This window comes from Sminthopsis crassicaudata, chromosome 2, assembly GCF_048593235.1.
Source record: "Sminthopsis crassicaudata isolate SCR6 chromosome 2, ASM4859323v1, whole genome shotgun sequence".
NCBI lineage: Eukaryota > Metazoa > Chordata > Mammalia > Dasyuromorphia > Dasyuridae > Sminthopsis > Sminthopsis crassicaudata.
Window position 1 is genome coordinate 81,401,232 of NC_133618.1, and position 144,179 is coordinate 81,545,410.

General features: G+C 32.5%; 1 long non-coding RNA gene across 1 annotated transcript; it reads left to right on the forward strand.

The window, feature by feature from the left end:
• The first annotated feature begins 41,108 nt into the window (after positions 1-41,108).
• Positions 41,109-87,943, forward strand: LOC141553226 (uncharacterized). The gene is made up of 5 exons (XR_012485329.1): positions 41,109-41,314; positions 46,119-46,176; positions 47,034-47,185; positions 86,013-86,088; positions 86,849-87,943. It is a non-coding gene; the product is annotated as an uncharacterized LOC141553226 (long non-coding RNA).
• The last annotated feature ends 56,236 nt before the right edge of the window (positions 87,944-144,179 follow it).

A 144,179-nucleotide genomic window follows, 5' to 3' on the forward strand; every position in this document is an offset into this window, starting at 1 on the left:
GCCTCCACCTTTAATGAACTTTTATCATTGTATATAGTGAAGAGGGTAGTAGGTAGTACTGCTAGGTTTAAAATCTAGGAGGCCTGGGTTCAAGTGCTTCTTCTGACACCTACTAGCACTGTCATTAAACATTCTATCAAGCAACTAACTCCCTAGAGTTTATTTGATGATGGGAGTATCTATATCAGGTGTTACTCACACTGGTAAAGATCTGTTTTCTTGCAATATAGCAAAGATAAACCAGATACCTGGGACCTTCAAGAAGAAAGAAGATACTTCAGAGAGAATGAAATATAAGCTTCTTGAAGGGAAATGTTATTTTCTTTCTTTTATCTTATTCTTCCTTTCTTCTTCCTCTTTCCTTCTCTCCCTTCCTTCCTTCCTTCCTTCCTTCCTTCCTTCCTTCCTTCCTTCCTTCCTTCCTTCCTTCCTTCCTTCCTTCCTTCCTTCCTTCCTTCCTTCCTTCCTTCCTTCCTTCCTTCCTTCCTTCCTTCCTTCCTTCCTTCCTTCCTTCCTTCCTTCCTTCCTTCCTTCCTTCCTTCCTTCCCTCTCTTCCTTCCTTCCTTCCTTTCTTATTTTCATCTTTCTTCCTTCCCTTCATTTTTCTCTTTCATTCTTTTTTCTTTGTTTCTTTCTCCTCCCCTCTCTTGTCCCCAGCCCCTCTTTTTTCTGTTTCTTGATCTATCCATGAACCTATCCATCAGTCTGTGTCATATATACACACACACATGCACATACACATTAATCATAGAAATGAAGGAAATAGGATCAAACCATGATGCTATTGAGCATAGAGATATTGAAACAAAGTATTTCATTCTTGCTTAGTACTTTATGCTGTACAAATTCTTTTCACACATATTATGTGTTTTGATGCTTATAATATCTCCATAAAGTAGATAGGCCAAATATAACAATCTTGATTTGATGGATAAGCAAACTGATATTCTGAATTGAATTGTTTGCTATGAGCTGATGAATTGGGAGCTAAAACCTACATTTTCCAACACCTGGTTGTAATTTGTGGGTTTTTTTTTAATTAGAATGTGAATTCCTTAAAATAATTGTGTTTTTTATTTCTGTTCACAGAGCTTTCAAATAAGAAAATGCTTGATAAATATCTCTTCCTTGCCCCTTCCTCCCAATTCATTTACTTTTTCTTAGTTGGATACTCTTTCTACTATATAGCATACTGATGCAATTAAGTTATTATCAACCTACTGGGAAAATGTAAACACAGAAGTGGAATATTCAAAGATTTAAATAATTGTTCTGTTTTTGTTCTCTTCCTTTAGAACCTCGGGTTCCTGAGTGCTGAGATGTTTTATTTATTTATTTTTTGTTTTATTTATTTATTCCACCATTCATTCATTCATTTATCTTTTTTTGTTTATTCATCCCCATCCATCCATCAACCCATCCATTCACTTGTTTATTGTTTGTTTTTGCTTTTTTTTGTATTGTGACCACTCAGCACAGTGCCTGCTACATTTTGATTAGTTGTTTTTCTGTCTTGTTTGGCAGGCTTTCTTGGAAAAGAAAAAGTGGAGTGGTTTGCTATCTCTTTCTCCTGCTCATTTTATAGATGAGGAACCTTAGACAAACAAGATTAAATGACTTGCTTAGGTCCTTCAGCTTGAAAGTGTCTGAGGTTGAGTTTGAACTCAAGAAGAGGAGTCTACCTGGCTCCAGACCTGGCACTCTATTTGCCACCTAGCTGTCTGATATATAATAAATATTTAATATATTTATTGATTGATTGTGTAAAACAAGGTAGATCTGAAATTATACATAAGTTCTGTTTTTACAGTATTACACAAACTGATGTCCTCCAAAGAAAGGAATGTAAAGTCCGGACTAGATCCCTGGAAGTCTCAGGATCAGCCAGAGTCAGAATAAGTAAAAGTCCTTGGTCTTTAGTGGGAAAAGTGAAGGAGATGGACAAAACTGCCAGGAGTTTTGACAAGGATCCTTCCTTGATCCAGAATCCCCATGAGTCTCCACACTTTTCTCCTCCTCCTCCTGAGGCCAAGTGAAGTTCTCTCCTTCTGTCACTCCACCCCCTAATCTTTACCTACAATTCTCTTAACCCCAAGCATGGAGCTAGTATCAACAGTGAAAGAGAAATTCCAAGCATATGCTAATAGAGTTATTGTCCAATAGGTAATTAGCCTTAAGCTGCTGATGCAAGCATACCTTTTTAAGAGTTTCAGCCCTTTACAAAGGAAGTCTTTATTCTAGGTAGGGAGAGCAAGATAGTGAGTACAATTTATAGTGCAAAATGAAACAATTCCAAATCATTATGTTCCTCTGCAAAATGACCCTATGGGAGTCTGTATTCCAAAGGTATCACCATTGTGGAGAACAGATTTGGACCTCTTTTGGGAGAAATGCCTTCACAGGCTGCAGTGTATTATTCAGCACTTGATTCTCTAAAACTGACAAAACATTCCAAGACAAGTCTCATGAATAAGATGTGGACTAGCCTGGATTATTACACCTGGTAAAAAATAAGACATGACCCTAAAGTAATGAGGATCATTTTCTTTAGTGGCTCATAAACTGTCTCCAAAGATGGTTTGAGCAACAGCAGCATAATTGAAACAATAATATAGCTTACCAAGGTGACTATTCTGAAGGAGACAGCACTATTTCACATGAATAAATCTGGTGTGCTTATTTTTTTAAAATCATTATTGTTATTTTGGAATATAAATTTATAGTAAAAAATAATGTCTATCCTCTCCCCTCTCCTCTATCTTTCCCTCACAGTGACCTAAACATGGAAATTATGAAACTTAAAATCTGTAATATTATACCTTCTGCTCTCTATAAAGTGTTTCTCTTCCTCAATTTATTTTTCTCTTGTTTTATATTTTCCTTTAGAAATTTTCATCCTCTTAATAATCAGTCAAATTTTTTAGTCAATTTGCATTTTTAGGTGCTTTTTACTATGTTCACAAGGAAAAAAAATTAAAAATGCTATATGCTCAGTCTGAGAATATAAAGACTAAAATGCAAATAAACATACATATACCCAATACACAGTTGTTACACACATGTACACATATAAAATGTATGCTTATATGTGTATACACACATATCTTATATAAAATGGAAGATAATCTTAGAAGTAGGGAAGTGAGGGAGTAAAGGTAGTCTGAGAAAAATTTGGAGAAGGTGGGAACTAAGCTGTTCTTTGAAGCAAGCTAGGTAATTCACAAATTAGAGGTGAAAACAAACAACTTTCAGGCACAGAGAATGACCAATGAAATGCTGAGAGTAAGGAAATGAAATATTGAATTTAAGGAATATGTATATTTGTATGTATATATTCAAATATGTATGTATATGTATAAATTATCCAATGTGATCACAATCTGCATATGTGTGTATATATGTGATTATGTGCGTATGTGTACAACACAAACATGCTTATCTACACAGTATATGTATGTACATGTACACACAGACACAAGCACATAATACACATATAATTATATGCAATTATACGTGTGCATAAATGTATACACACATGCATATATGCATGCATGCATATGACTATGAGAACAGCAGATAAAATGCTGGTCCTGAAGTCAGGAAGACATATCTTCTGGAATTCAAATCTGCTCTCAGATACTTACCAGTTATGTGACCTTGAGCAAGTCACTTAACCAATTCCTTATTTGTAAAATGAGTTAGAGGGAGAAATGGCAAACCACTCTAGAATTTTTCAAACAAACAAAACCCTAAATGGGTTCATAAAGAATCAAACCCTACATCTGTATACATATGTCTGAGTACGCAAATGTATAACATTCATATAGAATAATATTTACATGCAATGTAAAATATAGATGAAACAATATTTAATTATATGCACCAATGTGTATGTACATATTATAACATTTATGTGCAATTGCATGTACATATACACATTTGATCCATATAAATTTAAACATATATATTCATATAGCACTTGACAGACTTTAGTGCATGTGATAAGTGAGTTGTTTTCAATAAATATGTGACATTCAAGAGAGAGCTATGAAGTAAAAGGTTAAGAGGCAAAACTCTATATCTGCCTTATTCCCTCTCCACCATTCCTATTCATTGATATAGCTCTCTGAAGCTCTGCCATGAGACTTTATGGAAAGGATAGAATCTAATAACCAATTTTTTGAAGGCCTGAAGAAAGAAGGTACTTGGGACTGCTCATGTCCTTGATGTATTACTGTATCTCTACTCAGACATGTAACATTTCTTTTCAACTAGTTTATTTTTGAACAAAGAGGATAAAGTAGGGTTTTTTTCAAAGTACTGTTAGTGGATTGTACTTTAAAACACTGCCAGGCCTTAATTATTTCATGAAACTATTGAGAAATGGAAAGAGCAGCAGGCAAGCCTTTCAGTAGGAAGGAAGACTTAGGAGCTAATGCTTCAGTTTACTGAAAAGGGTGTTTTGAAAATGAAAATATAGAGATATAAAATTTCACCAATAATAAGCAACAATGCATATAGCCTCTCTTTATATAAACCTTACTTAAGCATCTTTGAAATATAGACATGAATGATTTCTTTAAAAAAAAGAGTTATGTGCTGACATGCTTCAGTTTCCATCTATAATTATTAATATAATACATTTATAATATCAAAGTGGTTATTGTTCAGTTGTGCCTGATTCTTTGTGACTTCATTTGGAGTTGTTTTATTTTATTTTATTTTATTTTTTTTGTGGCAAAAATACTGAGTGGTTTGTCATTTTCTTCTCTAGTTTATTTTACAGATGGAGAAACTGAGGCAAAAAAGGTTAAGTAACTTGCCTAAGATAATATAGCTATTAAGTGTCCTGAGGCTAGATTTAAATTCATAAAAATAGGTCTTCTTTAGTCTAGATTCAGCATTTTACAGTTATTACACTATCTTAGGATATAAACAGAGTTATACTAGATATGCCCTGGAACCTGGACTATTATTATAAACCAGGTAATCCTAGATTAAAAAAAAATGATAATCTTTTTAATTTTCAAAATATATACCAAAAATGTATACAAAGATAGTTTTCAATATTCCCTTTATAAAAACCGTATGTTCCAAATTTTTCTCCCTTCCTTCCTCCATTCCCTCCCCTAGATGGCAAGTAATATGTTAAACATATGCAATTCTTCTATACTTATTTCCATAATTTTCATGGTGCATGAGAAAAATCATATCAAAAAGGAAAAAAAATGGGAAAGAAAGCAAAATTCAAGGAAAAGATAACAAAAAAAGATAACAAAAAATACTATGTTGTGATCTATATTCAATTCCCACAGTCCTCTCTCTGGGAGCAGATGACTCTCTCCATCACAAGATCATTGGAACTGGCTTGAAATCACCTCATTGTTTAAAAGAGCCACATCAATAGAACTGATCATCTTATAATCTTGCTGCCTCTGTGTACAATGTTCTCATGGTTCTACTCATTTCACTTAGATCAGTTCATGTAAATCTCTCCAGGCCTTTCTGAAATCATCCTGCTGATTGTATCTTATAGAACAAATAATGTAATTGTCAGATTTTTTAAAAGCTTCAATTCTTATCATAAGATGAGCTAATAATGATACTTTTGTATATTTGTACAGTATTATTCTTTTGAAGAGACTCCAGCAATTTATTGGTATTAAGTTGTCATTCCTTCTATAAGGCAACTTGGAACCTTTGCCAGGACATGTCAACAAATCTTTTAGTACAAGGAAACTGGAAAAACAACTAGGATTCACCCCAAAAAAGTCTCTTAGGGATTTAACTAATTCAAAATGCTTGTGATAAGTGTATTAACAAATGTGTAGTGAAGGCTGGCAATCCAACAAAAGAGAATAATAGGTTCCATTTGTCTCTCATGATACTTTTGAGTGATTTTCAAGGAGAATGCCAAAGGAGTAATACCATAGTAATCCAATAAGTGGTTGCTATGACCCTGCCCCCTATGTTACTCTGAGATAGAGAGATTTAAGAGTCAATTTTATGTACCATTTCAAGAGAAAGCATAAGTCCTCAGATTTCTTGGTGAAAATAAAAAGAAAAGAAAAAATTGGCAAGGTGGTTCAAGTTGTTTTAATTATAGACTAAGGACTCAGTTTAACATGGCTCCCCTCCAGTCAAAGTTCACATGGCTAGGGAATGGCAAAAACTGAAAGAACTAGATTTCCTATTTTTATTTCTTCAGATTTAGCTACCTTCTCAAAGAACTAATCAGTGCCAACTTTTCACAAATATTACAAAAAGCAACATAGATACTAGAATATTGACCAAGAAGCCATTCAGTAAAGAAGCACTCTAACACCTATTTCCTGAAACAATTTTTTTTAACTTTGACTTATTTTTGACTAAACAAAAATGAAAGGTTCAACAGAAAAGCTAAAAGAAGTTTATATGTATGTATACATGTACACATTTATACACATGCATTATATACAATACACACATAGGCATGTGCTTGTGCGAATTTATACACATATATGTATATATGTATGTGTATTTATTACCTGTGTATCTATCTATCTATTGACCTCTCTTGTAGTAAATAGAATGCTAGGCCTGAGGTCAGAAAGACTGATCTTTTTGAGTTCAAATATGGACTTAGATACTTATTAATTGTATGACCCTTAGAAAAGTCACTTAGCATTATATGTCTTTATGCTGTCTAAACCAGCAGGCCTTTTATCTGATTGATAGTGGTTGAGTCCAGCTGTGGTCTATTGTTTTTCAGACACAAACCCAAATCAAGTATTTACAGAACTCATATAAGTATATTAGATTTTGTCCTTAATTGAAATATATTGAGAGCACTGAAAGCTTGTAGTTCCCTGATTTTAATTGTACCTGATATCTTAAAATAACATGAATCTCAATACATCAAGAAAGCAGTAAAATATCAGTCCAGATTTCACCTCTAGGACACTACAGATTCTGACCTTATTAAATCCCAGATCAGGAAATAGGTTCCTGATGTATAAATAAATAAAATTAATTTTATAATTTTATTATAAACAAATACAACATTATCTCACAAAAAGCTATTTATAATGCTAAGTTCACTCAAATGACAAACCAGTAGAAAAGAATCATTCTAAAACATACATACATATACACATACATACAAAAATCAAACATAAGAATAATATATACACAAATTCAACTAGAATTCCTGTAAAAGAAGCAAGAATATTTTTAAAAATAAAAAAATAGTTTTATAAATGAAATGGGAGTGTTAGAAAAGAAATGGGATTTAGGAAAGAAATAATTGGAAAAAAAGAATCAAGATCTTAGTACAAAAAGTGAGAATACATTTGTAAAAGCCACAAGATACCAAGAAATATCAGAGCAAATTTGAAATGCTGAAAATAAAAGAAAACTTAAATTGTCTCACAGCAAAAACAACTGATTTGAGGAAAAAGGATCAAGGATAAAAAAAGAAGAATTGTACTACTGAAAGCTATGATTAAAAAAGAAAAAGCTTAGACATCATATTTCAAAAATCCTTTGAAGAAAAACACCCAATTATTTTAGAGTCAAAGAGAAATGTAGAACTAGATTCCTCTGGCCACTTTCTAAAAGGAATTCTAAAATGAAAAATTCCAGGAAGATAATAGCAAAAATCAGAATTTTTAGATTAAAGAAAAAAAATTGCAAACAGCCATAAAGAAAAAAAAAAAATCAAGTGTTTACAAGCCTCAGTTAAAAGGACACATGATTTAGGAGCCACTATTTTGATGAAACAGAGAGCTTGGAATAAGATATTACAAAACTTTAGGTTTATAGACAAGAATAGGTTACTTAGTAAACTGATTATAATCATTTTTCAAGATGAATCATTAATATAATAGAGAACTTCCAATCATTTATTTTATTTTGAAAACGTTAACTGTGCAGAAACATTGAAGTTCAAACACAGGAAATAAGAGAATTATTTTAAAAAATAAGCAGGAATCAATAACCATAAAGAACTAACCAAGGATTAACTGCTTAAATTCCATATGGGAAGATTATACATGTGTTCCTTTTGAACTTTTGTCTTTAGAATTCATGGAGGGAGTCTAATTTTGACAGAAGGCCTGGAGTGGTTTTGTTGACTTTTACCTTGAAATAATAGCATAAAGAAAGGGAAGAGAAATATACTGAAAGGAAAAGAGAAAGAAAAGTTGGGGAAATTATTTTACATATTTAGGATGTGAAGGTACATATTCATATAAACAAGAAGGAAGTGGGGAGGGATTAGTGGCTGACAATTGTACCTTATTCTTATCTGAAATAGTAAAAGGAGGGAAAAATTCTCCTCCCATGTCCACATCATGCCCTTATACACAGATTGAGTAAAAAGGACATTTCACTCAATAAGGAAACAGGAAGGAAAAAGAAAATAGGAGCAGGTAGGATTAGTAGAAGGCAGGTTATTGCAGATATAAATTAAAAAAAAATCCTAACTAATTATTTGCAAAATACTTATGGATCTTTTTAAGGTAGAAAAAAATGAGAATATGAAAAAGTACCTCTAAATTGGGAATTATGGCATATGAATGTTATAGAATGTTATTGTGCTACAGAAAATGAAAAGAGGACAACTTAAGAGAAAAAATCTAGAAATATTTGTGTGAACTGATGCAGTTAGGAGAGCAAGGAGAATGATTTTTAAAACATGTTATAAAATCAAAGTAGTAGACAAATGACATTGAAAGAATTAGAACTCTGATCCAGAGCTCTGATGGGGATTCCAGAGGACTAATATTGAAACATGTTACCCATCTCTAGTTAGAGAGGTAAAGCATTACTTTTATGTAATCAAAACTATTCATTTTACACAATCCCCATCTTTTGTTTAATCAGATTTTTAGTCAGATTAATCAAATCCATAGATTTGACAGATAAACTATTCCATGCTCACCTAATTTGTTTATGGTAGCATCCCTTATGTCTCAATCAATTGTCTATTCCAACCCTATCTTGGTACAGTGTGAGTTGTTCATCTATACCTAGTTTCTTCCAAATTGCTTTCTTGTTTTTCCAGCATTTTTTTTTTTTTTTTTGGTCAAGTAGTGACTTCTTGTTTCCAAACCATGATTTTTTCATTTGTCAAACTCTATATTACTTTGGCCATTCATTATCTATTGTATACTGTGTACTTAATCTTCTCCACTGATTTCTTAGCCAGTATCAGATTATTATGATCATTACCACTTTATAAAATACTTTTGAGATCTGATGTAGCTAAGCCACCTTCCTTCCCATTTTCCTTCTATGAATTGACTAAATGTTCTTTTTTGTTTATATAGCTTAATTTTGTAACTTTTCTTGGCTTTATAAAACATTCCATATTTGCCTGTTTCCCCAAATTACTCATATAGTATTGGAATTAGTTTTTATTTAAATGTTTGGTCAAATTCATTTGTGAATCCATCTGGTTCTGGGGATTTTTTCTTTGGAATTTAATTGATGGCTTGTTCAATTTTTTATGTTACTAACTAAAAAATAAGTATTTATATACTTATTTATATATTCTAATTCATCTTCTGTTCATCTGGGAAGTTTGCATTTTTAGTAACTACTAATCTTTTTTTTTTTTTTTAATTTAGATTGTTAGATTCACTGGTATGTAATTGAAAAAAAATAGCTCCTAATTTAAAATTTCCTCTTTATTGTTGGTAAGTTCACCCTTTTTATTTTTGGTAATTTGATTTTCTTCTTAAGATAAAATTAATAATGATTTATCTATTTTATTGTTTTTTCATAAAACAAGTCTAATTTTATTCATTAGTTCAATGGTTTTCTTACTTTCAGTTTTCTTAATCTCTCCTTTGATTTTTAGTATTTCCAATTTTGGTTTAATATGGGATTTTAAATTTTTTCTAATTTTTTTTAGTTTTATGCCTAATTTGTTGATATAATCTTTCTCTGTTTTCTTGATGTAAGAATATAGGAGCGGCTAATTTGTGTAGTAGATAGAGTTACTTTACTTCTATTGGCCCCTTGTCACCTCCCTATTCTACTCCCCTGAAGAATAAGATATTTCTATACCCAATGAGTATATATGTTATTCTTTTCAACCAATTCCAATGATATTAATGTTCAAACATTGCCTGCCATCACTTGCATTTTCCCACTACTATAAAAGCTTTTTTGTCACTCTCTTAAGTGATATAACTTACTCCCATTCTATTTCTCCCTTCCCTCTTTCTTACACTTTAATGTTTTTATATATCATTCCATCATAATCAACCTACATTCTCTATCTATGTATTTGCCTAATTGTCCCAACAATGATAAAGTTCATCTTTTCATTTGGAATGCAAATAGTTTAATCTTATTGGATTCCTTATGACTTCTTATTTTTTTCTTGTTTTCCTTTTTATGCTTTTCTTGAGTTATGTATTTGAAAATTAAATTTTCTATTCAACTTTTGTCTTCTTATTAGGAAAAATTGAAAGTCCTTTATTTCATTTAGTTTTCCTTTATCTCCCTGAAGGATTATATTCAGTTTTTCTGGGTAGGTGATTCTTGGTTATAATCCTAGCTTCTTTGCCCTTTAAAATATCTGTGATATTCTAAATCCTCTTTTCCTTTAATGCTGAAACTGATAAATCCTGTGATATACTGCGTATGGCTTCATGATATTTGAATTACTTCTTTTTGGACACTTGCAATACTTTCTCCTTTACCTGGAAGCTCTGGAATTTGGCTACAATATTTCTTTGGGTTTTCATTTTGGGATCTCTTTCAAGAGTTGATAGGTAAATTCTTTCAAATTCTATTTTACCCTCTGGTTCTACAATATGAGGGCAGTTTTGTTTCATAATTTCTTGAATTATGAAATCTAGGCTCTTCTTTTTTAAACATGGCTTATAGGTCATCCAATAATTCTTAAATTATCTCTCACAGATCTATTTTTCAGGCAGTTGTTTTTCCAATGAAGTATTTCACATTTTCTTCTATTCTTTCATTCTTTTGATTTGCTTAGTTGTTTCTTAATAACTCATGTTCTAATTTTTAAGCAATTCTTTCTTCTGTGAGCTTTTGTATTATCTCTTCCATTTGCCCAATTCTGCTTTTTGAAAAGTTATCTTCAGCAAATTTTTGCACATATATATATTTTTTCATTTTGCAATTCCTTTATTGAGGTGTTTATTCTTTTTTTTAATGATTCTGTTTTATCACTCCCATATCTTCCATTTTTTTCCTTTTTATTCTTATATTTGGTTTTTAAAAGTCTTTTTGTAGTTCTTCCATTAATTTTTTGGGGGGAGGTCTGAGAACAGTGCACTTTTTTCTTTGAGGTTTTGCCTATAGCCATTTTGGAAGTTTTCCTCTTCTGAGTTTTTTCCCCTTTCCTGTCACCTTAGTAGATTTCTATGCTCAGGTTCTTTTTTTGTTGTTTTTGTATGATTTAAAGAGAGGTGCTGTCACTTCTCTCCTGGCTTGTGCTATGCTCTATGCCTTCTACACAATTATTTAACCTCTTACTTTGGGCTGAGTGTTATGGAAACCACTGCTGCTTGAACCAATCACCTCCTAGGCCTGCTGCTTACCTGTCAGGGCATTGATTGTTTGACTTATCAAGGTGTATTCTGTTGCTGGCTTTTTGGACATATTGCTGACTTCCTAAGATAGGGCCTGAACTGGATTGTATTCCATATTCATGCCAACAAGACAAACCTTTCCTGTTTACCTTTTAAGTTGACTTGGGCTAGAATATTATTCTATTTCCCCCCCCCCTTCTTTTTCGTTTTGCTGTCCCAAAACTAATTTCCACATATTATTTTAATGTTCTTTGGAGGGAAATTTTGGAGAATTCAAATAATTGCTTGCTTTTACTCCCTCTTGTCTCTGCCTCTTTCAACTACACATACTTCTAAACACTGATTTTATTTTTCTTCCTTTATCCCTAATTGAGTGTGGGGATAGGAAAGGGAAAGGCAGATTTTGGCTGAATGAAAGTTTTTTAAAAAAGAAATATATGTGAAGTATATCCTTTCATTCTCTATTAAGAGAAGAGTCACATAAGAATCTTTTAACTACTTTATTGCATAAGTATCACCGGCAGCCATTTCTAAGAGTTTAGAAGGCTTTATTTTTAATCTAGATCAATAACTAGTTGAGGTGATCTTTTGGAAAAGCAGTATACAGCTATCCAGCCTTATGACATAGTTTCATTTAAAAAAAATATATTTCTAATTAAAGCCTGTGCTTCTCTGCATAAAGGCCAAGGGTGCTATTTTAGGATTGCTATGCCCTTCTAAGGAACCATAGGGTCCTTCTGACATTAGTATTCCTTGCAAGATAAAGGCTGTTGTTGCTATGGAGATCCCTAAGCAGAGTGCTCTCTGACACTATCTGGGACCCTCAAGTCTGCAGTGGGAGATAGTAGTTCCCACAGATGTCCAAAACTGCTATGTTTACACTAGGCTAAAAATACAAACTTATTTTTATTAAAGAGGGGAAAAAAAGAACTTCACAATATCACCATTAAAGCAATTGACATGATCATAATCTGACAGAGAGCAAACTTTAATCTATAGATCTATTAGTGGTTTTGTGGGGTCTTGGTTTTAGAAAAAAAATGGAAAGAGAGGGAAAGAGGAATATTCTAGAAGAGGAGGGAAAAGAAGTTTAGGGAATGAGAGTATAGAAATAAACCAATACCTTGGCACTAGGAATTTTTAAAGGTGTCTTTGAGACTAGTAATTTTCTCATATCTACATCTGGTGAGCCATAAAAGAAATGGTGGTATCACCGAGATTCTTTCATTTAAACAACACAATTTCTCCCTGCAAAAAATACAAGTGGCAACTCCTTTATGTAAGGAGTTTTCAGTTTTCTTTTTGAAGCAATTGAGGCTAAGTGACTTGCCAAAGTTCACATGGGTAGTAGGTATATGAGGCTCAATGGAGTTGTTTATATGAATTGCTGGAGGCAAAAAAGTACATGCTGACATAGAAAAGTTTTCAGGAACTGAAGGTCACCTCCATACCACAAAGTGGAATCAGAGAAAGATTCTAGGAGGAGAACATGGATATTATGGCAGAATTTTCTTTTTTTCAAGTATAGAATATAAATTGTTTCCATGTGATTCCAAATAATTGTTATAATAAGAGTGCTAAGTTCTACAAAGACTGTTTATATGTCTTTCTCCATAAGTAAGTCCAAAATGTCTTCAGATTTTCTTAGCAAACCATCAAATGATATGCCAACTTTAGTAAAAGGGAATTCTATCCTTTAATAGAATCATAGAGAATTAAGATGGTCAGTTGAATTGGCTGATCAGCAGACTGTATTCACTAGTAGTTGATGAGCTTTTCTATACCACTAACACAAATAAATCCTTAATCAATAAGAAAGCATTATAGGACACTGGCCACTGGATAAAAATAGATGATGCTACATAAGTAATATCCTGTGATTGGCTGAAAGAGTCAGACACATCTCTGAACTTTTGTATAAAAACAAGGTAAAGTTGATTGATTCTAAGAACAAGAGTTAAGAATTCTAGAGTTGGATCCAGGGTCATGAATGGGAAATATTGGAAGGAGGAGGAAAAGGAGGGAATTTCTCTTCTGAGTCTATTTCTGTGTCTCTCTATCTCTGATTTTGTTTTATTTTGTTTTGTCCTTGTCCTTGGTTTCTCCATCTGTCTGTCTCTTTCTGTTTTTTATTTTGCTCTGTCTGTCTCTCCACTCAAATTCAATTAGAAAATTTCCTATCACAGAAAATTTGGATACTATAACTGAAATTTTATGAAAACACAAAGAATCATGGGACTGACATTTAAATGTTATAGCAGAGACAGTGTGTGAGACACTGAGTATGGAATAACAGAATTTCATTCCTGAAGGGACTTGAATAGTTATGTGCCAATGGTAAATGGGTCTGTGAGAAAATGGCAGCTGTCATTGGAGAACAAGTTTGAAATAAATTTAAGCAGTTAACTCATATTTCTAGAGAATCTGGAAAGGCAATTTCAGAAAACTTACATTTAACTGGCATTCCAAAAGGAAAATGAGGAAGTTCGACTGTCATTCCTAATGAGAATAGAACTAAATTATCATATTTTGAGGAAAATTCAAGAGAGGAACTGAGAAAATTTAATTGCTACTGAAATATTTTATTCCTTGGTGAGATGAACAGTTAATTCAGATTTTTAGAGAAAATGGAATAAAATGTCATCTGGAAAGGGACAGATTTTAACTACTTTCTGAAGAGAACCAAATGCCACATTATAGTTCCCATGTTTTGGAAGAGTTGTAAGTTAGTGGGTAAGAGGAATTCTACTTAGTGACATCTTCTTTACCATTTTTCTTTTCTTTCTTTTTATTTATTTATTTTTGTGTTATTTTCAGATAATAGAGGTGACTCAAGCTGTGACTGCTGACACATTATTTAATTATTTAATGATTACAGAATCCCATAACCAATATGTTTGAGGTAGAATTTTTACACAGGTCTTTTTTATTCTGAGGCCATTATACTTTATGCCATTACACTCTATACATTATATCTTGATATCTCTCATTATCATTATTATTTTACCACTATTTTTCTTAATAATCATGATAAATGCCACTGGTTACAATAATAATAGTTAACATTAGTTAATAATAGTGTTTAAAATTTGCTAGTTGCTATTTATTATCATTGATTTAGAGATGCAGAAACTAAGGAAAATGGAATTTAAGCTACTTGTCTAAGATAACACTGAATAAATATCAAATTTAAATTCAGCTCTTCCTGACTTTAGATGTAGCATTCTATTCATTGCACAATATAGCTACTTCTAAGGAGGAAGAAATATAAAGAAACACATGTGTGTGTGGGCACACACACACACACACACACACACACACACTCTTTCTCTCTCTCTCTCACAAACACACAGGATTCTATAAAGAATTTTCATTTTTTTGTGAAGTACTTTCTATAACCTTACTTATTTTCATTCTCACAACAAACTTAGGAGCTAGGTTCTGTTATCCCTATTTTACAGAAGAAAACTGAAACAAAATATTAAAGTGAATAATAATAGCTTACATAAAACTGGAAGGCTTGCAAAGCTATTTTAAAATATTATCTATTTTTTTTATCTTCACAGCTTGAGGATGGATGTACTATTATTCTTCTCATTTTACAAGTAAGGTAACTAACAACAAATAAGTCTTCAAGGCTGGAATTGAACTCATCTTCTCCACTCCAAGTCCAATGCTTTATCCACTGACCAACCTAGCTGCCTACATTTACATAAGTGGTAGGTGTCATTGGTAGTAGATTCAGTTATCTTCCTAATTCTTCATAATTTCATCTTGTCTATCTTTACCTTAGACAAATTCATTCAGAAGATGGCAAATTTTAATCAGATGCTGGTCAGGGGATTTTTTAGAATAAGAAAATAAGGTTATGGGGGAGCTAGATTTAAAACTAACAAATGTAATTTTCTATCTGTTCTGAATAACTAGCCAGAATCCCTCTGTCTTTTGTTTTCCTTATACTGATGAGCTGAGCTATTCAGATTAGCAAGACCACTTATCTGAAGTGACATTTGTGGGGAATTCATTCTAAAGTGACTGATGAGTTGTGTTTCTGTGTTGCAATGGGAATTTTGGCATCACAAGAAGCCACTCAAAATGATGTCTTCATGAGTAGAACATTATTATTGAATAAATTCATTTTTGTTTCCTATTTTCTCTTTGTGTTACATGTATTTTCATACTTGTTTTGAATAAAGTAATCCTTTGGTGGTGCCCTATTATCTTGTCAATAAAATGTAGGCTTCTTATCTTGATGTTAAAACACTTAATAATAATAAAACTTAATAATCTGCTCCCTTTTAATAATAATAAAACTTAATAATCTGCTCCCTTATGGTCTTCTTTGGCTTATGTCACACTACATTCTAATTCATTTAATAGCCATAATTTTCTAATTATCTTTTTGCAAAGAACATTACTCTAGGTCCTGAGAAAAATACATAGTTTGTATCAAATGTAATTCCCCACTTATGTCCTAAAATGTCAATGACATACACCAATAAATGAAATAGCTAATAACACATTTTAAGTTTATTAAAAAACACTGCATTTGGAAGTAGATAACCTAGATTTGTTAGGTTGAAAAGAGCATCTCTTCCATGGAGACTATCCTTGAGATAATAGAAATTTTATCCAGAGTATATGCAAGAAACTATGAGAAAAATAGCAATAACATTTTTATATAGGTAACAAAATAGGAAGTTTTATTAACAACCAAAAATAACTCATGGACAATACAAGTATGTCTCAGAGCTGTCATTCACATTTTTTCTTGGGCTTTGGACTTTGGTGTATTGATAACATAGGTCTAAACTGACACAGAAATCTGTTTATATTTATTTTAAGCATGTATACCTGTTCTTGGCAGGCATTAAAAATTTTAGGTAATTATGCCCTAAGACCATACTGTATTATAATTTCAACCTCATTATTTCATACAGGTTCAAATTCTGTCTCTATTTCTAATTTCTGTGTGTCATTAGGTAAGTTGATCCTCCTTGGATCTGTTTTTCAACTGTACCATAAGGAAATTGGATTAAATTGTTTTTAAATTCTATTCTCCCTCTAAATCTTTATATATAAGGTCCAAGTTTATCAGAGAAGAACTGAGTTAGGAATGGTTATTTGGATTGTTCTTTAAAGGATGGGAAAAGATTCAACAAGGAAATGGTTTTTCTAGATTTTAATATTTTCCTTCTCCAATGTATTGGCTAAATTAATCTTCCTCAATCAAAAGTCTGTCCAATGAACCTTCCCTTCTCAAAAATCCTTCAATGCATCCTTGTTTCCTCTAAGATAAAATATTATAACCCAGCAGTTATGGAGGCATAATTTCTACTTCCCTCCCCTCACTCTCAACATGTGCCAGAATTGGAAGCTCAAATCATGGTGATGTTGGGGTCAGGATTGCTGTTAGGAAAATACAGTCTGTCTGATGGAAAAGTGCAGAAAATCCAGGTTGCTTTTGACTCAAAATCCCAGGTTTAGCACATGACACTGAGGAAGGCAAAAAGACAAACTGGAAGCAAACATTCCAAGGTAATTTCTTAAAAAGGCTAAAGAGAAAGAGTGGGTTCCCTCTCATACATTTAATTCATGGCACCCAGGTGGTTAGGAAGAGATATCAGAAAGCTTGGCAAAAAGAAAAATAATTGCTCAGTTTCTTCATTTAAAAACAACCCATTTACACAACCAACAGAGCCTCCCCCATATAGTGGGGGAGGCAAAAATCTCATTGTTCATCAACCTGGACATACACCAAAGATGCTTCCATCTTAGGTGATTTGAATATGCCTGGACATTTCCTTCTGTTTAAAATTAAGTATCTCTGACCATAAACAAGGGTGCATTTTTTTTAAACACAGACTTTATCCTGAATTCAGAACAGTTCTTCACATACTGTCTCTGGGGAGACATAAACAGTGTCCTTTCACTTACTTTCCAATTGTCATACAATGAAATCTCCCAACTGCCACTATTATAATATATAATTCCTCCATAATAAAGACAAAAAGTACAATTATTTCCAAATACAAAGTTCTTCAAATAAGCCAACAAAATAAGAAATATTTTATAGAGTTTAACAATTTTCTTTGTTTGCTTAACTTTAACTTTCAATATACAAGCAAAAGAAATGGCAAAGAAAAACAAACAAACAAACAAAAAAAAACAACTTCCATCTTGAACAGAAACCTGTTCTACCTTGAGCTTCCTAAGCTGCATGGAGTTCTTCCTATAGGGATTTGGGATCTTGAGTCAATTTGAGCTCATCCCATTCTCTGTATTATTCTTTCTCAGTTTTCAACCTACCTGGTTTAGGTATCAGTACCATGTCTGTGTCGTAAAAAGGAATTTGGTAGGAATGAAGATTCCCTATTTTTTCTAATAGTTTATATAATATTGGGGCTAATTGTTCTTTAAATGTTTGGTAGAATTCACATGTAAATCCATCTGGTCCTGGGGAATTTTTCTTAGGGAGTTGATTAATAGCTTGTTCTATTTCTTTCTCTGAAATGAGATTATTTAAGCAATTTACTTCCTCCTCTGGTAATCTGGGAAGCCTATATTTTTGGAGGTAGTCATTCATTTCACTTAGGTTATCAAATTTATTGGCATAAAATTGGGCAAAGTAACTCCTTATTGTTGCTCTAATTTCCTCTTCATTGGTGGAAAGTTCACCCTTTTCATTTTTAAGACTAACAATTTGATTTTCCTCTTTCCTTTTTCTGATCAGATTTACCAAAGGTTTATCTATTTTATTGTTTTTTTCATAAAACCAACTCTCAGTTTTATTTATTAATTCAATAGTTTTTTTTTTTACTTTCAATATTATTATTTTCTCCTTTTAATTTTAGAATTTCAAGTTTAGTATTTGATTGGGGGGGTTTAATTTGGCCTTTTTATAGCTCTTTAAGTTTCAAGCCCAATTCATTGATCTTCTCTTTCTCTATTTTATTCAAGTAAGCCTCTAAAGATATAAAATTTCCCCTTATTACTGCTTTGGCTGCATCCCACAAATTTTGGTATGATGTCTCATCATTGTCATTATCTTGAGTGAAATTATTAATTGTGTGTATAATTTGCTGTTTCACCCAATCATTCTTTAAGATGAGATTATTTAGTTTCCAATTATTTTTGGTCTATTTACCCCTAACTTTTTGTTGAATGTAGTTTTTATTGCATCGTGATCTGAAAAGAAAGCATTTACTATTTATGCCTTCCTGCATTTAATTTTGAGATTTTTATGTCCTAATATATGGTCAATTTTTGTATAGGTTCCATGAACTGCTGAAAGGAAAGTATAATTCTTTCTATCACCATTTACTTTTCTCCAAAGATCTATCATATTTAATTTTTCTAATATTCTACTTACCTCTTTAATTTCTTTCTTATTTGTTTTGTGCTTTGATTTATCTAATTCTGAGAGTGCAAGGTTGAGATCTCCCACTATTATAGTTTTGCTGTCTATTTCTTCTTGCAACTCTCTTAACTTCTCCTTTAGGAAGTTAGATGCTATACCACTTGGGACATATATGTTTAGTATTAATTTTGCTTCATTATCTATGCTACCCTTTAGCAGGATATATTTTCCTTCTTTATGTCTTTTTAATTAAATCAATTTTTGCTTTTGCTTGATCTGAGATAAGGATGGCTACCCCTGCTTTTTTTACTTCACCTGAAGCATAATAGATTCTACTCCAGCCTTTAACCTTTACTCTGTATGTATCTCCCTGCTTTAAATGTGTTTCCTGTAAACAACATATTGTAGGGTTCTGACTTTTGATCCAGTCTGCTATCTGCCTCCACTTAATAGGAGAGTTCATCCCATTCACATTTACAGTTAAAATTGCTAATTCTGTATTTCATACCATCATACTATCCCCAGATTATGCTTTTTTTCCCCTTGCCCCCCCAACCCCTTCCCCAGTATTAAACTTATGGGCCCCACTTGTGTTACATAGCCATCCCTCTTTAGTATCCTTCACTCCTCCCTTTAAATCCCTTCCCCTTTTTTGTACCCTTCCCTTATTACTCTTTTCCTTTTTCCTTTTTCTCTCCAACTTTTTAATGAGGTGAGAGAGAATTCTCTGTAAAACTAATATGTCAATTATTTTCTCTTTGAGCCAACTCTGATGAGAATAAGATTCACACAAGATTCTTCCCCCTCTCTAAATTCTCTCAGATATGATAGGTTTTCTTTGTCTCTTTGTAGGATGTAATTTCCCTCTTTTAATCTGTCCTTTCCCCTTTTTCTGACCCTAACCCCTTTCCATTTCTGCTTCCCTTTTTTATGTTATATCAGTAAAATCAAATTATACATCTGGATTTTATGTATATCCAGAACAGAAATACAATTCTCAAGAATTTCTTTTATCTTTTTCTGCTTCTCTTGAGTCCTATGGTTGGAGATCACATTTTTTGTTTAGATCTGTTTTTTTCCTTAGAAACAAGTGAAATTCATCTCTTTCATTAAATGTCCATCTTTTTCCATGGAAGAAAATGCTCAGCTTAGCTGGGTAGTTTATTTTTGGCTGCATTCCAAGTTCTTTTGCCTTTCAGAATACCATATTCTGGGCCCTTCAATCCTTTAATGTATAGGCAGCCAGATCTTGAGTAATACTTATTGTGGCATCCTGGTTTTTGAATTGTTTTTTTCTGGCTGTTTGTAATATTTTTCCTTAGTCTGATAGTTTTGAAATATGGCCACAGTATTCTGTGGAGTTTTTTTTTTTTTTTTTTTTTTTTTTTTAAGGATCTTTTTCAAAAGGTGTTTGACAAATTCTTTCAATGCCTATTTTCCCTTCTGGTTCTGTTACCTCTGGACAGTTCTCTTTGATGATTCCCTGTAAAATAGTATCTGGGCTCTTTTTTTCATCATCATTTTCTGGAAGTCTAATAATCCTCAGATTCTCTCTCTTAGATCTATTTTCCAGGTCTGTTGTTTTTTCAAATAGATATATAATATTTCTTTCTATTTTTTTTTCATTTTTTTGGTTTTTCTTGACAGATTCTTGATGTCTCAAGGAATCATTTGTTTCTATTTGTTTAGTTCTGATTTTTAATGAGTTATTTTTTTCATTAGCTTTTTTTACTTCTTTTTGTTCATGTTCAATTGAGTTTTTAAATGAGTTGTTTTAATCTAGGGAATTTTTTTTTCCATTTCACTAATTTTTGTTTTTTAGTGAGTTATTTTATTTTTCTAATTCACAAATTCTAATTTCCTGGGAGTACTTTACCTTTTCCAATTCACAAATTCTGTTTCCTTGCACTACCTGGGAGTTTTTTTACCTTTTCCAATTCACATTTCAGAAAGTTGTTACTCTCTTGCATAGCTTCTCTTTCCTTTCCCCATTTTTCTTCTAGCTCTCTTTTAAGATTTTTAATAGTCCCTTCTAGGAGAATCTTTTGTATGGTGACCAACAATTGTCTGGAGACTGTCTGCTATTAGTCTTCTTGGGGTTGAAAACCTGCTCTCTTTTTATATAGAAGCTATCAATTGTCCTTTTAATTTTTTTACTCATTTTTTAAAGCCTGTAGGGTCTGCCTTCAGGGATAGGAAGTTATCATCTTCCTCTGCAGAACAGGGATAGGTGTATGGATGGCCTGTCAACAGGCTACAAAGAGTTGCCATATGAGTGAGTGCTCTGTGAAATAGTTCCCCAATGGAAATGACTCAGGCCTCTGGGGGGGGGGTGCTCTACTAAGAACCCCATTGTGCAGATTAACGACTGCCCTGAGGCAAGAGGCTGAGCAGTGAAAGTGTCACTACCCCAATCCAAAACCAGTTGAGGGGCTGTGGGTATTAGCAGCTGACCAGAGAATAGCCATGACTGACCGGAAATATCTCTGCCCCGGAAGTACTGTCACACTGCAGAAGTTCTGTTGCCCCTGGCTGAATCCGCCATGTTCAGATTAGAGGCTACCCTGGGCTGCATCCCCTTGCCATGTAGATTTGCAGGTGCCCTGGTCATGCTTCAGCATGCAGCTGCACAGTTGCTCTGGTCTATGCTGAGTCACTTCTGGTTTGGGGGGGTTGTACAGCCAGATCCTATTAGGTTCTGGCATTTTTAGAATACTCTGTACCTCTGGCTCTAATCTCTCTGCTGGTCCATGGCTTTTCAATCAAGGCAAAGCAGTCAGCCTATGGCAGAATCGTTTCCACTTGTCTTCTAGCCACAGAGGCTACCCCTGTCCCTGGTCCTCTCAGGACGCCAGTCTTTCCTATTTCCCTGCCTGTTGCTGGTCTGTTCCTGTTCCTCAGGACAAACTTGCTCTGGCGGTCCTCCAGATTATCTTCAGTTGGTAAGTCATTGTACCTTTAATATTTGTGAATTTCACCCATCAAGTGCCATTTTTGAGGCTGAATTCAAAGATTGGTAGTGAGGGCATGAGAAGAGTTTAAAGAGTTGCGTTTGCCTTCTCTACCATCTTAGCTCTGCCTTCTCATCCCATTCTCAAATGAAAAAAACAGTCATGGGTGAAAACTTTTCCATATATAAGGCCATTTTCTGTCATGTATAAGACCATTAAGTTGGGAACTGCTCAAAAATGTCTCTTTCTACATTGGATATGCAAAAATTTTCTTGAGGTCCCTTTATCATAGGCAAACTCCACTGAGTTCCAGGAAATGTCTTCTGGTTCCCTTATCCTAAAGAGCATCCAAAATTCCCCTCTGGATTTTTGCTTATGCCGAGGTAAACCAAATAAAATTTTAAATTCATCCATAGAGTAGTAAGACACTACTGAGAATTAACCAAGAATGTTAGCGACTTTATGGATTTTATACTCAGGCATTCATATCCTACAAAGTTATAGGACATTTTGCTTTTACAAAAGGCAACTAGTCTAATTGTATAAGTGCAAAAAAGAAGAATATGAATATTTCTCCAAGATTGTACCAATCTAAATATTTCTTGCATTCAAACTAAATATCAAGTCTTATTCAGGACTCAATAATGCTTAGTCAAAAAACATATTAAGCATATACTGCGTTCTAGGCACTGTGCTAAGAATACTTAATCTATTTAATATATCAATACTTATAAAAGATTCTGTAATACAAAAAGTATATTTTTATTTAGATATTTAGATAGTCAAGCAATCAGCAAAGGAAAACTTTGCAAAAATATATTAAAAGAACTGACTTGTAAAGCAACCCTCACTGGAAAAAGAAACCAATTATACATTTATAAGGCAAAAAAAAAAAAAAAAAAAAAATTCCCAATTTCTCTAGGATCTCACAATTTAGACTCTATAGAATCAAAAGTTCCAGATAGAGAATCTCTCTAAGGTTCCTCACAAAATCAAAGGGTCTTATTATCCCAGACAAAGCCCCATAGAAAATGAAACCTAACTGCCCTTCTGGGTCATGAGGGCCAATCGGTTATTGTTATTATGAACCCCTCAACCTGGCATAGAGAACCCTCTATAATCTGTCCCCAACTTACCTTTCTAGCCTTCTTGTGGAATATTGACTTTTATCCCATTTATTCTAGCTAATTTGTACTTCTAACTGTTTCTCAAGCTTTACCTTCTATCTCCCATCACTGCTTGTTTGCATATGCTGTTCCCCATTCCAAAAATATGCCCCCTTCCTCTCTACATCTCTAGCCACCTTAATCTTCTTTCCTGAATTAGCTTGAGGGACACCTTTCCTATGAAGTCATCTCAAATCTTTTAAGTTGTCAATTACTTTTGCTTTATCAAATCCTTTTCTCCTGACTTACCTGCAATAATGTGACATCTCTACTGGTAGAAAGTATACACTGAGAAGAGAAACTGATTCACTTGAGTTTCTTTCATTCCTAGTGCTTAGTGTTGTGACTCACTCATAGCAGTTGATTAATGGATATCTGCTTAATTGAGCCAAATTTGATTTTACATTTATGTGCACCAACATGTAATTTCAAAGATTCACTAACATTCTCGAGTGGCTCACCATGACATGGAAATATCTCTGGGTTTTTGAAGATTTTATCAGTGGTGCACAGTGAATAGTAGTGAGTCCTACAGAGTCACTAATCTGTTCTCTGGACATCTTGAGATCATACTCCTATGCTCCAACCTCTCTCTAACACAGAAGTCCTTCCCTGTCTTGGACCCCTAAGTTTCTGATTGGTGAGAATTCACCATTTCTAATTCCACCCATATTTATCATCCTGTTCCCCAGGCTATCTTCACACATATGCTTTCCCATTTCAACCTCCTTTTCTGCATTTGACTTTGGAAACAGTAATGTTATTGACAAGTAGTCTTGGATATTGTTATTGTTATTTATTTGTTCCACTTGTATGGCTTTTCATAACCCCATTTGGAGTTATCTAGAGTGTTTTGCCATTTCCTTCACCAGCACATTTTACAGATGAGTTGTTGAGACAAATATGATTAAGTGCCTTGCTCAAGGTCACCTGCTAATAAGTATCTGATACCAGATTTGAACTCAGTAAGATGGTGTTCCAAATCCAGGGTTGGCTTTCTGTCCACTGTGCTACTTAGTCTCTTTCCCCTCCCTACACAATCCTAGATAGGACTTGTATCTTGTCCTAATTTTCTACTCAACATCTCCATAACTTCTCAGAGCAAAATACTCTTCACTACCCATCACCTGCCTTGGACTTTGTATTCTCTTGCCAATTAGAATATATACTCCTTATGGGCAAGACTGTTTTATTAAGTGGCACAATAGATGAAGTGATGGATTTTCAGGCAAGATCTTGGTTGAAATTCAGCCTCAGAGAGTTACAGTCTGTGTGACCCTGACTAAGTGACTTTGCCTCAATCTGCCTTAATAATGTCATCTGTAAAATAGGGAAAAATAATAACATCTATGTCTTATGGTTGTTGCAAAGGTAAGATTACATATAATTAGTAAAATACTTTGCAAAATTTATAGCACTAATCAAATACTAGGTATTTTACTTTATTTTCATCCTTAGCATTTAGCTCAATTTCTATCTTTTGATACGTGGTAAATAATATATATATATATATATATGTGCACACACACATATATATATATTTTTTCAATCATTCATTCTATTTATTTAATTTCAATCATTCATTCTATTTATTTAATTTCATTCTTTCAGTTATTCATTCTATTTATTTTATTCATTCTTCCACTCATATCAAGCTGGAATGGCTTTGAATAGATGCTTAGTGATTAACAATAAATCTATTGCCTGTGGACAAATCTAAGTTCCAAGAAGACAAAGATAATAATGGTATGACTGGAATTGAATAGTATGTTTTAAATCTCAGCAGGATTGAGTACTTGCTATATTGAAGAAGTCTTCCCACAGCTTCAATTTCCCTGATGTAGAGTTCTTGATTTGAATACTGTATGATGATTTGTCCTCTCTCAAAATAATTTCTAAAATGTCTTGACTCTGCATAAAATATGGAAATTATTTTTCAAGTTATTATTTATACCTATCATATAGCTATGCTACTTGTCTTCAGAGAAATTATAAGTGGTACAGTTAAACTGAAAAAAAAATCAAGAATTTAGTAAAAAGACCATTTTATATCCAAACAATGTGTTTTTTAGTATCCTTGTCATTTCGATTAAATTTAAACCAAATCCTTCTTGTTGGAGAATCTTCTAACTAGATACAAAATCCTAGAATGTCTAAAGTGGAAGTGGATTTAGAGAATGCTTAGTCCAATTTCCTTATGTTACCGATGTTCTTCTTAAGATTAAAGTTATCCAAGGTCACATATGTACTTATTAGCAAAATATGGACTTAAAATTGAATTTCCTCAGTTACGTAATCAGAATTTTGTTTCATATAATGACTTAAATAAATTAGATAAATACTTTTCCTCACTTAGACATTTCACACTTGTGCTGTCAGCTTGATTCCTCCATGAAAGAGTACATCAACTAGTCTTTCTTTGTATCCCCAGCACCTAGCACAGATTGTCTAGTACATAATGGGTACTCTCTAAATGCCTTTTGACCTTTTGATTGATTGTATGTTTATGATGTACTTAAAGTTCAAACTCTATTTTATCTTAGAATTTGGAAGTTTTATTTCAAGTTTATTCTTTGAACTAGGAAGAAGAAAAAGGGAAAAGTTTAAATACTGACTTTTGAGACCTCTACCTCACATTTAAATATGCTGTTAAGAATTTCTACCTTTCTCTCATTTCCAAAATATATAGAAAATTGATCCTAATGTATAAGAAATCAAACCATTCTCCAATTGATAAATGGTCAAAGGATATGAACAGACAATTCTCAGATAATGAAATTTAAACTATATCCACTCATATGAAAGTGTTCCAAATCACTACTGATCAGAGAAATGCAAATTAAAACAACTCTGAGATATCACTACATACCTGTCAGATTGGCTAAAATGACAGGAACAAATAATGATGAATGTTGGAGGGGATGTGGGAAAACTGGGACACTAATACATTGTTGGTGGAGTTGTGAAAGAATCAGGCCATTTTAGAGAGCAATTTGGAACTATGCCCAAAAAGTTATCAAACTGTGTATACTCTTTGATCCAGCAGTGCTACTACTGGTCTTATATCCCAAAGAAATACTAAAGAGGAGAAAGGGACCTGTGTGTGCCAAAATGTTTGTAGCAGCTCTTTTCGTAATGGCTAGAAACTGGAAGATGAATGGATGTCCATCAATTGGAGAATGGTTGGGTAAATTATGGTATATGAAGGCTATGGAATATTATTGCTCTGTAAGAAATGACCAGCAGGATGAATTCAGAAAGGCCTGGAGAAACTTGCATGAACTGATGTTGAGTGGTATGAGCAGAACTAGAAGATCATTATACACTTCAACAACAATACTGTATGAAGATGTATTCTGATGGAAGTGGATATCTTCAACATAAAGAAGATCCAACTCACTTCCAGCTGATCAATGATGGACAGAAATAACTATACCCAGAGAAGGAACACTGGGAAGTGAATGTAAATTGTTAGCACTACTGTCCATCTACCCAGGTTACTTATACCTTCGGAATCCAATACTTAACGTGCAACAAGAAAATTGGATTTACACACATATATTATATCTAGGTTATACTGTAACACATGTAAAATGTATGAGATTGCCTGTCATCTAGGGGAGGAAGTAGAGGGAGGGAGAGGAAAATCTGGAAAAATGAATATAAGGGATAATGTTATTAAAAAAAATTACTCATGCATATATACTGTCACAATAATTAATAAAATTAAAATAAATAAATAAAATTTTAATTAATAAATTAAAAAAAAAAGAATTTCTACCTTTCGAGAAGGCTAAATAAGGCAGAGGACAACGTTGTAAAAAAATAAATAAATAACATTGGTCTGGCTTCTTTGTTATTAAGATGAGTTTGCCAGAGGTGATATTTGGAATTTAGACTTTCACAATGCTATTGATATTTACATTATTTTTATGTATTTTTCTTTATACCTGTGATTTCATAGTTATAGAAAACTGATATATAAGAGTTCTAGAAGGTAACTCAAAGCTCTGAAAGATGAAGTAAGTTAAGCTTAGTCATACCAACAGTATATCAAAAGCAAGATTTGAATCCAAGGAATCATAAACTCAAAACTAACCTTAAACCATTAATCAGACTCTTTTTTTGTATGACTTAAAATGTAGCATTGGAATTTGTAGGCATTAATAGTGAAACAACCTGCCTTTAAAATTGTGTTGCATCTATAGTTACCAGATGTTATAAAGATCACAAATATAAATTTGAATAAAAGATCCTTTTGGGAAAAAAATGATGCAAAGGCATTGAACTATCCTTTCATGTTTTCATGTTTCATCAATTGAATATTTCCACATTTTAAAGCTGAAACATACTTTAAATAGAAAACATCTGAAATATTATGTGATGTACTTTTCCCCAGTCATAGGCTTTAAGTTTACTAAAGGTATTATATATACCTTTTGGGGTTTAGGGAATGTTTTAATATTTTAAAACACATATTATGTCAATATCTTCAGTAACAACTTTCTTTTTTAAGGATAGATAGGTGAGACAGTAAAGTGCCATTCTTGGAGTCAGGAAGAACTGAGTTCAAATCTAGACTCAGATACTACCTGTGTAACCGTGGGTAAGTCACTTCCTTCTATTTGTCTTAATTTCCTTCTCTTTAAAATAAACTGGAGAAGAAAATGGCAAACCATTCCATTATCTTCCCCCCCCCTCCCGCAAAAAAAAAAAAAAAACCCAGATGGGGTCATTAAAAGTCATACAAAACTAAAAACCACTGAACAACAACATTCTTGAAAATATGCTAGTTTTATTGTTTTCTTAATAGACTTCCTAATTATGCAAATTTTCCATTGATGATATAGTTCCTTGCTCTTTTAGGAAATATGTTGTAAAATACTTTTGATTCATTTTTAATAAGTGAAATAAAGCTGTTCTTAGTATAGAACATCTACTTTCCCCAAATAAACAATAGTTCAAGAAACAACTCATCTGCATAGAGTTTCATTATTTAATCTACTCTTAAAATTAATTTAATCTACTTTAAAAATCAGTAATTAAGTATAGATTGCTTTAATCATTTCTATCACTCATCCTAAAAGTTCTTTTTCAGTTCTTCACTTATTCTATTTTCATGAACTTCTATTTGTGAGAAGATAGGTTGTAATGATGTAATTTCCACAAGTCTTCATTCATTAGCATTTAAGATTACATTTTTATGCCTCTCTTTCCATGTATATGAAACCTCCTAGTCATGCCCAAAATAAATTTGTTGCAATCTGTGCTTTTACTATATAGTAAACATAAAGGTCATAAAAACAGTTTGCCTTTGTGGATAATAAATAAACCAAGATGCTGTGCTTTTTTCATTTCAATAATATATAGTTGTTTTGTAAATCAGGGAGAAAAAAAATTATTCATTTTCAAAGGTCTGAAAGAATAGTACTTTAAAAAGCAATACAAACTTATTAAATTTTGCATACTCAATAGAGTTCAAATTCATGATTATTTTCTTGGTACATTCCATTTTCATATGATTGTAATTGAGTAAATGTTCATTTGGTACTAGGCTTTCAATATTTCTTTCAGAAATAGTCAAACATCCTTCAACAGACAAATGTAGTTGTACTATCTTCTTCACTTGCATCTCATGGAGTATATTGACAGATAAAAATAGTTAATTATCACCTTTCCCTCCAGAATCTCACACAGTGTATTGTTTTCTTCAGTTTTATGTAATTATCCTGTATTATGTTATGTTATCTATCTTTTAGATAACATAATTCCCTTAAAGTCTAAAATAATAGAATCATAAAATCACAGAATTTCAGAGTTGGAAGAAACTTCTGAGCCACATAAGTCAAATCATTCCTAACAACAAAACAAAACAAAACAAAACAAAGCATTGCAATATCACTGACTAGTGCCTATCCTGTCTTTTCTTTTGAGAGATCCAATAAGGCATCCCTACCTAGGCTGCATAAGGTCTTTGGAAGCAGGGATTATTTCATTTTTTTCCCCTCAGAACCTAGGTGTGATTCTTGAAACCCAAGAGCTCTTAAACAGCAGGAATCACCTAGGAAGAACCAAATACAGGGACAGTCTGAGCCTCTTGAAAGTGGTATGTAGTTTTAGTAACCACATTTAAAATCAAACAGGGTCTGCCCACTCCATTCAGGAATTCCAATACAGGAATCCAGCAGAATCTTATTCAAGCACCCCCCACTCTAAACCCTATCCTAAAAACTGAGATTGTTAAAGTGAGGAAATCAAGAAAAATACCTAATACTTTGAGGACTGAGAGACCCAGGAGGCAAACCCTGAGGAAGTATGATCTCATGAGTCCAATTAATATCTTGGAGGAAAAAAAATTATGAGCATTATTTAATAGAGAATATTATATGGTAGAAATGAAACATGAGATGCAAATTAGAATTATTAGAAAGGAAAAAAATGGCAAGGAAAATGTACATCTTTGAATAAATATCATCCAAGTACTAAACGGGACATCTTTTTCGGAATATATTTTTCCAACTTTGTTCCAATATGGGGAAGCCAATGACCCTACTCTTTCCTAAGCCTCAGAATTTAGCTTTTCCTCAAAGAAAAAGGTGCTACCAGAGCTTTAGACCCAATTTCTTTGATGCTACTTCCTGATATTTTAGAGGCATAAAAAATACAACTCATCCAGAGTCTGGGCTTCTTAGATTTGATGCATTTCTGAAGACCACAAGAATGACTTCGTTCTTGGTTATAGCTTTCTCTAATAATTACACATATTTCCATCTAAATAAGAGAAGGGATATGACAAAAGAACCCAAGTGCCACTGTATCTTTATCACCAATGCTGTTAGAAAGAAATTTAACTTTTTTTTTCCTGTGTCAAAAAAACAAAACAAAACAAAATAAAAAACAGCTAGGAAGTGTTAAGTGTCTTAGGTCAAATTTGAACTCAGGTCCTCCTGACTTCAGGGCTGGTGGTCTGCCACTGTGCCACCTAGCTGCCCCGTTAACTTTCTTTTCTTAACACTTCAATAATTTCATCAGTTTTCATTTCATTCCAGAATTGAGCATTGACTAGGAGAGTGCAAGTATTAAAGATCCAAAATCCTACATATTAGAATGATCCAAAGAAAAAACAATTCAAAAAAATATCAAGAAATATTCAAACAAATAATAAAAACTCAGAAGAAAATAAAAGAAATATATTATTTAATACAAGTAATATGAAAAACAGATACAGGAGAAATAGCTTAAGAATTTTCAAAGTATCTTAAAATAATATCCAAAAATAGCTTGTACATTATATTTCAAGAGTGGAACTTTTCCAGGGAATAAAGTCAAAAAGAGAAAGTATATGTCTTTAGTCTCAAGCTAAAATGAAAAGTCCTAAGAATATCATAACTAAAATCTAGAGCTTCCAGGTTAATAAAAAAGACAGTGAAAGATAAAAAGTAAGCAAAAAGTAAAAAGCTCAAATACCAAGGAGCCATAGTGAGAATCACATAATATCTGACAGCTGCTACATAAGGAAAAGAAAAGCCTGGAATCCAATATTCAGGATAAAGGTTTATAATCCAGAATAATGTATCCAGCAAAACTATATATAATCCCACAAAGAAATAAAGTATTTTCAAGCATGCCAGATTAAAAGGCCAGAGTTGAGCAGATAATTTAAAAAGAAAATGCAAGAGTCAAGAAAAATATAGAAAGATATACACATTTATTCAGTTTGATTAGAAGGGAAATGTATAATGAATTGTTTACATTTGTAATGAAGGATATGAAATAAATTATGCTCATACCTGTAATTTCTTTAATATACTTTTCTGGTAAATTAAACAATAATAACAACTCAGCCACAAAGCAGAAATTCTAAAAATTAAAGAACAGATTTTTTAAAAATTGAAAGTAAAAACCACAGCAAAAAATTCATCAATATAATAAAGTCTTAAGAAAGTAATAAAATGCAAAATCAGATTAATCTAATTGAAAATAAAATTCTATCAAAATGAAAAAAGTACAAATATAAGCAATTGAAGAATAAATAAAGGAGATTGTAATTTATTATTCTGCAAAGGTATATGGTTATTAAGCTTACTATTTGGAAGAATTGGATGAATATTTGTAAAAATATAAGCTACATAGATGAACAAAATATATTTTTCAATATCTGAAAAAGAAACTGAAGAACCCAAAAATGAACTTCCAGATTGAAAAAAAAAAAAAAGCTATAGGACCAGGTCAAATTTACATATTATTTCTAATGAATACTCAAAGAACAGTTAATTCCTGGTCACTATTCCAATATCTTTTTTTCTGTCACAAATGTGATCTTGATAACTAAACCAAGGAGAACTAAAGAAAGGAAAAATTAGAAATATTCATTATGGTCATATTTTTGTTTAATTTTTTTTCTTAACATTTATACAAGGTATTCAGAATATGTTTAACAAAGGGAAATCTATAAATGTATTAAATCATATTGATAATATTAATAACAAAACCATATGACAAAATAAATAAATGATGAAAATAATTTTGACTAATTCCATCACTTCTTGTTGAAAGGAAGAGGAAATATAAGATTAAACGGGCCTATATCTTCTAAGCTATATGTACCTAAAACCAATAGTAAAGATTAGATATAGAGGGGAAAAGTTGTAGTCCTTTCTAGTGAAAACAGAAGAATCAGTAAGTAAAGAATACTTTATCATCATTACTATTTTACACAGTGCTATAGTTGGTAAAAAAAACCAAAAAAACAGGAAAATAAATTTAGGGAGTAAATCACAGGCAAAGAAGAAACAAAACTATTGTAAGAAAATTGTAATTGAAAGAATTTATTAAGCAAAGCTCTGCAATATAAAATAAAACACATTAATCCTCAACATTCCTGTATGTTATCAATAAGACTTATCAATAAGTGAAAGAGAAATTTTGTTGAAAACAACTATAAAAACTACAGAATATTTGGAAGTGTGCTATTCAAGATACATTCAGAAATTCTATGAATATAATCGTAAAGTACATTTTGCAAAAAGAGACATACTAAATAATTAGACAAATATTAATCAATTATTGTAGGTAAAGCAGACATAATTACAATGTTTCCTGTTTAATTTACTAGTTCAGTGTAATAGCAATAGAACTATTGAATAATTACTTATATAACTAGAAAATAACAAAATTCATCTGGAGGAGCAAAAGTTAAGAGAACATTTCCAAGCAAGGAGGATGGGGAGGAGAATCTAGTCAAACTAGATCTCATACAATACTACAAAATTATAATTAATAAAAATGACTTGGTATCAGTTAAAAACAGAAATCTGTCAATTGGACAGAGAAAGTAAAAATATAGAAGCAAGATAACTTAGTAATGTGTCTGATATAGTGAAAGATCCCCATTTATTGGGAAGAGAAATTACTATTAGGCAAAAAAAGACAATTTGGCATAAATCAGGTTTAGATCAATATTTCACATTCTACAACAAGATTAAAACTATATATATATATGAGATATAAAAGGTCACATCTCAAGCAAAACTAGGGTAAAAAGGAAGAAAATACCATTCATATCTATGGATAAAGAAAGGGAACATAACCAAACAAGTAATATAGAAAAATGCATAAAAGAAAACAGACTTTAATTATGTAAAACAAAAATAGTTTTGCACAAACAAATATAGTGCAGTTAAAATTAGAAGGGAAACAGATAAGTGTGAAAAAATGTGAATAAATGCTCCAAATAACTAATAATTCAAGAAATGTTAATGGCTATTTCTCTGAAATTTCACCTTACACCCCATTATATTTTCAAAGATGATTTTTTAAATGAAAAATATTGAAAAGTTGTGAAAATGCTGTTGATAGATCTGTAAATTGGTTCAGACATTCTGGAAACCAGTTTGGAACTATGTTACTAAATTCTGCATGCTTTTTGGTCTAGAAATCCTATTACTGAATCTATTACCAAAAGACTTTAGAAAAAGAAGAAAAAGACCCATGTGTATCTAAATATTTGTAACAGCATGCATTTAAAGATGTATAACTTATTTTTGATGAACTTGAACTGGCTTGAAGTACGACTTTTCTCCCTTCCAAATAATCACAAGCTATTCTATAAATAACATGATCTATGATTTTTCTAGGAGTTTATACCTATAGTTTAAAGTCACAATCTTCTTTTGCTTTTTGAAAAAGTGAAATATTTGCTGATATACTTCCAATCATCATTCGCCTTCTTTTTTCTACACCCCGTATAAACTCAAGAATTGGTGCCTTGTTTTATTTATTTATTTTTATTACTTTTATCTCTGTGACATGGTTCTGGCCCTATTGGAGGTGTTTAATAAATGCTTATTAAATTGTCTCAAGTTGGGACTTAGCAATCACAAGGAAAGTAGAAAGTTAAAAATATAAAACAGGATGATAATGTGTTTAGTAATATTTCACAAGTTGATACAAGGCTCAAAAGATATAGTTTATGAAAATGCTTTGCAAATTTTCAAATATCATTTCCATTATTATTCCTAAGGTCCATTTTGACCAATAAATGAGAATTTGATATTCCCTCTTCTCTATCAGACATGAAGACATAGAGTAAAAGTCTGGCTTAAAGGCCAAAATGCAAATTAGAGTTGCAAAGTCAATGAGTCAAGAAATGTTTAAATGCTTACTATGCACTAGGCACTGCAATAAAAACTGGGACCACAAAGACATACTTAAGATAATACTTCCCTCCAAGGAGCTTGAAATTTCTTGGGGAAAAGAGCATGTACAAAGAAAAATATATGTAAAATAAATCCAACATTGTTTTTAACTGGGAGGGATCAGAAAAAATGATTTTTATGTCCTGGTAATGAAAGAGTTAAGACTTTTCCCTTACAACACCTGATGCTGAGTTGGCTGAAAGAGTTAACTGGCTGTTTGACTTTGGTTTCTATAACCTATCTTTTTCAATTCATTTTTATGCAAGTGGAAATGCCTGTGCTGGCTTTGTTCCCATCCCTAAAGACCATTAAGATAGCCTCACAGTTTAATTAAGAAGAGTGTGAGCTTGTAATACCAGATAGATGTTGCAAATTAGACCTTAAGGTTACCATGAACATTTGCATAGAAAGAATATTACACTGTGGCTCTTTCTGGATCATGTGACTTGATTAATAGACTCTGTCCCTGTGGGGAGTCTACTTTTGCACTTTTCTAGAGGTGATGAGATCAAGATTGAGATGCAGAAATGCATTCAGGAATTTTATTGACCACATTATTGGAGATATATTGATATATCCATTAGGAGACTAAAAAATTTGGGGTATTTTTACGTTGCACGATCAATAGTCCCCTATAGCTGGATTATACTACTTTGCCACTGTGTATCTGAATCACTACTTTCTTTTAAAGTGCATCACAGTTATAGCCTCCTTTATGAAACATCCTCATACTTCTACTTACAAATATTTACCTCTTAAAATTATGTCAATGGCTTCTTTTCCTTATCTGGAAATATTTCTTGTAATAGAAGGTAATATTCTTGGGAGTAGAAATTTTCTCTTTTTTTTTCCTTTGTGCATAATAGTTGCTTAATATGTTTATTGAACTGAATCTGGAGACTGATTTTGAAAAATAATATTTTCAATTATGTGGCGAGTCCCTTTTGAGAATTAAAATGGTCATTATTGCTACTTATTCCCTTATTATTCCTGATATCTTTATTAATATACAGCTATTCTGAAATTATTTTTATTCTAGTTTATTGTTTCTTTAGTATAGGGCCAAGGAAATCTGTTTCTCCAAACCATTCAACCACATTAAAGTTTGTAGAACTTTTTTTAAGAATCAAGTTGAATATGCAAGTAGTCCAAGGAGAAAGGGACCTTGGTCTTTTCAGAACTGTATGTACAGGTCAAATTTCTTTCATTTCACTTTTTCCCATTTGCCACTCATTCCTTATTCCCCCATCTCTTCTCTATTTTTCTTTGTTTCTCTTTTACTTCTAAAATATTTGCAGTAGAAATAAAAACCCTATAGATGCTCTAAACTGAGTGCAATTAAAGCAGAACTAGGGTCAACCAGAACTGATTCTCAAAAACTGAATAATAAAATTTCACTATAAGCATTCACATTTCAGAAATTGGAAAAGTCTATAAATCTTTGATTTGGTCTTTCTATTGAATATCCAGACTTAAGAAAATTTTAGAAGAAATATTAATTCAGATTAAACTTAAAAGTATATTATGTATGCATGTTTTCAGAAAGCCATTTAAAAATATTAGCTATATAAATATAAAAGCCACATTTTATTGTCCATATCTACTCCATTTTTATTGTTGATTCAATAAATATTAAGATATTATGGGGATGAATGTTCTAGGCATTTTCAAGGTCATGGCTATACAGTCTAATAGTTTTCCCTCCTTTTTTCAATTTTAGTTTGAATTTTGATATAGGAAGCTAATGATCTGAGCCACAGTCTGCACAAGGTCTTCTTACAGACTCTAAAATTTCTCCACATTTGGCTATAAAGTATATAATAAAATCAGCTTTTGATATTGACCATCTAGTGTTGTCAATATTTAGTCACCTTCTGGGTTATTGAAAAAGAATGTTTAATATGACCAGCAAGATATTGATCTTTGTTGGGATTACTAGGTGAGAACTGAGGTTGTCTGGATAGTTACAAGGGCTACAGAAAAAATTCAAAGACATGCTCCTTTTCAATATTTAGGATATGAAGTATATCCTAAGGTGCTTACAGTACAAAAACTCTCCTTAAGAACAGAGAAGCTAAACACCTTAAATGACTTCCAGAAATTGATAGGAGATATCCAATGGATGCGTCCCGTGCTAGGCTTGACTACCTGTCAATTGCAACCACTATATGATATTTTAAGGGGAGACAGTGCTTTAAATTCACCACGCCAGCTTACAAAAGAAGCACAAAAGGCTTTGAGAGAAGTTGAACTGGCTTTATCCAATGTGGTTGAAAGAGTCACTCAAAAACCCTTGGAAATATCAGTTTTTGCTACAAAAGAGGCACCCACAGCAGTCCTTCACCAAGGAGACAGAGTGATTGAGTGGGTGAACCTCCCAGCACAACCAGAACAAAGCCTTACACCTTACCCAGTGCTTGTGGCTAGGATTTTATTAAAGGCTATTAAGAGAGTAACACAATTATCTGGGATAAGTCCTGAAAAAATATACACATTCTATACTAACGCACAGATTAATGTATGCTGTGAGACCATCCCAGAATGGCAAATTTTATTAGCCACCGCTCCAAATTTTGCACATGGATCTCCATTAAAGATTACCCGGCTACTACATAATTGGCGATGGATTTTTGAAGAAAAGGTTTCTAAGGTTCCTCTTAAAGGACCAACAATCTTTACAGATGCCTCCAAAGAAAATATTTGTGCCATATACTCTCATGATTTAACCATAAAGAGAGTAATCAGGACTCCTTTTCAATCCACTCAACAGAATGAATTATTTGCTATCATGCTAGCTCTCACTTATTACCCAGGAGACGTAAATATAATTACTGATTCAGCCTATTCAGTAGGTGTAGTACAAAGAATTGCCACAGCCCAAATAAAATTTGCAGCCTCCAATATTTATCAGCTCTTTAAGGAACTTCAAGAGCAAGTGAGAAAACATCCAGGCAAGATTTATATCTTGCATGTCCACTCACATAGTGGACTTCCAGGTCCCATTTTTGATGGAAATTCAAAGGCAGATAGCCTTCTAACCATGTTAGCTAGTAGTCCTTTATTTCAGGAAGCACAAGAATCTCATTCTAAATATCATCAGGCTGCTCGAGCTTTACGTTTACAATTTGGAATCACAAGAGAGGAAGCTAGGAGCATAGTAAAAAGCTGTACAGCTTGTCTTCCTTTCCACGCTCCTACACTCCCTCCAGGGAAGAATCCTTGTGGTTTGAGACCCAATGAAATCTGGCAAATGGATGTGACCCATTATAAATCTTTTGGTCGTCTATCTTTTATTCATGTTGTGGTAGACACCTTTTCAGGATTCACATTTGCAATGCCAGCAGCAAAAGAGACAGCCCGAGTGGTCACTGAATTCCTTATACAAGCTTTTGCAATTATGGGTGTGCCACAAGCAATAAAAACAGACAATGGACCTGCATATACGTCCAAACATTTTACACACTTTTGTGCACAGTATAAGATTTTACATACCACGGGCATACCCTTTAATCCTCAAGGGCAGGCAATAGTAGAGAGAAGAAACAGAGATATTAAGACACTCCTCCAAAAACAAAAGAAAGGGGGAGCCACAGGTAACCCTAGAGAACTTCTAAATTTAGTTCTCTATACCATTAATTTTCTAATTTTTGACAAAGATGCACTGGCTCCAGCAGACAGGTTTTATAACCCACCAGAAGGGCAGTGTCCAGTGAGAGCATCTCCACTGTCCTTAGATAATCGCCAGGTGATGTGGAGAGATCCAGAAAGTGGTGAATGGAAGGGACCAGATAGGTTAACTGCCTGGGGGAGAGGGTTTGCTTGTATTTCTTCAGCAGAAGAAGGAATCAGATGGGTGCCAACGAGTCATATTCGCCTTGTCCACCAGAGAGAGACAGAAAAAGAGAAAGACCTCAAAATAAAGGAGAAGATCTAAGAAACATCTGACACTGAAAGAGCATGGATAATAATAAGACTGTTAAAGAACTTAAAAACCAGCAGGAATCATTGGACTTCCTCACACAAGATGAGAATAATGGACAATGGACTTATGGACATTTATAAATTTTCAATTTATGATTATGATTATGTTATATACTTCTAGCATGTGTTATATTACTATGTTACTATGTGCTTATGTAATTTATGTAATTATCTGTAATACTTCCCATATTGATGGATTTATGTTTCAAGGTCATGACTGTCCTATGTTCTAAATCAAAAGAAAGGGGGAGATGTTGGGATTACTAGGTGAGAACTGAGGTTGTCTGGATGGTGACAAGGTGAGAATTCAGGTTTTCTGGACAATTACAAGGTGAGAACTCAGGTTGACTTGATAGAGGGGGCAAGCTCATTGGCTGGGGTGGTTCTTCCCAGAAGCCCTTGCATTATCCCACGCCCATTCTCTGGGAGAATAAAAGAGAGCTCTCAGAGAAAGAAGAAGACTCTGAATTGCATCAGGCTTGACGGGGCTCTCTGGAGGAAGGGAAATCACTTCTAAGGACAAGAGTTAACAGCAACTGCCTGGAGACAACGGTTCACTACAGGAAGAAGAATCTGTCTGAGAGATTTGAGTAGACACAGCAGATCTCTTCCCAGAGAGCGATCCAGCAGCTTCTGGAGACGACAGCTCACTACAGATCTTAACAAAACTCTTTTAGTTTCTTCTCTGCTTTATTTTTCAGTGTAAGGTCAAAATTCCCTATTATTTCAATTATTTTTGTTTTTTATTTCATACTTTAGTGCTCCAAATCCCCTATGATGAATGTGACTTTTGGGGGGCATTATTTCTTGAATGTGCTGTAGGTCTTCATAGCATTGATCACCTTAAGCCTCTTTGACATCAAAGATTGGAGCATAGACTTTTATTACTTTTATACTAAATGACTTGCATAGGATTTAAACAGATATCACTTGGCCTTTTTGAGATTATATCCCAGTAGTCCTTTTCTCATTTTTTTTTATTCATTATGAAGGCTACTCAATTTCTTCTAAGGGATTCTTAATCACAGCACTATATATAGTAATCATCTGAATTAAATTCACCCATTTCAATCAATTTAAGTCCATTGATATCTAAGATGTTGATGTTTAATTTTTCCATCTCTTACTTGACCTTATTCAGCTTACTTTGGTTTATAGATCTTACATTTCAAGTTCCTACACAATATTGACCTTTACAGCACTGGACTTTTCTTTCATTTTCACATGGATCCAAAGCTGAGTGATTACTCCCATAGTTCTAGGGTTTGGGGTTACAGATTTAAGACAATCTCTTCCTAATAGGGCTTAATTTTTGATGAGATGATATGTGCATGTGTAATTAGACAACATGCACATATATGTACATGTATATAAAAAGCAAATAAAGGAAGACAACCTGGGGGAGGGAAGAGAAATGCTATATACAAGAAGAGATAGAAGCCTGAAGTAAGGAAATGGATCTCATGTACTGAAATGGAATTCAAATCTTTGTTATGGTCATAATCAAGGCCATCTCAATAAGAAAATAATATCTACTTTGTGAAAACTCACTAAAGGAAATCCTTCCATTTTCTTTCAGTTTGGGAGTGAATGAGATGGGGCTGTGACATTTTTGCATGGAATCATCTGGACTTTGCGACATCTCTTAGAAAGAGCACTTGGTTTACAGTCATTTCTTCTCCACTTCCCCTTGCTAATGTTTCTGCCTGTGGTTTTTCATTTAATTAAGAGCCCTGACCTTTAAGAGATTTTTTTTTTTTTTTTTTTTAGTTTAGCTTAGTCTGACTCTAATGAAAGTTGAACATCTGATGGTAAAGCAGGGCCAAATTTTCATGGATAAGGTGACAGGCTTTTCAAAAGCTTACCAAAAAATTAAACAGGGATAATTACAAATCCATGAACTAAAACCTTTTTTAGAAAGTTCCTTTCTCAAGTAGATGGTAGATAGTAGCTATAGGGTAGAATATCCTGAAGAAACACACATCAAAAATGAATAATTCAAATACTAGGACATTGAAAGAACACAGATATTCCTATTTCTATTTATAGCAAGCATACTATAAAGTCATAGTTATAGACATAAAGGTGGATGAGGATCACTATAACCATTTAGTTCAACCCCCTTATTTGACAGAGAAGAAAGCTGAGGTTTAGGAAGCTTAAATTGCCTGCCCAAAGTCACATAGATAAAAATATGGGATTTGAAGATTCCAGAGCTAATGATCTTTTTTGCTGCATGACACTGTCCTCCCCAAATCTCAATCTTCTTTAAGATCCAGAATAAAGAAAAATAAATATTTCAAATCAATTTTTCATAACAAATATTGCTTTTCCCTACTCTCAACATAAGAAAAATGGCTTATTTTATGTTGTTGTTCCTCAAAGAGGAACATCCTATCAGAAAGGTGATGTCATGATGTGCAAGTGAGGTAGATTTAAGTGAGGGAGAGCTGTTCAAAGTCATCAGTCTTGCTTTCTCTTCCAGAGTCACATTGGTCAATAAATAAATACTAAACTTCAGTCTTGCTAAATGACTAGTGAAAAGGAAGAGCTAGCTCACCTAGTGCATTACTATATTTAGTACATCTCATAGGATATGGCAAAGAAGGAGATGATTATAATGTCATATTTCATTTAGTTGATAAGAAATTCCAGTACTCTGCAGCTTATCTCATAGATGAAGTAACTATTTCTTATAGACTTTCTCACCAAGGCAAATTTTGCCTACAACCCAACCAAAAAAATGAACACTGAAATAACAGTATATTTACAAGGCTGTTTCTAAGCCAGGGAAATTGAAGTATTTTTCTATGCCATCAAAATTTACTGAATGAAAAACATAATAGACACATATACATATATCTTTGTCAGAGGTAACATATCCTATAAAAATATACATTTGTATATATGCATACATACATATTTTATGTATAAAATGATATGCAAAACATATCTATACCCATATCTACCGCTGTTTCTCCTTTGAATGAGCTCCACATCCTACCTTATTCCTCCAGGAGCACCTTTCTCATTGAGTGCTTAGATGGTCCAGGGTCCCTGAGTCTATACCCTGATAGTCCTTATCCAAAATAAGACTTAGGGTTTAACTGCCACTAGGAATCTGAAGATGATTTTAGTAATAAAATTACAAGTTAAAGCTCTGCATATTTGATATTTAGTTTAAAAATGACTACTTATCTACTGCTCTTGTCATTCTTTTCTGTTGTTTTTTTTTTTTTTTTCTTTTCCTATTATTAGTTGCTGATTACATTTTGACAGACCTAGAAACAGGCTAATCATCTGACTTTAAAGAGATACTGTTATGAAAATAGATTTACATTCACTGTGTTCTGACTCTGGTGATTTAATCAGGGTAGAAATTCCATGTAGTTTTTAACTATATTAACAAAGGTCAATAACCTTATGACATAGGAGCCAGTTATGGTTATACTGCTTAGTTGTTGTTGAAGTACAATTATCTCCTTGCACCTATCTTTGCTTAAGTGATAAGTTAAACAAAGGGGTATCATATAATATTTACTCAGACTTAGTACTGGATCATTGAGCTTCTGGACTCCCCATTAGCAAAATTGTAAGCTTCTTGAAGGTAGGACCCATTTCTTAGATTTCTAATTATATTCTTATTTTTCTGTTAGTAAAATATATTGTGTCTTTCAATTATGGAATAAAAGAATCATTTCCATAACAAAGTATGGAAATAACATAATAACAAAGATGATTGCACATTAAACTGCAAATCTATTATATATGACTTGTTATTTATTTTAAGAATACAATAGTTATCATGCAAATTTCTTTTTTTCTTTTTCCTCTTCCTTCTTCCTCTCAACTCTAGAGACAGTTACAATAAGACAAATAGGTGTGTGTGTGTGTGTGTGTGTGTGTGTATTTATAATCTCTATATATGAACATCTTTGCCTATATATATATATATATATACATATATATATGAGGCAAACACAATGTATACATAAATATATGTATAAATTTATTCCATATATATTAGCTCTTTCTCTGGATGCAGACAGTGTCTTTCTTAATATACCCTTTTTAAAAATTTATCTATTTGAGCTGCTAGATGCTACAGTGGATAGAATACAGTGTATACATTTATTTAGGCTTTTTTTTTTTTTTTTCATTGTGGCAAAGAACCAGGCATAAACAGGGGAATGACTTAACAAAATATAATAGATTTTAAAAAGACATTATCTCTGGAATTTTGTAAAGTTTTAAAGGTTGCAAAACTTTTAAACAATCAGACAATCAATACATATTTGAATATCCAATATATGTCAAGCATTGTGCTAAGTGCCAGGAATACAAATAATGAAATGATCCTTACTTGTGAGGAACTTCTATGCTACTGTTAAGGTAATTAGTACATATATAAATATATACAAAAGAAATGTAAAGGGAATAAATATACAGATGTACATATTAATTAAATCCAAAGTAGCTTAGGAGGGAGGGCACTTTAAATTGGGTGGATCAGAAGATATTTCATGCAGAAGATTATGCTTGAGTAGTCTCTTAAAGGAAGACACTAAGTTGGTTTTTATATACTTTGTTTTATTTGGAATAATCAGTTGTCAGCTGATAGCTGAGGCAGCTAGGTAGTACAATGGATAGAGACCTAGCTGTATGTGGAGTCAGAAGATAAGAGGTCAATTCTAGGTTCTCAGACAATTACTAGTTGTGTGACCATGGACTCTCTTTTGCCTCAATTTCTTCAACTATATATGGGGGTTATGTAAACAGGGAAGCAAAATGGGGCTAAAAATAGCATCTACTTCACAGGGTTGAAATGAGGATCAAATGATTCATATTAAGCATTTAATTCAGTTCCCAGCATATAGTAGGTGTTACATAAATGCTTATTCTCTTCCTATTTGAACCTTAGGAGAACTATGAAATAAGTGATCCCCTTCAAATTTTAGTGACTAAATAGGACTAGAAGAGGTCTCTGTTAGGATAAAGCTGGGCCTTCTAGGCTTCAAATCTAATCCCCTATTTCATGTTAGGCTTTATTTCATGTTTGCTCTGAGCTCTGTTTCTTGTTTGATAGTTTGTTTTGCCTTTCTTTGTATCATCAGTGCTTAGCTCTGGATCTTAACAGGTGTTTAAGAAATGAAAATTATTTGATTGACTGCTATAGCTCATATAAGGATTTGATAAATGTGTGTGTGGGCATATTCCTCAAAACTTGTTAACTTTATCTCTTTTTTTTTTTTTAATTTTTTTATTCTTTTTTTTATTATTATATATATATTTTTATAATATTATTCCTTGTATTCATTTTTCCAAATTATCCCCCCCTCCCTCTATTCCCTCCCCCCCGATGACAGGCAATCCCATACATTTTACATGTGTTACAATATAGTCTAGGTACAATACATGTGTGTGAATATCATTAACTTTATCTCTTAACAGCTGTGTTTAAAAGAAGTTCCATTATTAATTTGAGGTACCTTATAAAATTTGCAATGTTGGTCATTTTGTATACCAATATAAAAATACAATCCATCCACAAGCAGGATGCCAGAAAAAAAAAAAAAAGGAACTAACATTCCATCTGAGAGATCTAGAAAAATCTCTATAAATATTTTACAATCCCCTTTTTTTTGAGTGACAGATATTTTCAAATGATGGCATGCTTTTTCCCTCCCTTTTTTTTCCCCAAGTTATCACTTTTATCATATTAACAGCCTATTTCCTTTCCTGCCATATTTTCTTCAATAGATTCTGTGAGCCAGACAGTTGCTTTTAAAACAATTATCTGTCATCCTCCCATCACCTCTGTGAAAAGCAGTTTTGCCAACACTAGCTCAGATTATATACCAGTTCTTATTTCTCCTTATACTTGTTCTCCTAAATGAAACTAAATATTTCTAACAGTGCTGTGATCCGGTGATAGGAGGTTTTAATTCCCACCCCCCCATCCCTAGGAAACAGATGCATGGGTTTAAACACAACATACATTTTGTAGGATACCTCTCCCGAAGGGACTCCTCTTAGGCTGGTGCAGCAGCCTCTTAACACTTGAACATTCACTTTAAATATGCAAGGCAAAAATTGAGTCTTACAGGAGCATTGTAAACATGAGATCTGAATGTTCCAACAGGGAAATATAGCAGAATTCCTTTCTTCAACCTTTTTGCTCTTGCCAATGAAACAATAGCCAAGGGATAAGGACACTCACTAAGATGTTTTTATTTTCTCTCTTTGATAAAAAATTAGATGTCAGTTTGGATTGGATGTCTATGTGTACAGCTGCTAAAAGCTAATTCCAAGATATATTTTCTTGGCTTAGTTTTCATGAGGAACTGGGATTTGGAATCATTTGCAGAGATGAACTATTTGTCATCTTTTTTTTTTTTTCCTCCTAGAATTTCATTCTAGCTATATTTCAACTTAAGGAGAAAGTAACGTCAAGAATAGGAAGGGTTTTGTCAAGATATTTTTCTTTCTCTTTTAAAATTCTCTACTAAACTGAGGTTTCTTTGGAAATGAGTTAGGCAGAAGGATATAGAGGAATTGTAGGTAATATAAAGACAAGTATATTAACATTTATATATATATATAAAACATATGCAATACATATTAAATATTTATTTTTTATTTTTAATTTTTGGAATAAAACAAACTTTTCAAGAATATGGTATAATAAATAAGATGATAGCATATGAAACAACTCATTTATATACAATTGTTATTTATTTTAAATATGTAATAAAGTTATGTAAATTTCTTGTCTTTTTTTTTTTTTTTTAAATTCTTTCTCCCCATCCTAGAGATAATTACTATTGGGCCAAATATTTACACACACACACACACATACAGATATAGACACATACACATATATATTTATGTAAAAATTTTTATTACCTAATGCACTCTCAAGCTCATTGTTTATTAGAGTAAAGTAGTGCATAACTTGTTTAGCCATTCCCCAACTGATGGGCATCCATACAGTTTCTAGTTCTTTGCCTCCCATGTAGTTTCCAAAATCCTATCTCCAAGCATTAGCATTAGCTGTTTCACATTCCTGGGATGTTCTCCATCATCACCTTGGACTCTTACAAAACTTGGCTGTCTTCTAGACTCTACTCAAATGCATTTTCTGCATGATACCTTTCCCTGTTCTCCTACACCCCCAGGAGCTATTTTCAGTTCCAGAATATGAAAGCTGCTGCATGGCCAGAAGATATGCCGTTATATTTTGCCCTTGAATGGGACTAGGGCTAAAAAGGCTGCAAACTGAGATCCTATCTGTATGTATTTGTTCTCCTATTATCTTTATTAATAGCAACATCTTTTTTGTCATCTTTGTATTGCTCTTCTGTTCTTTCCTAGAATTCTTCTGTACATAACTGGGTTTCATTCTCTAAGACTAAATCACAGCATTTATATACATGAATTATTAGAAAGAATTCTCTCTTTAGAGCTCTCTATACTTATGAAATTGTAATTCTGATTTAAAAAAAAACATTAGACTAGAATAATAAAAATATAAGACAGGTTAAAAAATGTTATGTGAGGTGGGAAAAGGGAAAAATGCTATAAAACTGAATTGTGGAAGTCTTCCTGGAAGAGCTAACATTTGGCTTGGACTTTGAAAGGTGGGTTTCAAACGATAGAGTTTCAGAAGAGATAAATTTGGGAGATTAATCCAAGAATTAAAAATGGCTTAATAAAGTCACAAAGACAGTAAAATGTTGGACAAGTGTAAGAGACAGAATATAGGATTGACTGGAGTGTAGAGAAACAGAGGAGAAGAATGTGAACAATTGAAAGGTATAGGATTTTAATTAAGTATCCTCTGATACTTCAGCTCTTTTGCCATATATTATTTGTTGTGGGTGTAAGAAAGTGTGTGTAAATATATCAATCTGTCTTTGGTTCACTTTGTTATAGCACAAAGGCTTTAGATATGTACAGATTTTTGCTCCTAAGTACAACTCAGTGGTTCCTTGGAAGAGTGATATGACTAAAAATAAAAGCTTATGTGAAGAGCAGAGAATTTACTCATCAGAGACATGAAAGAGGTAGAACAGAGGGTGAATTTCTGGCAGACCTGAATAGATGCTTTTGAAGGAGGCAACTAATCTGGTTTGAGTGAAGCACTGTATGCAGTTCCTGGGAGGTTCTCTTTATGCTAACCCTTTGAATGGGGATTATGAACCTGGATAAAGTGGTGCCAGAGACTAAAAGAAAACTACAATTTTAATAGTAAAAATTTCCTACATAATAATAATAACCTTGGTAAGTTTAACAAAAAAGTTTCTAGTTAGGTAACTTCTAAAAGAGTAAAGGTACTCAGGGGACAAGATGGATCTGAGGGACCACTAGGATCTTTCTAAAGAACTTTTTTTTTTCTATCTTTGTTTTAGGACAATGATGGAAGAGACATTTTGGATAATGGGAGAAGTAATGCAGAATTAGAGAAAAGTAAGTAATGGATATTAAGTAATGGATTTAAGTGAGTCATGAGTCAAAAGTATGATATAATAGTCAAAAAAGTTTGTGTAATATTGAGGCTACCTTGAAAGCCATAGGGGAATTGGGGAGGTTATAATTCTATGGCAATTAAGATAAATTAAAATAAATCATTAATAATAGCTAATTATGTGGGGAAGTTTGAGACATTTTTTTCTGTCCTATCTCCTTGTTTAGAATCCGGCCTTTGAAAGACATTACTGACCTCTGTAAAAAAAAAAAAAAAAAAAAAAAAAAAAAAGTATTCCATCTAGAAGTCTTATCTAAGATGAATTCCTGTCATTGTGTTCCACTCAAACAAGTAGGGTTGGAGTTAGATCCTTTGTCTATATTGTCCAAGTGGTAGGATGGAGACATAGCCTTTTTGTCCTCAAGGCATCACTGGAATGAGTCCACTTCTAATTGTAATGTTCATTCTCATTACTTTTTAACCAATCAGAATTGATTTCCCCCTCTGGAATTCCAACTTTATGAAGTGCATATAAAACTTGAACCCTTTGCTATGAAGAATCTTTAGCATTTGGGAGTGTCACTAACTTATTTTAGACAAAATTAATGATAATTAATTTTTTTTATCAAGAAGATGAAAAATTAGACAAAATCAACACATAATATATAAAATCTATTGAAAGAATAATGCATAGTTCAACTGTCTAAAGTTGCCACTCATCTGACCACTTCTCTGGTTACTTATATCCCTAATACAAACAACCTGACAAGATAGTATTGAAAGCTGAGGATTAGGCAGTCTCTATATCTTGTCTCCTCACAATAGTAATTCTATCTTTACCTCACACACTGAATGGCAGGTGGAGACACTGAATCCTTTGATGAAAATTCTGGAATACCTAGTGCTCTAGAAGGAAAATTTCATTAAGAAGGGATGGAAATTCAATATCCGGGACAAATGAAATTCAACTATGGTCCACTTATTTCAGAGCCACTATACAGAAGACTACAGGTAAATCCCTATCTCTCCCAATTCAAAGATGCTGAAACTGTCCAGATCTATGGATCTGGAAAGAAGCAAATGTGTCACAGAATTAGAAGAAGCAGGAATAAAACAGTTCAGAAACCTGACATATCTTAGCATGGATAAAAAAATATGTATAAAAGCATATTTTAAAATATTGAAATTGCATCTAAGAATGAGTTAGACTCATCTAGGGGAAAATGAATAAGTAATATAGAAAAATTCCATTTTGCATGTACTTCAATAAAAGGAAATAAGCATCAAATAATAATAGTTATAATGGCAAACTAATTTATTTCATAAACAAGATAAATGAAAGTAATGTGAAGATCATGTCTTCTAGAAAAATGTGATATATTAAAACTTCTGAAAATGTAACATGAAACAATTCAAGAAATTGTCCATAAGTATTTAAATATGTGAATTCTTGATTATTTAGATACTCAAAACAGAATAGTAAGCTTAAAACATCTAGAAATATAGTGGTTAAATTCTAGCATTTCAGTACCCAAAAAAAGGAGATTTCTAGTAGTCAAAAAAAAATTTGTACTCATCAATGAAATTCAATTAATTAATTAAGTACAGGGCAAATATCTTTCTATGAGAAACAAACAAACAAACAAAAAAACCGGATAGATTGAATTATAAAATATGTAAGATTAGATAGAATATCCTTCTTCCCAAAAACATACCCAATTAAGTCCAATAATGAGGGAAAAAAATATTCACCTTTAAACAAAGGTAGTCATTTGTTTAATTGCATAAAAATAGATAGATACTATTCAACCAACTTCAAAATACATCTAACAAAATAAATATAAGACAGCTAAGGAAGTACATAAATAGAATCAATTACCTCACGCTCCTAGGAAAAGAGAAAGCTAATTTTAAAAGAACAAAACATTGATTGAAGGCTAAAGAGGAAACATCAAGGGAAAATTTACCTATGAAGATAAAGCTTTAAAGGGAGCTAAGGGAATATGAAGTGAAGGAAGAATAATTGGATTAATATTTTACTAACTAAAATCAAACTTCTTTCTTAAGTGAATCAATAATTTTTTCATGGAATAATATTGAAGACATAATTCAAGTGAGGAGAGAGGATTTCAACAATGGAAAAAAAGTGGGAGATGCACAATTTTGGTGTACTGATTTCTTGTGTCTTGAAAGATTCTGGAAATGCAGGCTAAAGAGACTGGAAGGGAGAATGGAATGTGAGGGGAGAATAAGTGTGTCTATACCACAAAAGGAGAGTAATGGGAAGATATCTAAGCATGTTCCTTTATTGAGAGTCTAGGAACAGCATAAACCCCAAAATAAATTTTGTTTTTCCACAATGGGCATTTGGAGAGACCTTAGGAAAGCAAGCCATGTACCCAAGAATTTTATTCCAGAAGATAAAAGTCAGATTATCCATTATCCAGCATTAAAGAAGGTGCCACATAAATCCAAAAGTCTGAATTTTGAAATGTTCATATATTTAGTAGTTTGGGGAAGTTTAAATGGTAATGGAAAGGATAAAATGTAGAACCTTAATTCATGACAATATAAAGAATGATTCTTACCAAAACCATACTTCCCATTTCATGAAATGATATTTTTAGGAGTGAGGCTCTTTCAAAAAGAACTCCTCATTAGACAAAATGAATAAATAAAGAAAAATGTGTAATGTGTGTTCTTTCAGAATGTGCAGATGTACAGCTAGAGGACTGGCATAAAAGAGAGAGCAAAGCTTTTGTCTTTAAGAGGCCCTTGTTTGAGGGAAAAACATGGAAAGAACAGATGTACCTATAAGAATGGGACCTTGGAAGTTAGAAAATGCTAAAGTGGAAAAGAAAAAAACAAAACAAAACAATGTAAAGCAGCACTTCTTTGACAGGATATAACTGAATGCTTTTCAATTTAAGAGATTTCATGAGACTAGAAAAATAGGGACGATCTTAAACTAAATTTTTAACAGAGTTAACGGTATGAAAAATTAAAAATAATGATTGTATACACACATATATAATATATACACATGTGTTGTGCATATTTAAATACATAGAAATTAATGTCAATCAAAATAATTCACTAATCATCTAGTGAAAAACATTTAAAAACATTATCCTATAAACTCTGTCATATAAAGTTAAATTTAATAATTCCAATAAGATAAAAACACATTTTATAAGTAACCAAGAGATAGGTCTTCAAATATAAAGGAAAATAGTTTCACAAAATAGGATTATTTTGTACCCACCAGAAGCTAAAGAAAGAAAATAAATATTCCAAAAAGTAAAAGAAAACAGAATGAAATTTTTAATTATTCTTACAAATCTGAGCATAATCACCAAAAAAAAAAAAAAGATGAATATTTCACTTTTGAGATATATTTGAAGCATTGCCACAAAAATGATGAAGAGATTAAGTTGCAAAAATCCTAGATAAGAAGAAAAGGAAGGTAAACAAATATATTTATCAAAGATAGAACAAGTGATATTCAATCTCTAGAGATTGTTTAGAGGAGAGGAGAAAGATGAAGATGCTAGAAAGAGAAACACGGTTGCATCTTTTTTTTTTTTTTTTTTTTTTTTTAAGAGAAGCATTATTATGATAAGGTTTAGGCTCCAAAGAGAGTAAATTAGGTAGAAAAGGGATCGATCTAAACAAGGAACAAGAAAAAAATCAAAATATTAATTCAATAGTGTGAGCAAGTCCAACCTCAGAGCACTTCTATGGAAGGAGAGACATATTCTCTAATGGAATATGGGAACTTTGCTTTTGGTATAATCTATAGATAATTGATACTTACAAAGATTAGCACTCCTGGGAGAATGTTGTATCTTCAATGACATCATTCCACCTATTAAGAAGGATAATCAGAGCTGCTAGGGATAATCAGCTCCTGAAAGGTAAAGAGGGCATGAGCTCACAAAAGATTTCATGGCAAATTAATTTTAAAAATGATTATAGAAAAAGCTAGGAGGACATTTCTATCTCCCTCAGGAAATAACATTTCCAAGATTTGCTTATAACAAAAAATGGGGAGGGGTAAATTTTACAAGGTAATAACATAGAAATTACTTAGAAGAGGGAGTTTGAATTAGGTTGTTTAAAGCTTTGGTTTTATGACTAAAGTAGGAAAAAGTAAGCATAAGAAATATGGATCAAAAAATAAAAGTTAAGAATAGAGAGACAGACAAGTAAATTAATAAAAAGGACAAGTTAAAGAAATACTGTTTAGCAAAAAAGAGCAGGAAAGGACAAAGAAAAAACTAAGAAAACAAAGATAAGAGATATTTAAGGGTATGATAAGGAGGATTTTAATTAAATTTTTAAATAAGAGAATAACTAGATAAATAGAGAAAAGGAAAAAATAAAAATACAACTAGGGAATGAGGTGACAAATAGGAAAAGAAATGCTAGAGGTAAAAAACAAAACACAATGAAATAGAAAAGGAGAAGATTGAAGAACTGAAAATATATTTAAATTTGGAAATAACAAACTTGAAATAAGCTTAAAAAACAGAACTAGAAACAAACAAACAAAAAAGGCTATAGAAAGTGTGTTAACTATAAGCACCCTGCTATAGATATGTAAATGCCTCTTACTTTAAGTATCCCTTTCTTTAAGTAGAACACTGGTGGTCATATCCTCCCTGACTTCTCAGAAAGGCTGAGGGCCTTTCCTGGAGATGGGGAGCCAAACTAGACATTATTAGCAGGCTCCCTCTGGGCTGAAGGGTCTTATACCTTACCCATTGGTTCCCCCACTGTCTGGGGTCCTCTACATTGTAGAAGAGAAAATAACATTTATATTGCCTCAGGAAAAAGGAAGTCTACAGGATAATTGGATAAAGAGGCTAGGGGAGGAATTGGAAAATGGAAAAATAAAAGGGAAAATCTTGTTTCAGTGGTGATGAGGTGTTGATGGGGGGGAACCCTGAAACTGTCCTCCCTGACTTGGGACTTGGGTGGGGAAGTGATGGGGTGAACTCTGAGAAACTCTCCTCTGGGAGGGGTCCATCTCAGGAAATCAAGATAAGTTTTCTTGGTGGGACTAGCTCCACCCCCTATTGAGTTGAAAATGAGTTCAAGACTACTCCTACATAGCTCAAACTTAAGTGGTTTTATTCAACTGAAAATCTAGGCCTGAGGAGAGTGACAGCATTGAAGGAATCTCATTCAATAGAAATCCCAGTCTCTGATCTCTTATAAAAAAGGCAATTTTAAACTCGTATCTTTGCAGAAGTTTGAAGTGGGAATTATGCTTTGCCAAAGGACCTCTCCTCTTGGTACAGCAGCCTACCAGGATTTTTGCCCACTGTGACGAGACCTTCTTCCTAGTGATAATAACCTCTTGTGATTTCTCTGCCAGGACCTTATTACCAAGAAGTCTGTCTTCCTAGCAAAGCTGTCTTCTCAGTGCCAACAGAATAAACTTCCTCTTTGCCATTCAAACTTTTCAGGTTCATGAATTATTTTCATGTTGGACCTGTGTCAGCCAGAGGAGGTTCCCACAACTCTCTGCACTTCCATTAAGCATCAGTACCACTGTTGAATATTTCTATGGGAAGAAAAGATTCTACGGGAATCATATAATGGGTATAAGCTCCAGATAGTTGGTTCTTAGATAATTCATCCTTCCTGAGGAATAGGATAATTCTTACACCTGGGCACAATGGATAACCTGAAAAGTAGTATAAGACATGGATCTTGGGAGGACATTTTTAGACAGATGGGGGAAAATTAAGGAGAAAAACACCGTTAAGAATGAACTGTGCAATAAGAAACAAACAAAAAGTCCTACATTGAGGCAATATACTTTTTTTTTTTTTGTCACTTGTAGGAATTAATATTTCTAAGAGTGATGATCAATACTCCACAAAAAGTAAGTGGGATATGATAAAGCAGCAATATTTCTAAGATACACAGAAACTAAGAGAATGCAAAATAGATATCTCAAAGTTTTAATTTTATGAGGAATATAGAGAATAAACAAGAATTAAATAAATGTGATGATTATGAATTAAACAACAGTCAAAAAGTGAAAAATAAATGTTGGGGTGAATGAGAAAAATAAATCCTTTTTTAAGAAAAATGTGCACAAAAGTAAATTTAAAAAATCAAATGATTAAAGCAAATTAAAAGAGAGTTGATGAATATGGGTAATGTTTGAATAGGAAAAAAGAGAGGAGGAATGAAATAACATGAGATAAGTAAGCAAAACAAAATAAACTAACCACTAGAGCAAAATACCCAAATGGAGAAAGGTATAATAAACAGAAGAGTGGAGCTTGAAAGTGAGAAGGCTAGAAGTGTGGACAATAGGATCACTTAAAATAGAATGAGATATATTAAAGTGTTGGAAGAGGAAAAGGGAAAAATTCTGATTGCACACACACATACATACACACACACACACACACAAGTGTATATAGGACAAATAAGAGGAAATATAAAGCTAATTCCATAAGTCTAACTATGAATGCATTAAGTAATCCATTCATTGATCAGAAAGAAAATATACTTCAACAATCTTTTGCTCACACACTATAATTTAAAAAAAAAAAAAAGGTAAACAGAAAATGTGAGGCTGGAAAAATATGATATCTCAAAAATATCAGGAGTTATAATAATGCTATTGGACAAAGAAAAACCAAACACTCAATACGTTAAAGGGATAAACAAAGAAAATATATTGTGCTGAAAGGAACCACACACAACAATCCATTACCAAAATTAAACTTATATTCTTCAAAAAAAAAAAAAATGCAGCTACAAGAAGATATACACTGCTACACAATAGTGGAAAGATATTTTAATTTCTTCCTTTTCCCAGTTTCCTTAGCAATTTGATTTTAAAGTTATAAAAGAGAAAAGGGAAAACTCATCAAATTGCTGAGGAAATTAGATCTAAAAATGTATGGCTTTTTCTAAATGTGAGTATTAAAGGGTATGCATATTTCTTAACACTACATGAAAATTTTTAAAAAACTGACCATTTATTAGGGAATAGGTTATATTGTTTGAAATAATCTCTTCCTCCCCCAAGAAAATAAAAATAATAAGCATATCATTCAGAGAGTATAACATTTTTTAAATAGTAATTAGTTAGAAGAATGCAAACAAAAGATATAGGCCTAAATGAAGACAAGAATAAAATCCCAAATAATAAGAGAGTCCAATAACAAATCACAAAAATAATAATTATGTAAAAAAATTATAATCAAGAAACAGCATACCAAAATTTCTGGAATGGAGCTAAACCAGTCTTGAAGATGCTGTTAATATATTCTTACAAGCATACATCAACAGGGAAAGATTTAATAAACTGAATATATATTTATAAATTTAATGTCAAAAATAGACATAAAACACAAATAGTATTAAAATTAGAGGAGGAGAAAATAAACTGGAAATTCTTAAAAAAAACCTTTAGAAATAACTATATATTTTAATAAAGCTTTTATTTTCAAAACACATGCATAAATAGCTTTCAACATTCATCCTTGAAAAAACTTTCTGTTCCAATTTTTTTTCCTCCCTTCCTTCCCCTCATTCTCTCCCCTAGATGGCAAATTCAATATGTTAAACATGTGAAATTCTTGTGTACATATTTTCACAATTATCATTCTGCACAAGAAAAATGAGATCAAAAAGGGAAAAAATGAGAATGAAAACAAAATGCAAGCCAACAATAAAAAAGTGAAAATATTGTGTTGTGATTCACACTCAGTCCCCATAGCCCTCTCATTAGATGCAGATGTCTGTCTCCATTGCATGATCATTGGAACTGTGGAAAAGAGCCATGTCCATTAAAATTGGTCATTGTATAATCTTTCTGGTGCTGTGTGCAATGTTCTTCTGGTTCTACTCACTTCACTTAACATCAATTCATGTAAGTCTCTCCAAGCCTCTCTGAAATCATCCTTCTGAACATTTCTTATAGAATAGTAATATTCCATAACATTCATATACCATAACTTATTTAGCCATTCTCCAAATGAATAGCATCCACTCAATTTCCAGTTTCTTGACCCTACAAAAAGGGCTGTCACTAACATTTGTGTACATGTGGTCTCTTTTCTTCCTTTAAGATCTTTTTGGGATACAAACACAGCAGAGAAACTGCTGGATCAAAGGATATACATAGTTTGATAGCCCTTTGGGTATAGTTTCATATTGCTCTCCAAATGGGTGGATCAGTTCATAATTCTACCAACAATGTATTAGTGTCCCAGTTTTCCCACATCCCCTCAAATATTCATCATTATCTTGTCCTGTCATCTAAGTCAACCTCAGAGGTATGTCTAAATTTGCATTTTTCTGATCAATAGTGATTTAGAACATTTTTTTCTTATTGCTAGAAGTGGTTTTAATGTCTTCATCTGAATATTTTCTGGATAGCTAAATCTTAAAACAGGATTTATTTGAAAAGAATAAGAAACATAAATCTGTAGCTGATTAAGAAAAAAAAATGGCAGAGAATCAAGTCAACAAAATAGCAAATTAACAAGATGAAGTAATGACAAAAGTAGAAGAAATAAAAAGAATAGTTTGAATCCATTATATGCTTTTATAGTAATAAAATGGATAGTTTGAATCCATTATATGTTTTTATAGTAATAAAATGGAGAACACAAAATAAATGATGGAATACCTTTAAAATGACAAAACCCTCAAACTAACAGATGTTGAACAAAAGATAATCAGAATCCTATTCTCAAAAAAGGAAATAGAACTACCTGCAAAGGTAGACAGGGGCAAAACTCATTACTCTGATGGATTTGCAGGATAATTCTATCAAACTTTTAGAAACAATTAGTATGAAGTACAGCATAAATTATTTTCAAAAGCTGGGGAGGAAAGTACTTTGTCAGATTCATTTTATGAGTCAACTATAATTCTAATACCTAACCAATAGAAGAACTGTAGACCAATAGCTTTAATAAATTTCAATTAAAATTATAAATAAAATCCTGTAAAAAAATTGCAATGATTCATCTAAGAAATTATTCATTATTTCCAAAATGGATTTTTACTGAATTTTCTGTCAGTATATGTGGAAAACAGAGAACCTATAAAAATTAACTGACGTACTTAGTAATTTTGACAAAATTGTAAGAGTTAAAAGTAAGTTACATTAAACATCTGCATTCTTGTATACCACCAAAGAAATAAGTAGGAAGAGATAGAGAGAGAAATTCCATTTAAAATAACCATAGAATATATAAAATAATTTGGAGTTTTCCTACCAACAGACACACAGGAATAATAAAAATATAATTTATGGAAGTAACGACAAAGTAAAATAAATGAAGAAATATTGTTTACTAGTAGGCCAAGCCAACCCAATAAAAATGGTAATACTGCTTAAATTAATTTACTTAATTTGAACGAACAAGATGTCAATAAAAGTTTTTAAGAAAGAAACCTAGTATTACCAGATTTAAAACTTTAATATAAAACATTAATCATCAAAATGATTTGAAACTGATTAAAAAATTATCAGTGATATAGATTACATATACAACCAAAAGAAGTAAATGAACATAGTAGTCTAGTACTTGATCAACCAAAAGTTTTTAGGATAAGGATTCATTATTTGACAAAACAAACTGGCAGAAATTAGATTTTGGTGGATACCTTATGCCACATAAAAAGATAAGCTCCTAAAAAGAGAAGTTGGATGCATGGATAATGGAAGAGAACATGACCAAACAAAGGATAGCAAAGGTCAAAGCAAATCAAATAGACAAATTTAATGATTACATATATTTAGGATTTTTTTTTTTGGTTGTTGTTGAGTTTTTGTTTTTGTTTTTTGGGTAGAAATAAATCCAGTTCAGCAAAAATTAGAAAAGCAACAACTACAAGTATATACAAATATAATTTTTATCTCTTGTCAATAATTTCTAGAATCCATTAAAGAAAATTGAAAGTGACATAATAACATCTATGTTCAATTGGTGCATGGTTCAATAAACTAAGATATAACTAACAAATAGATATGATACATTCTATATACTCTATAAACCAATACTGGCAGTTAGTTGGCACAATGGATAGAGCACCAAACCTGATTCAGAGGTCTGATCTTCCTAAATTCATATCTGGCTTCATATGTTTACTATCCATGTGACTCTGAATAAGTCACTTAACTCTCTTGACTTTAGTTCCTCATGTGTAAAATGAACTCAAAAAGAAAATGGCAAATAACTCCACTGTCTTTGATAAGAAAACTACAAATAGAGTCATAAAGAGTCATATATTAAACAAGAACATATCTCAGCATAGCAGCATAGAATATACTCTAAAAATTGTTCTTGTAAACAGTTGCATTCAAATAAAAGATATGTTCTAGAGATAAGCATATAGAAAAAACAGTCAAAATATAAGAATGACAAGGAATATTTTCTGTTTGCTTGACCACATATAGTCAAAATACTATTATTTGACAAATTAGCTTATGGGTTTAATGAACTATCAATCAAAATCTTAATATACAAATAGGCAAAGGTTATCAATAATTATGCAAAAAGAAATTAGATTTCATGCAATCGTATAAAGCAATGATTATCAAAAAGAAAAAAGAAAGAAAACTTTCCTATAGTAGAAAAAGAATAGTGAATTCTAGTAGATTGGTGAAACAGATTAGAGATACCAAAAAATAGATGTCAGTGTACACACAAGATTAGTGTTTGCTATGACTATGTTTACAAAAATGGAACTCCCCCTCTTCCTCTTTGTCTGTCCATTGGTCTATCTTCTGTCTCCCCTCCTTTCTCTCTCCATAATATGTATACATACATATGTGTGCATGTGAGTATATGTTTTAGAGGAATGGATGAATAATTTTAGGGCAAAAAAAAAAATCAGCTTTCAATCTGTTTTTCAGATCCCAATAACTCTAATTGAATGAATGGTGAAAAATATAAAAAAATAAAACTAGAAAGAAACATTTCTCAACTATGAATAGAAAGGCTTTCTTTCCCTCAATTAAATAGAAAGAAACATATTAGAGAGAAAAACAATGGATTTAATTATCAAGAGATACAATTAATATGAACTATCACTACATTTAAAAAAGAGGTTGGAAATTTTTTTGAAATATCCATGAAGTATTCCTTACAAATAGTCTGGATTTTACTGGGTTGTTTATGTAGACAAAGCTATCTTTCCTGGCGTGTCTAGTTTAATAATAATAACTCCTACTGCTTTCTTTGGCTAAGTGCCTTGAAATTAATTCCAGGAACACAGGACTATAATAAGGGTTAAATGTGAATTTCAAGCAATTTTTAATACAATGTTTTACAGTTTTATGGAACAAATGGATTTTGATTCAGTCGTAGTCACTAATAGTTAAAAGAACAGATCTTAGCTTTTTTGGTATTCTAGCTTTTATCCTTATATCTTGGTGGGATAGCCATGAGGACTTTGGCTAATTTAAAGGAGATATCTCCATTATTAAGTAGATGGAATCTACTTAATATCTTTTAGTAGATGGAATCTGAGATGAACAGAAGGTAATTAAAAAATATATAATGGTATTTTTTCCCTAATTACATGTAGTAATATTTCTTTGCAATATTTTGAGCTGGCTTCAAATTTTTCTCCCTTCCTCTCTTCATCTTCCCTTCCCAAAACATCAAAAAATCTGATATAGGTTATACTTGTACAAAAATGTTAAACATATTTCCTCATTAATCATGTAGAATTAGAACAAGAACAAATAACCATCAGAAAGAAAACAACAAAAAAACCCCACAAAAATACTGAAAATATTATGTTCTGATCTACATTCTGAATCCATAGTTCTTTCTTTAGATTATAGTCAGCATTTTCTATCATGAGTCCATTGGAATTATCTTGGATCCTTGCATTTCTGAGAAAAGCTAAATCTATCAGACTTGATCACAGTCTAATGTTTCTGTTTCTCTAAACAATGATCTCCTGGTTCTGCTCATTTCACTTAGCATCAGTTCATGTAAGTCTGTCCAGATTTTTCTGAAATCCTCCTGCTCATCATGTCTTATAGAATAGTAGTATTTTATTACATTCATATGAGATAACTTGTTAAGCCATCCCCCAGTTTATGGACACTCCCTCAATGTCCAATTCTTCACCACTAGAAAAAGAGCTTCTATAAATATTTTGTATATGGATCTTTTCCCTTTTTAATGATCTATTTGGGTATAGAACTAGCAGTGGTACACAGTTTTATAGCCCTTTGGGCATACTCCCAAATTGCTCTCCAGAATGGTTGGATCAATTCACAACTCCACTAACAATGCATCAGTGTGCCAATTTTCCCAATCTTATCATTTTCCTTTAAAAAATAATATTAGCCCATCTAATAGCTGTGAGAAGATACCTCAGCTTTGTTTTAATTTGAATTTCTATAATCAATAGTGACAGAGTATTTTTTTATATGATGATTGATAGCTTTAATTTTTTTATCTTATAACTGTCTGCTCATATTCTTTGACCATTCATCAATTAAAGAATGGCTTGTATTCTTATAAATTTGCTTCAGCTCTCTCTGTATTTTACAAATGAAACCTTTATCTGAAATACTGGCTGTAAAAATTGCTTCCAATATTTCTACTTTCCTTCTAATCATAGTTGCATTGGTTTTGGTTGTAGTAGGTAATTTTGAAGAGATGAAGCCCAGAAGATGGTAGCAGAGAAAAATTCTAGCAATCATGATACCCAGTGGAAATGTCCAGTGGTAATAATATTTATGCCCAGCCTAGAGAAGAGATGAAATGTTCAGAAGAGACAGTATACTTACAACAGAAACAATGTGTTCAGAAGAGATTGCAAGCCAAATGAAAGGAAAAGGATAAAGAACAGAGGAAACTAATGCTGTATAACCATATAGTGGCAAATATACCCTAGCTACTATGTCTTCATGCAAGTGATGGGTTACAGAGGTTTCTTAAATTGTGCCTTCCATGAATGTTTTTTGGTCTCTTGCATTTTCTTTTCATATCCTTTTCTTCACTAATTGTGTATTAACCTATGGGAAAGTATATCTTATATTTTCATTTAGGGCTGAAAAGACATCTCCTATTACTTGTTAAATTGCTTAAATAATGTTTGTTTGGAAATATGTTTTGAAAATATGTTTTCTGGATAGTAATATCAGTAAATGGCAAATATTTCAAAAGTAAAGTGGTAATAGCAATGCTTAAATAGGGGCTTACATTATACATATTGAATATTGTTGAACCACAGAATACCACAGGAACTAGGATTGCTCTTCTGGTAGGCCATAAACAAGGGGCATTGCCCCAGAAGAGCTGCTTCACATTAATGAACTCATAATATGTCTAAAACCCTTTATTTAGGTACATTGGGAGATATATAAGAAAGCATTGCCCTCCAAGAAAGCAATCAAGTTTAAAGATAGTACACTTACAACAAACAGACTTTAACTAAATGCTAGAAATTTTCAGGGAAAGGAGAGATTATTAGCTTCCAATTTACTAATCCTGAACATTTTCTTTTTTTCATTTTACAAAGAAGTGTTTTTTATGCATTAGCTTCTAACATGAAATCATCTTGTTTACTACCAGATAAATTCATATAATGGGAAAACTAGGAGAATATTTAGTAAACATTTCTTTTTTCCACCCTATCAGTGTTTATTTTTGAATTTCCCTGTTTTGTTATGTTTTGCTTTTTCCAATTTGAGAAATGTTCCCAAAATATTTAGTATGTAAGGGATATCCTCTTTCAATGTGGAGCAAAAAAAAAAATATTCTTCTTGGCTTAAGAATAGTTTTAAAATCTTTTCTGGGAAAAAGGAATTTTGGCTTTCGAAGTTGCATTTGGAATGGGAATTTCCTAAATTACTCTTTTCAGCAAAAAGTTCAAGTTTTAAAATTCATATCCTAAAAATATTGTGAAAAAAATTATTTTAGTATTTTGGTGTCTGATTTCCATTCTTGGTATGGTAACTGGAAAACTTTTCTTTCTGATTGCTTTTGACATTTTCCATTTATCAAAGTTGTTTGCTTTCTTTCAAGAGTACTGTAATTCTTAACATTAGCATTGTCAATATTTGTCAGATACATTCATGTGTAAGACAAAAAAAATGTGATTTTATAATCTAAATTGTGTGAGCTAATGATCTTTGAACAGAACTGAATGAGTATAACAAGACACAATATTTGACAACAAGGTTCAGTACAAAATTTTGTGTTGTAAAGAAATTTCTTTTCCAGTAAGAGGAATCAATTTTTCATCATAGTTAAATCTAAAGAAAATGTTTTTGAATTTTCAATTCTCTGAGTCAAGATGGATAAATGATTTCATTAAGTATCTCTTAGCTGAATTCTGTTAAACCACAAATAAAACAAAGTTTTAAAGAAACTTGTTATTGTGGTGGAAATGATCAAAGCCCTGAAAAGAAGTGATTTTCTTTCAGTATTTATGAGAAATAAAAAGAGGCAATTTGGATACCATCTAACATTTTCCTTAGATTAGAGAAAACAGATTGAAAAGCACTGAAAGAAAAGATAGATAGGATCCCATAGACTAAAATTTTATGGAAGTTAGCCCCAAAAGGATGGAGGGCATCAGAAAATTAAATTCTTAAGATACAAGAAGAATTAATTATAATTGGGAGGAAATAAGAATATGGCATGAACTTTTTTTTTTTTTTTTTTTTTTTTTTGCCCAGTAATTGGAGTTAAGTAATTTGACTTTCCCAGGATCACACAGCTAGTAAGTTAAGTGTCTGAAGGTAGATTTGAACTAAAGCTCTCTTGACTTCAGAGTTGGTGTTCTATCTGCTGCACCAGAAGAAACTTTAAAATGAGGAACAAGGATAAAAGAATGAGACAAGACTCATGAAAGTTAAGGAGAATAACAAGTTTTTTTTTTGTCATTATTATTATTTTTTTTTGCCATATGAGAAGAAAAAGGGAAGTTAAAAAAGAGATAATATCTTTGCTTGGAACTGGATAGAATTATACTTCCCACAGAGAAAAGATAGAGGCTCTCAATTCTTAAATTCTTTCATTTTTTTTTTTTTTCTGAAAAAGGCAAAGATCTTTAAACAGTAAATACAAGAAAAAGTGACAGATTTTATGCCAAATATAAATAAAGTGATGGCAAGACAATTCAAAATTTCTTTAATTAATTGAAGCTACCTAGCCTAGGAAGACTATATTATTGGGTACTAAAAGAAGTAGCATATGTGATTGCTGAGCCAATTAATTTTATGAATGATTACAGAAAAATGTGAAAGTTACTCTAACATTGGATAAAGACATGATATTCCAATTTTAAAAAAGAGTGGGGGAAAGAGTCATACAACTCCATTAATAATTCTTAGTGTTCCTATGTTTTTATAACCCTCTAGGATTGCTTATTATTGTGCTATTTTTGCTAAATTATAGAGTGAGGTAAAACTTTAGTTTTGATCTATATTTCTCTTATTAGTGATTTAGGTTATTTCTTATATTTAAGATTTAACAGACTGCAGCCTTAATATCAACTGATAATGTGATATAACAAACAAAAAAATTAGTAAGATCTTGAATTTCATTAAGAGAATATAGATTCGTGGAATGGGGGAGAGGGATACTATATCTAGTTCCGGACATCTTGGTTTAAGGACATTGCTGAGCTAGCAAGTTTCAGTTGGAGGGCTACTAGTAGAATGAAGTACCTTGAGCACACATGAATCAGAGACAATAAAGGACTGGTTTTCAGTTTACTCAAAAAAACAGGAGACTCAGAAAGGACATGATGCCTTTTTTTTAACACAAAGAAGAAATTGAATTTGTTCTTTTTTTGGTTCAAGAGAGAAGACTTAGGATCAATGGATGGTAGTTGTTGAGATACATTTTTTCTCAAAAAATATTGATTATAGAATTGACTAATCCAGGGGTAGGCTATTATGGGAGATGATGGATTGGCCTCTTTCTCTGGCACTCTGAATGATCACTTGTCAAAAGTATCATCATTTGGATCCCTTTAAATATTGGTTAAACTACATAACCCTTCTGTAATGACAGAGAAACTGAGCAAGATAGAGATTAGAGAGTATTCAATACAGACTTTATTGAATGGAGAGTTTTGCTGGGACCAAATGGATCCATGGTTGGTCCCAGGGCTGAGGAGACTATCATCTTAAAGAATCCAGCCCTGAATATCAGATACAGCATTCTTTTATAGGGTAACAAGAACAATAACATAATGGAGGAGGTACCTGTATGGGTTGACCTAATGGGGGGAGGAACCCAGGATGAGGATGACATAATGGAGGCAGGCACCTAAAAGGGAGGTACTGGAGAGGCTCCTGATATTCTAATGATGTCTAAAATGTATAAAGACCTTTATCCCATCAAACATTAAGAGGGAATGACTATAACCTAAGGTCTAAGATATAAGACCTTTATCCTAACATTAAGAGGGAATGGTTATAACCTGAGGCAGAGTAACTGAATAGGACAATTAGGGAAACTGGATCAGGACATTAAAAGAGAACTATGGCACAACACCTCAAGTCTCCTTAATCATATTTTGTTATTATATATTTATAAAAAGGGAGCTAGAGACAAAATAGCTAAATGTAGTAACATATTTATAGAGAACATGAAGATTTGCAAAGCATTTCATATATTTTATTTCCCTTAATATCAAAAACTTTGTGAAGAAAGTACTATTATTATATTAATTTAAAGATGACAAGACAGGCGGAGAGAAATTAAATTATTTGCACAGGATTACACATCTGGTAAATTTCTGCATCAGAGTTTGACCTCAGCTCATCCTGGCTCCAACTATAGAATATTCATTATTCACAAACCTGCTTATCAACCTAATCCATTTTTATCTATCACAGAAAAAGATCATAAACATCCTTCTTTTATGGATGAGAATATGCAAAGGGAAATGAAATAAATTCATCTGAAAAGCATTTATTTAGTACTTCTTAAGTGCATGTCCCTGTATATGTTCTAGGTATATAAAGATAGGAGGGGGGCAGGTGTAAGGAGACAGAGAAATAGATACAGAGAGAGAGACAGAGAGACAGAAACAGAGAGAGAGAGAGAGATGGAGAGAAAGACAGAGAAAGAGAGAGAGGGGGAAAAGGGGAGAGATAGAGAGAAAGAGAAATAGGAAGAAAGACAGAGAGAGACAGACACAGACAGAGACAAAGGGAGACAGAGACAGAGACACATACACATACAGGGATCCTACCTGTTCTCAATAAGCTTCATTCTATTAAATTGATATAATACACAATTACAATAATACGATCATGCTGTATTAGCTTAATAAGATTAATTTTATTGAGGATAGGGAAGATTTTACTTTTTTCTTTTTTTTTTTTTCTATCTCTTTCTTTAATACAGGCAAGTATAATGCAGGGGAAGAAGGGGAGAACACCAAAGGTAGAGAGACACATGAGTACCTTTGAGGATGTGTAAGGATGGAAAGAACACTAATACCTAGTAGAGCAAACAAGATTTCTTGGAAGAGGGGTGGCAATTCTTGAGGCTTGAATGAAGATAGATTGTGAATGGATGATATATGGAAGAAGGAATTCCAGGACTGAGAGCAACATTGAAACTTGGCAGAGTTTTTCTCCAAGGGATCATGAAACTAAGGAAATAATGATTTGCATATATCATTATCAACTTGTAGTTTTTCATGAATATTTAAAAAGAAATACATTTTAGCAATAGAAGGTTTTTTCATCTTAACATTCAGAAAAAGTCACTCACATTCTCACTGATGCCAGCATTTAGTGTTACTGTGCCAAATGACAAAACCTTTAAAAACACATACACATGCAGATTGGCTTTAGTCAACAGCTAATTATTTTGAAACAATAAATTAATTGCTTTCATTCATGGAATACATATTTATTTAATGTTTACTATATTTTCAATACAGTGCACAATTCCATGAAGTCTACATATAAGTGGGACAGTGTCTGTCTTGGAATAGCTTATGGTCTCATATAAGACAACACTTTAAGAGATTTTACAAGATGCATACAATTATACCACAAATGAAATCAAGACAAGGATTGTAGAACTCAGAAAAGAGAAAAAGAATTTTGAGTTTTAGTGGTCAAGGAAAACTTTATAGAGGAGGTAGAACCTTCAGCTAAATTTTATAGATTGAATAACTATCTAGCATACTAGTAACTACTAAATCACTGAAGCTGGCATTTTGAACCTATGATAATGCTCTAGAATTTATGAATGCCTAGAGTTATCCATAGACTTAAAGCAAGAAGAAACCTTAGCATTCACCTACTCTAGTAGTTTTCATTTTTTAATCTGATTTTTTTATTCTGCATTTATTTTATATTCTTATTATGTATTTATTTATGTGAATTTTAGTATGAGGTTTTACTAGAGCAAATAGGCTCATAATTGATTGTTATTAAACATTTGTCAGTAGGGCACTATTGTTTGTGTGTATATACACAAACATACATTTTATGTGTGTATATATGTATATATATGCACATATATGTATATATGTGTATGAGTATATTTATATACATACACATATATTTATCTCATTCTAAATTAAAACATCTTACTATTTTTATGAAAATACTTTTGACATTTCAGGCTTCCCTCTTTCTAAAAACTGTCTCAAAAGCCCCAAGAGTCCTCAGATGAGTCTTTGAGAACCACTGATGTAGTTTGACATATTCAGGGAATATTAAAGGAAACTTGGGCCTAGGGAAGGAAGTGATTTGTATATGAATATATAGTTGAGTAGTGGCAGAAGATCCCAGTTTAGGGTATTCTTCACCATAATAGGTATCCATAGCATCATGTCATAATGTATAAAACATAGAACTTGCAGACATATCTGGGTTCACATCCTACCTGTGACAGGAAACTTGCGTTGAGAGAGTTTTACCCTCTTAATGCTTCAGATAAATCTCTAAAATTTTAAATTGCAGACAAGGTGTTGATCTGTATCAGTGGTAGGAATTTCCAAGCTGTAGAAATAGATGTTCCCCTTCCCCCAAAATAAATCAACAAAATGCCAACCCTGAGTGAATTCAGAAGGAAATGCAGTAATGTGACCTTCTCTGTGCTTTCAAACAAAAGAACTATTTGACTAAATTGAATACATGAACATGACTTAGCAGTTTGCTCTCTTAGGCTCAAAAAGCATACAAAAATTAATAATAATATTTAACAGTGTTTCAAAGATTTCAATGAAATCTACATATACTAATAATCTCATCTGATCTCATAAAGGCCTTGGGAAGTACTATTATTATCTGAATTTTGTAGATGAGGACATCAAAGCATATAGAATCTAAGTGACTTGCCCAAAATTACAAGTATTTGAGGTAGAATTTGAACTCAGACCTTTCTGATTTTAAGTCCAACACTCTACCATCTAACTATCCTATATTAAGTGAGTTTTTCAGACTCACAAAGATAGAATATGGCAACAGCAGGTTTGGATATTATATCTTCCTGACTTTGTGTATGGCTTCATTTCCATTATGAAATAGTTCCTATTGTCTGTGGTTTTCAAAAAAAAAAATTACTAGTGAAATTAAAGAAATGTCAAGTACTGAAATAATGAACACTATCCTAATGATTATTTTTTCAATCACCATTCAATGACCAATTTTTTTAGGTGATTGTTCTTTGAATCTGCTTTTTAATTTTTTTTATTAATTTAAGAATTTGTGATTTCATTGTGATGGATTCAATCTTAACCTACAGAAATCATGAATCTTGCAGAGCTGGAGCATCTTTAAAGATTGCTTTACCTAAAAATATAACCTCTTCCTGAGTTCATATCTGGCCTTATAAATTGTGTGACCATGAACAAGTCACTTAACCCTGTTTGTCTCAGTTTCCTCATCTATAAAATGAATTGGAGAAGGAAATGGGAAGCCACTCAAACATCTTGACCAAGAAAGCCATAAATGAAATCATGAAGAGTCAGACATGACTGAAAGAAAAAATGAGTAAAGAGTAATAACTTGATTGAAAACCACATCATTTATCTGGTCACCATTGTGAAAAGAAGATTGTGGGATAGACCTCAGATAACAGTTGCAGCTGGTTTCCATGCTCTGTCCATACATGAAACCTTCCCAACATGAGAAGACTTGCTAGAAGTTAGATTCTACTAATAATATAGCCTTAGGTAATTCAGAGCCTGTTCCACAGCATAATGATGTAATAGAGTAAGGGCTTGAGTTAAGGGCCTTGCCATAAATTTTGTTTTTAAAGAAAATAAATGTTTCCTTCCCTTCAGTTCATTAACATCCCTAAATTTATCACTGTTATTTTACATGATGGTGTTCATGATTTTTATATTTTAAATATAGTAGATAGGGAAATAAGTGCTAAATTTAAAAAAAAAAAAAAAAGAGCAGATGAGTACCTCTCAAGCTTCATTTCTCACTACTTTTCTTCACTCAGCTTTACTCCAGTCAGAAAAGGGCCAATTCATCTTCTCTCCCCATGTGAAGTCCAGTCCAACCTCTGGGCTTATAATATCTTTATGATCACAACAAGAATTTCTTCCTTATGTCCCTTAGGATGCACTTTCTGCATCTTAAAAAAGTGCCATTTCTTCCTGGAAGCCTTCCCTGACTGCCCTTTATCTAAATTTTCTTGGCATAGCCATTTTACAACATAATGTATAGTACTTAATTATTGAAAGCATGCCAATCTTATCTCCTCAGATATCCTGTTAGCTCATTAAGACAGGTGATCATTGCTAATATTTTTTTTTCCCTCAAAGACTGGTCAATTGCTGGGAATATATTGCTACTCAATAAATATTTTATGATTTATGGGTAGAACTAATTCTATTTTTTTCTGTAGTAATGAAGGCACTCAAATATCCATCCTGATAGATCCAATCATCTATTAAATTAACTTTTATTATTTTCTTTCTCTTTCCCCCCAACTCTCCAGACAATAATGATAACTATAGTAAGTAAATACACATACACAGATTTGTGTGTATATATGTGTATATGTGTGTGTGTATATATATATATATATATGTATATATATATATATATATGTATGTATGTGTAAGTCAACATTCATAACCACTACAAATCAGGCTAGCCTTGGGTTGTTAATATTCTTCTCTAAAATGTAATATTCTCTGGGAGCAGGTTTCTTGGGGGGCTTCTGGGAGCAACCTTCCTTTCAGTTCAGTCATCACAAGTGCAGCCAGGGATTAAAGTCCAAATCCTTTATTGTCTCTTTCCAAGTCTTGTCTCCTTTCCTGGGGCCCGGTTAGCTTTCTTAGAGGCCTTCTATAATCTTGGTTCTGAGAGCTTGAGCTCTGGATTCTGAATCTCCCCAACTGAATCCTGGTTAAGGCTCCTAGCTTATATATGCTTTCTTAAAGGTGTGCCTCTTGTAGAACTTTAGTAAGTACTAAGTACATGTACTGAACTAGAGAACTGTTAAATACCATGCTAAATAATCATGGTCTCTATCAATTCCACTGACTTAACACCTTGTTTCAAGTTCTGGCCCATAACGTCTTCCCTGATTTCTTTTGTTTTTAGAACATATATGATCATGACCTCCCTGATTTCTCAAAGAGGTGAGAACCCCAAAAAAGAAGGTGATCGTGCCTTCCCTGACTAATCAAAAACCATAAAAAAATACCTGACATTTCAGGAAGGGATATGAAAACACCAAAGGAAATGGAAAATCAAATGATAATAGCAGGTTTCTGAAGGGCTCACTCTTAAAACAGGTATATATAAATCCATCAATATGGGAGGTATTACACATAATTACATAAATTACATAAGCACATAATAACACAGGCTAGTAGTGATGCAACAAATAACATGAATCAACATAAGGAATTATACATGTTCATAAGTCCTAGAAATAGTTCAAAAGGAATCTATTATTCATTACTTCATGTGCCAGATATCCAATAATTTCTGCAAGTCTTGAAGTTCTGCAATAGTGTCATCCAATGATTCCTGCAGATTTTGTTCTTAGGTTTTCTCCTTTGTTTCGAGGTTTTTCTCTTTCTTCTGTCTCTCTCCAGGTGCTTATTGCCACCCATCTGTTTTCTTTTCCATCTGTAGGAATACAAGCAAACCCTTTCTCTCAAGGAGTTAACCTATCTAATTCCCTTCTATTTACCACTTTCTAGATCTCTCCTCATCACCTGACAGTTACATTGGAGCTGCTCATTATATTGGAGATGCTCTCACTGGACACTGTCCTTCTGTTGGGTTAAACAGCCTATATTCTCCCCAATTGTAATCTCTTTTTGCTATCTGATTGCTTTTCTGCTGATTGATCATGTAATCCCTTTCTCCCATCTGATTGCTTTTTGGCTGATAGATCATGTAATCCCTTCTGAAACTTAGTGTCAATTGCCTTGGTCCACCAAAAACATAATTTACTTACTAATATTCCCACAGCAATTGTCAAAGACAAACCTTGAATCCATGTCTTCTTGACTTTAAGGTGATTCTTCTATACTGCTATCTCTCTATCAGACTATTAAATTTATTGTTTCTGATGATTTTCACTGAAAAATTCTAATCTTATATTTCATGCAGCACAACATAACACATGTTTTCATTAGATAACACATTGATTTAAAGTCATCATCAGACTAATATAAAATTTGCTTTTAAGTTAGGCAAAAATTAACAAAAATATTTAATTTTCTTATCTTTTCTTGTTTGAGAAATAGAAGCTGGACTAGTAACTATGGACATATTTACTGAACCAAAATGTATACTTAATCTTTTTTTATATATATTTTTGTGTATCTGTATATATTTGTTATTAAGTAGGATTGGAGAGTTTTGCTTGGAATTATTTTTACTCTTTTCCTCATTGAACCTCTTCAGTTGAGGATAATGGGCTAGTAATGTTTTGGAATCCCTTAAAATGCTAGGATTCCATATTCCTGAGAAATTAAATTAGTTAGAAATAAGAGTCAAAGTATTATTTGGAATGAAAAATATTATTCTTCTATAATTTACAAAAGTTTGAGGGTGAGTCAGATTATTAGAGTTTACCACTGTGTTCTCTTCTTCACAGAAGGGGAATCAATGAATTTTTAAAATTAAGTGGATGCAATGAAAAACAAGAGGACCTAATTAAGTTAATGTTGAATTATGGGCACTGTCGACTTCAATAGAATATTCACTCAGCTGGGTGTAAATGGGGAAGTATAAGTGATTCTATTTATTTTTAGTAATATATGGCCTAATCAAAAGTTGTTCTCTACCAATACATCTCTTAGAAATAGGATTTTAAAGATAATCACTCATTTCTAATCCAAGGTATTGCTTACCAAAGTAATAGATACTATATGAAAAAAAAATCTTCTGGAAAAGAGAAGTAGTTTATGATAATTTTTCATCCTGAAAATTATTTTCTTGTCATAAACAAACTCTTTAAAATACTCCTCAAATTGAGTATTCATCACATAATCTTTTATAGTTAGTTGACACAGTTTCTAGAGCTTTGGGCCTACAGTCAGGAAGACCTGATTTCTCATATACTTACTATCTGTGTGACTCTGGGCAAGTAATTTAATCTCTCTCTTCCTCAGTTTCTTCATTTTAAAAATGGTGTTATGACTTTTAAAAAGTTCAAGAGACAAATTCTAGGCAATTAAATACTTTATTAATAATTCTATTATTTAAAAAAATTGCATGGCAGATCAAATGTGAAATAGTGTTTGAGCATCAGTAATATAATGAACAATATAATGGTTATGCCAGGAGAGGTGATTAAAACTCTGGCTTCCCTTCAAAAATGGAAAGGAGAAGGTACAGTTAAGATTTATATAATTATTGGTTCACTATCTTAAATTTGTGCATGGATTACTAGCAAATATTTCATCAGTTTCCTGCATAATACAAGACTGATCTTGTCTTTCTTAACAGAAGCCATTATAAAGAGGTCAAGAACACATTTACAGACTTTGTTGCAAATATCTTGCATTACTAAAACGAAAATACACCAAAAACTTCCAGCAACCAATCAATTTGATGATTATTGAACAGGCCATCTTCTAGGACCACAACTTTTATATTGCTTTTATTGCTTATACTGCAAAATCTTTGACTCTTGTTCTGACTCTTTTGCTCCTTGTCATGTACAATGAATCTATAAAATAGATCCAAACATAATAATCACAAGAAAATATTTGATATCCAAATAGAAAACAGTTCTCTCATTAAAACACATTAAAGCACAGTATCAAGATCAACAATAAACAAGAAGTATTCCAGAAATACAATTTAAGACTATTCTGATTCTTCCTAGCCTTAACTTCATTACTATTACTACTAAATAAAACTGAAAGTGTCTTTAAAGTCAAAGAAAAAAATTGAATGAAAATATATTAATCATGTGTGTATAGGAAGAAGATTATATCATTTTTCTTCATCTTATCTGTTATAAAAGTTGTCTCAGAAAAGCTTTTGTTGAGGATACAGATGACCTTATATTATAATAGTTTTATTGAATTATAGAAAGCAGGCAGTTCAAAACTCATAAAAGATTCCAACTTCTCCTAGGACCACTTCTACTTAAATAACATCAAATAAAATGGAAAAAAAAAGTAATTTTGTTTTTGACAAGTATAAAGACTTAAATGTTTTAAAAGAGTACTAAAATACTAAAGCAAAATACATTTGCTTCTATAAATTATATGTCTACTCTGTTCCATTGATTTGCCTTTCTGTTTCTTAGCTAGTCTGAGATAATTTTGGAAATTACTGTCTTATAATATAGTTTAAGATCTTCCAGTGCTTAACCTCTTCCTTTAATTTTTTTTCATTAGTTCTTTTCTACCTTTGACCTTTTGCTCTTTCAGATTAATTTTATTTTTTCTAAGTAAAACAATTAATTTAGTTGGGATGGCATTAATAATATAAATTAGTTTAGGTAAAACTGCATTTTTTACTATATTGATTCTACCTACCCATGAACAATTAATATTTCTCAATTTTATCTGATTTTATTTGTATTAAGCTTTCAAATATGATTTTATGCATATAGTTCCTGTCATGGATTTTTAGAGTGCACTTTATATACTATTTTCTTATTATAACAAATCTATAATGCATTTACTATTTGTTATTATTATAATCCCAATTTTACATTTGGGAAAATTGACACTTAGCTCACTTTCCTATGGTTACCTAGCTTGCAAAAATCACAGGTCAGATTCCAATTCAGGTGATCTTCCTTACTCAAAGAAGCTTTTGGAGCAGGATACATAGGCAACTATTTCTCTATATGGTTTAAAGGCATTATCTTTGTTATTCATTATCATGCAAATATCTTGGAAAATTGGGTGATTCTTTTGGTATTTTGTCTGGGAAGCTATTTAGATTATTTGTTGTCAAGTTATTTTCCATTGTATCTGACTTTATTATGCTATTTGGGTTTTCTTGGTACAGATACTGGGATGGTTTGCCTTTACCTTCTCCAGTTTAGGTTATATCAAAGTCCTGCAACATTGTCATGCAAATATTATAAGGCCTTATTCGAGGACTTTAGTTGATCTATGGGCTAGCCTAAAAAAGTACTAACTTATTTACAGCTCATGCATAGATTTTTTTGAAAGTGAACCTTCCATGTTTCATCAGAACCTGGTTGTTAGGTATCTAAAAGGTATCTGGAATGAGTTGGGAGAGTAATGGGGGATCACTAGAATTAGAGGTAGGCTGCTAGAAAATATCATTGAGTGAGGTATAGGTGCAGACTCAGTATTATTTCCAGGACTAAGCTCCATATATAAGTTGATTACACCCTCAATCAAGTCAATCAGACATTGAATGAACCAAGGATTTTATTTTTTTGAATTCTAGTTCTAAAAATAATTGTTTTTGTTATTTTTAATATATTGGTAAGATGCTATTGATTGAGTATATAATAGAAAGATGACTAAGGGAAAGGAGTGATATATATTCATATGAATAATTTTTATATTTTATAAAGGGAGAGCACAAGAAGAAAGAAACTTTTAATGGGGATTGCTATTATTATGATGGAGTGTGTGTTTATATATGGGTGAGGGAATTAACTCATTCATTTATTTACTTTGGAAAGGACCCTTCCAAGTACTTTGGGAAAGATTGGGCATGCATAGACATTAAGTTGCTCCTCTAAGTCTTATAATGTGTAAGGTCTAACCCAGAATGTTGATGAATTTATTAATGTTGTAAGTGAAGATAAGAACTTGAATAGTTGATTTGCTTCCATACAATTGTTTTCCTTATGACATTTTAATATTAATATTTATATTCATTTTCATAGTCATCATGATAAATGTGTTGGGCATTTAAAATATGAAAATTAAAAATTTCTGAATCTGGGAAGTAGAAAATAAAATAAAATTAATTAATTAATTTTGGCAAAATCTATGCAACAGACTCTTGGGAGAATTAATCTTGAGATAGTAAGATTGTGCTAATAATTTAAGATCCATCACTGCTCTTATTTTCATTCCCTTCCTAGACTCTGTAGCAAACAATCAATCAAACAAATAAAAGTACTGAAATTAAAAACTCTTCTAACCCCACTTGATTATGTGGTTATATGACTTTCAAAGCCAGACTAGATTTTGAAGTAGTTCAAGTTAAAAAACAAACAAACAAACAAACAAACAAATCAGTTCTTAATGTACTTGGAATCTCAGAAACCAAAGATAATTCAATTTAATAAAAATGTATTATGCAATGACTATGTAAAAGGCCCAATGCTACATCTTTAAAGATCAGAGTAGTTTCTACATTGAAGAAACTTATTCTATTAGAATGATATAAGATGATAAAATATGTCTATAAATAAAGAAATACAAAATGTATCTGTAGTGAGGTAGTAAATTGAAACACTTTCTATGGATCTCAGCATTTTCTTGACTTCTGGCTATATAACAAAATGATCAGAAAGTAATTTGAAGGTTCATTTTTCCCTCCAAATGGCCTCATTGATTCTTGACATTAACTTTTCACCTTACATTTAGGAATAGGGCTGGTCTAAAGCAGTGGAGATAGAAAATAGGAAAAAAAAAATTAACAGGAAGGAAAAGAATAGAATATGAGGAATGATAGGGAAATTGTGTTGAGTATGGGGGAAAAAAAACTATTAGAAATGAAATATGGATGTACCCATCTAATTCTTATGGGTCTCTCAGTCATGGTTACCCCAGGTATGTAATATTTTGTAAATAGACACCTATAAAAGTACCCAGCTCCTAGTATCCCACCAATGTGATTATTATTATTAAATATTATTATTATTTTTTTTAATTATCCAGAGGACAAAATTAAAAGCTAAGAGAAATTGAGATATGGATGTACTCATTTAATTTTTATGAGTCTCTCAGTCATGGTTATCCCAGGTACATGGTTTTCACAGTACCCCACCAATGTTGTCATCATCATCTTCATTCTCATCCTTATCCTCATTATCATTATTACTTTTATTTTTAGTTATTCAGAGGATAAAATTAAAAATTAGGAGAAATGAGATATGGGTGTACCTATCTAATTTGTATAGATATCTTAGTCGTGGTTACCTGAGGTACATGGTACTTTGTAATTACACACATAAAAGTACATAGCTCACAATATCCCACCCCTATGATCATCATTATTATTATTGCTATCATTTTTAGTTATTCAGAGAACAAAATCCAGAAAATAAACATGCATTTAATGAAACACAGTAAGAAAAGTAGCATTTTATTCTGCTAATAAACATGCTCTCATATTTAGTTCTGCTATCAGTAAGAAGAGTGGGCATGTGTAGGAATATATATGTCCAGGAATATAAGGGGAGTAGATAATGAATAGGGAATCTTTGTGACAAGATATGTGTAGAAATGACACACATTTAGTGCTCTTGTATGGCCACCCGAACACATGAATGGTCATAGACTACACATATTGGGGACTTGTGGGAGCAGAGCTTTCATGTGGGAACAAACAGTTCACATCTCAGGGCTCTGAAGTTTTCTAATGATGTTACAATTGCCCTGCTCCAATTGGGTCTGCTCCCTGCTGGTCTCAATATTCATGTAATCTCTTTCAGTTTTTTCCTTGCTGCTTTCACATGGTTGCTGCTTAATATCTCTCTAGTGCTCAATGCCAGGCATAGTTTCACTGGGTATGAATTTTTGGAGGTCCTTTCTTCTTCCAACTATAATCCTAAATTAAGGTATAACATCTCCCTTAGAGAAGGATGACAAAACTCATATTAATCTCAAAGATGAAAGCCCAGAGGCTTTTTGCTATGCATGTTAAGGGGGAAAAGAAACACATAGTTATAGGATGAAGGGAAAATATTCTATGACTTGATCCCACAAAAAAGGGTCAACAGATCGCTTATAAAATAGTTGTTTTTCCTGCAAAAAGAGATTCAGACTCTAATATATTATATATTACAGGGCAGCCACAGTTTACCAATATTTTGTTGTTGTTACTGTTGTACTTTTTCATTCATGTCTGTCTTTTTGTGATCCCATTTGAGGGTTTTTGTTTATTTGTTTGTTTTTGGCAAAAATATCATAGTGATTGGCCATTTTCTTCTCCAGCTCATTTTACATATGGAGGACCTGAAGCAAACAGAGTTAAATGACTTGCCCAGGGTCATACAGCCAGTAAGTATCTGAAGCCAGATTTGAGCTCAGGAATGAGACTTCTTGATTCCAGGCCCAGTACTCTATCCATTGTATACTTGGTTGCCACAAATCTGTTCTTATGGGCTCATATCTATTATTTCTAGAGAAGCATCTCTGTCACAAGTTTCACTCTAATTTAAAGTAAAAAAAAAAAAAATCTACGTAACCCTCTCTTCAATTTCCTCAGTTGGGTGTTATACCCCAAATCCATTATAGGGAGATACTGCCAAAGAAAATACACAGGCACAGAGCTATGTTGACTTGATTCACTACAATCCATTCCGTGAGGACGACGTGATCCAGTCCACCCTGAAAATAGAACAAAATAAGCACAAAATAAAAGGTTATCTCTTCCCTCATGAAACATTTCTGCTTTTTCTTAATATATATTACTACTTACAAGTCTTCCAGTCATTATGACTGTGTGTTTCAATGGCCATAATTTTGAGATAGCTGTCCTTGGTAGCTTAAGGGATTTAATTGTAAACATTTAGAAGAAATTCAATCCATCCAATCATTCAGTGAACAATTATTGAACCCCTAGTTTATGCCAAAATATTATGCTAGCAGTTGAAAAATATTATTGACAATCATAGTGACTGTATGAGATGTTTCAATGTTGTGAATACAGGAAGCCTCTCTAAACATAGATATAATTGAGAAATGAGGACTTTTCTGCAGCTTTGTTTTCATTCTTCTAACGTTCTAGGTACACATTTAGCATGAATACTTTGTGATAGTGTATTTTCTGAGAAAAATTAAAAAGCCCTATCTTGCCAAATATGTGCTTCTTGGAACGAGTTATTATAGAGATGTGTGGTTCCTGGCCTGGAATTTGCTTTTTTCTCATGGGTCTTTCTCCTACTGACAGTCGTGATGCTATATCACTCATATGTTAGCAGGTTTAATAGGGTATCTGATATCCAAAAATAGAAAAGGATTTTCTTCTTAAATAAAGAAGTATTAGTGGTGTAGGGAATTCATCGGGCATTTCACAGATTTTTAAGTTTTTTTTTTCATATTCCATTACTTCATTTGCTAAGAATATTTTGGAACTTTCCCTTACTAAGTATCTAATTAAGTATGAATGAGCACAGTAGATACAGATATTGTGTAGGAAAACATAACAAATCTTGCTAGGTCTGATGCCAACTGAGGTTCTTTATTATGCAACATATGTCTCAATTAAATTTTCATGGGATGTGGTGCATACATATTTTTCTGGGACACAGTGATATTTCAGAAACTAAAGACCATTATATTGTGCACAGTTAACCTATGAGATGTCAAGTCAATAGAATGTTCAAAACAAGTTAGAGCATTTCAGACATAGATTATGTATTTGCCTCACCTCAGAATGTATTTGCATCAGCAAATTTAGCTTCAATCAATTTGTGTATAAGTCCCTCCTAATTACAACTCAACATTTGGGAATGATATATATATATATATATATATATATATATATATGTATATATATATATATATATATATATATATATATATATATATATATATATATATATATATATATGTACATATATATTTTTTTGGTTTTTATTTACCAGATATATGCATGATAATTTCACAACATTGACAACAGCCAAACCTTTTGTTCTAATTTTTCTCCTCCTCCCTCCCCCTCAGATGGCAGGTTGACCAGTACATGTTCAATATGTTAAAGTATAAATTAAATACAATATATGTATGTATACATGTCCAAACAATTGTTTTGCTGTACAAAAAAATAGGACTTTGAAATAGTGTACAATTAGCCTGTGAAGGAAATCCAAGATACAGGTGGACAAAATTAGAGGGATTGGGAATTCCATGCAGTGGTTCATAGTCATCTCCCAGAGTTCTCCCACTGGGTGTAGCTGGTTCAGTTTATTATTGCTCTATTGGAACTGATCTGGTTCATCTCATTGTTGAAAATGGCCACATCTATCAGAATTGATCATCATATAGTATTGTTGTTGAGGTATACAACAATATCCTGGTCCTACTCATTTCACTCAGCATCAGTTCATATAAGTCTCTCCAGGCCTTTCTGAAATCATCCTCTTAGTAATTTCTTACAGAACAATAATATTCCATAATATTCATATACCACAATTTATTCAGCCAGGGAATGAAATATTAAAAAAAAACCCATTCCCATTGACAATATCATGATCCAAATATTATTCTCAGTAGTATTTTTTAACATGTCCTTAGTGAAATCAGATACTAACACGTTAATTATATTTTTTTCAAAGAAACTCAAATGTAAAAGGTGGAATTTTCTGGTTATGAGATTTAGACCATTTCCAGAATTACCTTTTTTAGCCTTTTGTAGCTAAATGAAATCTAGTGAACTTAGTAAGAACTAGATTATCCTATTGTGTCATGTGTCAGGTTTTATACATTACTCTTCAATGTTGTAATCATGCTCTGAAGCACCTTGGACAGAACTAATGTCATATCCACCATAATGACTTTTATTTTTTACTAGAGATAAAAACACTTCCATATTGTACTTATCTTGATATTTGTTTTTTGCCAGTTTTTTATTTTTTTCATTTAAATGGAAAAATTTAAGGAGGAAAAAGGCAATATCTATTTTAATCTTTTTTTATTAGAACAAATGCTTATTTGTGGCAAGGGTATAGTGAAGAATTGGACAGCTGGGTGGCAAAATGGAAAGGATACCAGGCCTGGGTTCAGGAAGAATTTTTCTAAATTCACTTTAAACTTTCATTTCCTTACTTATAAAATGAGGATAACACTATGTACACTTCTTATCTCTCAAAGAAGTTGTGAAAAGCAAGGGAGATATTAAGGTGTGAAACATTTAAGAAATAATAAAATACTTTATAAATGTTAACTGTTATTATTTTGTTAGATAAAGTATTATAGAATTGAAATCAATCATAAAGCTTAGAATAGGGAGAGTCATAAACATCAAATGGCCCAAAGTATTTATTTTGAAGATGAGGAAACAAGTCCAGAGAAATATCAGTCCCTATATAAGGCAGAACCTGGCACTACCTAAGCAGGTCCAGATAAGTGTTTCTAGTTGGAAGGTAAATCAAAAGTCATTTAAGATTAATTTTAGAGGCAGCTATGTGTTTACAATGCTAGAATGTGTGTAAGGAACCCTTGAATTTAAATCCTGTCTCAGAAACATACTATTTGTTGGACCCAGAGCAAGATATTTAATCTCACTGCTTCAGTTTGTGCATCTGTAAAATGGGAATGCCAATAGCACCTACCTCTCAAGGTTATTGTAAGGATCAAATGACCAAAAATAATTTGTACACATTATTTTATGTGCAAAGAGTTTTGCAAAACATTAAAACACTATTTAAAATTTAGCTTTTGTTATTATTTACATTGTTATTATTACTATTTATTATCTAGTCTAACCCATATCTTCAAAATAATTTTCATTATATTGAAGTAAAGAAAATTTATCATTGATTTTTTAACCAAAGAGCTGTAGGTAGGGGCAAAATAATTATTATTTCTTGAGGCAGTCCATTCAATTTCTGTATAGCTTCATACTTTTTTTTTTTAATTTGCTTTTCTCCCTACTTCTACCAGGTTGAATGTATAAGGGCCATTCATGAGCTGGATCTTACTCTGATTAGTACAGGACCTTTGATGTGACACATTTCCATCATGATCTGGCTCATCCTTCCTTAGCCAAAGTATTGAATCCTCTTTTCAGGGGTCCACCATATTAATGCCCAACAAGGTAGACCTGAATAGTTAATATAGCTGCTTTGTAGCTCAGAACTCAAAGTTTGTGAGACTCATCAGCTTCCCCAGTAGCAAGAATTATAGATAGATACTATTAAGCCTATATCATGTTTAGCTCAAATTATTTAAAAAAAATCTTACATTAAGATTAAATTTGGCCCAATGAAAATTCCACTAATTCCCTTCAGTTCTGTTCTCTGAGACTAAGAAACTATGGTCTGTCTTCCTTTTGTAAACAACATTTCTACTACTTGAAGATATTCATCATATCCCATGTTTTCTCTCTTCTACATGAACCTGCTCCTGCTCCTATTTTTTCTATTTTTCCTCATTTCGTATGAATTTGAGACTCTTCACTTTTCAGATTTCTTTCCTCTAAAGGTTATCTAATTTTTTAAGGGCTTTCTGAAATATTTTACTCAGAGATGAACTTGCTGTTATTGAACTGAAACCTTTATCATCTTCTACCAGCTATCACATAAGTAGTCTGTCTGAAATATATTCCCTCTTCATCTCTTAGGATGAACTTCAATTAATGCTTTCCTTCACTTGTCCAAGTCTTTTTTAATTCTTTCTATTGTGGAGGTTATCTCCCTCCTCAATTTATCATCTACATATTTTTCTGTTGAAGTGTGTGTGTATGTGTGTGTGTGTGTATGTATCTACCTCTCTCTCTCTTTCTCTCTCTCTCTCCAGCTATTTATTTTTCTTTCTTTCTATCTATCTATCTATCTATCTATCTATCTATCTATCTATCTATCTATCTATCTATCTACACATCCTGCCCCCATTCTGAAGTCTATTTTCCTTTGCACCATTTAAAAAACTACCATCCTCAGGAATTATCCTTCTTATTACTAATTATTATCTATTCTAACCCATATTTTCAAACTAATTTTCATTTTAACATAACAGAAAAATGATCATTAATTTTTTTAAACAAAGATCTCTAGATAGGGGAAACCTTACTAAAGGAGTTAGGTACATAAATCACTTCAAAAGTCCTGGAACAAACTCAGAGAAAGCAACAATCTTAAATATTCCTACTTGTCATTACAGTAGCTCCTCTGTATATTTCATTTGACAAGTATCTAATCATAAACAGTAACCTTGCCAAAGTTTCATTGTGACAAAGGATACCTTGATCCTAAATCAGTAAACTTTATGTGTTTACTAGTGACTGCAGCATACCCAACATCCCTCCTATCACCAACTACTAAAAAGTGTAACTCTTAAAAAAATTTTTTATTTTTATAGCTTTTTATGTACAAGATATATGCATGGGTAATTTTTTTTCAACATTGACAATTGCCAAAACTTTTGTTCCAATTTTTCCCCTCCTTCCCCTCACCCCCTCTCCCAGAGGGCAGGTAGACCAATACATGTTAAATATGTTAAAGTATATGTTAAATACAATATATGTATACGTATCCATACAGTTTTTTTTGCTATACAAGGCCAATTGGACTTTGAAATAGTGAACAATTAACCTGTGAAGGAAATAAAAAATGCAAGCAGACAAAAACAGAGGGATTAGAAATGCTTTCATCAATATACACTCATTTCCCAGAGTAAATTGTAACTATGATAAAGTATTCTGTCTATTTAAACAGTTCAGTAGTTTACTTAATATAATAATGGCAGTAATGACAGTGTCTTCATGGGGAACAAGTATAAACTAGACATAGGGAAGAAAGACTGGTTAAGATAAAGAACCCCACAGAAAGTTTCACCTTAACTGCGGAACTTTGAAGGAGAAGATGACTTCCTGAAAAAGGACTACCATGAGCTGTGTTACTCTCAATTGCATGACATATGTCTTGAGTTAGAATCTACTTGCTTCTGGAATCTTGTATGTACTTGTTGGAAAATATTCTCTTTTTCTGGTGGGGAGGGGGATGGGTATCTTGTACTAAATGGTCTTACTATGTATTATCTTAATTAGATACCTGTTTCTAAAAACCAATTAAGTCTGTCTGACTAATTGATACTAATTATTAATCTTGGTGAAAAATGTAGTAGTCGGGTCTCAAGAGATTCATAACAGAAACATTAGAAGATATCTCAGCTATTTAAAATTCCCTATATTTTAAATGAATGAAAATGCTGTTGCTACTCTATCACCCCTCCAAAAAATGTGCAAGTGATTAGAGAGTTATTTTTTTCTTGGGCTTTCTTCAACAGTTCTGATATTGGTTTGACTCCTTTACTCATGACATTTGGCAAAGGGCAATATTTTGGGGGGGAGGGCCATATCTCATCATAAGTATAGAGGAAATTTCAGTGTCTATTGAACATTGTAGCTAATTAAAGTAAGAGCCTTCAAAATGTGACAAAATATAATGGCCTTCCATAAACAGCCAATAGCTTATCCTATGTTGTGTTCTTTAACATTATTATCTTTGTCAAGTCATTCTCCAATTGATAAATGGTCAAAGGATATGAACAGACAATTTTCAGATGATGAAATTGAAACTTTCTACTCATATGAAAGTGCTCCAAATCACTATTGATCAGAGAAATGCAAATTAAGACAATGCTGACATACCACTACACACCTGCCAGATTAGCTAAGATGACAGGAGAAAATAATGATGAATATTGGGAAAACTGGGACACTGATGCATTGTTGGTGGAGCTGTGAATGAATCCCACCATTCTGGAGAGCAATCTGGAATTATGCCCCAAAAGTTATCAAACTGTGTATACCCTTTGATCCAGCAGTGTTACTATTGGGCTTATATCCCAAAGAGATACTAAAGAAGGGAAAGGGACCTGTATGTGCCAAAATGCTTGTGCCAGCCCTTTTTGCAGTGTCTAGAAACTGGAAAATGAATGGATGCCCATCAATTGGAGAATGGTTGGGTAAATTGTGGTATATGAATGTTATGGAATAGTATTGTTCTGTAAGAAATGTCCAGCAGGGTGAATACAGAGAGGCTTGGAAAGACTTTCATGAACCGATGCTGAGTGAAATAAGCAGAATGAAAGTGGATATCTTCGGCAATGAGAAGATACAATTCAGTTCCAATTGATAAAAGATGCACAGAATCAGCTACACCCAGAGAAGGAACACTGGGAAATGAGTGTTAACTGTTTGCATTTTTGTTTTTCTTCCCAAGTTATTTTTACTTTCTGAATCCAATCTTGTGCAACAAGAGAGCTGTGCAGTTCTGCATACATATCTTGTATCTAGGATATACTGTAACATATTTAACATATATAAAACTGCCTGCCTTCGAAGGGAGGGGGTTGAGGGAGAGAAGGGAAAAGTCGGAAAAGAAGTGAGTGCAAGGGATAATGTTATAAAAAAATTATCCATGCATATGTACTGTCAAAAAAAACCCCAACATTATCTTTGTGTAATTTTTTATTAGTTCTATTCACTGTTCTTAATTTCACCAAAATTAAAAATTAATTAAATGATTTTCATCAGGTTTCCATATTTTTTTATTTACTTTTAAATTATTTAATAGAACATCTTTTTATATAATTATCACTTTCTAGTAATGAGATCTTCCCTTGGAACAAGTATCAACTTTTTTCTTACATTATGATTTAATATGACTTTGAATATAAGTTAATGTGATTTTGTCCAAGTTTCTCTTAATTCTCCATAATTTTTTGCTTCTGATAATGCAATAATGTTCCACCTTTTATATAGGCTAAATATTTTCAGTCATTCCTATGCATCACACAACTATTTTTCTCCCTATTCTTTGATACAAAAATATTGTTGCAATAAATATTTTATATAAATAGAACCTTTCATTTTTTTTCTTTGACATCATTGAAGTATATGCCTATTATTACTGTCAGTGAACTGATGAGTATAAACAATTATTTTTTATGGCATATTTTCAAAATTTTCAAGCAATTCAAAGTTCTACAAACAGTTTTTTTTGATATGTCTCTTTGAAAATGGAATTTTTAATTTTTAAAAATTTGATAGCTCTAAAGATAAACATTTTAATGCTATTTAATTTATATCTTTGTTAGTGATTAGGGAACATTAATATAATTTTTGATAGTTTCAATTTATCTTTTGAAAACCATCTCTTGGTTTTTTTTTTCATTTGAAAGTATTCATTATTGGGATTTTTTTACTCATGAATTCTTTTAGGCTGAGAAATTTTATGTGACCTCTGGTATATAAGTATATAAAATAAGTATACAAATCAAACATTTATTGATAATAAGTCATTATTTTGCAACCCTTACATTCAGTTAAATGATCCTATATGAGTTTACAACCCACAGTTTAAGAAGTTTTGCTATGTTTGACAGAATGGGCAAGTTATTTAATCTCATATCACTTCAATTTTCTCATCTATAAAACTAGAGGAATGGATTTCCTATTGTCTTCAAGCTCTAAATCTATGATTCTATGAAAATAAACTCAGGTGACCAGGTAGGGGACTAAACATAAAGTAATCATGTAGATTAGATTGATCATGGGAAGTAAATTATGATGTATGAGTCATATGAAAGGAGATAGGACTAGGTTATTGATGAGATATAAAGCAGACTAAAATAGCATCAAACTTTCAAAACTAGGTGGCTTGAATAATGAAGTACTTATTCCAGAAAGAGGAAATTTCAGAAAATGAGGTAGTTTGGAGGAAAAAAAAATGTATTGAATTTGAAATGACAGAACACTCAAACTCTTGAGAAATTGAGACCTGATCAATTTAAATGACAAGGAAAAGTAATAATTTAGATAGCTGGAATTCAGGGAAAAAGCAGGAATTTATGATTTCCAAAGAACAAGGCAAAAACAAGTAATTTTCAGTTATTCACCTACAACTGAAAGAGCACAGCTCAACTGTTACATTATTCTCATTTCAGAAGAGCAATAATTCATCACTTCAGAGATCCTATTATTTGCATTATAACCCTAGTAATAGCAGGCTACTAGTGGAACAATTATATAAAGAAGAAGAAAATTGTATTTCTCTCCAAAATTTGTGGTAGAGTTATATGTAATAAAGAAAGACTATATTATAGGAAATAATCTATAGGAAAAAAATGAAATTGCTAAAAAATATCAATACTAAAAATCATTCTTTTAGAACATAATAAAAATATTTTAATACCTTGACAATCCACTGCATTTCATGAAGTACATTGATAAAAGGGTGAATAATAAGAAAAGGGAAACAAGAACAGTGAAGAATAGAGCTGTAGCCGGAAAATGGAGTGTGCCTTCTGATTCCTAGGATTATAGTCCTGAAATAGATTCTAGTTATTCTAAGATGGCTTCATTTGAATAGGCTTTCCACTCTATTTTATATTTCTGTTAATTTCTTTTGCTATTTTTCATTTTCAGAATTTTTTTTTTTTGCTGTCGAACCATCACTGAATTTCTCTGACTTATTTTTACTTATTGTTTATATTTTATTCCTTGCTGTAAAATATGCTCACTTAGGAGCTGAATTCAATCCATAATATCTTTGCTTGAACTAGGTAATTTAAATCAAATATAAATGATTGCAATTTGTCAGGATAATATAACTTCCCCTTCCACAATTTGAGATTTGAGTATTTTGTCAATTTTTTTGCCTTTGTATTAACCTTTTATCCAGTTTTTTTGATATGGATTTTTGATTTCATTAGTGTATGAAGATCCTAATATGGAAATACCTGATATAAAGATCAGCAATTTGTCTAAAATTTATAGTCTTAGATAATTAGGACAACATGTGATTAAGTGGGTGACTAGTGGGCTGCTACACAGCTAGTGCATGTCAAAGGAATGATTCAAAATCAGGTCTGCTTGCCACAAAAACCAGCCCTTTATCCATTATGCTATAATTTTTACTTTAACCAAATCATTAAAAATTAAACAAAAACACACAAAATTTATAGAACAAGACTGAGTTCCTTCCTCTTTCTCAGAGTTTCCCTCCAATGTCCTGGATTATTTCTGATGATTTTATAAGATATAGGTGGGTCAGTAGAATTGATGTACATCAATGGTATATAGAGGCTGATGGTAGGCTCTTTGGGAAATATGAAACAAAGCAAAACAAAACATCAAGGAGACAGATTCACTATTGGGTTATGATCAATTTATAGAAGTAGATCATTCATGGATATAAATTAGCTGAGATAATCTAAAAAATAAAAGAGATGTAAAAATGATGAAAGTTCAGAAGGATTATATTAGGGAAAATAGGAGCAGCAAATTAGAGAAGTGGGTAGTGTGCTGGGCCTAGACACAGGAAGACAGCTCTTCCTGAATTCAAATCTGGGTCTTATATACACTTAGTTGTGTGATATTGGGCACTTTTTACCTCAGTTTCCTTATATGTAAAATGAGCTGGAGAAGAAAATTGCAAACCATTCCAGTATCTTTGCAAAGAAAACTGCAGAAAGAGTCATAAAGTCAGACAACACTAAAAACAACTAAGTATCAACAAGAAATGAGTGAAAAGCAAAAAAAAAATGTTAATCAGGAAAACTTTTTAGTAGAACAAAATATGGGCTGTGGGACAGTTGATGGGAGGAAGAGGTAAGGAGGAATTTATATAGAAAATGCTTTGCATGTATTAGGATCACTGCTTGGTAACCTACCATTTACAATCTTTTCCAAGGGTTTAGTGGGCTTCTGGCTTCTTAATATCGAGACAATCATTCGGTTCCAAAAAGTACTTTAGTTACTTGATATCCATCTTGATCACTGATATAGAGAAAATGTTTTATTTTTTCCCTTTATTTCTCAATTTTTGATTTCAATAGATCCTTCTATAGGTCTTCTATAGCTATAGCTCTTCAGTCTTTGTTCAGGCCGTTTATTTTGGAGAAAAGAATAAATTATTGAAGCCATTCTGAGATAAAACACAAGTAAACAATTCTGCACTTGTAAGAATTATAAATTCTACCATCTTCAGAGGTGAGAAAGGATAGTTAAATGCTATTACTCTTGGACTAATCAATACCTTAATTACTTACTTGATAATAATAGATGAACCTACTGAATTTTTTTCTTTTAATTGATGATATTTCTAAACCATCTTTAAATGGATTAAAACTATTCATTGTATAGACTATAAAATATGCTGACATTCTATTCAACTATAATTAATTTCAACTTATATTTTATAAGTAGAAGATAGCCACTAAGCTGGAGATGAAGCAATAATCTTTCTTCTAGTTTTAGATTTATACTTATATAGAACTGTTTATAAAAGAGTAGACTGGGATGGGGAGGGGTAAATGCCTGACATCTCAACCTTGTAAATTTTATCATGAGGAAAGGGATAAATCAACATGTTTTTTATTTACTCACAAAAGCAGGGCAGCAAAGAAAAAACAGAACAAAAAAACAAACAAACCCCAAACTCCCAACCATTTCTCATCCTAAAGAATACTGTTGGCTAATCAGATGCTTAAATTCTTTTAAATGCAGGCTAATCTTCATTCTATGGACTTAGCTGGGCATGACATTCAGGAGAGTGAGAACCAAAGAAGAAAAGATGAAGATGGTAATGATTGTTAATTTATTTATTTTTAAGTTTAAGACTTAAAAAAAAAAGATAATAGTCGAACTCAAAGATGGAAAATTTTAGTTTCAGATATTAAATTTATTACTTTGTTAGATGTATCATCCTGAAAAAAATCACTTAATTTCCTTGTGTTTTAGTTAATGAACTTTTGAGGACATATCTGCACAGAAGTTCTTAATCTGAGTTCTGTGAACTTTAATAATTATACTTCTATAAAATTGAAATTTTTCCTCATCTTAATTATTTATTCTGAAAAATATCATTCTGAGAAATGGCTCAAGTGTCACAGATTACCAAATGGGTCTATGACACATATAAGAAAAAAAAAAAAGTTAAGATTCTGATTGCCACATTCCAAAAGACTGAAAAGCACTAGTAGCATTGAATATTAATGGGCTTCTTTGTTTGGTTTTGCTACTGTAATATTCTGCTCTGGTTCCCCTCCTGCTGAGGGGATACTGAGCATCCATGTGGAATACTGAGTAGTACAGATAAGGTAGCAGACTTATCTAACATTACAAATAGTTTGACCTTTGGCTATCAAGGCTTGAGCCTAGTGAGCCAACCCCAATCCCACTTACCATGCCTCTGCTTTGTTTTTGGATGACTATCTTTAGCAGTACCATTTATTCCCTCAAGCTTCTCTTTACCTCTCAATTTCACCTTCCCAATCTCTGAACCCACTTTTTTTACTTTGCTTTTCTTTTTTTCTTTTTCTTTTTCTTTTTTTTTCGCTTAGGGAGTAGAAGAGGATTCATCATCTTCACTGAGTGAATAGAAAAAATACTTACTTCTCTGGGACTCAGTTTCTTGCATTAAATGGAAAAGAAAATGTATCTTTTTATAATGTCATTTACAACAGTATTTAAATCACAACTTCCTTTCTTTAGATAACTCTAAAATCCCTTCCAACTTTACACTTCTATGGTTCACCAGGATAGTAATGCATTCTTTTTAATTAAAGGAAGACTTTTGATTGTATTTATGTGACTGAATTAGTTGATCAAAATGTTTTACTGAAAGAAAATTGGTAAAACGATTTGCTTATTAAACTAAGTCCCCCATTATGTATGAGGTTTTAGTTTGTGAGTTCAGCTATAATTTTTTTTTCCTGCTTCTAAAATCATTTCAATGAAAACTCAGTTGTCTGTTTACACTCAGTACATGGCTCCTGGCTATCAAGAATTCAGTTACTAAATACACATTCATTAATTTACTCATTCAAACATTTCCTGAACACTTACCACATATGACAGATAATAATGAACAAGACACAGTCCCAATTCTCTAGCTAGTTGCAGTGATGCTCTTGTTGCTGCTAAAAAAAATTGAGACCCTAACAATGAGAGATTGATGAAAACTGTTGATTTCTGTACATATTTGGGAAAACAAAAAAGGATTACAAACAGATTATTTCCTTTTTTATTCAAAAGTTTATTCAATTGAGAATAATTTATTCAGTGCCAAAAGTAATAAACTAATGCCCAATGATATACATTTACTCCAAGGCACTTAAATCTTTATGTGTCTCAGTTTCCACATTTTTAAAGTACAGATAATCATAAAACCTACTTCCTAGAATTATTGTGAGGATCAAATATTGCACTTAAAGGTTTTAGAAAGCATAAAAATGACATTATTAAAATACTGTTATTATTAGTTAGTAGTAGTATTTATCAATACTTTTTATTATGATCAATAAGAACATATATTTATTGAGTATTAATGGACTCTATGAAGTTCAATACTAAAGACATTGGGCTTACTTTAAAGTTACATGTGTACATACTATGTGAAATATATTACTTCAGCTTGAAATGAAGACATGGTAAAATGAATTTTCTTTTGGTTTGTTTTTCTGTTTTTCCTCTTCCCCATGGATGAAAATTGAGCATGCTTATAAGCAATAGAGATAGAGATAGTAAATTGAAAGATATGGAAGATGAAGTAAATGGGGGAAATGATCTATGAGAAAGATTCCAGAACACCTGGGACGGGTTTACTTTGACAGGGAGAATGACCCTCTTTTTACTTGTGTGAGACAGTGTTGACAAGAGAGATAGAGATGGAAGACAGTTGGGCAATATGTGAGGAGAAAAAAAAAGTAATTCTTGATTAAATTCTTAATTTTTTCATTAAAATATGAAGCAAAGTTCTCAATTTAGAGGATAGGAAGTCAAATGATAGGCATTGTTTTTAAAAGAAGTGAATGAAGTCCTTGGCCTAGAATTAGGAAGGTCTGAGTTTAAATCTAGGCATAGCACTTACTAGCAGTGTGACCCTGGAAAAATCATTTTCACCCTGTTTGGTTCAGTTTTCTCATCTGTAAAATAATTTGGAGAAGAAAAATTTTGCCAAGTACATCCCAAATAGGGTAATGGAGAGTTAAACACAACTGAAATTATTGGACAACAACAACAATCTAATGACTGTTTCAAATTTCCAGTAAGAGAGATACAAATCAAAATAACTTTGGGATTTTATTTTATACCCAGAAAATTGATAAAGATAACAAAAAACAGGAACAATCCTTATTGAAAGAGTTCTCTTTTTTATCAGTGATTTTATTTTATTTTATTTTTAATTTTTTAAAATTAATTTTTATAATTATAACATTTTCTTTGACAGTATATATTCATAGGTAATTTTTTTTTTACAACATTATCCTTTGTACTCCCTTCTGTTCCAAATTTTTCCCCTCCTTCCCTCCACCCTCTCCCCTAGATGGCAGGCATTCCCATACATTTTAAATATTTTATAGTATATCGTAGGTAGAATATATATGTGCAGAAATGAGTTTTGTTATTGTTGTTGTTGCAAAGGAAGAATTGTATTTGGAAGCTAAAAATAATCTGGGAAGAAAAACAAAACAAAACAAAACAAAACAGTGCTCACAGTTTATACTCATTTCCCAGTGTTCCTTTTCTGGATGTAGCTGATTCTGTCCATTATTGATCAATTGGAATTGGATTAGCTCTTCGCTATGTTGAAGATATCCACTTCCATCAGAATACATCCTCATACAGTATCATTGTTGAAGTGTATAATGATCTTCTGGTTCTGCTCGTTTTACTTAGCATCAGTTGATGTAAGTCTCTCCAAGCCTCTCTGTATTCCTCCTGTTGGTCATTTCTTACAGAACAATAATATTCCATAACATTCATATACCATAATTTACCCAACCATTCTCCAATTGATGGACATCCATTCATTTTCCAGTTTCTAGCCATTATGAAAAGGGCTGCCACAAACATTTTGGCACATACAGGTCCCTTGCCCTTCTTTAGTATTTCTTTGGGATATAAGCCCAGGAGTAGCACTGCTGGGTCAAAGGGTAAGCACATTTTGATAACTTTTTGGACATAATTCCAGATTGCTCTCCAGAATGGTTGGATTCTTTCACAACTCCACCAACAATGTATTAGTGTCCCAGTTTTCCCACATTCCCTCCAACATTCATCATTATTTGTTCCTCTCATCTTAGCCAATCTGACAGGTGTGTAATGATACCTCGCAGTTGTCTTAATTTGCATTTCTCTGATCAATAGTGATTTGGAACACTCTTTCATATGAGTGGAAATAGTTTCAATTTCATCATCTGAAAATTGTCTGTTCATATCCTTTGACCATTTATCAATTGGAGAATGGATTGATTTCTTATAAATTAAAGTCAATTCTCTGTATATTTTGGAGATGAGGCCTTTATCAGAACCTTTAACTGTAAACATGTTTTCCCAATTTGTTACATCCCTTCTAATCTTGTTTGCATTAGTTTTGTTTGTGCAGAAACTTTTTAATTTGGTGCAATCAAAATGTTCTATTTTGTGATCAATAATGGTCTCTAGTTCTCCCTTGGACACAAACTCCTTCCTCCTCCACAAGTCTGAGAGGTAGACTATCCCATGTTTTTCCAATGTATTTATGATTTCATTCTTTATGCCTAAATCTTGGACCAATTTTGATCTTATCTTAGTATGTGGTGTTAAATGTGGGTCCATGCCTAGTTTCTGCCATACTAATTTCCAGTTTTCCCAGCAGTTTTTGTCAAATAATGAATTCTTATCCCAAAAGTTGGGATGTTTGGGTTTGTCAAACACTAGATTGCTATTTTTATTCACTATCTTGCCCTGTGAACCTAACCTATTCCACTGATCAACTAGTCTATTTCTTAGCCAATACCAAATGGTTTTGGTGACTGTGCTTTATAATATAGTTCTAGATCAGGTACAGCTAGACCACCTTCACTTAATTTTTTTTTCATTACTTCCTGTAGTGTGCTGTTGTCTCCAGAAGCTGCCGGATCGCTCTCTGGGAAGAGATCTGCTGTGTCTACTCAAATCTTTCAGACAGATTCTTCTTCCTGTAGTGAACCGTTGTCTCCAGGCAGTTGCTGCTAACTCTTGTCCTTAGAAGTGACTTCCCTTCCTGCAGAGAGCCCCGTCAAGCCCGATGCAATGCAGAGTCTTTTTCTTGAATCCTGGCTCTGAATCTCCTCCAGCTCTTATCCTTCTCCAGGCCGATCTGCTCTCTGGGCCCAATGCTGTCTCTTTTATCGTCCCAGAGAATGGGCGTGGGATAATGCAAGGGTTTCTGGGAAGAACCACTTCAGCCAATGAGCTTGCTCCTTCTATCAAGTCAACCTGAGTTCTCACCTTGTAATTGTCCAACCTGAATTCTCACCTTGTCACTATCCAGACAACCTGAGTTCTCACTTAGTAATCCTAACAACTTCCCTTGAAATTCTCGACCTTTTGTTGTTCCATATGAATTCTGTTGTTATTTTTTGTAGGTCATTAAAATAGTTTCTTGGGAGTCTGATTGGTATAGCACTAAATAAATAGATTAGTTTAGGAGCATTGTCATCTTGATTATATTCGCTCGACCTATCCAAGAGCACTTAATGTCTTTCCAATTATTTAAATCTGACTTTATTTTTGTGGCAAATGTTTTGTAGTTTTGCTCATATAAATCCTGACTTTCCTTTGGTAGATATATTCCCAAATATTTTATACTATCGACCGTTATTTTGAATGGATTTTCTCTTTGTATCTCTTGCTGTTGGATTGTGTTGGTAATGTATAAAAATGCTAAGGATTTATGTGGATTTATTTTGTATTCTGCCACTTTGCTAAAATTCTGAATTATTTCTAATAGCTTTTTAGCAGAGTCTTTGGGGTTCTCTAAGTATACCATCATGTCATCTGCAAAGAGTGATAGTTTGATTTCCTCATTTCCTACTCTAATTCCTTGAATCTCTTTCTCGGCTCTTATTGCTGAGGCTAGAGTTTCTAAGACTATATTGAATAGTAATGGTGATAGTGGGCAACCTTGTTTCACTCCTGATCTTACAGGAAAAGGTTCTAGTTTATCTCCATTACATATGATGTTTACTGACGGTTTTAAATATATGCTTGTTATTATTTTAAGGAATAGTCCATTTATTCCTATACTCTCAAGCGTTTTTAGTAGGAATGGATGTTGGATTTTATCAGATGCTTTTTCTGCATCTATTGAGATGATCATATGGTTTTTATTAATTTGATTATTAATATGGTCAATTATACTAATAGTTTTCCTAATATTAAACAGCCCTGCATTCCTGGCATAAATCCCACTTGGTCATAGTGTATTATCCTGGGGATGATTTTCTGAAGTCTTTTTGCTAATATCTTATTTAAGATTTTAGCATCAATATTCATTAAGGAAATTGGTCTATAGTTTTCTTTCTCAGTCTTCGATCTACCTGGTTTAGGCATAAAAGGAATTTGGTAGGACTTTTTCAATCCCTATTTTTTCAAATAGTTTATATAGCACTGGAGTTAGTTGTTCTTTAAATGTTTGGTAGAATCACATATAAATCCATCTGGTCCTGGGGACTTTTTCTTAGGAAGTTCATTAATAGCTTGGTCTATTTCTTTTTTCTGAGATGGGACTATTTAGACTACTTACTTCTTCCTCTGTTAATCTGGGCAAGCTATATTTTTGAAGGTATTCTTCCATTTCATTTAAGTTATCGAATTTATTGGCATAAAGTTGAGCAATGTAACTCCTAACTATTGTTTTAATTTCCTCTTCATTAGTGGTGAGTTCTCCCTTTTCATTTTCAAGACTAACAATTTCCTTTTTATCTTTCCTTTTTTTTTTAATCAGGTTTACTAAGGGTTTGTCTATTTTGTTGGTTTTTTCATAGAACCAATTCTTAGTTTTATTAATTAATTCAATAGTTTTTTTACTTTCAATTTTATTAATTTCACCTTTTAATTTTAGAATTTCAAGTTTTGTGTTTGTCTGGGGGTTTTTAATTTGTTCCTTTTCTAGCAATTTTAGTTGTAAGCCCAATTTGTTGGCCCTCTCTTTCTCTATTTTATTTAGCAAGTAGGCTTGTAGAGATATAAAACTTCCCCTTATTACTGCTTTGGCTGTATCCCACACATTTTGGTATGATGTCTCATTATTGTCATTTTTTTGGATGAAGTTATTAATTATGTCTATGATTTGCTGTTTTACCCAATCATTCTTTAGTATAAGATTATTTATTTTCCAATTACTTTTTGGTCTATTTTCCCCTGGCTTTTTTATTAAATATAATTTTGATTGCATTGTGGTCTGAAAAGGATGCATTTACTATTTCTGCCTTACTACATTTGATTTTGAGGTTTTTATGTCCTAGTATATGGTCAATTTTTGTATAGGTTCCATGAACTGCTGAGAAGAAAGTATACTCCTTTCTGTCTCCATTTAGCTTTCACTTAAGATCTATCACATCAAACTTTTCTAGTATTCTATTTACCTCTTTGACTTCTTTCTTATTTATTTTGTGGTTTGATTTATCTAATTCTGAGAGTACAAGTTTGAGATCTCCCATTGTTATAGTTTTGCTGTTTATTTCTTCTTGCAGCTCTCTTAATTTCTCTTTTAAGAATTTAGATGCTGCACCACTTGGTGCATATATGTTTAATATTGATACTGCTTCATTATTGATGTTACCCTTTAGCAGGATATAATGCCCTTCCTTATCTCTTTTAATTAGATCAATTTTTGTTTTTGCTTGATCTGAGATGAGGATGGCTACCCCGGCTTTTTTGGCTTTGCCTGAAGCATAGTAGATTCTGCTCCACCCTTTTACTTTTAGTTTGAATGTATCACCCTGTTTCAGGTGTGTTTCCTGTAAACAACATATAGTAGGATTCTGACTTATGATCCAATCTGCTAACTGCTTCCTTTTTATGAGGGAGTTTACCCCATTCACATTTATGGTTAGAATGACTAATTCTACATTGCTTGTCATCCTGTTAACCCCTGCTTATGCTTTTCTCCTTTCCTTCCCTCTTACCCCTCTACCCAGTATTAAACTTATGAACACCACTTGCTTTTCACAGCCCTCCCTTTTTAGTATCCCTCCCCCACCTTAAAGTTACTTCCCTTATTTTCCCCTTTTTCCTCACAATTTCTGTATTCCCTTCCCCTTAGCTTACTCATTCCCTCTCACTTTTCAATGAAGTGGAAGAAGTTTCACCATAAATCCAATATGTCTATTGATACACACTATGTTCATCTCCCTCCTTTCTTTCTCTCAGATATAATAGGTTACCTTTGCCTCTTCATGAGATGTGGTACCATCACTTAACACTTTTTTATGTTATAATTTCCTTTCCACCTCTAGTTTCAAGGACAAATTATACATATGTTCTTTACATATTTTTATAACAGAAGTATAGTTCTCAAGATTTCTTTTTACCTTTTTAGAAATCTCTTGAGTTCTGTATTTGAAGATCAAACGTTTTATGTAAGTCTGGTTTTTTCATCAAGAATAGATGGAATTCATTTATTTCATTAAAAGTCTGCTCATTTTTGCTGGATAAGTTATTCTTGGCTGCATACCAAGTTCCTTAGCCTTTCAGAATATTATGTTCCAGGCCCTGCGTTCTTTTAATGTGGACACTGCTAGATCCTGGGTTATCCTTATTGTGGCTCCTCCATATCTGAATTGCTTTTTTCTGGCAGCTTCCAGTATTTTATCCTTTGTCTGATGGTCCTTGAACTTGGCCACTATATTTCTTGGTGTTTTGATTTTAGGGTCCCTTTCAGTAGGTGATTGATGAATTTTTTCAATGTCTATTTTACCCTCTGTTTCCAAAACGTCTGGGCAGTTCTCTTTGATAATTTCCTCGAAAATAGTGTCCAAGCTCTTTTTTTCCTCACATTTTTCAGGGAGTCCGATTATTCTCAAATTGTCTCTTCTGGATCTGTTTTACAGGTCTGTTGTATTTCTAATAAGGTACTTAACATTCTTTTCAATTGTTTCATTTCTCTAGTTTTGCTTGACTACCTCTTGGTTTCTTCTTGAGTCATTCATTTCTACTTGTTCGAGTCTAATTTTCAATGATGTATTTTCTTCACTCATTTTTTAAATATCTTTTTGTAATTGTCCAATTGAGTTTTTATCTTCTATGGAATTTTTTTCCATTTTATCCATTTTATTTTTTAGAGAGCTGTTTTCTTTTTCCAGCTCACTAATCCTGTTTTCCTTGGAGTTGTTTACCTTTTCCAGCTCACTAATCTTGTTTCTCAATGATTTGATTTCTTTATCCACTCTGTCTTTAAATGCATGGGATGACTTCTCCAGGCTCTCTTGCCAAGCTTCCCATTTCTCTTCTAGCTCTCTTGTGAGAGCCTTTTTGATTTCCTCTATGAGATTTTTTTGTATTGAGAAGCAGCTCATATCCCTCTTAGGGGATTCCTCTGGGGACAGTCTGTTTTTAGTCTCCTTAGTGTTTGAAGTCTGCTCTCTCTCCATACAAAAGCTGTCAATGGTTAGAGCCCTTTTGAATTTTTTGTTCAGTTTGTCAGAGTGGGAATTGAAGAAAACAAATTTACAAGAGAAACAATTGGTCTGTTTTTGGGGGGATGGAGCTGTATGGTATTAATGGGCTTCCTCTACAGACAGGGGGAGGGGCAGGGGGGGAGGGCAGCAGTGAGGCAGTAACAGGACAGTGATGGCTGCACTGAGTCTGCGCTCTTAGGCTCTGAGAATGCGCTGAGTAAGTCCAGGTGGGGGTTGGGGGTAGTTGGGTTCTGAGAGACACTAGCTTTCCTGCGTTTAAGTCTTAACCTCCGGTGTTTACACCCCCTCCGCTGCTCCTGGCTTGCTGCCAAGACGGAGTATCCACAGTTGGGTAAAAGTCTTTTAGCAGAAACGGCAGAGATCGTACCCCTCCCTCTCTGGTCTGAGCTGTGTGAGCTGCCTGTCTAGCACTGGCTTGCCTGCCCTCAGTCTGCTCCCAGTCTGATTGACCCTCCCCTGAGCAAACATAGACCTTTTCTGGAGAATTTCAAGGATGTCTTCTCTTGGTGATTATTTATGGATTTCTTTCGTGGTCAAGCATTAACTCTGAGGCTTGTCATGAAGTAAGTTCTGAGAGAAAATGCGGAACTCAAGCAGCTGTCTGCCTCCACGCCACCATCTTGGCCGGAAGTCTAGTGAAAGAGTTCTAATAAAAGTTAGTAGTATAATAGATCAAATTTGATGGAGCTTTAAATTGTTCCAATTATTTTGGTAAGCAATTTGGATTTTTTTCAAAAATGTAAATATCATGTGCATAATCTTTGATTTAAGGACCTCTTTTCAGTGAGTGAGACAGGGTTGATGATAGTGATAGAGGTGAAAGAAAGTTGAGCAATATTTGATAAAGATGACAAGCAAAAAAAATTCCTGTTTAATAAATTTTTAATAAATTAATTTTTCCACTCCTAAAAAATTTCATTCCTAGGCAGTCTAAGGAGGTTAAGGACAAAAAGAAAGAATTCATGTTCATCAAACATTTGTAGCAGTACTATTTATAGGAGCAGAGGAATAGAAACAGCAAATGTATGTCATATAAGGAATGGCAAAATAAATTATCATGCTTGAAAAAATATAATTTATAAGAAATGCAGAGCAAAGTGAGCAGAACTAGTATTTTATACAATCATGTATAAAGAAAGTATACCAATGGAAAATGAATATTGCAAAATTATAATTACCAAATCTGGCCCCAAAGAAAATATATGAGAAATACACCACCATCTTCACAGAAAGAAAAATGTCTTTTAGACGTGTAGAATACTTCAGATAGTATTACTTTTTTTTTGATGTGTAGATTATTATTTTGAATTATTTTACATTTCTTTTGTTTGTTTGTATTATAATGAATAACTTCCTTGGAAAGTTCCTAAAATGTCCATACTTTCACCCAGAGATTCAGGAGATGAATGAGTGTGTATATGTGTATCCATGGAGGATAAGGATTAGGAGAAATGACATATATACACAATTTTTTTTTATTTTTATAATATTTTATTTCCCCATAATTATAGGTAAAACATTTTTAACACGAGGTTTTTAATTTTTTTATTTCCAATTTCTATTTCTCCCTCACTCTCTTTTCTCCAAGACTACATAAACTATCTCATTTGTTTATACATATATAATCATGTAAAATATTTCTGTATTAATCTTTATGCACAGGAAAGCTTGAACAAATAAAAGGGGGAAAAAAGGGAAAAAAGAGAATGAGAAAAGGAACAGGAAGAAATGAAAGAAGGAGCAAAGGAAAGAAGGAAGGAAATGAAAAACTGTACACTTTATTCCTGATTCATGTATCATGCTTCCTCTGGAGGCAAACAGCATTTTTTATCATGATTTTTTGGGAATTATCTTGGACCATTGATAATAGTCTTGATAACAGTCAGGTCATTTGCAACTCACCATCATACAGTATTTCTTTTGCCATGAAAATGTTTTCCCAATTCTACTCACTTCACTTTGTATTACTTTATGTATGTCTTTCATATTTTTCTGAAATCATCCTTCTTGTCATTTCTTATGACACAATAATATTTCATTACAGTTTTATATCACAATTCAGTGAGCCATTCCCCCCTTAGTCACTTCAAAAAGAGTTGCTAAAAATATTTTTGTACAACTACATCCTTCCCCGCCTCCTGTTTCAAAGCTCTTTAGGTTTGGTACTATCTTTAAGCCATTTCTGATGAAAATAAGTTTCAAGCCCTGCCTGGCACTCCCATATTCTGCATTGTAATATTTTTTTTTAAATGTATCTTTCACCTTTAAATTGGGAATGCTTGAAAATCTTTATTTTATTAAATATTTATTTACTCCCACTCTAATTTTGATAAAAGTACATGTTAAAGTGGCAAAGGACTGGAGACAAAGAATATGATTGAGAATTACTGGTAGAGATACATTGAGAAATGAAGGTAATGTGAAATATTTTAATGGCCAAAGCAAGATGTTAAGAATGGCTGTTTTTTTTTGTTTGTTTGTTTTTGTTTTTGTTTTTTAATTAAAGCTCTGTGAGGATAAATGGAATGTTAATCTACAAAAGGTAACTTTCTCTGGTGTCTTTCACAGAAACTTACATCTGTTGATGAAAATTGCAGCTGTTTATCCTTTATTCATAAGCCACAAAATATAATTGGAGAGTCAGGGAACTTCTGGAAAAGGAGATACCCTTTTTTAATGGCATGAGGTAACAAGGTAGAGGAAAGACAAAGAAAAGAGAATATAAAGGCAAAGAGATTTAAAAAAACAAGCAAAAATTTTGATTTTAATATTTTACTAAGCCATTATTACTTTTGAATCAAGAATTGTTGAAAATAAGTTTTTGAGCATTGGTGACTTAATTTTCCGCATGTCATCATTCTTGTAACTAAAAAGACTATTTGTTTGTGCTATTTCTATAGTTTTGGATATTTTTTTTAGAACTTCTGATGATTGAATGGTACTTAAAACATTGATTCAACAAGCATTTCTCTATAGTCTTTTTTTTTTTTTTTTTTTTTTTTTTTTTTTTTTTTTTTTTTGTAGAGCTAAATGTTTCTGATACATAGACATCATTTAAAAACTCCCTGTCCCTTAGGAAATTAGAGGAGCATAAAATATTTTACCTGGCAGATCTATAGATGAGGGAAAAATTTATGTCCAAAGAAGAGATAGCATTCCAGGATATAGAATGAATAATTTTGATTCCATTAATTTTTAAAAAGATTTTGCACAAACAAAACAAATGAAGCAATGAAATTTCCCAATAAATTTCTTTGACAAGGGCCTAATTTCTCAAATATTTAAAGAACTTAACTAAATATATATGATTAAGAATCATTCTCCAATTGATACATGGTCAAAGGACAAACATAGGAAGTTCCCCAAAGAAACAATCAGTTATTTAAAGTCATGTGAAAAATTGCATTGTCTTGATAGTTATTCAGTTATTCATCCTATTGTTTGTGACCCTTTTTGGGATTTACTTGACAATGATACCGAAGTAGTCTGCCATTTCCTTCTCCAGGTGATTAATGTAAACAGAAGTTAATTGATTTTCCTAGTGTCTGTAAAGCTAATAACTATCTGTGGACATTTTTGAATTCAGATCTTCATGATTCCAGGCCCAGAGTTTTTATCCATTAAATCACTTAAATGCCCCATTTTTAAAAATTGAAATTCCAATTAAAATAACTTTATAGTAGCATCTCACACCTATCAGATTGACTAATATGAAAGAAAAGAAAAATGACATATTAGAGTGGATGTGGAAAATGAATTGTTGGTGGAGTTATGAACTGATCCACCAATTATGGGAAGAAATTCAAAATTATGTTCAGAGGAATATAAAACCTTTTTTATTCAGCAAAATCAATGCTAGATTTTTAGATGCCGAAAACATCAAAGAAAATGTTAAAGGTCTTAAATGTTCAAAACTAGTTATACTTGCTCTATTTGTGGTGGCAAATAATTGAAACGTGAAGAGACACTTCTGGGTTTGTATCCCATAAAAAAGGGAAAAGAACAACAGTGAGAGAGAGAGCCATCTGCACCCAGAAAAAGGACTATGGAGACTGAATTCGGATCACAACAGTATTTTCCCCCTTTTTGTTGTTTTGTTATTTTGTTTGCTTGCTTGTTCTTTACTTTCTCATTTTCCCACTTTTTTTATCTGATTTCTCTTGTGCAACATGATAAATATGGAAATATGTTTAGAAGACTTGCCCATGTTTAACCTATATTGGATTACTTGCTGTCTAGAAGAGGGGGAAGATATGGAGAAAAAAATTGAATACAAGGGGGATATATGTTGAAAACTATCTTTTCATTAAATTTAAAGAATAAAAAGTTATCTTTACCAAAAAAAAATCCTGAAAAAATGCTCATCAATTGGGGAATGGCTGAACAAGATGTATTATATTATTGTGGAGGGAATGAGCAATGACAAAAAGAAAGGTTTCAGAAAAACCTGAAAAGACTTATCTGAACTGATGCAAAGTGAAAAAAGCAGATTTAATATATTGTACACAGTAACAGTGATGTTACATCAAGATTTATTGTGAATCATTTAATTATTGTAAATATTACAATGATCCAAGACAATTCCAAAGGATTTATAATTTCCATCTCTAGAGAAAGAACTGATGGAGTCTGAGTTCAAAGCAAACTGTGCTTATTAAACTTTGTTTTTTCTTTGTTTTGGTTTGTTTTCTTTTGCAACATAGCTATGTGGAAATGTTTTTGACATGATTAAATATATAAATTGCTTTCTCAAGAAGTGAGGAGGAAAAAAATCTGGAACACAAAATTTTAAAAAGAAATGTAAAATTATTTTTATATGTAAGTGAAAAAAATAAGAAATTAAAAAACCCTCTCTGTCCCCAAGCAGCTGAGATTCACTGAATATTGAAGATAAAAAAATTTATATAGATTTAAAAATATATATAATTTGAATATGAAAAACACTCAAAACACTAGAAAGCTAAGAAAAATCTCTTATAGGAAGTAGACACAATCCCTAAGATATGAAAAAAAAAAAAACATTCTAAGGAAGAGTAGTAACAAGGGGTTACTTGTTAGGCACTTGACAACCATCTGTACAATACTGAGTTCTGAGAATAATATTTCTGAAATTTAATGAAAATAATAAGTACATTAAGAAGATATATGAAAAATAAGTTTTGAAAGGCAAGTTGGAATCAGATAGTGAAGAATTTTAAATTCTTCACTAAGGAATTAATATTTTTACCCTCAGGTATTTTGTCCTTAATAGGTCTAGCATCATTGAGGAGGAAATTGGCATTGTTAGAATGGAATTTTAGAAATACCAAGTTGGCATCTATGTTGGAAATGGATTATAAAAGGGAAGAAATATGCCAGGAAGATTAATTACAAGCTGTTTACTGCTGTCTAGCAGGACCTTACTAGCTAGGGTAGTGGCCATGTACCATAAGGGGAGAAAAAAGGACAGATGTGAGAGGTGTTGTGAGGGTAGAAATGAGAAGCTGAGAACTTATTAGATACCTGGGGAGAGGAAAATGAAAGGCTGAGGATTGTTCTGAGATTGCAAAATTGGAATACTGAAAGGATAGTGAGACTTTAGATAGAAACATGGAAGTCAGGAAAAGGGTGAATTCATGAAGAGAAAATAATGTACTTTGGGCATGCTGGATTTAAAATGCTTATATGACATCCAGCTGAAGATACCTAATAGGTAGTTGGTGGTATGCTAGGATCGATACTGTGGTCTGTTATGATGATAAAAATATATGAAAACAATCAGGATTGGCATTTCTGGACCTATTGTTTTTAATCTAGTTTACTTATTTTTAAATAATAGCTTTTTATTTTCAAAATATATGCAAATATAGCTTTCAACATTCATCCTTGCAAAACTGTGTTCCAAATTTTTCTTCCTCTCTTCCCCTCACCTTCTCCCCTAGATAGCAAGTAATCCAATATAAGTTGAACATGTAGAATATTTCTCTATATATTCATACATACATATATTTCCATATTTATCATGCTGCACAAGAAAAATCTGATATAAAAGGAAAAAAATAAGAAAGAAAACAAAAGCAAGCAAGCAACAACCAAAAAAAGGTAAAAATACTACATTGTGATCCCATATGCAGTCCCCATAGTCCTCTTTCTGGATGTAGAAGGCTCTTTCTATCACAAGTCTATTGGAATTGGACTGTTATCTTATTGTTGAAAAGTCCAAGTCCATCAGAATTGATCATCACATAATCTTGTGGTTGATGTGTTCCTGGTTCTACCTACTTCACTTATATCAGTTCATATCTCTCCAGGCCTGCTGATCATTTCTTATAGAACAATAATATTCTATAACATCCATATATCATAACTTATTCAGTCATTCCCCAAGTGATGGGAAACCGCTTGTCTTTTATCTTGAAATCAATAGGAGCCATTGAAAGTATTTGAGCAGAATTGTGATGTGGTCATTTTTGTGCATTGGGACAATTATTTGATGACTGTGCAGAAGACAATTGGGTAGAAGATAACTAGAAATTGAGAATTCAATCTGTTTAGATTGGAATGGCCCAGTGCAAAGCCTGAGTTAGTATGTTGTTTTATGAATGGACAGATACAGATGGGTAATATGTTGTGGAGATAGAGTCAATTATTGTGTATTGCTAATTACTTGACTATGAAGAGTTAGGGACGAATTGGGAATTATTATGGACTAGGTTGTCTGGAAGTCTAATATAGTCCTCAAAAAAATAGGAAATATTATCATTAGAGATTGAGTTTTCCCTTTTTTTCCTGAATACATTAGGTACTCCTGAAGGACTAATGACAGGTTTATAACTGAAGGGTGTACATAGGGTCTAATATAAAAACAGAGATAATTTATTCATTATTTAATGGCATATATAATTGAAAGTAAGTGGCAGAGTATTGGAAAGACTGACTTGAAAATGATTGTGTTTTGAAAAGTATGTCTAACTTATCTGCTAAAACTGGTTCATAAGAAACCACTTGTGATGTGAGTATCTTTTTTGAGTAATCAAGTAAAGCATATAGAGCTTTTCAAATTATGATGATTATTGTGACCATTTTTACTTTCCAATTTTTTTAATGCTGGTATTATTTGGGATTGACTACTAGATTAACCATCTGACAGATGCACTACAACTAACTCTTAGAAATCACTTTTGTTTTGATGAATAAGAGGCAGAATTAACAAATCATCAGGGAGTAGAATCATTGACTACATGTATATTGTCTAAAAAACATCTAACTACAACACTTGGAGGTAGAAGTAGGATACTAGGTGGCTTCTTGGCTTAGTATAGTTTAATCTTAGAGTATCACTCAGTGAATTACTGCCTTAATATGTTTCATATGATTAATGAAACCAAGTGTAAAAAATAAACATTAATAAAAAGGCCTCTGAAGGCCTCATTTGATTAATTGAGGAGTTGTAGTTGAATTTTTAGGATTAATGTAAAGCATTAGAAAAATGTTCCAATTAAGGCCAAGGAAAGGACTTCTCTGAGACCTCACTGACCTTCTTCCTTGGATAATCATATACTATTAACTATAAGTCAAGCTATTAAAGTACTGGGTTTATAGAAGATAAAAATGAATGCACCTGCTGTTTTGTTCTTTCTTTGCCATATTGAAAATATGGCAAAGTACTCATAAATTAAAATAATTTTTGAGTAACTATAGACATTCCTTAACTTTAAATATCATCTACCAGATAGGCTGAAAACATCTTTTTTTTTCACTTTCTTATGATAAGATTTTATGATTAGTGTTATGTTTAGTAAGGAGATAACATAAGACTATATAAAAGCTGAAATTAATGCCAAGTTCCATGTTGACTTTTGGTCACTTTGTTTTTCTTCATTTTCTTCCTTTCATATTTACTTTCTCGAAGTACCAGGGATTTTAATTTTTTCCATACCATCTTTCTCTAAAAATTGTGCAAAAGGGGCCTAAAAGGTCCTTTTTAGACTTTTATTTAATTTTTAAGAAGAATTTTCCATGAAACTTTGACCTGTTCATTTTTTCTTATTTTGTTTTCTCTCTATATATTTTCCCGTCCTTGATCAACAAATAACATGGAGAAACTATTAACAAGATTATATGCTGACTAGAAATTTGCATTTAGAACATAGTTGAACCTGAGAAAACTGTTCTATCAAATGAAATTAAATTTGTACATTGTTTATTACAGTATTCAGACCATAATAGGGACTTAATAAATTACTATCTAGTCCCCATTCCTGGAATATTACTAGTATATCCTTGCTCCTTCCAGCCCATATCCACAAGTTTCATTTTTGGCTTATTTAGAGCAATTTAGCTTAAATTTCCCTTGAGGTTAGATATGGTTGAAGTGCCAATTATTTGAGCAGAGAAAACTTTCAAATGTCTTTGATTAACCATTTTTAAGTGGCCTGAGATAAATTCTGGGGATCCTAGAATATGTCCCCAAAGAGTGACTAGAGAAGGACAGCCAGACAAAGAAATTGTTTTCTAAGAATCAAACTTTGTCAATTCTCTGTTCAAAAACATAGTTTCAATGAGTTATTTTTACTTCTACTTAATGGGGGAATTATATGGAAATAGTTGAAGTGAGGTCTCTATGGGAGTTCTTGAATATCTTAAATAATGCTGTAAGTACTAAGGATTTGTTTACCTGTGTATATTTGATTTGCATTCCTAGAATCTAAGCTACTTGAAGACAGAGACTTGTGGGCATGTATTTCCTTATTTTTCCTCCCTCCCTCCCTCCCTCCCTTCCTTCCTTCCTTCCTTCCTTCCTTCCTTCCTTCCTTCCTTCCTTCCTTCCTTCCTTCCTTCCTTCCTTCCTTCCCTCCTTCCCTCCCTCCTTCCCTCCCTCCTTCCCTCCCTCTTTCCCTCCCTCCTTCCTTCCCTCCTTCCTTCCCTCCTTCCTTCCCTTTCTTTCTTTCTTTCTTTCTTTCTTTCTTTCTTTCTTTCTTTCTTTCTTTCTTTCTTTCTTTCTTCTTTCTTTCTTTCTTTCTTTCTTTCTTTCTTTCTTTCTTTCTTTCTTTCTTTCTTCCATCCTTCCTTCCCTTCCCTTCCATCCCTCCCTCCCTCCCTACTTCCTTCCTTCTGTGAATATTAACAAATGGCATGATAGTACAGGCAAAAAAAATTAACTTAGACTGCACTAATTGAAGAATAGTATCCCATAACTGAAGAAGCTGTGGTGTAATTATACTCTTTACTTGAGAAACTACTTAACTCTTCTGCCTTGTGAAGGATATTGGCCAATTAAAAAGTTGTCTATGAGATAATAAAAAGGATGTTGCAGGGAATTGAAATCACAACATATGTTCAATTGAAGGAACTGAAGCTAATGTTTGGAGAAAAAAAATAAATGTGATGGCAAAGACATTGCAGAATTATGGTGGCCTTCAGACACATGAAGATTTTTGTGGAGGATGGATTTAGCAACTCCATATCTCCAAAGTGGAAAACTAACACATATAGATTAATAAGAAAAAATTTAACTCAGAATAAGGGGGGACTTTCTCACAATTAAATTCTCTCCCCCAAAAAGAATAACTAGTTTCATGGAATAGTAAATTCTCATGTCTTTGGGTAGAGGATGGACAAGCTGGATTAGCAAATACACTAGAAAATTTTCAGGCACTTAGTTGAGAGTTGAATAAAAATACCTTTAAGGTTCTTTCCAAATCCATGATTCTCTGCTTGTATGATATAGTTAAAACAGTTTCCAAAAACTTAATATTTCTAAAAAATATAGACTGTCCCAAGGCATTATACAGAAAGAATAACTAAAAACATTATCACTACTTACTCTTGATATTATAATGCTCAATCATTCAATAATTCATGATCACAGATGTTTGAAACATTTATTATGGTACATGTATGTTTTATGTTTTCATTATGGCATAAATATATTATATAAATCAACACAATAATAGCAAATGGGGTCACCCCAATCTATCAGATGGCATGCCGCTTTACAAATGTTATTGGGTAGAAGAAAGAGAATGATGTACCTCTTCTTCTTCTTCTTTTTTTTCTTTTCATGAGTAGTCTGATTGAAAGTGATAAAGGATTGTTTCCTGAGAAAAGGGTTAAATGTGCTCTCATCTGGAATGATAACTTCCCTTCTTCTTCTAATTCTATTAGTCTATTTTAGTGGTTTATGGAACAGAGTGAAGTTCTAAAATCAGATTTTTTTTTCTGTTCCAACAGGGAAAAGTGCTGATAATATTCTCATAAACTGTTCAAAATTTGAATTTGTTTGATTCTAGGATAATTATTTTGAGACAAATAGTGCAAACTTTTCATGACCTTGTCCTAAAACAATCATTGGTAGAACGTGATATTTTCAAAAAGGGAGATCAACAAAAAAGAGAGTCAGCAGGAGGGAAATGAAGACAGTGAGATGAGAAAAAGAGACAAAAAGACAACAGAGAAACATGAAAAAGGAACAACAAAGAGGAAATATAGAGATAATTAAGTTTCAAAATTCAATTACTCAATTACAGGTAGGGAATTTCTACCTCTTGAGGGTGCCAATGGCGACAGAGGAGAAATAGGAGAAAAGGGAGATACAACACAACAAAGAATACAAAAAAGCTATTGAATTGTAGCTTGTACTCAGCTGGAATCATAGAATTTCAGACTTTTAAAGCTTGAAAAGGAACTGAGGAGAACAATGTTTGCTAATCCACAGGGGTTGCAATTACAGTTGCATTTGTCATTTGTATACTAGAAATAAATTAATTGTAATAAGATATTGTCACAGGATAAATGTTTCCTACTTAGAAAATCATCACTTCGGCTTGGCCCCTGTTTTTATGTTACAGCAGGAGAGCAAAACATGAACTTGGGACAATATTCTATTAGCCTGACCTTATCTCACTTATGCTTGCGTCATGCATGTTCCTTCTTAACTATACAAGGAATTGTCTTTCTTGGAATAAATAAGTTGGAAAATAGTGTGCAAGGTATAATAGCATGAAAATTTCATATCTATGTGTCTCACAGTCTGTTTTGCAATATAAAATTCAGTTAATTGTAGCAAAAATGTGAATTCTAAGCTTCCATTGGCCATAATTCAGTTGACAATCTAGTCTAATACAAGAGAAGGAGAAACTTAAATAAGAGATGAATTTTTTCAAAAGTCAAATGATGAAATAAAAGAAACCAGTTGAAAAAGGTGAATATGACAAGAAAACCCATTATGAATGATGATTAAATGGGCTAATTTTAGCTTGTAATGATCATTTCCAATGAAGAAAAATTTCTTTTTCTTTGTTTCTTTGTTTCTTCCTTCCTTCCTTCCTTCCTTCCTTCCTTCCTTCTTTCCTTCCTTCCTTCCTTCCTTCCTTCCTTTCTTCCTTCCTTCTTTCTTTCCTTCTTTCTTTTCTTCTTTCTTTCTTTCTTTCTTTCTTTCTTTCTTTCTTTCTTTCTTTCTTTCTTTCTTTCTTTCTTTCTTTCTTTCTTTCTTTCTTTCTTTCTTTCTTTGTTTTTCTTTCTTCCACCCTCCCTCCTTCCCTTCCTTCTTTCCTTCCTTTCTTTCTTTTTTCCTTTCCTTTCAGGTCAGCTCAGATAGACTTTAAGAAAGCTGTTAAGAGGGTCTTTAACATGGCACATAAGCAATTAAGGACCTCAGTCTTGGCTCAAGAAAGAAGCAAATGAGTGGGGCTGTTCCCTGTCCCAGCTCATAAGGCAACTCTGGGAAACCAGATTCTTTCCTGAACAGAGAAGGGAAAGCTATCCCCTGCAAATACAAGGGAACCGTGAGCTCAAAGCTACAAATGAAGCTTGGGACAGTGCCACCTTTATCCCAGGAGCAGAGTTCAACTATAAAAGTAAAAAAGAGGAAATACCAAAAGGAAAGAAAAGAAAATGGGCAAGCAACAGAAAAGATCCTTGACCATAGAAAGCTGTGGTGGTGACAGGGCAGACCAAAACACAAACTCAGATGAGGACAAAATGTGCCTAGAAGAAATCTTAAAGAATTATATGAATTGGTCTTCCATCCAAAAAGGCTTTTAGAAAGTACTCATAAAATACTTTAAAAGGCAAATAAGAGAGGAAGAAGAAAAAATTAGAAAGTAAATGATAGCTATGTATGAGAGAGTCAACAGCTTGGAAACTGAAGGAAAAAAAAATGTCTGAAGAAAACTCCTTCAAAAATATAATTAACCAAATGGAAAAAAATAATACAATAGCTAATTGAAGAAAATCACACATTAAAAACTAGAACAGTGCAAATAGAAGCTAATGACTGTAAATCAGCAAGAATTAGTCAGACTAAAAAATAAAAGAAAAAATGGAAGAAAATGTGAAATATCTCATTGGAAAAACAGCCAACCTGGAAAATAGATCCAGAAGAGACAATTTAAAACTATCAGCCTACCTGAAGGCCATGATCAAAAAAAGAGCCTGGTTAATATTCTTTAAGACATCATTAAGGAAAACTGCCTAGATACTTTAGAAATAGAAGGGGAAATACTTATTGAAAGAATCCATCAATCCCCTTCAGAAAATGATCCTAAAAGGAAAATCTCAAGGAGCATTGTTGTGAAACTATAATAAATGCTGCAAACTACCAGATAAAATCAATTCAAATATCAAGGAGCAGAAATCAGGATTACCAGGATCCGGCAGCTTTTACAATAAAAGATCAAATGGCTAGAAATATATTCCAGAAGGAAAAGAATTTAGGGTTACAGCCAAAAATTAACTACTCAGCAAGATTCAGGATCATCTTTTAGAGAATGCAACGGAACTTCAGTGAAGTAAGAGACTTTTAATCATTTCTATTGAAGGAAAAAAAAAACAAAAGTAAACTGAAAATTCAATCTACAAACATAGGACTCAAAAGAAACAGAAAGGCAAAGAGGGGAAAATAAATATTATTTAAACATTAAACAGTTTACATCCCTAAGTGAGAAAATGATATTTGTAACTCTTAAGAACTGTATCTGTCACTGAAGCAGACAGAGGGGCATCACATGGACTGAGGGTGTGGTTCTGAATGGACTCTGACATGTTGACATCAAAGAAAAAGATATTAAGGGGTGGATAAAGGTCTATACTTGAAAAAGAGGAAAGTGGAGTTATAAGATGAGAACTGAAAAGGAAGAGACACAAAAGACATACAATTAAAAGGAAAAAGGGAAAGGAATTAGAATTGTTTGAAGCATCATCTCATCAGTTTTGATTTGAAGAGGGAATAACTTAATCATTCAGTTGAGTATAGAAATTTATCTGGCCCTATAAAGAAGAAGGGGGAAAAAGAGGAAATAAAAAGAAGGGCCAGAAAAAAGGAAGGGCAGAAATACTAGGTAAAAAGGGGAAAGAAAGGAGGTGATAGGAGATAAAGTAGTGGATGGGGTAAGAAGAAAAGGACTAAAGACAGGCTGGAGAACATAGGATGGAGGGACATACAAAGCTGATAATCATAACTGTTAATGTGAATGGCATGAACTCTCCCATAAAATGGAAAGTAATAACAGAATGGATTAAAAAAAAAAACAAGATCCTACAATATGTTGTTTACAAGAAACAGATTTGACATGGAGAGACACATACAGGGTAAGGGTAAAGGGCTGGAAGATAACTTATTATGCTTCAGCTGAAGTAAAAAAAAAAACAGGGATAGCAATTCTGATTTCATATAAAGCAAAAATAGATGTTATAAAAGATATAAGAAAGGAAAGTACATTGGACTTTTGAAGTAGCCAAATTCCTAGAGAAGATTTTAAGCCACTAATATAGTTGTGGTATTGTTGGATCAAAAAGTATTTCTACCATCTTAGACCTTTAGGCATTGATTAAGAAGCTTCTCTGAAATAGCTGGACCACTTCAATAACTTTCTTAAGTAGCTGTATCACCCTGTATAAGTCACCTAAACTTTTTCAACTTTAAACACTTCATCTATAAGATGAGGATAATAATAAAACATATCTCACATGATTATAAAGATCAAATGAGATAACATATGAAAAATGTTTCAAACTTTTAATCCCTATTCAGTTGCTAGATATTCTTTTTATTTTTGGAGGTAATTAAAGTGAAGTGATTTACCCAAGATCACAGAATTAGTAAGTATCTTAAACTGTATTGAATTCAGATTCTCCTGACTATAAGATCAGTATTCTATCTACTATGCTATGTCACTGCCCCTATTATTAGCTGTTATTAATATTATTATATCCTCATTTTCTTATATTATGGCTTTTGACTTGGTTTAGTAGCCCAAATAACAATAACTGGAACTTTTCCATTTATAAATACTTTCTAAACTGGCACTGCAACTAGGTAATGTTGTAGAGTAGTGATTCATCTCTATGAGTTTCAATCTGGTCTCAGACACTTACTTCTGCGTGACCCTTAGTAGGGCATGTCACTATGCTTCAGTTTCCTCATCTGGAAAATGACCTGGGGAAATGAATGTCAATCCACTCTAATATCATTGACAAGAAAACTCTCAGGTGCTCTCAAGAAGAGTTAGAGACAATTGAAAAACAATGGAACAACAACAAAAATGCTGTGGAAGCAGTTGAAAGAGTTTCTATATTACTAGAAAATGGAGTATATATGTAATACTTCATATCTAGCCCAATGCTCTGCTTTTGACCATGGTAGGAATTATTTTCTCATGTTGCACAGATATGTACAAGTACATGTATAAGTCTCATGCTCTTCTAATTTTATTTAAAGTTATATTTTCCATCATATTATGATTAATAGTTTTCCCCATTTGTCCAGCACTCTCTTTTTTAACTGACTTGTAAAATTTATGTTAGTTTTGTCTTTATCATTGAAACATCAACTGTTTCCCAAAAATAGCATCCTCTTTGTTTAATGGCATTATATAAGTAAATTCAAGAAATAAATATGCATCATGGAGACTGATATAGAATAAAATGACATACAATATACACTTTAAAAGATTGATTGTTACTGGAGTCAAAGCTTGCTAAATTTTGGGAAAGATCTTTTTTTTTTTTTTTTTTTTTTTTTTTTTTTGTCTGAGAAGGATTTTGGTAATAATATATAAGATGATTTACATTTAACTTTTCCCTGAGAGAAATGCATATCACCCTATTTTAGACAAAGAAACAACTTTTCATTTAAAATAATAAATTAAGAAGAAAGTTATCCTTTAAAACTCAGTGTGGGAAAAGAAATTGTTTTCACAAGGATGGCAAAAATTAGCTGAACTATCAGTTTTTCCTTTGGAATTAAGTCAAAAGGCCATTTGTAGTATTTTGTTGTTATTTTGAGAACACTTTCTTTTAAAAAATAACAACTTACTTTTATAATATTACTTTAAAAAGTTTACATATAAGATTTTCTCTTCCCTTACCCAGTGAGAAGGCAAGAAATGTGATATCAATTTTATATTTGAAATCCATATAAGAAATTTTCATTTTAGCCATATTGCAAAATAAAGTAGTTAAAAAAAAGTTTAAAAAAAGTATGCTTCAATTTGTACTCAAACTCTATCAGTTCTTTCTCTGGAAATGCATAGTGTTTTTCATTCTAAGTCATTCAGAATTTTTTTTTTCGATCAAATAGATTTCCAAAAATAACTGCACCATTCATATATGATCATTTCAAAATATTGCTGTGTCTCTATACAGTGTTCTGCTTCTGCTCATTTTACTTTGCATAATTTCATATGTCTTTCCAGGTTTTTCTAAAACATTCTACTCATCATTTCTTATAAGATAGTAGTATTTCATCACAGTCACATACCACAACTTGTTCAGCCATTCCCCAAATGATAAGTTCACCCTCAACTTCTAATTCTTTGCCTCCACACACACACACACACACAAATGCTGCTATAAATATTTTGTACAAATTTTCCTTTTTCTTATTCTCTTTGGGATACAGTCCCTAATCTACTATATGCTACTCTTTTCTTAGATAGTACTAGATTATTTTAATGATTACTGTTTTGAAATTTAGTGCTGCTCAGCCACCTTTCTTTCTATTTTTTTCATTGATTTCCTTGACAGGCTTGACCTTTTGTTCTTCTTAATGAATTTTGTTATAATTTTTTCTATCTCTAGAAAGTAATTTTTGGTAGCTTGATTGCTATAATACTGAATGTTTTTCAGTTTTTTTTCCTTTTTTTTTTTTTTTTCCATTCTCCAACTCTTCATGACTCCATTTGGAGTTGTCTTGGGGAATACTGGTGGTTTACCACCTTTTTTCTCCAGCATTTAATATGTAAATTTAGACATTTAATTTAGGAATTTTTATTATATTGATTCAGCCTATCATGAACAATGAATATTTCTCTAATTGTGTAGATCTCTTTTATTTGTTTTGTAATTCTATTCATATAGTTCATGGGTTTCTCTTGTCGGGCAGATTCCCCAAGTATTTTAAATTGTCTTACAGTTATTTTCAATGGAATTTTTCTTTCTAACTTTTACTACTGGACTTTGTTATTAACAAAGAAATGCTGATTATTTGTACTAGCTTATATTTTACAATTCTGCTAAAATTGTTACTTTTGTCAGTTACTTTTTAACTGATTTTCTAGATTTCTCTATGTATACAGTCATATTATATGCAAAAAAGTGATAGTTTTATTTCCTCATTGCTTATACTAACTCCATCAATTTTTTTTTCCTTCATGCCCTTATTATTAGAGCTAGCATTTCTAAATCAATATTGAATAATAGAGATGATAATAAGCATTGGTCAATTATGCTAATACTTTTCCTTCTATTGAATCTGCCCTGAATTCCTGATATAAACCCCATCTGGTGATAGTGTATGATCTTTCTGTATTGCTGTAATCTCCTTGCTAGTATTTTATTTAAAGTTTTTGCATCTATATTTATTAAATGAATTGGCCTATAATTTTAGTTTAGGTTTTTTGCTTTTACTCTTTTCAGTTCACTTGTGTCTTAAAAAGAATTTTGTAGAACTCCATATTTGTCTTTTCAAAAATAATTTATATATTATTGAAATTAATTTTTCTTTCAATGTTTGGTAGGATTCACTTGTATATACTTCTGGTCCTGAATATTTATTTTCTTAGGGAATTTATTTATGGATTATTTAGTTTGTTTTTCAAATAGAGGGTTATTTAAAAATTCTATGCTTTTGTTAATCTGGGTAATTAATTTTTGTAAATATCCATTTTGCAGAAAGCATGAGATTTATTGGAATGTAATTGAGTAAAATAGTTCTTGATAATTGCTTTAATTTAATCTTCATTGCCAGAGCAATCAATTTTAAAAATTTTTAATTCTGGTGATTTGTTTTTCACCTTTCTTTAAAAAATCAAATGAACTAATGCTTTGTTTAGTTTTTTAAAGAATCTCCAGTAATTCACTACATTTTTTAAACTATCAATTCTATCACCATCTCCTTTAATTTTTAGAATTTTCAATGGTGTCTAAATGGGGATCTTTAATTTGTTTCTTTTCTAGGTTTTTTTTTTATACCCAGTTAATTGTTTTGCTCTTTCTATATTTTATTGATGGAAGCCATTGGATATATAAATTTTCTCCTAATTACTGTTTTGGATGCATGTCATAAGTTTTGGAATGTTATCTCATTGACTTTTTCTTTAGTGAATTTTTCCCCTTTGTTTGATATATACTTCCACAACTCATTGGGAACATCTTCTTGATGACTCAAGTTTGTGTCATCTTGTACCTTCTGCAAACCAAAAAGTATAGAGCTCACATTCTGAATTTGAATAGTTTTTCTTTTTTTATAATCTAATTTTCATTGGGAATTGAACTTTTTTGTTTCTATGTACCAAGGCTAGAGGAGTGTCTGTCTCCAGTAAATTAATGTGACAAAAGTGTGAGAAGAGAAAGTATAAGAAGAAATGAGTCCTAGCAGCAAATATTTTGGGCTGAAAATCTATAGTCATATGTTATGTCTTATATTCCAACAAAACCTTTATTTACATGCCTTTCCAAGCAACATTGTGAAAGGGGAAATCATCTCCTCATACATCTAGATCAATCTAATTTCTTGGTTTGATTTTATTTTCCATGGATTTGCTCCTTTTTAGGCCAAATTGTTAGATTAGTTATTTTGATTGAACAGACATAGATTTTGTATTGGAAAAAGGAACATCTACAAAATGGAATTTTTCATTTCATTAAAGTTATATACAGTTTGATTTTTTTCTGTTCTTCTGGCAATGTGATCAAATTAATTTGCCTTGCACATTAATAGGTGCTTTGTATATGTTTGCATGTATATGTCATGAGATTGTCAGTTTCTTGAAGTCAGGCATTATCTTTTGCCTCTTTATACCCTGACGCTTACCACAGTGCCCAACACATATTAAGTGCTTAGTGAAGGTTTTTTGATTGATTGATTGAAATACATAATAAAATATTTTGTGAAACAAAAGATGTTATTAAATGTATGTAAAAGATGTAAAGATAGGTGAATCAAAGAAGGTTTTTGGGATAAAGGATCATTTGATTTTTAAAGAATCCACACAAATTTACCTGGTTAATAAGAGGAGATATAACATTCCAGGCACAGAGAAATGTTTGAGATAAGACATTCAATTTGGAAAATGTAAGGCTGTAAATTTCCATGGAGTCAATGTTATTCCACCTTTTCTATTGTGTCCCATTACTACAATGTTCTTCATCTACATATCTCTTCTCTTCTCTGAATTCTTTCAAGATTTTGATCAAATTTGAGCTTTGGGTATAGCAATGCTATCTATCTATCTATCTATCTATCTATCTATCTATCTATCTATCTATCTTTGTATCTCCCTTCCTTTCAGACTATCAGAACTGATTCTAGACTCCCAACTCCTTCCCCCCCTCTTCCCATAGCTATTACTGGGAGGAGAAATCATTATGGAGAGGGGACCCATCTTTTTCATAAATACCAATGACAAATGCTGTATCTCAATGCCTGACTATTGTTTCTCCTATTATAATGTGAGGTCCTTGAAGACAATATTTTTTGTCTTTCTTGGTATGCACAGTGCTTAGCATAATTCCTGCTACATAGTAATGACTTAATAATTGCTTACTCACTTACCTCTTAATATAAAATGAATTGAGGGTTAAAATCAGAAATAAGCTTGGCAAAGGCAGGTGATAGTAGACTGTGAAGGACCTTTATCAGTAATTTCTAAGCATTTTAATTGAGATAGCTAGATTGCATAGGGATTAGAAGGATTGTGGTAGTAATAATTATCCATGGAACCAGAAAGCCAAGATCTGTTGAAATATAAGGGAAAACAAAACATAAAATGACCTGGTAGTGAGGGGTTGGGTAAGGGAACCAGCACAGGTACTGCTGTGGAGGTAGAGCAGGCTGGAGAGTGAACCATTAAGCAAAAGCTTATGTCAGCTTTCTCATGATATGTCATTTTCAGACATGGCATCCAGTTACCTTGAGAGTCTAATTGTTCCAGTAGATAGGCAATAGTTAGATGTTGAGCAGGCTAGAAGCTGAGTTGGCAATGGATAGAGAGTGACAACAAATCTTCATTCAGGTAGAAATCTCTTCTACTGCCCAGTTCCCTTTAGAATTTGGAGATTTGTTCCTGTATAGGGAGAAGGTGACTGTTGACAGAGTGGACCAATCTGGATAGGAGTGAAGTGAAGAGCATAACTATGCCCCCTCACAAAACAGTAATCTTTGTTCAATCTATGAAACAGTACAAAATGATAAATTTGATTTATCCTTTGAGACTTGTTTGGAGGAACTGAAAATATTTAGTTTAGAGCATATATTATGAGAGTATTATAAAGATTACTAGATTTGAATCTTAGCTCTGTGACTTACTGTTTGTGTCTTTGGACAAGTCACTTAAATGAATCAGACTTTGGTTTCTTCATGTATAACATGAGGATATTGACCAAATGGCCTCCAAGGTACCTTCTAACTCTAGGTCAATGATCCTATAGCTAACTAACTTCATATACCTGATACAGAGAAAGATTAGACTTACTGGCTTTTTTTAAAAGAATAAGGAGCAGTGAGTAGAAGTCACCTGAAAATTTTTTGTCATATTCAAATGGAAAAAAGAAGTTCTCACATATAGAGATGCCAAAAGTGTTATGGGTACCCCTGAAGATTTTCAAGTGGAAGTTGCATGGCCACTTTATTTTTATTTTAGTGAGGTGACTCATGCTTCAATTTGAATGGGACATATTGATTTTAAACTTCTTTTCTCTTTATAAATCTTATAATTGTAGATGATTTGTATTTTTCAATGTCTATATTTCAATTGATTCCAAATATTTCCAGAGAAGCTTTTATAATTCTTTATTATAATGTTTTCCTTGGGGCCTGTGGCACAGAATGGTATAATTAGTGATATGTTTTACTGAAGGTTTATCTCCTTGAATTCTTTTTCCCCCCCTTAGGCTGGGGTTAAGTGACTTGCCCAGGGTCACACAGCTAGGAAGTGTTAAGTGTCTGAGACTAGATTTGAACTCGGGTCCTCCTGATTTCAGGGCTGGTGCTCTATCCACTGTGCCACCTAGCTGCCCCTATCTCCTTGAATTCTAATGAAATGAATCTACTGAATAAGATAATGAATTAATTTCATTTTAATTAATTTTTTACTATAGCAAAATAAGCTATTGTTTTCTTCTTGTTGCATAAGGTAAATCCATTGACAAAACTCTTTCAGCTTAAGAGGTAAAATAAATTTTAAAAAATTGTTATTTTACCACATTGGAGTCTCATTCTTTCATATCTTTTTCTTCTTGTGATTGTTCTGAGATAGATAACTTCACCACCAATGGCTCTTTCAGGATCCTGAAAATAAAAATTCTTTTCATTGTTCCTTTAAGATTTCTTATTCTATTTCCATCCTTATTAAACAATCCTACCCTTTATGATTTTGATCATTTTCCACACTTATTCTTTTTATCCTTAACGAACAATCCTCCCTCAACAATTTGAATCATTTTCCACTAAAGTTCAAAGTATGTTTTTATTAGTAACAACTGTTTTTTTTGTTTTTTTTTTTTAAAGAAAGCATTTCATTTAAAAATTATAATCTTCTCTCCTTATATATGTGTTCCTGAATTTTCTCTTATGGAGAATTTTTTTTAAAGATTCTGAAATGTATACAAAAAACTGTGAAGTTTAGGATCTTGCAGCCCAAGGTAACTGGTTTCTTACCATCAATGAGATAACACATAATGTTACATAGTTATAATCATTGGAACTTCTCCATTAGTCTACTCCCTCTACTGGTAAATGAGGGTAGGTCTCTGATACATTGTGTCTCTGATGGGAATCCAGAGATAATTTTAAAAGTTTATTTTTCAAAAAAATAATTTTAAAAAGTTTATTTTTCTCCCAAATCATCACTTACCCAGAATTAAGATGCAATTTCTTCCAATCAACTTTGTATTTTAAAAATCTTAATTTAGTATTAAGCTTTGATAATTTGCATATGATAGATCAAAGGAAAAATCAGTTTTAAATTGGACATATTATTATTAAAATTTTAAAGCTTTAAAACATTTTGGGACACCCTACATATTAAATACATATAAAGTGCCAAACTCTGCATTGTTTACAGTAACGTGAGAATACAAAGATTAAAATGAAATACTGCCTGCTTTGAAGGAGCATAATTTTATAGGGAGAAAACAGTACCCAAAATTCTCAAAACAAATGCAGTATTATGGGAAGGAGGCAAATGGAAGGCAAAAGCCCTTAGATGGGGATCAGCAAAGAAATTGTGTATATTATTTGCTGAGCTGGAGTTTGAATAAAGCCCCTTAAAAATGCACACTGAACAATGGAATTTTTTAAAAAGGCATCATGACATCTGTTAAACATAGAAGAAAGAACACATTTATCCTGGATGAATGGTAATTTCTTAAGCCCTAGGTAAAGAAACATGAGAGTCAAAACACAAGGAGTAAAGACTTGGATCCCTAAATTGAAGGAAATGATATTGTATCAGAAATTATCTGCTCTAAGAAAATATTTCTAGAAATATGAACTTTGAAGCAACCCTCAATTCATGAATGGTAGATTTGCATAGCTGACTAGCTATGCAAAAATAAAACAAAGGTTTTATTTTTAAAAAATATTTATAATGTGAGTACAGAGGGAAAAATCTCTTTCTCTGGAATCAGAGAATATGTTTTAAATTCCATCACTGATATGTGACTGTATAGCAATTGGTAATCCCTCAATTTCCATAGGATTTTCTTGTGTCTAAAATGAGGTGGTTGGATTACATGGTCATTGAAGTGTTCTGAGTTTGTGTGAGTTTCCATATATTCTTATAAACACACATATATACACATATATATATGCATACACACATATACATGCATATTCAAATGAGAAGAGAAGAGTAGAGAAAAGATGAGGAGAGGGAAGGCAAAAGAAAAGAAGGGGAAAGGAGAGAAGAGAAAAGAGGGGAAAGGAAAAATAGAGGGGAGAAGTTAATGGAGAGGGAGATAGAGGTAAAGAGAGTAAAAGAGCAAAAGCTCAAGGATGAGAGAGTGAGAGAGCAGGAACGAGAGAGAGAGAGAGAGAGAGAGAGAGAGAGAGAGAGAGAGAGAGAGAGAGAGAGAGAGAGAGAGAGAGGAAGAATTGTGTAAATAAAATTGGGAAATTATCTGAAAAGTGGGGCCCTATATAAAGAGTGTCAGCATCATTAAAACTTATAATGATTTGGGTCTGGCAAAAAAAGCAAAGGACAAAAACATGATTTTTATTTATTTTTTGTCTTTGTGCCTATATGGAAATAAAAGGATCAAAGAAGGGATACAATTTCTACTTGGGGCAATTGACATGATGATAACTGACAGAGAAGATAGTGTAGCTCAATTCATAGTTTTCAATAATATAATTTATATTTTCCATGGAATAATTTCATAGTAAATTAACAAGGACTAGAGGGGAATTTATTAAGCTTCAGCTGGAAAGAGAAAAAAATCAGGGAAGTGATCTTGATCTCACACAAAACAAAAATATAATTGATTTAATTTAAAGAGATGAGGAAGAAAATCACATTTTGCTAAAGGATACTAGAAGTAATAAACTATGCAGCAAGTAGTATAATATCCAAATTATTAGAGAAGTTAAGTGAGTTGCAGGAAGAAATAGAAAGCAAAACAATACTAGTGGGAAATTTCAATCACCCTCTCTCAGAAATAGATTAATCAAAGCTCAAAATAAACAATAAAAAAGTTATGTAGGTGAATAGAATTTTTTAAAAATTGAGAATATTAGACCTCTGGAGAAAAGTGAATGGGGATAGAAAGGAATATACCTTCTTCTCAGTAATATATGGCATCTACACATAAATTGACCATATATTAGAGCATAATTCAGAAGTATTAAATGCATCCTTTTGAGATCATGACGCAATAAAAATTACATGCAATAAAGGGCGGTGAAAAAATATTGGAAATTAATTGGAAACTTAAATAATCTAATCCTAAATAACTACTGGGTCAAAATAGCAAATCATAGGAACAATCAATAATTTCTTCAAAGAGAACGACAATAACAAGATAAAAACCTATGGGATGCAGGCAAATCTATTCTTAGGGGAAATTTTATATTTCAAAATATTTACATGAATAAAATAGAGAAAGAAGAGATCGATGAATTGGGCATGAAAGGAAAAAAAATTGAAAAAGAACAAATTAAAATCTTTTTTAAAAAATTGCATTTATTTTATTTTTGTAGTTTTTATATACCAGATATATGCTTGGGTAATTTTACAACATTGACAATTGCCAAACCTTTTGTTCTAATTTTTTCCCTTTCCCCCCTCTCAGATGTCAGGTTGACGAATACATGTTAAATATATTAGAGTATAAATTAAATACAATATATGTATACATGTCCAAACAGGTGTTTTGCTGTACAAAAAGAATCAGACTTTGAAATAGTATGCAATTAACCTGTGAAGGAAATCCAAGATGTAGGCAGACAAAATTAGAGGGATTGGGAATTCCACATAGTGGTTTATAATCATCTCCTAGAGTTCTTTTGCTGGGTGTAGCTGGTTCAGTTCATTACTGCTCTATTGGAACTGATTTGGTTCATCTCAATGTTGGAGAGGGCCATATCCATCAGAATTGATTATCATATAGTATTGTTGTTGAAGTATACAATGATCTCCTAGTCCTGCTCATTTCACTCAATATCAGTTAATGTAAGTCTCTTCAGGACTTTCTGAAATCATCCTGTTGGTCATTTCTTACAGAACAATAATATTCCATAATATTCATATACCACAAGTTATTCAGCCAATCTCCAATTGATGGGCATCCATGTAGTTTCTAGTTTTTGGCCACCACAAAGAGGGCTGCCACAAACATTCTTACACATACAGGTCCTTTTCCCTTCTTTAAGATCTCTTTGGGATACAAGCCCAGTAGCAACACTGCTGGGTCAAAGGATATGCATAGTTTGATAACTTTTTGAGCATATTTCCAAATTGCTCTCCAGAATGGCTGGATGTATTCACAATTCCACCAACAATGTATCAGTGTCCCTGTTTTCTCACATCCTCTCCAACATTCTGCATTACCTTTCCCTGTCATTCTAGCCAATCTGACAGGTGTACAGCGGTATCTCAGAATGGTCTTAACTTGCATTTCTCTGATTAATAATGACTTGAAGCATCTTTTCATATGACTAGAAATAGTTTCAATTTCTTCATCTGAGAATTGTCTGTTCATATCCTTTGACCATTTATCAATTGGAGATTGGTTTGATTTCTTATAGATTAGAGCCAATTCTCTATATATTTTGGAAATGAGGCCTTTATCTGAACCTTTGACTGTAAAAATGTTTTCCCAGTTTATTGTTTCTCTTCTAATCTTATCTGCATTAGTTTTGTTTGTACAAAACCTTTGCAATTTGATATAATCAAAGTTTTCTACTTTGTGATCAATTTTGACCTGACCTTGGTGTATGCTGTTAAGTGTGGGTCAATGCCTAGTTTCTGCCATATTAATTTCCAATTTTCCCAACAATTTTTGTCAAACATTGAGTTCTTATCCCAAAGGCTGGGGTCCTTGGGTTTGTCAAACACTAGGTTATTAAAGTTATTGATTATTTTGTCCTTTGGTCCTAACCTATTCCACTAGTCAACTAGTCTATTTCTTAGCCAATACCCAATGGTTTTGGTAACCACTGCTTTATAATATAATTTTAGATCTGGTACAGCTGGGCCACCTTCATTTGATTTTTTTTCATTAATTCGCTTGAAATTCAAATTAAAAGCTTTCAATTAAATACCAAATTAGAAATTCTTAAAATCAGGGAGGAGATGAATAAAATAGAAAATTAGAATACTATTGAACTAATTAGCAAAACTGATAATTGGTTTAATGAAAAACAAAACAAAATACATAAGACTTTAGTTAATTTGATTAAGGAAAAGAAAAAAGGAAAGAAGAAAACTAAATTACCAGTATCAAAAATGAAAATGGATGAACATAACACCAATGAAGAGGAGATTAGAGCAATTAGGAATTATATTGCCTAAGGGTATGCCAACACATATGACAATCTAATTGTAATGAATAAATATTTTCAAAAAGTATATAAATTCCCCATATTAACAAAAGAAGTAAGATGTAAAGGGCTGAAAATCTTAAAAGGTGTGCTTGAATCAGACAACTGAACACTTAAGGCTAATTACCTATTGGGCAATAATTCTATTAGCATATGTTTGTAAAAATGGCCCTTCTCAACTGTTGCTGGCTCAATGTTTGGTGTACACAGATAATCTTAGGAAGGATTAGGGGGTGGAGTGAGATAGTCCATAGAACTGCACTTGGCCGAAGGATGAGGAGGAGAAAAGTGTGGAGATCTGGACTCTAGAATCGAGGAGGAATCCTTGGCAAAACTCCTGGCAATATTGTCCATCTCCTTCACTTTTCCCCCTAAAGACCAAAGACTTTTGCTTATCCTGACTCTGGCTGATCCTGAGACCTCCAGGGAGTTAGCTTGGACTTTATAGTAAGATACTTAAATATCAAAGACAAAGACATATAGACAAAGAAAGTGGAACCAAGATGGTGAAATGAACTCAGGGAGCTGTTTAGGCTTTCCCAATTTCCATTGAAAACCACATGAAAGCAAGCCTCTGAACAGTTTTTTGAAATGAAATCACTTTCCAGCTCAAGGTAGATTAGAAGAACTTCAAGAAAAGTCAGCCTCACTGGGGTGAAAGAATGCTTTTTCCAGCTCATACGGTGTCTGGGAAAGCCAACGAGAAAGTCTTAATCACACCAGATTAACAACTGGATCCTGGGTCCTGGTTCAGTAGCAAAACAGACCAGTGGACCAGCCTCTAGTTCCTGATAAGAAAGCAAATTGACAGTCCTGAAAATGAAGCTGGTGCCTACAGACTACCTCCTGGTGTGAGCAAGACACTAAATATAGGGGACCTCTGTGTGCAAAGTCAAGGATCAGAGCTGCATATGAAATGTGGGAAAGTGGCCCCTGCCCTCCAGGACTACAGTTCAACCTTCAACCTCACAAAATGGGGGATGGAAAGAAGAAATAAAGAAAATGAGCAAGAAACAGAAAAGAATTTTAGCCATAGAAAGCTTAATCATAGAAACCATATAGTGACAGAGAAGACTGAAACACCAACTGGGATATAACAAAATGCCTGCCTGGGAAATCTCAAAGGATAATAGGAATTGGTCTCAAACCCAAGAGGCTTCTTGGAAGCACCCATAAAATATTTTAAAAGGCAAATAAGAGAATTAGAAGAAAACTTGAGGAAATGAGAAGTATGCAAGAGAGAACTTTGAAAAGGGAAATGATTCCTTTAAAGATGCAATTAGTCAAATGCAAAAAGCAATCCCCTGAAGAAAACAACTCCTTGAAAAATAGAATTAATCAAATGGAAAAAGAAATGCAAAAGCTAACTCAAGAAAATTACACATTAAAAACTAGAAGCAGGCAAATGTAAACTAATGACTCTATTAGACATCAAGAATCATTTAAATAAACTAAAAAGAATAAGAAAGTATGAAAATGTAAAATATCTCATTGGAAAAACAGCCGACCTGGAAAATAATCCACAAGAGAGAATTTTAAAAATTATTGGTCTACTTGAAGGCCTTGACTTAAAAAAGGAGCCTGGATGTCATTCTTCAAAAGATCATCAAGGAAAAATACCCTGATATAGTAGAACCAAATGAAGAAATCGTCATTGCAAGCATCTATTAATCACCTTGAGAAAAATTTTCCATAAGGAAAACTTCAGGAAACATTATTGTAAACTCCAGAACTATAATCTCAATTTATTAATTTATTTAATATTTTCTCCCAGTTACATTCAAACACAATTTTTTTGGTATTTGTTTTCAAGATTTTTGAGTTATAGGTTCTTTCCCTTATCCCCATCCACAATTAAGAAACCATATGTGAACGTATGCAAAACATTTCCATAAAAGTCAAGTTGTGAAAGAAAACATAAATCTTCCATTCTAATGAAAATTAAAACCCTCAAGAAAAAATAAGTTAAAAAGAAACAGGTAGAGATAAAGACCTTCAATGTGTTCAGCACAATTAGTTCCTTCTCTAGACATGATTAGGATTTTTAAGCTTATATAATTCAGAGTAGTCATGAATGATTATACTACTGAGAATAACAAAATCATTTACAGCTGGTCATCCTTTTGTTCTTTTAGAAATGATGAGTAGGCAGATTTTAGAAAAGCCTGGAAAATTTTACATGAATGATAGTGAATAAAATGAACAGAACCAGGAGAACATTGTACACAGCAAAATCAATATTACATAGTGATCAACTATAATAGAGTTAGCTCTCCTCAGCAATGCTGTTATCCAGTGCATTCCCAATAGATTTGGAATGGAAAATGCCATCCACATAGATAGGATAATAGAGAGTGAATATGGTTTGAAGCACACTTTTTTTTTTTTTGCTTTTTTCTTTCTTGAGGTTCTTTCCCTTTTAGATTTCTTTCACAAAATCACACCACTATTCACTATTAATATATTCTATCAATCTATATTAATGGTATTCACTTACTATAATAGTATGGCATAGTGAAGATTTGAATGTTAGACTGTGAGTCATGAGGTTCTGGCTTCAAACATGCCTCTGAAAATTATTAGGGATATGACCAGGTACAAATTATTTAATTCCTCTATCCATTAGATTGTACTAGAGGATCTAAATCTTGTAAGTTGGATAGTTTCATCTGGATGGAAGGAGAGAGCTTTCATTTGAGTTGTGCCCTGCTGACATAACCACAAGTCCTTCACTATATCAGTCTATCATTTTACATGACAAGAAGATTAAATCCTTTACTTATTTATTGAATAATAGCTTTTTATTTTCAAAATAAAATGAAAGATAGTTTTTAGCATTTACCTTTGCAAAACCTTGTGTTCTAAATTTTTTCTCCCTCCCTTCCTCAATCCCCTCTCCTAGATAGCAAGCAATCCAATATGTTAAACATATATAATTCTTCTATACATATTTCCACAATTATCATGGTGCATAAGAAAAATCAAATCAAAAAGGAAAAAATAAGAAAAAAAACAAAAAGCAAAATAAACAACAACAAAAAGGTGAAATAACCATTTTGTAATCCACATTAAGTCCCCATGGTAGTCTTTCTGGATGCAGATAGCTCTCTCCCTCACAAGTATATTGGAATTGGTTTGAATCACATCATTGTTGAAAAGAATTGAGTCCATCATAGTTTATCATTATATAATCTTCTTGTTGTTATGTGCATTTTCTCGGTTCTACTCATTTCACTTAGCATCATTTCATGTACACCTCTCTAGGCTTTTCTAAAACAGTCCTGCTGATTATTTCATACAGAATAATAATATTGCATAACATTTATATATTATAACTTATTCAGCTATTCTCCAACTGATGAGCATCCACTCAGTTTCAAGTTCATTCCTGCTACAAAAACGGCTGCTACAAACATTTTTACACATGTGGGTCCTTTTCCCTTTTCATGATTTCGTTCGGATACAGGTCCAGCAGAGACACTGCTGGATTAAAGGGTATGCACAGTTTGATAGCCCTTGAGCATAATTCAAAATTGCTATCCAGGGTGGTTGAATCAGTTCACAATTTAAATTTTTTCTTATCTATTTCCTTTATTAATGAACAAGTCTACAATGCCATTTGGGGCATTACACAAATAGGAATATTAAGTATCAGGAATGCTTTCTTTGAAGAAAGTTATATTTATTAAAAAAAAAAAAATCCCAATAGCAAATGTGAGAAGTTATATGACTGTAAAATACTACTTAAAACATCATGTTTTGGGCAAATGAAATATAGGAAAAAGAAAGAAAAATGCAATTGGTAAAGGGAAATTTGTTAGAAATGACATTCTGAGGGTTTAAAATAGAAACTCCATAATATTGACACTTTCATTTGTAATTGAGGCAATATGGTCTGGGGACAGAGTTAGCAGATTTTGGTTCACATTCTGTCTTTAAAACATAATAGCTGTGTGATAGTGAGTAAGATTTTTTTCTTCCTTTTTGAGTCTTAGTTCCCTTACCTGTAAATTGAATAAAAAAATTTATACTATTTCACAAGGGATTTTCAAGAAAAAAAAAACACTTTGAAAATCTTAATATGCTTTCATATAAAATGATAAAACAATATAATATTTGAATAAGGAATGTATCAAAGGTCTGGCTCTTGAATATCTGTATAGAAATATAGTCGTTTCTGCATAAGATAAAAAAAATAAAAACAAAAGAGCCCACATTTACAGGAATTTTTACTTTTTAATTGAAAATCTGCAAATGTTCTCTGAGAGACCAAATGAAAACTGCCTTTCACTTCTCAACCAAAACCATAAGAGTTTAAAGTAATATATAAACAAAGGGACTTCCATTTCTCCCATTTAGAATAAAGAATGTATTAAAGTGAGGGAATCTTCATAAGTAGATCCATTTTAAATGTGTTTTATTCTTAGTTCCCTGATAAAATGAAGAGAGAGAAAGAAGATGCTTAGAGCGCAGTTGATTTTTAATTTTTAAGTGAAAAATATATCAAAACACAATTCACTAATTGCAATGATATGTAGTGCTATTACTGAAGAGGAAAATATTCTGCCACAGGTCATATCTTAAATCCTGTTCCATTGTTCTGGAAGGACTAAGAAAGTAGAAAAAGGACTTTTTTGAATGCATTTACATAACTGTGTTTAAAATATGGTGACATTTTTCTCCTTAAAATTATGGTGCCTGGGCTCCCTTAACTGTAATATCATTTTAGTCAGGTATGGATGATCACCAATATAAAATAACTTCAGTCACTTTAAGAGTAAATTTGATTGCAACCAAATTTTTGAATGCTTATGACTTACTTACCTTAGAAATAAGGTCTACAAATGATTTTATAATGTATTCAGTATATCCCATTACCTATTTTTCCCAGTGGGATCCTGTTTGTTGTGATAAAAGAATGGTTTGACTTTAACAACTTTTCATCTAACAATTAAATTTACTGTTTTTAACAAAGGCATGTAGCATCAAAATTCTAGGGTCACATATTCATACCAACTCTTTTGATCAATTGATTATCTTTTTAGTAAAATAAAAAACTTTAATGGGACATTTTCCATAGTTAGGAACATTTATAGTTATGTTTACACATCTCTTTTTCAAGAGCATCTGGTGGAGTAATAGTTACAGTGCTGAGAAGGACCAGAAACAAGAGTTCAAATCTGGCTTGAGATACCTGTTAGCAAGTTTTTAGTCCTTGCTTACCTTAGTTTCTTTAAATTTAAAATGCTTGGCACATAGTAGATGTTATATAAATGCTTATTTTACCCTCCCATAAAAAAGTTCCTAAGTAAATACTAAATTAAAGGGAAAAAAATGTTTAGATCCCATTCTACCCATTCTTAATTAAAGCATGGGAGAGGTAGGAGAATAAAGAAGTTCATTAAATTTTGTTTATTTATATAGCTGATTTTCCTTCTTAGTTTCTGAATAAATTATAAAATCCCAAATAAGCAACCTGGGGTTTTCTAAGTGGCAGTATTTGGTTCTCTGTTCAAGACTTGGATTTAAATAGTCATCCATCTTGTTTGCAAAAACCTACCCCAGTAGAGATGACAAAGTATTTGCATTTGTATTATCATATATGTCAGTTATGATCCCTAAACAATTAGGACTTATTATCTCTTCTTTTTAAATCTACTTTAATGGAATAGGTTAGGTCTCTAAATGACCTTTACTCATTCATCTTTAGTTTTAGGTTTTAATTTTCCTTAATAATTTTCAAAATATTAGGTCTTATTTATAGAACAATGATCTAAATCACACTCCAAGTTATAACACAGTCCCATACCACTGTATGTGTTGGGGGAGAAGTAGTGGTAGTATGTAACTCCACAATCCTATGAATTGATAATCTTATATCATGTCGTTAAGGCTCTTGATCATCACAGTTTGTCCCTTCTAGATATTATCTAGCTTATCAACTTATTGAGTCTTCATCACCATCTGTTAAAATTTCTCTCTTCCTCCCTGGCTCATCTTAAGTGCTTGAAGCCTTTACTGATTCCCTAGATGAAATAAAACTCTCACTCTTCTAATTTTCTCAGGGCACTTTGAGTCTCTTGTTTGGGTTCATCACATTTATACTATGCTTATTTGTGTAGATGCATTATCTCACCTATTAGACTGTAAAAGTCACTGAGGGAAAGAATGACATCTTTTCCCAACTTTATATTTCTAGGGTTCTGAACAGCCCTTTGCATATAGTAGATGCTAAATAATGAATATATTTTTATTCACTCAAATCTCTACGTTTTCTATAATCAGTCTCCTTGTAGGCAATTAATATTATTACAACAATTTTCAAGACATCTTTACATTAAATTCTCTGACTGTGGCTCAGAATTGCCATTTCTTCCAGCATTCTTCTTTACAAATCCCATGTGTTCATAATTTTATTCAACTAAGGACCTTACTTAACACAAAGCATATCTACCACAGTATTCACATAATGGAAATTGTTTTTTAACATTTTCCCTCAGGAGAGAAAAAAAATAGTACTGAAACATAAGAGAAAAGAGAGGCAATGTAGTAGAAACATTGGATCAGGGAATCTGAGTTTTATTTTTAAATAGTAGCTATTGGATAAGTAGAAACAAAGTCAAAACACACAAAAACTCCTCCTCTAACATATAAAGTTTGTGCTTATCAACTATAGTTATTTTTTTCAGGTGAGCGAGAATAAGAATCTCTGAAGTTCATTATTAATGTTTGAGACCACTAAACAAATTAGATATATAGGTAAGAATAATAAGAACACATGTGAATTAGCAAGATGTGGCTACTTTGAGAATCACTGACATATTCCATGTCAAAATATCCACTAAAAATCATATTCATTCTGATTGAGGATCATTGATTGAAAGCGGGGATGGAACTAGCAGTCCATTTAGTAATAGAATCCATGAACCAGTGGCCCTATAGGTCATAAAATACACTCCCTCAATATTTTTGATAGATTTAGTAACTGAGACACAAGGGGATTAAAGCAAATTTTAAAATCACATAGCTAATCTGTACTTAAAATCATATTTGACTTTGTCTTCCTAACTTAAAATCTGTTGCTCTATCTATTCATCTTCCTAGAAGTGTCCAAATCTAACCTATTCTTCAGGTAAAGAGAGTGAGACCCAAAGTAAAAATGAATTGTGCCCAAGGTCACGTAGGTACTCAGTAGCAGAATCCTTGACTCTGAATCCCAAACTTCTACTTATAAGATAGCCTTTATTTAATACATGTAGAAAGCAATTTTTCATTCCATATTTCTCTAGGTCCTAAAATTCTACAAGAAAAAATATTTTTTCTATTCTTTAAATGGATGTTAAGATTACAAGGAAAAGCTTGGCAAAAGTTTACTTAATAGGTTCTACTCTAGAATTTTTGATAGAAAAAAATCGGGATAAAACTCATTCAGGACCAGTGTGCTAAGTGCTTAGAATAAAAATCCAAAAAAGCAACATTCTATTTACCCTATAAGCTTATATTCTAACTGAAGAATGTGCCATGACCTGGAAAGTGAAATATGATTAGCTTAGCATAGGACAGTTGATTGATACAACCGTTCCACAAGCAAAGTCAGCCTTGGTTTGATTACTATTCCCAGAGTAAGAAGCAGAAAGAGTGTGTGTGTATTTCTAAGTATGTGCATGTGTGTATGTGGGGGTAAGTGTAAGTGTGAGTGTATTTGTGAGTGTGGGTGAGTGAGCATATGAAGGTGTGGATATGTATGAGAATAGGTGTCCGGCTTGTGCTTTGACAATGTAAAGGCTGGAAGATTGTCTTTGTCAGGGAATGGAATCAGGATTAGAGTTGGTAGGTTTTTGTCAGGGAATAGAATAAAGATTAGAGTTGGTTGGATTTTGTTAGAGAATGGAGTCAGGGTTAGAGTTGGTTGGTTTTTGCTTGTCTAGACTAAGCAATTGACCCCAGTCTGGATGATTTTGCTCCAGGGTGTAGTGTTGACCAAAATGAATCTTCAATCCTCCAGAGCTTGGGTCTTTGGAGGTCTGATTTGGTGGGTGCTGCAGCAGTGTCAGATTAGCATGGTGGGAGGAAGATTGGGTGAAAAGGGATGGGAGTGGGGTGCTAGATTATATAATAGAGTAGAAAAACAAACTAATATGGGATTAAGGAGAAGTCATTGCTAGTAGCTCCAATATAGCTACTAACTCTTCCTGTAATTATGCTACTAATGTGCCACTGATAAAGGATTTGTGCTAAAAGATTACAAGATCATAGAATAATAAATTTGGTGCTAGAAGGGACACCAAAGATCATGATTTTCTAAGATGAGCAAATTGATTCTAAGAGGGGTTGTGATTTGTCCAGGGTCATTCAGGTAATAAGGGCAGGTTTGAGTTCCAAAAGCTTCTTCCTGTCCTCATCTTCTATCAAAATATCAAATATCATGGAGTCACATAATTTCCAAACTGAAAAGAAACTCAGCTTCTATCTTATATAATCCATATTCATCTCCCCCAGTCCCCATAATGTAGCATAGACAACAAATGGCTATCTTGCCATTCATTGAAAGCCTCTAATAAGACAAAATTTGATTATTCTCAGACAATCTGTTTGCCTAATAAACAGATCTAACTATTCGGTAATTTTTTCCTGATATTAACTCCAAAATTTATTATATTGCTCCTGTCACCCAATACTCCTAAGGTTTCTTCTGAGAGGTCAAGCACAATTTGTCTATTGCTTGTTTTAAATATTTGAAGTCAGCAATCAAGTTCCATTGCATCTTCTCAATAAATCATTCAAAAAAGGAAGTGGGAGATGGAGAATAAACATGAATGTGGGGCCTACTTTGTACCAGTCATTCTGCTAAGAGGTTTACAAATATTTTCTCAATTGATCCTCAAAACAACCCTATTTTATAGCTTTAGGGAACTGAGGCAAAAGAATTAAGTGACTTTTCTGAGGTCACACAGCTAGTGTCTGTCTGGAATTGAAATTCATTCCAGGTCACAACCTTTGCTACATCAACAGATTCTTTTCACTAAAGTACTTATTAAACCCCAGTTACTGGGCTACTTGCTGGGAATCTAATAATAGTAGCGTGAAAAAATCCTTAATCTTAAGGACCTGAAAATCTGGCTGGCGGAGATAATGGTACCTCAATAGTTATACTCAACACTTATAAGCAGCTCTCATTTACATAACATTTTAGGATTTATAAAACTCTTTACAAATCTCATTTTAATTTTACAACAGTTCTGGGAGGTAAGTGTAACTATTACCCAAAATTTACAGATGAGGATATTGAGGCACATAAGAATAAGTGACTTAACTAGGATCACACAGTTAGTAAACAACTGAGGCTGAATTTGTTCTGTTGTTTGATTTAACTAGTTCTAATAGAGGCAGATTGAGATTCCCCATTAGTATAGTTTTGCTGTCTATTTCTTCTTGCAATTCTCTTAGCTTCTCTAAGAATTTGAGTGCTAAACTACTTGGTGCAGTGCATATATGTTTAGTATTGATATTACTTCATTATCTATGGCACCATTTAGCAATTTGTAGTTTCCTACTTTCTCTCTTTTAATGAGATCTATTTTTAATTATGCTTGATCTGAGTTCATATTCTGCTCTAACCCAAGCTATTGGTTCCCCCCCCCAAAAAAAAAATAAAACTTTCATAATCCTCCTGCATAGCTTCCATTTATTTTTCCCATTTTTATTCTATCTCTCTTTAAGGTCCTTTTTGAACTCTTCTAAGAGACTCTTTTGATCTTGAGATCAATTCATAACTCCCTTTGAGGCTTCACCTGAAGGCATTTTGCTTTTGCTGTCTTTTTCTGATTTTGTGTTCTGATCTTCCATTTCTCAAATAACTTTTTATGGTTAGAGCTTTTTTGCTTTCTCGCTCATTTTAAAAAGATCTACTCTGCTCCTAGGCCACAGGGGAGATGGCAGGGGGATAGGGACCTCTCACTGAGGGTTTTGGTGCTATTTCCCACTGGGATGTTAAAGTAGGGTACAGCTTTGCCATCTGCAGTTGTGTTGGAAGTCTCAGAGTTGGTCTCCTGGTCCACAAAGTTTCTGAATCAGGACAGAATAACCAATATTGCTGTATTTTGTCTAACAGCCTTCAGCTAAATTCCCTAATTTAGTTCTCCCTTTTCCTTGCCTAACTTGGGTTGCATTCTCCTTTATTCCATCTGAGGCAGATCTTTCCTAAAGTCCTTCTAAGATATCTTAAACTGGAAATTTATTGCACTCTAAATGTTTGTGGGTACTGTCACTTCAAATCAGTTCAAAGGTTTGATTCTAATGGAAGCTGGGAAGAGCTCAGGCAATGTCCTGTCTACTCTCTGCCATTTTAGCCCCATTCCTAATTTCAAATATTTTTCTTTGTACTGTTATTTGAGTTATGTCTGTGTATGCACATTTATATGCATATTATGTATATAAACAAATGTATAATATATAAAAACAAATAGACATACACACACAAGGAGGAAAGTAGGGAGAGGGAGAAGGAAAATGTTATGAATGAGAATGTGAAAAGAAACCCCTTAGAATATGAAAGGAATTAGGATTATTAAAACTCTTAGCTATATTTCCTTCCCTTCTCTCTACCTTTTTTGTTCCATGTATAAATACACAACAGACATTAATTGGATGGACAACTTCCATTTACCCATGCAGACTAACTTTCCTCCAAATAAAGATAATGTCACAAATGTTTGGAGGTTGACATAATATACAATGTATATGAACAAAAAATTATAATTTTATATAAATTTTATAATTTATTATAATATATTTATATAATTTATAAGTTAGTAAAATTCCTAAGAGGTAAAATGTATTGCTTCATAGAAATAAGGAGACACTGGGGGAAGTTAGATGGCACAATTAATAGAGTATTTAGCCCTGAAGTCAGGAGGACCTGAGTTCAATTCCAGCCTCAGACACTTAATACTTCCTAGCTGTGTGACCCTGGGCAAGTCATTTAACCCCAATTAGCTCAGAGGGAAAAAAAGAACAGAAAAGAAAAGAAAAAAAGAAAAAAAAAAGAAAGAAGGAGAAACCTTTGACATTTTTTGGAAAATAAAATTTTACTGCTAAAATAAATCTTTTCAGTGTTTTAGGAGAAGATAAGAACTTTTCATGAGTCAAAAAATGAAAGTATTTGCAAAACAAGGACATAAAACTTAAGGCTACCAAAGTCACATGACAAGATATATGTATATATTTAATAATACAGTCTGTGATAGGATCTTGGGGAATTATTTTCATTTTTACATGTGAAGGAAACTCTGGGTAGATACATACAGTTTCAGAATCTTGTTAGATAAGGAGACAATAATGACTTTTCCCTATTGTCTCAGTTTTGTTCTTATATTTCCCTTCTATATCTCCCCATTCCTATCCTACTTGTGCATGAGAGATGAAATAAATTGTGAATTTGAGAAATTAGGGAGCTCCAAATATTGAGAACTCTTAACAATCTGATGAAAGAAGATTCTCTCAAAAGATACTGACAGGAAACAGTTTAACAGTTGGAGATTATTCAGGGAGTCAGATAACTTTTTGACTCCAAGTCAGTGTAAGATGCTTGAAAGAAAAATAGAGATCTCAATGACAAGGAAACAGGTGTACAAATAGATGAGTCTGAATAATGAATTAGCTAGAATGGATGTCCTTTCTCAGTTGCAAAAAGTTTGATTTGACTTAAGAACATCTCTATCTGAAGAAGAACTGTCCATTCCAGCCAAGATAAAGGAAAACACTGATAACTTTATAGAAAAAAAAAAAAGAAAAAAAAAACACAAAACACATTTCTTCCTATTCTGACAATTGGATGCTTTTTGTACAAGAGCTGCTCAAAACTAAACGAATGAATCATGATATACTTTAACCTTTTTTAAAAGAGCACCAGCACAGCCCACTATATTGAGTGAGAAGTAATTATCTTTAGGCAAATCATCAGAATCAAAAAAGCAGGAAGTAGAATTTATATTCAATTATATCATTCCTGGAAAAGACCAACAATCTAGTAAAATATCATCAAAAGGTAAATATGTGAGACCATTAGGAAAAGCATGATGTCATCATCAGAACACATTGATCAGCAATCTTGCAAATATAGAGGCGGAGATTACCCTTCAATGAATATATTTTAGTTAGGTTATATGTGAGCCCCTTTTGTGTCTGAGCTCTGGTCATAGATTCTCTATGTGTGTGCCATATTATGAATGTCCACTGAATGCAACTAATCTTTCCATTAATAGTTTGTGTATTTATGGGACAATGTAACCAGATTTAGCAGAGATATTTGTTATTGCTTTTTTTCCCCTCATGGTGTTACTTCATTAAATGTCTTTGCTTGAATTAATTGCATCTTTTAGATTCCTAGGAAAACAAATATATCAAAGAAGGTTTATGAGCAATTTTTTGTGGTATGGGAACACACAGAAAAACTTAAAACTGGGGCAGTTCTGAGTCTTGAGTGCTGGAGTGGGGTATCAATATATCAAACAATGAAAAATATATTGCATATTTATTTAAGCAGCCAGTATTATCAGAGATAATACCAATCCATATAAAAATAATAAACCTGCTTAAATTTTCTGGTTATTATTAATTCTGTATAGTATTGTAAAGGTCAACTGAAAATACTTCCTATTGTGCAATGTGGCCAAGCTATTTATAAAGCTTCTTGCACACTTGCTGCCTTAAAGACCTGTTTAAAGTCTGGAGTGACTTTTCCATGATCACAAATATAACAAACATTACAGGCAAGTATTTAATTCAGTTTAATAAGCAATTTCTCAACTTTGGCCTTATACTTGACTCTTCACTTCTCTTACCCTGCAAATCCATTGAACTGCCAAATCCTGTAATTTCTAAAACATCTCCTATTTTTATCTCTACTTAAATAAATATCATAGTTCAGAACCTTATATTTCTAATCTAGACTACTTGAATACTATCTTAATTGGCCCCTCTAATTTAAATGTTCTCTTTTTTTCAAACTTTCCTATAGCTAGTTGTCTAAGTAGCTTTTCTAAAGTGAAAGCCTTACCATGTCTCTTTCCTATTCAATAAACTCATTGAGATTAAATACAAGATTCTTTGCCTTTTAAAGCCTTTCACAACTTCCCTTGAACCTATTTCCCCAAACTTAATATTTGTTACTCCTCTCTCCACTATGAGATCTAAGCAAATAGGTGTTCTTATACATATTATTCAATCTCCTACATGCCTGCTTTGTACTGATTGTTATGTCCACCTGAACAGAAATCTCTCTTCATTTATATCCAACATTGTTCATGCCCAGAGCATGCATGCTTCTATCTTTAAGTATATCCTTTTTCTTTCAAAACCCTACTCAAATTCTACTTTTTCCATTAAATGTTTTCTGAGTTTTTCCCTAATTTTTTACCACCCAAACTACTTTATGGTTCTCACACACACACACACACACATACACACACACAAAATTGTGTGTATATGTGTATACATGTATATGTGAATATGTTTTTGTATGCATGTTTATTTATATATTTAGACAAACATTATAAAGACATATAGATTCTTTACCTTTATATTAGAATTTATAGTAATTGAGATTTTGTTAATTCTTTACCTTTATATTAGAATTTATAGTAATTGAGATTTTGTTATATTTTATTTTTGTCCTTGTATCACCATCACTTAGCAGAGTGCCTGGCATATAGTAGAAGCTCAACAAATGCTTGTTCATTTGCTATATGCTAGGCACAATATATTAGGCCTCAGGCATGAAAAGACCAAAGAAATGAGGAAATCAAACAATCACTCTTTGCAGAAGATATGATGATATACTTAGAGAAACCTAAAGATTGTGCTAAAAGCTATTAGAAATAATTCTTAACTTTAGCAAAGTTTCAGGATACAAAATAAATCCACAAAAATCCTCAGCATTTTTATACATTACCAACAAAATCCAACAACAAGAGATACAAAGAGAAATTCCATTCAAAATAACTGTGGATAGTATAAAATATTTGGGAATCTATCTACCAAAGGAAAGTCAGGAATTATATGAGCAAAATTACAAAACACTTGCCACAAAAATAAAGTGAGATTTAAATAATTGGAAAAATATTAAGTGCTCTTGGATAGGCTGAATGAATATAATAAAGATGACAATACTAATCTATTTATTTAGTGCTATACCAATCAGACTCCCAAGAAACTATTTTAATGACCTAGAAAAAATAACAACAAAATTCATATGGAAGAACAAAAGGTCGAGAATTTCAAGGGAATTAATGAAAAAAAAATGAAGGTGGCATAGCTGTACCTGATCTAAAACTATATTATAAAGCAGCAGTCACCAAAATCATTTGGTATTGGCTAAGAAATAGATTAATTGATCAGTGGAATAGATTGGTTTACAGGACAAAATAGTGAATAAGTATAGCAATCTAGTGTTTGACAAACCCAAAGATCCCAACTTTTGGGATAAGAATTCATTATTTGACAAAAACTGCTGGAAAAACTAGAAATTAGTATGGCAGAAATTAGGCATGGACCCACACTTAACACCACATACCAAGATAAGATCAAAATGGGTCCATGATTTAGGCATAAATAACGAGATTGTAAATACATTAGAGGAACATAGGATAGTTTATCTCTCAGACTTGTGGAGGAGGAAGGAATTTGTGACCAAAGGAAAACTAGAGATCATTATTGATCACAAATAGAAAATTTTGATTACATCAAATTAAAAAGCTTTTGTACAAACAAAACTAATGCAAACAAGATTAGAAGGGAAACAATAAACTAGGAAAACATTTTTACAGTTAAAGGTTCTGATAAAGGCCACATTTCCAAAATATATAGAGAACTGACTTTAATTTATAAGAAATCAAACCATTCTACAATTTATAAATGGTCCAAGGGTATGAACAGACAATTTTCAGATAATGAAATTGAAACTATTTCCACTCATATAAAAGTGTTCCAAATCACTATTGATCAGAGAAATGAAAATTAAGACAACTCTGTACCACTACACACCTGTCAGATTGGCTAAGATGACAGGAACAAATAATGATGAATGTTGGAGGGGATGTGGGACAACTGGGACACTAATACATTGTTGGTGGAGTTGTGAAAGAATCCAACCATTCTGGAGAGGAATCTGGAATTATGCTCAAAAAGTTATCAAACTGTGCATACCCTTTGATCCAGCATTGCTGCTATTGGGCTTATATCCCAAAGAAATACTAAAGAAGGGAAATTGACCTGTATGTGCCAAAATGTTTGTGGCAGCTCTTTTTGTTGTAGCTAGAAACTGGAAGTTGAATGGATTTCCATCAATTGGAGAATGGTTGGGTAAATTGTGGTATATGAAGGTTATGGAATATTATTGGTCTGTAAGAAATGACCAGCAGGAGGAATACAGAGAGGCTTGGAGAGACTTAAATCAACTGTTGCTGAGTGAAATGAGCAGAACCAGGAGATCATTATACACTTCAACAACAATACTGTATGAGGATGTATTCTGATGGAAGTGGATATCTTCAACAAAGAGAAGATCTAATTCAGCTCCAATTGATCAAGGATGGACAAAATCAGCTACACCTAGAGAAGGAACATTAGGAAATGCGTGTAAACTGTTTGCATTTTTGTTTTTCTTCCCAGGTTATTTTTACCTTCTGAATCCAATTCTTCCTGTGCAACAACAACAAAAAAAATTGATTCTGCACACATATATTGTATCTGGGATATACTATGACATATTTAAAATGTATGGGACTGCCTGTCATCTAGGGGAGGGGGTGAAGGGAAGGAGGGAAAAATTCAGAACAGAAGTGAGTGCCAGGGATAATGTTGTAAAAAATTACCCATGCTATGTACTGTCAAAAAAGTTATAATTATAAAATTAATAAAAAAAATAAAAAGACCAAAGAAAATGGGTTTTATGCTCAAAGATAAAATTGTGTTTTATTGAGGAGAAGTTGTATATCTACACATATAAATAAATATAAAATCTGAAAAAACATCATTGGTCACTGGAGAACTGTGCTTCCAAAAGACAAATGGAAAGGCACTCAGATAGGGACAGTGGAGAGAGAGCTCTGATGTGGGAATAAAAAGGAATTATGACATAGGAAGCTTAGAACAGGAAATTACAGGGATGGCCATTTGTTGACTATTGTTTTATCAAAATCACAAATTTTATTTTCCATGTTTCTTGTATACTTAGAACATATTCACAAGAAGTAGGTTGACATTCAGAAGGATTAAATGACTTAATTATGTTCATAGCTTATCAGTTTCAGAGATGGAACTTTAATTCACAAAATACATATTAATCATTTGATATATGTCAGGCAACATTTTCAGTTATCAGTGGAACTCAGTAAAAAAGTGATTATTTTGTCACATTATAACTCTATTGCACTTTGAATTTATTGAAATTTTAAAATTGAACTGATTTGTTTATATGATATTAGGTAGGCACAGCTAGGATTAAATACACTGAAATATATAGGACCTCTTTGCTTATTAATTATGCAAGTGAAGACACAGAACCCAAAGAAAATAATAAGTTAGGAAGTATCTAATAGAGAATATCTAAGATGGTAGGAGGTCTCAAGATAATGTCTTGAAAGGATAAGACAATGGAACAGAGGATATTTAGTCTGGAGAAGACAATGTGTCTGGGGGGGGATGAAAATTCTTTTCAAATATTTTATAAGTTACTTAAAAGAAGGATTAGGTCCATTTTATTTGTACCCAGAGTATATAGCTAAGAGCAGTGGCTGGAAGTTGGCAAATTTAACGTTGATATATAATTCCTAACAATTAGAGCTCTCTAAAAGTAGAACAAGGCTTCTTCAGGAGGTAGTAATTTCCCCATGAATTGAAGTCTTTAGTCAAAAGCTGGATGACAACTTGTTGGCAATGATGTCATAGAGATTCATATCAAAGCATAGATTGATTGAATGCTCTCTGAGTCACCTTTTAGGGAAACTTAAGTGCCTTATAGAGTTCCTGTCATTCTGTGTCTTACTATCTTTTACATGATATAGAATAAAATTTGCATTGAAGCTTATAAAAGTACTACTGAGGAAACATTTGGGGTGACTAATAGTTTTTTTTGAAACCTTAAAAATAGCTTCAGATCCCAATGCAACAGAGATACTTTTCTTCCTTTTTGTTTTATTCTTTTTCTACAAGCACCTGATTCTGCAACTAGTAACATTTGGTGATGGCTCACTCTTTTAAGTAGAAGGGAAAATTATTTCTAAAAGCCTTAAAATAATTTTCTTCCCATCAGGAACAAATTAGATGAGTAAACCCCATAAACTTAAGTATTTTTTGGTTATGCTTAGGTTAACAGGGATTCATCCTTACTTCTCCCTCCCAGATGAATAAAGATAAAGCTTCTTTGTAATCTGACTGAGTCCAATGTAATTTATATCAGCAGGATATGGAAAATTTATTAGAAGGAACATTTTTGATTGCTGTCATCTCGAGACAAGTTTTTTTAATAGAATGGTCATCTGTAAGTCCTTATTATATTAATGATATTTGTCTCCCTGCTACTCAACCTTTGAAATATAAATAATTTTGTAAGATCTAGTACCCATCTTGCTTCTGAGTAGGTTATATTCTTGGGAGATCGGGCAAGGTTAATTTTTTTTTGGGGGGTTGAGGGTTATTTTTGGTTTTGTTTTTAATTAGTTCTGACCCATTTGTTATTTTTATTTTTTCATAGCTTTTCTCTTCCTATTTTGAGTAACTTCAACACATTAAGATCGTTTACTATGAAAGGAAACTTACTTAGCCCACGGTATGCAATTCAGATACTATAAGTATAAAATGTGAGTCATCAACTATCACATCTACGCTTAATGGAGAGTGTAAATCTGGAAAGGCATTGCTAATGGAAGTAATTGATCTTTTCACAGATAGTCGGATTAATACTTTATTTTTCTTAAAGGTATAAATTTCACTTTGACCTGAGTAAATCTTCTACCCCCACCAAAACAAAAAATAAAATGTGCCCTTAACATGTGCCTAACAAAGAGCACAAAGAAAAATGGATATTTTCAGAGTTGGGAAACATAGTGAGTGTTAAGATTTTTGTTTTTGTGTTTATATAAAGGACTTCCAGGAACAAATATGATGACTATACATTACTCTCTCTAGAGTATTATCATATCCATTGTCAAATCACAGGAAACTGGTCTTGATTTATAAGAGTTGGGAAGCACCTTAGTGGTCATTTATTTTAACCCATTCAACACAATCAGATTGTACTATATAACAAATAGTTTATATTTGACTATGATTATATCTCAAATATTTAGCTAGAACTCAGAGGAGGATGGATTCTTGTTCAAAAGTTGTTATTTTCAATGAGTTTATAAAAGATAATTACATACTGCTTTTAGTGTTCTTCCCTTTCATTTAATTTTTTACCTTTTCCCTCAAAATTTTCATTTAGAATGACATGGGAGTTAGGAGGAAGGAGTTTCTTATCTTTACATGCATATACCATCACACACACACACACACACACACACACACACACACACACACACACACTATTGTGAACTTTTTCTAAAGAAGAAAAGAAATTGCTATCCATGATGGCCCTGAATTATTAATGAGTAATTAATGGGATTTAAGGTAGAAATATATGGCATAAGAAGACATCTGATACCCCATGAAGCCTGTGGATAGAGAGATTGAGAGAATATAGAAGATCAAGAGATGAAAATAAGGAAGGAAATTATGGAGTTCTTCAAGAAGCATTTGGAAGAAACTGGTGTGTGCTTGGCCAGATAAAATGTATATGAATGGAAAATATTGTGCTATGTACAATATGTAAATATACACAACACATGACATTTGCCTAGATCTTACCTCTCCTATGAATCCTATTTTTCTCAATCTCTTTCCCCATTATTTCCTCAGAAAGATAATATATGTATAAAATAAACAAACTATAATACCAGGCCAAATTTAATGAGCCATTTCAAGGGCACTACAAATTTCTATAGGAATCGAGAAGAAAAGTATGTGACTTATCTTTTGACTATGAAATCAGAGTAAAAATCATGGAAAAAAGTATCCTTTGAGGCTGATGTTGAATAATGAGTAGAATTTTGAAAAGAAAAGATCATGGAAAAATGTGGATGGAAGAATATGAGCAAAAGTATGAGGAAAGAAAATCCAGGTTTGTTTTAAATTAGGTTTTTCATTCCCTAATACAGTGCCTTGTGTAGAGTACTTTTGGCTGGACTCTATTTAGAAAATTGTGATAATTTCAGTACATCTAGATTAGAGAGTATTCATAGAGAAGTAAAGAGAGCTATGGTTAGAAAGGGAAGTTAGAGCCAGAATTTTAAGGGAAAGGGAAAAGGGAACAAGCATTTATTATGTACCTACTATGGGTTGGGCACTATGCAAAGCACTTTACAAATACCCTTTCATTTGAAACTTACAATAAGCCAGTGAGGTAGGTTAGGATGCTTGAGTAACTACATGTCTGCTACATGCTAGCTACAAAGAGTGATTTGCAGAAATAAAAATTACAGGTCAGCTAAAATGCTTATGAAGAATAGCTTTTTTTGGATTTTATCTTTTCAGTGTTAAGCACTTGTTTTAACTTATTCCCTGAAATCTGCCTGTACCATTGGCCCAAGCATAATCATCTGTGTAGGAACAGCACAAAAGGTGTTATGTTGTCAAGTCTCTTTTACGGTTTTTCACAACCTGTATTTTCTAGCAAGTGAAACCTCAATTTTCTGGACACATTAAATCTCCTATCATACTTCACTAAAAGCTGAGTTACAATTTACTTTGCTTATCCTAAAAATTTATATTCCTCTAAAATTGCCTCCTAAACACACATACACAGATACAACATACATACACACATGCAAAAATTGTAAAATTTGATTATATAGGCAACTTTGTATACATGCCTCCAGTGAATAACGAATACTTTCTCTGAAGGAACATAACTCCTAATAGAGACATGTCCATCATTTTTTAGTACATTATCATTAACTTACATATGGTAATATGTTTAACTAATGTGTTTTATTTTGTTATTATAATTAAGGATTTATGAATATTACTAGCATTACTTATTTTTCCCAAATTAATTGGCATTATTCTCATATGATTTCTAAAAGATGAAAAAAATAGAATTTTGCTATAACACACTTCTCAGATCACTGCTGCTGCTTCATATCAAAGTATTGAAGCATTCCCCATGTCTTTAAAAATTCTTTTGTCCTTTTCATTGATAGTTACTGTTTTCCATTTTAAAGACTTCCAAATTTCTCAGTTTGAAACTTCCCAAATTCTCAACATTTTTTCTTGCTATTAAAATAATTCCTTTTAGAAATTAAAATTCACTGGTCAGGATAGGAAGAAAGGCATCAAAATTTTGCACTAATGCCATTTTTAGTTGAATTTGTATTAGTAGAGTCTAAGTTAATTATTTTCCATTCATCAAAATCAATAACATATCTTTAAAAAATCATCTCTGTATATCTTTAGCTTTCTTTGCTTTAAACAACCAAATTCCAGTCCTCTTTCTCAAAGGCAAGCACTCTATTACCTGTTCTTCCTTCTCAGTTGAGATCCAAATCTCTGGATATGGGTTTTTATTTATTTGTATTTAAAATCAGCCCTAAATGTTAGCTATTTGTGCTTTGTATGATTTGACCTCTTTGTTTATCCTTAGATATTGACAAATCCTCTTCTTCCTAGCTCAGTTTCTGTCTAGATAACTTCTACCCAGACACTTTGATTCCATTTTAAATATTAAAGTTTTCTTCAAACTTTTCTTGCACAGTCCATAAATATCAATATGTCCTCTATCCCCCACCGCTTTGTTTGACCTACAACTGTGGGACTGTGTTTAAAGAAAAAACTCTTTTTTCCCATTATTTTTTCCTTATGTCTAGAACACTTCTGAATATCACCTTACAGAACTTTAGCACATTGTTCTCCTTATGTTCCTTTAATGAATCTTAAATAAAGTGAAATTACTAAAATAGCCTTATTTCCACCTTGTAGTAACTAAATTGGAACATAACAATTTTTATATGGCATATATATTTCATTATATCTGTGGAATTTATTTTTCTGTCAAGTTTGCATTCCAAGGCTAATACTTTTAGGAGGAATGATTGAAAAGCAGTAACGACACTGTCTTTGAAAACACAGGACCATATTGTAACTAATGAACTGTTAGGAGAGATAACTTGTAGAGAGGTAAGCAATCCCAAGATCCCTAAATTTTGCTATCTGTTTATAAATTATGACCTGCCTGATAATCTCATTTTAAATATTAGCCATGGTATTCCCTTTGCTAAATATAATGATTTATTCATAAAGTCCTATTGGTTTTTGTGTGTCTGTGTCTGTTTGCTATATACTTAACAAAATTATAGATTCACAGTGATAGAAGGTTTTTTTCAAAGATACTCATTTTTTTCAATGAGTATCTTGTCTTTCCCTATGCCTTTAGGCCTTGGAAACTCAACAAAATATGAATATCCTACTTTGTTGTACACTGGATATAAATAAATTGCTGTTGAACAATATGGAAGATTAGGAAAAAGAGTGCTATAAACTTATGAAGTAAAATAATAGGCATAATATTATTGAAGAAAATCTCAGTTGTAGCTGGCTGCTTGATCTTCAAAGCACATGGGATCTCATAGATTCTCACTGAGCATCATCTTTCTCTAAAGAGAAAAAAAAAGTAATTGCTATGTTTTCTGAAGGACATGGTTGTCATATAACTTTATAGCTGGAGCTGGATTTTTTTTTTTTGCTTTTTATTTACAAGATGTATGCATGAGTAATTTTTCAGCATTGGCAATTATAAAACCTTTTGTTCCAATTTTTCCCCTTCTTCCCCTCACCCCCTCCCCCAGATTGCATGTTAACCAATACATGTTATATATATTAAATTATAAGTTAAATGCAATATATATATATACATGTCCATATAGTTATTTTGCTGTACAAAAAGAATTGAACTTTGAAATAGTGTACAATTAACCTGTTAAGGAAATAAAAAATGCAGATGTGTAATGTTCTTGAATTGTGAGGGTCTGGTCCTCTGCTCAATTATAATCCTTCTCTGGGAGGAGATCTGTAAAATCTTTTCCTCTGTGCGCAGGTTCTTGGGAAGCTCTGAATCTCCTCCAGCTCTTGTCCTTTCTCAAATCAGACTGGTCTCCTTTCAGCCTGCCTGCATCAAAACTCTGTCCCAGAGTTGATTCTCCCAGACCCAATGCTGCCCTTCTTTTATCCTCTCAGAGAATGGGCGTGTAAGGACTCAATCGGGCATGGAGAAATACTTCCACCAATGAACTTGCTCCTCTTAGTATTCCTAAGGTGCAAATTCCCTTTAAAGGCTTGAACCAAAAGTCTGAGCCAGAGAGCTGTCAAGTCAACCTGAGTTCTCACCTTGTAATTGTCCAGACAACCTGAGTTCACCTTGTCACTGTCCAGACAACCTGAGTTCTCACCTTGTCACTGTCCAGACAACCTGAGTTCTCACCTTGTCACTGTCCAGACAACCTGAATTCTCACCTTGTCACTGTCCAGACAACCTGAGTTCTCACCTGGTAATCCTAACACAGATAGACAAAAATAGAGGGATTGGGAATTCAATGAAGTGGTTCATACTCATTTCCCAGAATTCTTTCGCTGGTTGTAGCTGGTTCAATTCATTACTAGAGCTGAAAAATTTGAAATGAGATGCATAATATTATTTAAAAACAAACAATTAAAAAACAAACAAGTTCTAATTTACATCCAATTTTCCAGAAACATGACTATTCATCTGTATTCTGATATGGCCTCTTCTTTTTATGCTCTGTCAATATGCTGCTAAATTATTCTATAGTTTTTTAAAAAACACTTTTAGAAATCGACATGATATATATTTCATAAAATATTTTTCTTTTGGAAAATAAATGAGATCTTGGTTTAGATAGTTGCCTTTCACTTTTTAAGTGTTGTCAAGATATTTTGCTAAGCAATGACTTAATATAATGGCTTTGGAGTAACTAGGCAAGCAGTGGAAAAGTACATTTTTATTCAACCCTAAATCATATTCAACTTTAGACACTAAAGCCAGTTTTATTTAGCAATATGGGTAGTGGTAGCGAGGATATCAAGATTAATTTTTGCAGAGTTGATTCCAACTCTTTCTTCAATGTGGCATGGGCCTATGCCACAATAAAAGCATTCTGCTATCATCCAACTCATCTTTAAAATCACTGATTCAAGCAGCCTATTAATACAATCCAGAGCTTTACAATTTCAAGTCAGCTAGTAAAATAGCATCACCTGTCCATCTCCTGGAAGAAAGAGCTCAGCAAAATCCAATAATACTTTGCCTATACTTTCCGGAAGCCTAAATTTGTAACAAATGAGGATTATTTTCCTAGCACATTTTCTTCATGCTTCTCTATAACTTATCAATGACAGTTCAGTGATGGTTGAAAAAAACAAACCTCTTCATTTTGAATACTATGGAATAATCCATATTTAAAAACCCTAAAATGTTTGGGGGGAAAGTTGCAAAATGACAAGGAATCTAGGTTTATTTGTTCCATTTCTGTATTCACTTCAACCTTAAGGCAGTAATTTGAAATAGGAAGTTTCTTTTGATGACTATGGGAATTC